At 37.8% G+C, this 144,179-nt stretch overlaps 5 protein-coding genes across 8 annotated transcripts in view; 1 reads left to right on the top strand and 4 right to left on the bottom strand.

The window, feature by feature from the left end:
* The window catches only part of sirt2 (sirtuin 2 (silent mating type information regulation 2, homolog) 2 (S. cerevisiae)), a 12,684-nt gene extending 11,689 nt beyond the window's left edge, over positions 1-995 (bottom strand). Inside the window, exons 1-3 of one of the 2 annotated variants that reach the window (XM_055195616.2) lie at positions 900-995; positions 596-636; positions 66-117 (exon numbers count right to left, since the gene is read on the bottom strand). In XM_055195616.2, coding sequence (XP_055051591.2) covers positions 66-117; positions 596-636; positions 900-921 — 115 coding nt within the window. In that variant the 5' untranslated portion in view covers positions 922-995. Of the gene's footprint in view, positions 1-65; positions 118-595; positions 637-806 lie in introns of both variants that reach the window. The other variant, XM_055195617.2, reaches the window with a different exon arrangement.
* Positions 996-3,696: 2,701 nt separating this feature from the next.
* dmac2 (distal membrane arm assembly component 2) lies at positions 3,697-9,072 on the bottom strand. Its single transcript, XM_055195618.2, has 6 exons — positions 8,994-9,072; positions 8,014-8,204; positions 7,279-7,359; positions 7,040-7,179; positions 5,019-5,181; positions 3,697-4,186 (listed from the first exon to the last, which is right to left on the bottom strand). The coding sequence occupies exons 1-6, from the start codon at positions 9,009-9,011 to the stop codon at positions 3,982-3,984; spliced, it is 798 nt and encodes a 265-aa protein (XP_055051593.2). The 5' UTR covers positions 9,012-9,072; the 3' UTR covers positions 3,697-3,981.
* A 15,052-nt stretch (positions 9,073-24,124) lies between these two features.
* On the bottom strand, positions 24,125-47,284 carry gjd1b (gap junction protein delta 1b). Its single transcript, XM_055195615.2, has 2 exons — positions 46,386-47,284; positions 24,125-30,888 (listed from the first exon to the last, which is right to left on the bottom strand). Exons 1-2 carry the CDS (start codon positions 46,454-46,456, stop codon positions 30,045-30,047), a joined length of 915 nt encoding a protein of 304 aa, XP_055051590.1. The 5' UTR covers positions 46,457-47,284; the 3' UTR covers positions 24,125-30,044.
* A 5,779-nt stretch (positions 47,285-53,063) lies between these two features.
* Positions 53,064-57,973, bottom strand: nop53 (NOP53 ribosome biogenesis factor). Of its 2 annotated transcripts, none has more exons than XM_055195614.2 (12): positions 57,743-57,973; positions 57,263-57,339; positions 57,084-57,171; positions 56,025-56,233; positions 55,832-55,887; positions 55,625-55,720; positions 55,441-55,539; positions 54,979-55,146; positions 54,006-54,181; positions 53,569-53,635; positions 53,404-53,480; positions 53,064-53,245 (listed from the first exon to the last, which is right to left on the bottom strand). In XM_055195614.2, the coding sequence occupies exons 1-12, from the start codon at positions 57,946-57,948 to the stop codon at positions 53,185-53,187; spliced, it is 1,380 nt and encodes a 459-aa protein (XP_055051589.2). In that variant the 5' UTR covers positions 57,949-57,973; the 3' UTR covers positions 53,064-53,184. The 2 variants fall into 2 exon arrangements, with proteins under 2 accessions (XP_055051589.2, XP_055051588.2); XM_055195613.2 differs by having other exon boundaries at positions 57,084-57,174; positions 57,743-57,972.
* A 355-nt stretch (positions 57,974-58,328) lies between these two features.
* atm (ATM serine/threonine kinase) lies at positions 58,329-127,542 on the top strand. 2 transcript variants are annotated; one of them, XM_073863107.1, is made up of 63 exons: positions 58,329-58,583; positions 58,781-58,884; positions 59,767-59,888; positions 59,982-60,127; positions 60,238-60,402; positions 61,498-61,663; positions 61,746-61,984; positions 62,373-62,542; positions 63,506-63,678; positions 69,581-69,955; positions 71,490-71,693; positions 71,836-71,937; positions 72,812-73,046; positions 74,207-74,338; positions 74,436-74,561; positions 74,778-74,870; positions 75,017-75,203; positions 75,323-75,516; positions 75,628-75,710; positions 75,822-75,986; positions 76,576-76,651; positions 78,023-78,153; positions 79,717-79,831; positions 79,977-80,147; positions 80,233-80,408; positions 81,082-81,325; positions 81,804-81,922; positions 82,728-82,857; positions 82,944-83,140; positions 84,160-84,334; positions 84,605-84,769; positions 85,021-85,172; positions 85,894-85,985; positions 86,072-86,243; positions 86,864-87,005; positions 87,351-87,527; positions 87,818-87,995; positions 88,947-89,055; positions 89,171-89,329; positions 90,274-90,382; positions 91,212-91,300; positions 93,930-94,032; positions 94,111-94,259; positions 94,375-94,479; positions 94,556-94,675; positions 96,138-96,372; positions 102,812-102,979; positions 103,100-103,219; positions 103,409-103,626; positions 104,220-104,427; positions 104,554-104,673; positions 104,755-104,895; positions 105,934-106,072; positions 106,251-106,333; positions 106,737-106,877; positions 121,970-122,086; positions 123,652-123,801; positions 123,891-124,056; positions 125,694-125,780; positions 125,864-125,978; positions 126,423-126,486; positions 126,573-126,718; positions 126,860-127,542. In XM_073863107.1, the coding sequence occupies exons 2-63, from the start codon at positions 58,813-58,815 to the stop codon at positions 127,041-127,043; spliced, it is 9,306 nt and encodes a 3,101-aa protein (XP_073719208.1). In that variant the 5' UTR covers positions 58,329-58,583; positions 58,781-58,812; the 3' UTR covers positions 127,044-127,542. The 2 variants fall into 2 exon arrangements, with proteins under 2 accessions (XP_073719208.1, XP_073719209.1); XM_073863108.1 differs by having other exon boundaries at positions 58,713-58,884.
* The last annotated feature ends 16,637 nt before the right edge of the window (positions 127,543-144,179 follow it).

Genomic DNA, 144,179 nt, shown 5'->3' with positions numbered 1-144,179 from the left:
AGCTCATCTGATATTTATATGTGCATTATGAGTATTATAAGAACTAAATCTGTGTTGACACATACTTTCAGTATCTCCTGAAGCTTCGGCTTCGTCGCTGCTTTCGTCAGACTGACCCTGTCAAATTGAGTGATATGTACTCTATGCATAATGTGTATAGGCTATATGTGTTCATATGCAACAACAACATACAACAACAACAACCCTTTACAACTATTTGCAATTAACAGCAATATATTTATATGGTCCAGCAATGGTCTTATATAATAAATAAAGCACGGTAATAATAAAATGCTACTAAATGATTACTATCTTTTTTTTATATTCTGAACAGTTAACATAAAAGGGCAACATAGTTTCTATTGCATATATCAAATATGTCAAATATAATGAGAAACACAAAAATATGATGCTGCCAAAATAAAAGTCCAAACCAAAGGAATTACTGTGCATGCCGACAAGCAAAACAAAGCAAAAAAAAAGAGACATGGAATGGTACGAGTTGAAATAGACTTTTAATAGTACTGTACTGTTAAGCAAATACAACGTAATGTATGAATAAATGTCTTTGAGATTGACAGCTCTCTTTATTTACCTCAATATCTGGTCTGTCGGCCTCCACTTTTTCAGAAACTTCTAAAGAAAACATTACAAAAAACACACAAATATAGATATCACTCTTATATGAAAGTCACGTAATATAATATCAAGCCTGAAAACCCTCAAAACATTAGCCTAATCTTTAGCTAAATGCTAACCGAGTCAGGTAACAACCCACATAAAACAAAAACACAATTAAAAGTTACCTTTAGACATCTATCCGCTTTTAACAGCACTAAAATTCTCAAAATACACACATTTACGAGATGACAGGACTGTGTTATTAAAGGGACGCTTACTTGTATACGTCGCTAATTTCATTGGGTGGCTAAAGTAGTGAAAAAATATTTTGCGATTCAAAGTTTAGCCTCTAGGTGGCGCCTAACGGCTCAGAAAACTCCATCCTCCATTGACCATCATTCAATCTTAGAACGTTAATTTTGAATATTTCCTGAACATAGTTGTTTAAAATTCTTAAGCGAAAAGAATAATACGAGGCCTACTATAAAAACTGTAAATACACTCAAGCAATTCTTAAATAATTTATTAAATACAGTAATAACACTTGACTGTGATTGGTCTTTTTTAGGAGCGCTAAGAAAAGTAATAGCTAGCACGTGACCAGTCAAAGACAAACTTTGGGCCATTTGTGCAGATTCGTTCAACATGTTTTGATCTCAACCTAATATTTCTACTTAGTCTTCCGGGTAGTGGTAGAAAAATAACTTAACATTTATGCTCCTGCAGTTTCTTACCCGCGCGTCTGTTACAAATATTCACTAATATTTGTAATATTAAAATACTACAGTAGTATTGTTTCGTCAAGTGGGAATTGATAGTGAAGTTACTTAATTTTAATAGATAAATCTGCATAAAAAGCAATCACTACCTGCTGATATCTTCATCCACGTTTGCATGTGTCCAAGTCTTTCTAACACTTAAGACCTCCCCACACCTCCATTAAATGGATTACAGGATTACTGCACAAGATTAATTATAGACTTCACACCTGCTTTTCCAAATACAGTACAACAATTACTAAAGTAGCATGATGTACCATGTTAAGAGTTACATTTCTGTACACTTTCTGTACTTATACAGAAACATTCATACTACAGATAATTATTTATATTGGGCTTGTGGCAAAGCACGTATGAGGTATATGGGGTGGACAAAATAATTTGAACACCAGGAAAATAGCTGTTTAAATAAAAAAGGCTTTGGACCACTGTTTGCCTTTAATACAGCTGCAAACCTTAACAATAGATTCATACTTCAACTTTTGAATGTTATCCAGTGAAAGATGTAGAATAGGGTTTTGCAGAATCAGGCATTATGTGCTATTAAGTATTAATAAACAGCCAACATCTCATTAAGATTGATGCTAATAATCAACCAGTTAATAGTGAGAATTGTAAACTTAAACCATGTTAAATCCACTATTGTATTAGTATACATAATTGTTTACAGTCAGTATTTAGTTACATCAGAAGTAACTGTAATTAAAGAAAAATAAGAGTAATCCCTTACTTTCCTTTTCAAGTGAAAAGTAATTAAATTACAGTAACTATTTACTTAGTAACTAGTTACACCCAACACTGATTTATTGTTGAAAATTGATGTAATATAAAAGATGTGATGGAAATAAACACATCTTTTTGTATTGTTATTTACAAAATAATAACAGTAATTCATAATAATAATGGGGTTAAAGCAGCATAGCAAAAATAACCCAACAAACTGGTTATTTCATAACCCAACTGATAGGGTAAAACTTGCAACCCATTGCATTGGCAGAGGTGTAAAAAGTACTCAAAAATGTTACTCAAGTGAAAGTACTGAGCATAAATTTTACTCAATTAAAAGTAAAAGTATCTGGCCAGAATCATACTTGAGTAAAAGTAAAAAAGTACCATTAAAATTTGTACTAAGCTTTTAATCTCTAAAAACATAAAGTCGATGAACCACATAAAAGGTTTGATCCTGCTTTATTCTGTTTGTATTTAATTGTTTTTAATTATCAAATTATAAGACTACTACCTAATTTCAGTATGCAACATGCTACTCAAAGTTGTAAAACCTCAAATTTAACTTAAATTTCAAGCTCTATCAAGCCTCTCACAGGCAGCTGATGCAGAAAGAGGTGTATTAAACCTTGTTCACACTGTCAGTCCAAATCCAATTTTGGTGCATATCGAAAAGGAATCCAATCAAATTTAGAACGTGTGAACGGCCGAAAACCACATGAAATCCTTTTTTTTTCTAATCTGTTTCAGGCTACATTCACAAATCCTTTTCAAATCGCATTTTCAGAAATCCATTTCAGTCTGACCGCCCTGATCGCATTTGTGTAGCTTTTAGGTTACATCATGCTGTCGCGTCATGTAAACACGTCAAACGTCGAGGCAGAGTGATGTCATTGCCATAGAAACTACAAATAATCTCGAAAACGTCAGAAGGCTACAGGACGCACAGATCAGATCTAAACAGTCTGTCAGATTGGATATGGACCAAAATCAGATTTGGACTGACAGTGTGAACAAGGTCTTAGTCTTGATAGAGAGGCTGCAAATAGCAGGGAACGTGTCACACGGGAACACACTTCATGTGTTGGCAGTTTCAAGCGAAAAAATCTTCATCATCAAATTAACTGTTGGCCAATTCCTTAGTGTGGTCCAAAGGCTCCAGTATAACTGGCCACTAGCACAATTCAAATGGTTTGGTAAGAGTAAGGGAAAATAGAATCAAGTGATCTCTAAAAAAGAGATACTTTTTGACTGTAAATAAAATTGTACTTTTTACCCTTAAAAAATGTAATTAAGAAAAAGTAAAAGTATTGATTGTTAATTGTACTCAAGTAAAGTAAAAATCCCCCAAAATAATACTTAAGTACAGTAATCAAGTAAAATTACTCAAGTACTTTACACCTCTCTGCATTGGGTTAAAATAACCCAACAAAGGGTTGATACTATAGTAACCCAACACTGGGTAATCTATTGGGTCATTTATAACCCAGGGTTCCCACTCTTACATCATAACTTAACAAGCGAAATCCATTTTGATAAATGGAAACTAAAATTTAAAGCAACAAAAATACCTGATATTCCATGACTTTAATGTCTGGAAAAGACCTTTAAAATTCCATGATATTCCTGAAATTCCATGATAACCTAACTGTTTTAAGTAAGCAATGTTTGTTGCATCACATTAGCACTATAGCAATGTGTGTTAATATGATTTTCCACCCCTTTGTATGTCATTTACAAGCACAATGATAGAAACAACATAATTTTATGATGACAGCAGGGTTATGGGTACAGTAATCTACTGTACGTTTCAACTATCAGCAGTTCCACCATCGTACAGTATCTGTGTGTAAGTTCATGTATGTTTGAGTCCAGTATTAGTGTGTAAAGATGCTTCATTCTGGTCTTCTGGTGGCTCTTGGCTGTCTGTCTGGATTAGGCCCTGCTCATATTCGGCTCCAATGATCCGGCAGTGCGGCAGCATTTCTTCTAGTAAAATCTGCACCAGGCCTGGACTCTGCAGCTGAGGGAGTGCTGAAATATCCAGATGCTGTAACTTTCTGGTGTTAAAGAAAGGAAAGAGAATCAACTAATACAGCCAAGAGGGTTTCAAAACCATGCAAGGGTATAGTTGCACAAAAAAAAGTACAAATGTCAAATGGTATTGGATGACAAAACATCACAACAAGCGGCATTTATTTTAAATAAAGATAGTACAGTGCACTTTCAAACAAGAAATGTAAAGTAAAGACAAAGCATCTGGACACAGAAAAACAACAAATTAAATCTCTGCTAGGACAGTACGTTGACTTCATACATCCAAACTAGTCTAAAGAATTAAGGGACGAGATTCATTCAGGACTAGGCCATAGTTATTTAGGACATTTTAAGTAGTTTTTACAAACAAAACTTACAAAAACAATACTGGTGTGCATCTTTACAGACATATATGTTTAGATATGTCTGTACAAGGTGTTTTTAAATGAAAGCAGCTTAAACATGCATTTTAGGACTAGGATAAGCCCTATCCAGGAAACCGCCCCTAAAGGTTAAGTAATTGCAAAAAATTGCTCAAGTGAAGTGAAAAAATGTGTTTTAAAGGCGGAGTGCACAATGTTTGAAAGCCAATGTTGATATTTGAAATCACCTAAACATACACGCTACTACCCCAATAGAATCTGGACCCACCCCACACATACGAAACCCCGGTAAGGATGTTGGTTAGTAGATACGGCCCTTAATGCTGATTGGCTACAAGTGTGTTTTGGTAATCGGCCCGACTCCCTTTTCCAAAGCGTTTTTCAAACATTGTGCACGCTGCCTTTAATTTGTAGGTACTCTTTAAATTCATGGCAATTGTGTGCAAGTGGTTAAAGGTAGAAGCTGAGTCACCTGAGATTCTGTAAAGCAGCGAGTCCTCCCACCGTGATACGGGAACAATGAGACAGGTCTAACTCCAATAGACTCTCACCAAACACATGCAGACGGGCGAGGAACCAGTCATCCACTTCAGGACATCCACGAAGGCAAAGAGTTTGAAGTTTATTTTGCCTTACTTAGGACAAAAAGAAATGTGTGTATTAGAGCACAATAAAATAACAATTTAAAGGTTCATTTTTATCAGACTTTCATGTTTAGGTTCAGTGATTTCACTTTAATGGCAATGAAAAAGGTATTAGTTAGCAAATGAAAAGCCTTATTTTTACAAATGTCATTTTAGAAATTTTACTGGTATTTAACCAATTTGACGGTATTTTGCTGCGAAGTGTATGCAAGCTTTTTGCAAAAAAAAACTCCACTTCTTTGGACAAGGCATGGTTGCAAAATCACTATGGAGTTACATTTGTGTCATTATTAGTTAATCAAACATATTGGGGCGGTGTCCCGGACAGGGATTAGCTTAATCCAGGACTAGGCCTTAGTTTAATTAGGAAATATAACTAGTTTTAGCTAACATGCCTTCCTAAAAACATTACCTGTGTGCGTTTTAAGGCAAAACAAAGGGCCCTGATGTATTTTATGAAATGTCAGTGCAAGTTGTTTTCAGTTTGGACAGCTCTTAAAAATGTTTTAGTCTAGGACTAGTCTAATCCCTGTCCGGGAAACCGCCGCACAGTGTTTAAAAATAAAATAAAATATTTAAAGTAAAATAATTATATTGTAATAAAAAAAGATTTGCATATAAAAAATTAACTTAAAATTACAAAATCCAATAATTGTTAACCAAATTCTTTGCAACACGAGTTTTCTTTGAGCAGGTTTATTGCGTGTCTGACTTGAAGCAGTGCATGCCTTTAAGAAATTTTGTCCGACTTGAGCTGTCGCTGAAGACATTTGACTGATGTATGGTATCGAAGTACAGCAAAAGCGTTTTGAGAGTAGCCGGCTGGCTGTCAACGATCACATGCATTTAATATTTAACCCAACCTTCACAAAAATAAACATTATAAATAAATTTTTTTATAACAGGTAAAACTTGGTAATATACCTGAATATGTTATATTGTGTCACATAATAAAATAAAAAGGAAAAGGAAAGACGAAACTCTATTGGTATTTTACAACAAGTAGGATTTACCCCCATCTAGTGGTAAAATTATATTTAGCATTCAAACGAATATTGCTCTCTAGCACCTCGCTTTTCCAAATGCGTGTTGCAACTACGGTAGCTGTTATGTAATCATTGATCTCAGTGTCCGTTTCAGCTGGATCACGTGTTCTGAATTAAAATGCGTTGGTAGGCTAGTGCTTTTTGTCCCTCTCTGCTATTATAGTTCATCAATACGGCGGAAGAACATGGATGCCTCTTGGACTTACCCGTTCAATGTAAGTAAAGAGAAGAAATTCTAAGTTTACAAAGAAAAATCTGATCACTGGCAGAGGTCATTTGACACCAACGAGGACATATTTATGAATAAAGACATTGATTTTGATTAATAAAACACTTAAAACCATACTTCCTGTCCTTTTAAAAATGAAGGCTTATGTATCCCGTTACTTTTGAGTATACAGTATAATCAGCAATTAAAATATTCAATAAAGAATTTGAAACATCTAATTCACTTCATTCGCAATAAAAAAAAACACACGTCCCTACGGCAAGCAGCAGGTGTTCAACTTGACGGCTCTGTCAAACCTTGCCGATCGGCCTGCATAGCACCGCATGAACTTGAACTTAAGCGGCTTTAGCATCAATATATTATTGTATATGAGCCAACGCTTTTTAAAAATAAATAAATGCAAGAAAAAAGTATTGAAATCTTAGACATGTAAAACAGATTCAGAAGACTTTCAGATCCCACAATATTCAGGATACTTCTGTTCCAAATATCCAAGTAAATCCCACAAATAACAACTAGTTGACTGTGTTAGAGAACAAGCAAGCATGGATATAATAAAACACCTGTTGATTACCAAGGTTATCAAGTCCTTCGTGGTTTATCAGGGTGCCACTCAGATCCACTTGCTCGATATGCAAGTCCGGTGTGTTTAAAAACTCATAGCTGAATTTTCCTCTTGAGTCTGGACGAAACCACTCAGACTCACCAGCAAATCTATAGATGTATAACAAAGAGATTATAGTGCATTTTTGCTTGCTGTTTAAGTAACCAGTAGATTGTAAGAAACTGGATGTGTTTGTATAGAAAAATTACCTGAAGCTTCCTCTGAGACTAAGAATGTAATAAGCCGCTGCTATATTATCACCAAACTTCTGCTGTGTGTAACCGAACAACCTTCATGAAAGACCAAAAATAATCAGTTTTTTCAAATACTAATGAAGATGCACACTCACAAGCCAATCCAAAATATTACGTTTGTATATATGACTCAAGTTTGTCTTTTTAATGTAAATCTATGGAATTACTATTGGCTTTATTGTTTTTGAAAAACATGAATGGACAGAAAATTGCTCAAATAAAAGTCTGTGATATTATGATAAATTATGATATTAAATAAAATAAGTTATCAAGCAGCATTCCCTGCTCTCAAACACTGAAACCACACCCACTCGCGGGAAAGTTGCTGTCTCTTTTAACTTTTAAATACCTCTACAACCTAAATGGATGCTCGTGATTGTGTTAGGGGCGGGGCCATGCTCGGTGGCTTCAGTGTGTCATCAAATCACGGTTTTAGAAATGTGGAAAAACATGAAATGTGGAAAAACCTTGTAACTCCACAATTCAGTATAACAGAGTTCACAGTATTTGTAATGCATTTCAACAAAAACATGTCTAACATTTACAATGTGTTAAGAAACAATTCTGGACTTTATCACTAGAAATAACATGTGTCTGTTGCATGAACTGTGCAAGATAATTTATGTAGATTTGGATTAGTTGCTTGCCCTAACAAACTCCATCGACACTCACTCATACACTGACACTTACCTATTCTTACGTCTGACCACTCGTGATCTCATCCAGCTGCTCCAGCCGACAATGTTTTCAACATCATAAAACGTGTGATTGAGTTTTAAGAGGAACCTGGTGAAAACAGAGGATGGAGCAGCACCTGAACTCAAACCCCTCCTGAAAGCAACCGTGCAGGTGTTTGCTGAGCATCTCCTTATGGCCTGAGACTAAAGAAAAAAAAAAAAAACAGGAGAACATACTCACTCTAAAAAAACAAACGGTGCTATATAGAACCAAAACTGTTGCTTTGGATCGTAATCATAGAATAACCGTTTTTAGTGCCATATAGCACCGGTGAAGCACCAGTGAAGCACCAGTGAAGCACCTGTGTAGAACCATATAGGGGCCATATAGAACCACTATAGCACCAAATATGGTTCTACATAGCACTATATGGTTCTACACAGGTGCTTCACTGGTGCTATATGGCACTAAAAACGGTTCTTCTATGATTTCGAGCAAAGAACCACTTTTGGTGCTATATAGCACCGTTTGTTTTTAGAGTGTATGGAAATACTACAGTAGTAATATCATTCTCATCCGACCTACAGTTCACACAAGACACATTAGCCTGCATTAGCCTACTACCACCAACTTTATTGTAAGGTTGTGTCGTTTTATAAAAGTCTCATTTTTTAGGGTATTAAATTATTATTATTTATATACAATGATGCTTGCATACTGTGGTATTACCATTAAGCCACGTGCAAAAACACGATAACATAATGACACACGTCATAACACTACAGTACCAGTGCACCATGTAAAAAACATTTCACCATGGTATTTTTTGAATGATTAATTTTACTTTAGTGCGCTTACAAAACTAGCGTTAATCCCGATCATATAATACATCAGATGTATTAAGCATTACACTGGTTGTTATCATAAAAAATGTCAAGTGTCATAGATTCATTAATAAACAGAAGTCATATTAGTAGTAAGGTTGAACTCACCAATAAGGAGGCAGCCATGCTTGTTTTTCTTCTACGGCGACTGTGGAGGGACAAAAAGCGCTGTACATCCTTCGCGTAACAATAATGGAGAGCAGATGACGTTTCACGACTTTAAACTACTTATTTATTTATTTATTTACCCTTTTCAATGTTTTCTCTATTATTATTTCTGACTGAAAATGAAATAAAGTGATAAGAAGTTTATTCAGTGAAAGCAAGGAGTAATGCAATCCACAGGACAAAATAATTAAACAAGGAGAATTTATTTAAAAACAACATGAATGAAAACAAAATGTGCTTTTGGTTATTTATTTAGAGTGGGAGTAAATTAATTTGATCTTTATGAGATCTAGCAAACATGAGATCATTTGGCAGACGAGACACCTCAACACAATTTATTGAATTACACAGTAGGCTACATTTAAAAATTGAAATTCAAGAGTGTAATGTAGTATAATAGGTATTTTTTGTATTTGTTGTATATTGTTTTTTTTATTTAATTTCTAATAATCCTATTTTTAAACATAAACACCAACAGGGCTGACAGGACAGTGAAATACCCTGTGCAGAAATAAATAAATAAATAAATAAATAAATAAATAAACACAATAAATAAATAAATAAATAAATAAATAAATAAATAAATAAATATCAGTACACACGTAGGCCTATTACACAGATTTCAGTAATGATGACTTTATAGACATAGTATATAAAGATTTTTTTCAATTGATACACAAATATGGTGTAAATAAAGTGGCCTTTATTGTTATTCATCATTTCAAACAGCAGGGGGTGTATGGACATTACAAGAATGAAATGAACTGTTATGGTTTTAAGCAAATGTCATGCAGCCTAACATTAATATCAAGTTACTGATTAGCAGCAGGGACGCCCTTTAGCCTCAGAACCTCAAAATGACAAATGAATGAGAGATATTAAGATAACCTGCCAAGACAGCAAAATGAGCGGAGAAGATCATTTCCCTCGATTGTGCAGTGCTTAGTTGTGCATTTTACCTTACTGTAGAGTTGATTTCCATCAATTATTATTTCAATTTATAATTAAAATCACCTTCACTGACCATTAATGTTTCATCCATGGTGATAAAGATAAATTCTGGTATGCACTGACAGAAAAATGGTCCAAAAATGTTCCTTAGCTATCACTAGGGCAGTACCCTTTGCACCTAAAGAGTTTAAATGAGTACCTCAGAGGTGACCCTGGACCACAAAACCAATCATATGGGTCAATGTTTTGAAATTGAGATTTATACATTATGTACTTTTAATTTATTCAGCTTTCCAATGATGTGTGGTTTGTTAGGACAGGACATAATTTGGCCAAGATACAAATTTGAAAATTTCGAATCTGAGAGCGAAAAAAAATCTAAATACTGAGGAAATCTTTTTTAAAGTTGTCCAAATTAAGTCAATAGCAACTGCATGCAAGTTTTGATATACTGTTTAAAATTTACAAAATATCTTCATGGAACATGATCTTTACGTAATATCCTATAGTTGGCATATAAGAAAAATGGACAATTTTGCCCTATACAATTTATTTGTGTTTTTTGCTACAAATATACCTAGGCTACTTAAGACAGGTTTTGTGGCCCAGGAACACATATTGGTACCAAATATTAGTACTTCAAAGTTACATATACATATCTGTACATAAATAAAATTGTTAAATTTACACAATAAATCATTTTGCAGTTTTTGTGACTAATTGCACATGAAAAACACACTTTTTGATGGCTTATATTATAATACATACATTTGAAATGTAAGCCCTAAAAAGTACAGAATTTATGTAAATTGTTTGTTTATTGTGCATAATGTACTGAATGTTTATATGTTTTTATTGACTAAAAATACTGCTGTTCTTTAATCTTTTGCCTGAAGAGTATTTATTCATAAATGTTTTGCATAATTTAAAAAAGAATGCTTTTGTATTAAGAAAATTCTGCCAAAAAATAAAGCATTTGTAGAATATGCTTATTCAGAGTCATTATTAATGTATGCACTAATTTGAATATGCATGCAGCCGTCCATATCTCTGTGTGATATATGCCAGAGATTATTCTACTTTTTGATTTTTACAGTGCTGCAGATGTTTTGCCTCAAACTATTTTCAACCTAGCACCACACGCACACACTTATAAATGTATATCAGTGCATCCTAATATAGATATATTAGAATGACATCCACTGATACCAATAGATAGTTTTGTTTTTTACTCCTTCAATTTCACTCCTTTTTACTCCTTCAAATTATTCTTAAATCCTAGAAGTGCAGACCATACAATCGTTCACACATGTACATTATATATATATATATATATATATATGCTTTGGTTCTCATACGTACCGAATCTCACTAAGCAAACGTTCAAACAGGCGCTATCTTTACTAATAGACTGTAGATTTAAATATAATACATATATATTCTCGACTGAACTAATCTTAAAACTACACTTTGTGACCAAGAAATGGTAATATTTAAAAACGGCGAATCCGTCCATTGAGTTAATATGAGATTCAAAGCAGCCGAAAGTGTTACCTGTCATTCTGTCCGCCCTCAAATCCGTGGCGGAAGAAGTAGTTCTCAAACAAAGAGGCTTTTAAAATTACTCCGTTGTTGTTTTCTAGTTTTCGTTTTTCAAACGTGTGCCGTTGAACTGTTGTATAAAAGCAATATCGCTCTCGAAGTCGTGTGATATAGCTCTATATCATCACGGCTGTGATGGCCTCGTGCCTCTGGCCTAATCACAGCCGTGATGATATAGAGCTATATCACACTTCTACTCGAGCGATATTGCTTATATATATATATATGTATTACATATGCAGAAAAAAAACACTTAAAGATATTTTCTTTTTTTCTATTTAATATTAGGTATGTGTATAACTATCAATGTTTTTATTTGCATGCATTTGCGGAAAACTGAAATTAGACAAACTAATAAAAAGATGCAATGTTTTTAGATCTTAAATCCTGCAAAGAAAACAAGTATATATTCAAATGCCTAGAAATGCCCATCTATCCCATCTTGCTGCACAAACTGTCAAGGGACGGACAGAGGTGAAGGACGGCTATTTATAGGCACCTTTGCGCCTGATTGGTTGGATCACATGACCATGCTCCTCCCGATCTTATAAATAAACTTCATTTAAAAATATACTAAAAATAAAATAATACCATTATAAAACTTTGACTAGTAACACAGTTCCCCAAATGTTATATCATTATATCTACAGTAAAATATAAACCTCTGATAAACCTGATATGTAAATCTACAAAAACAGTATTACATTTTTTATCTTCATTATACACCATAAAATGTCTTAGCTTTGACAGTCTAGTATTAGGAATCCTCAAAAGAATGCACAGCTAGCTTTTAATAACAGTTAGCGTAACTTTTGTGGTACCTAAAACATTCTTTTAAAATTATTTGAAATGTTCCTTATGCAAATATGTAACTTTATTAGACCCTCAAAAATTACTTTCAAGATGGACAGTGGTCTTTTCAGACTCAAACATGATAATGTGACAAAAAACTAAAACTTACCAGTAAGGACTAAAATGTATCTGAAATAGCATAACATCTATGGATTTGTCCTCATAAACCACAAATGCCTGACTGTGTGTGTGTGTGTGTGCGCGCGTGCACGCACAGACAACATTCGCCCATAAAGTTTCAGGTTTATTGTCATAGAGGATTTTAACTTTTGTTATGATTATCTGATTGCACTGTTGAAAAATTCCAGTGTTATCTATTCAGTGATTTATTAGTAAACCCACCTGGAGACAAGCTTATGGTTTGCCTTTAGAGAAAGTCCATGCAAACTTTCCATGACGACAGCTAGCTTTAATAGTCTTGAGTTTCAGAGTCATTTAATACCATATATTAAACATTTAAAGATTGCAAATCATATTCAGGCTGCAAAAGAGCAAGATAGCAAAAGTGTACCATATTTCTTGTGTCTCTATTAGTAAAATGTTACAGTGTAACATTTCAATTGTTTGAAAATCCCGAAGATTGTAAATATATCTATTTGTCTAGTATTTTTTTCTAAATTAATATTTAAGCAACGAACTTGTAAAAAATGATGGTTTGTGATGTATACAGCCGCAGGAAAAAAATAAAGAGACCATTGCCTTTAATCATCATTTCAACATTGTGACAATTTCAATCCAGTGTTTGTTGAAATGCAACAAAAGCAAACCTCAGGAGTGACAATAAAGTCACCCAACATCAATGTAAAGGACTGAGAGGACATCAAGACATGAAAGATGTGATTCAAAATCAGCGTTATTCAATCAAATATTAATTTTTAATCTATTCCTAAAATACATGTAAAACATTAGTATTGTGTTATGGACTAAGTCACAAGAGTCCAGCCACAGAGTCCAATAATATTCTGGTCTTCATAAGTTCTGGTGTTTTCTGCAGGTTAGTCTGTTTACATTCACAGTTTGTATTGTTTAAACTTTTAGGGGAAGAACTATTAGAGAAATATTATACTACATTAATACATACCATAAAAAATAAATAAATGTTGTGGTACTATGGTTTTATTATTAAAAGTTAATAAAAAAATTCTGTTATCATTTACTTCATGTTGATTTAAACCTGTACCCAGCTAACACAAATACGTAACTGTTACTTAACGTCAACGTAATATGATGACCAACTCACGTCTGCCAGTAACTTACTGTAGATTTTACATTTATGTTATTTACTGCCAACAGTTTGTTCAAAGTTAAATGAACATGAAACATTTTCAGTCTTTATCTTCTACAGTAAGCTACTGGCAACCAGCTGCATAATTACAGCTAATTTTTTACAGTGTGGATTCGTCGCCTCGACGTAACTTCGCAACGTAATCTGCCTGTCGTGGGCACGTAGTGACAAGTTTTGAGTTTGGGTCTCAGTTCAGAGAAACGTCCGGTCCTGTCAGACGCCGTGCTGTGTACGTGCGGTCACGCGCTCTGATTGAGTTCAGCTGAAGGTTGGAGGCGTGTGCTGTTTTTTGTTTCCCATGTAAAAAGCAGCTTGCATGGTGGTAAAATATCTATTCTATTTTGACTAATTTAAGGAAAACTTTGAGACTGAAAAGTTTTAACAAGCTAACCTAAATAGAAAAGGAAATGAATGTTTATATAATTGTAATGGTAATGAAATGACCTCCCTGGGACGTAACAATTACGTTGCCAGTAAGTTATGAAATTACCAAAATAGTAAGAAATTATTACGTAACTGGAACGTACTTGGTTATCTCGCGACGTTAGGAGACCGTACTGGTGACGTAGTGTTTGGTACTGTAATGGTAATAAAATTATCTCCCTAGGACTTAAAAGTTACGTTGCCAGCTGGTAAGTCATGAAATTACCAAAAATGACCAATAAATTATGTAACTAGGACGTTGTGTGTTAGCCGGGTATGAGTTTCTTGATTCTGTTGAACACAAAAGAAGATATTTTGATAAACAATGGTAACAGGTCATAGTACTTATTGGCATCCATAGTAGGTAAAACAAATATTATGGAAGTATTGTGATAAATAATGAAGATATTTTGATAAACGATGAAAGTCAATGGATACCATGAGCTGTACCATCGTTTGTCAAAATATCTTCTTTTGTGTTCATCAGAATAAAGAAATTCAGGTTTAAAACAACAAACAACTTTTGGGTGAACCTTTAAATTGTTTATATTTTTATTGCTATATTTGTGGTCTCCCACATTCAGAAAATGTGCTTTTCAAATTCTTTAGTGTGACCCAGATTTTAATGAAGTTGTGCTTCTTGACCTTTTCAGGTTAGTGAAGATCAGTTCAGGCTTAGCAACATCTGCTAATGAGCTAACAGAGCAAATGTTTACTGACAGTATATGGACAGTAGATCTATAATGTAAATACACTTCATTCAATGCTAATGAAAAACAAAACACTCTGATGCGGATCTTTCTTACACAGACCTGAACTCAGTTCATGTAAGGTCAAGGAAAAACACAGCAAACTCCAGTGAAATATAGCTCTGTGTGGAAGTAGGCCTGTATTTCATGTATTTGTTAAGTAAACAGTCATGTTTCTTTTAAGGATTTATGTACAGGAAATCCTCTGCGGTTTAGTCTAAAATCATTTTGATCCAGGGCAGATGGACTTATGGAATAATTACAACGGGTGGAAATGTAAAGAGGCCAAAAATAGGTTCATGTCACAAACGCAGCTTGAATCTGTCAACAACCGGGAGGTACGATTTTGTCTTACTTTGTATTTATCCATACCACATGTTTACCTGTTGCTTACCAGAACACCTTGTCTTTGCTGTATTCACTTTATCTCAGGTAAACTATTTCTTTGTCGGACAATTTAAGTAAATAGTGTCATGGGAACGCAGAATAACGAACCAAGCCAGGATTGAAGATCCGTTTAAAGAGTGCAGGCTGCATGTTGAGTAATTACATAACCTCATGTGTGTTTGTGTGCAAGACTGCGAGGAATACTCTTGTCAGGAAAGCCTGTGTTTCCTCTCTGCTGTCACTGTAACTCTGTTGTGGGCTCGGGGACTTTGGAGAGATGGTGACGTGGAAGTGACCCGAGTCTTGGCACTCCTGCCGCACGCTGCGGTTCCGCTCTGCACGCGTGGATCGAGTTGTGGTCCAAACGCGGCCATAATGCCTGACTGCGTGGCTGCCAGCGTGGGGGAGTGCGTGTGTCACGCTAGACTGGTGTTTGATTGCCGTACCAGTCTGTGCAACTATTACCACATAGCTCACTTACTCAATATGTTGCAAAACCAAGTGGGTCGTCTCTGTAGGCAGCGTTTTTAGGGATCATTTGCGCGCTCCTGACGCAAATGCTGTTTTCTGTAGTAGGCAGTAGAATTATACTGCCATCTAAGATTTCTAATTTTTGGCCAAATATCATCAGAAAACAGCTGATGTGTCCTCAGTAGTAAATGGATCCCAGAATGCATTGCGATGAACCCAATGAACTGATACGAGAAACATGATGCCATACTTAAAATCCATTTCTTTGTCTTTTTCAGGCTCTGTCCATCTCAATCTCTTCATCTCTTTCATTGTCCCTGTTTTTTTAATGCCTGTGCCACCTATTTAAACTGCTGCTTCATGTAGCAATAGTGATGTTGTTAATTCTCCCATGAATGCAATTTTAACTCAATTTAACCCTCTGAATACGCTTTGGCATGTGATGCATGTGAGAAGATCAACTTTAAAGACACTGGCCTTTTCTCAATTCCAAGAACGCAAAGAGTGGACTTGCGTTCTCGTGAAGACTGGTCTTGTCAGGCGACCTCGGAAGAACGAACTTAGAAGGTCGCGAGAGCACAGAAAGAATATGTTGATGTGTGCGATCTTCCTGTTGGTCAACAAGCAACCGTCTCCCGAGTGCCTCTCGCGTAAATTATTAGATGTTGATGGCTTACATTTCTTTCCCGTCACAGAAAACCATCACAGGTTTATCAATGCCATTAAAGTATTATTTTGTTTTTGTTTGTTTGTCGATCACGAAGTACAAAGTAGATGAAGGAAACTAGGATTCCGTGTGCTCAACGCGCCGCCATTGTTTGTTTACATTGCGTGGAATGGTGCGCTGTAATTTGTGGAGCAGATTTATTGCATTCTGTAGAAAAGGAGGAGTGGCGTTTATTGCGTTTTGGGAAAAAAGGGAGAAAAGATGACAGAATAACATGGCGGATATTGGATTTCGCGTAAAATTAAGAATTTACTTTTTAATACTGACCTGATATAATACTGATTTTGGCAGTAACTCATTTTTTTTTTTTCAAAAATGGCGTTTATTGCGTTTTGGAACCAAACTCTTCATTTATTTAGCCTTTCACCTCAAAATGCATGTAGTCTATAACCAAATTATCATCTAAAAGTGTTCTGCTTTTTCAATGGGATGTCTCAGTTCATTTTTAGCACTAACAATTGCGGGGATATTCAAACAGTTTAGCACTATAGATTTCGTTTTCTAGTTTGTGCTCACCTTTCTTTGAAAATAAGTCTGTCACAAATAGTTTCCCGTCGTTTCCTTCTGTCTTTCCTTTCTTTTTGGTGGCCTGATTTAGCTTTCTTTGAGAAAGACATTTCAAAAGGTACCGCAGCAGTTTGCGCTTCACCAGACGCTCAACTAACATAAACAAAATGCACGTGCAGATTGACTAAACCATTTGGCGCATAGCAAGGGGTGGGACCATGAGGCTTAGATAGTTTTTACTTATACAAAATGTAATCAGTTAAACTGTTATTCAGCCAATACACTAACTTTACATTTCATCTGACATTCATCATGAAATTTAATTAGTAAATGAAAATATCCAGGTAAATTTAAATATATTCCAGACTTTTTAAGGGCCCTCTCTTCCCTTGGGGCCCTGGTTATGGTTTTACCCCCAATCCAACGCCCCTACCTGTAATGGTCACAAGACACTGACAGTCAAATAAATATAACCTTGTAAGTAATTGTTTTTATTTAGATTTTTTTTATTTCACAATTATTTATTTATTGTACATTTTAAATGTAAAATTTTAGTTAATTAATTGTTTATCATCAACTCACGAACCCCCTGCAACACCAGTTTGGGAAATCCTGTTATAAACTAATTCAAATGTGACAAATAGTTCATTATTATTTTCATTTTTAAAAATAATTGTACATTGTTTTAGGATTTGCTTTCGCACCTGTGACATTGGGGTTGTGTTCAGGGACGTCACTAGGATTGGAAGACAGGGGGGGCTCAGCCCACAGAGTATTTGTAACTTGTGTTTGCAAAATGTTTGCACTCACATCTGATTGAGCTACAATTATGTCAACATCCAGTCAAGAAACCAAGATGTTAACAAGTAAAACATGACAGACATATCCTCCTCTTCCATTTCTACTCTGTTAAATAAAAGTTACTGTAATGTTAGCTTTTAGACACATCAAAGCTGCATGGGGGAATTTAGGCCAGACTTTGCTCCTGATTAGTTATTCTATAAGCAATGACTTAAAGGCGGAATCCATGATGTTTGAAAGCCAATGTTGATATTTGAAATCACCTAAACAAACACGCCCCTACCCCAATAGAATCTGGACCTTCTGTTGATAGACCCGCCCCACACATACGCAACCCGGCATTTGATTTGATTTGATTGGCTATAAGTGTGTTTTGGTAGTCGGCCCGTCTTCTTTTCCAAACCGTTTTTCAAACATCTTGGACTCCGCCTTTAAATGCTATCTGTATGCTTTTGTAACTGTATGATAAAGTAATAGCATATATCTAATTTCTATATTAAGTTGTCCACACACAGAATGCTATGGTGGAAAGGTTCAATCAGAGTGCAATTTTGTTTGACTTGCATACAGTTTAACCCAAGAACTAGAGTTTTAAAGTCATAGTGACATTTGACAACACACAGGTTTGAGCATTTCTCAATTAAAGATGATTTATTCTGCCAAATGAATACAATGTATAATATAAATCAACAACAAACAGACAGGCAGTATTTTACCAGGTAAGCTATTGATATGGATCCTTTTTAAAGTGGCTACTGTATAAATACAATAACCTGATGGCGGAAGGAATAAAAGATTTGGAGTAATGATTACTGTATAATATGTACTGTATGACTGCTTTCATTTTTGTTTCACATGTGTATCTTTGGAGAGTGTGGGCATTTACTCATCTTTAGCCTACTTTTAGGTAACATCTACATATTTAATATTTAATTTATCACATTATATGATTAAAATAGTCTCAGGCCTAGTTAGAATATAGCTAGCATATTAAATATAATGAAAAAAAAAATGTAGTGTATGCTATGCATAGTGCCTAGACCTGCCAACAAATGCTTATTGTTATAAGAAATTCAAGAAAAGAAAAGAAAAGAAAAACTATCCTTAGACCTATAGACCATTACTGACCTCAATCACACCGGGTCCGGCTCTCTCAGAATCAACTGGCCTGCCAATCTCCTGCAGCTGCTTCTCTTTCTCTCTCCTAAAATATTTTCTAATATCCATCTCATCTGCTCAATGAATTGAAGGATACAACAGTATTGCATTAACAGGGACCCTGTAATGACATTTAGTTTTCAGTGACAACAACAATCTATGGGGACTGATACTGTTGAATATGTCTCTTTTAGAGATATTTTATTTTAAAGATTATTAGGCCTATATTGTTGGCAAAGAATAAAGAGTTGTGATTAGATTGCTAAGTTAACAATTTCTTGTATTTTTCTTGTGCAAGACTAAAGTTTTTCATGACATAGCAAACCAAAATATTCCCATTCCTTTACCTCAAGAAAACGTAGCTAAAGGTAAGCAGCCAGCAGGTAATTAAAAACAACTTACAATTTCACTCCTCCGTATCACGACACTTACCAATCTTTATTTCACCATTAGCGTGCGTACTAGCGTGTATTAGTGATGGGCAGTCCGGCTCTTTCCATTGATTCGGCTCTTTCGGCTCAAGCGCTGGCTCTACATTTTAGTGATGGCAGTCCGGCTCTTTTCATAGATTCTGCTCTTCTGGCTCGGCTCCCTTAGAAGAGCCGGCTCCCCTGCATGCGTCTGAAGATTCGGCTCTGCTCGTTCGCTACAAAGAATCAGCTCTTAGAGCCGCTCGTTCGCGAACGACCCATCACTAATAGAGTGCCGAAGTCATGACGTCACTTTGTAGGCCAACCCGGAAGTTAGCGGCCCATGGGTTCCCTCGATCGAAAAGCCATTCATTTTTCCCATAGACTTTTGGAAAATCGCAAAAAATAAGATCTGTGTTCAACAAAGAGTTATGAACCTTACACGTTTTGTCTATCAAGATAATCTTTATAAGTTAATCGAAAATGTATACATTTTGAAGCCTAAATAAAGCCGTCAGATATAAAATGCTAACGGTATGCTATAAACGGACTACAGCGCACCGGTCGCGGATCAACGTCATCATCAAGCTTCCTCAAACTTTATTTAAAAAACACGCTCGCTCATTATGATCTGCGCTGTTTATGGACACGTATCCATTTTTTGTTAATGTTTAATTTATTTATTAGTTTATTATTTCGTTAGTTTATATAAACCTTAATATTATTTTCTTTATGATAAAGGTTATTATGCATGATCATTGTGCCCCAAATAAACTTTAAAGATTATCTTTCACTGTATTATGTTTGATTGTATGTTTGCATGCCATTTGCTAATTCGCCAGAAAAAAAAACATCTCAGAAGCCCTAGCTATTGCCGTATCAATTTCCAATCTTATGTACTTTTTCTTACTTAGACGATAGAAAACCATAGATCGAGGAGAGAGAACCACTATAAATCTGGACATAACAGTGCAGCTTAGATGCTGGTTTACTTACCGGTATTGTAAGGGCCAGCATGAGGGACAAGGTTTATCAAGTCTCATTAAGTAAAACTATGGAGAGATACAGGAGTTAAATGAAGTGTTCTATGTATTTATAAGATAACTATACAATCTCTGAACAAACAGAACACAGTTAAATTCCAAACATTTAATATAATAGTTATATATAATTATATATGTTGAATTTAAATAGAATTGTCCAATAGCATCAATGCTTAAATACAATATATTATAATTAAACCATACATGTTCCCTAAATAAACCATATATACTAATTTTGTTCACATTTTCTATATTTTTTACCTGGTAATCCACAAGCCCCAATGTGAGAGCCTGTGTAGTAAATTTTATCTCACATTACTGTGAGCTGACTGGTGTATAGTTACAACAGTTAATAGTTTAACATTTAATTTTTGGTATTTGTTAGACAAGTGACTTACAGTGCATTCAAGCTATAGATATCAGCGTGTTCTCTGGGAATTAAACAAAAGTTAACAAAATGCTCCAATCACTGATCCACAGAAACATTGCAGCAAGTTTTGTAGTAAACATCTTTATTTTCATAAAATAAGTAAACTGAAAACAAACTATATACTATATAATTCACATGACAAGCATCTTTCATCGACGACATGTGGTTGCATCTCCGGACAAAACAAAATATGTCAAACTACAGTCTCTCCACAGTACAACAATATTTGGAAAAACTACAATTTGAATATAACGTTATGTATATTAACTGAAAGGTAAACTTCTAAGAACCTGAGGCTGAAAGGCTAGTGACAGATTTGTCACGATTACGTCTAAATCCCCGCCAAGGATGTAGTCCCTATTAGCAACTTGTTAGCAACCACCGTTTTTAAGGCACAATAAAGTTTAAAAAAATCACAAGCAGATTTTAACTGGTGTATTTTATGTCATAGAACAAAACGTGAAAATATTTAGAGGTTTTGTTAACCACAGACCTTATTTCAGGCGATTTAGCAAAAACCCATTCAAAAAACCCATAGACTTCAGGGCGAGGGAACCCGTAGTGCTAAAATGTTAACTCACTTCCGCGTTTTAGCCTACAAAGTGACGCCATTACTTCGGCACTCTATACAGGCAACCGGAAGCGATCGCCGTTTTCCGGTTTGGTCACTTGACGTTCGACATCTAGCGTATTCTGTCCGACTTGTCAGATGTTTTTTTGTAGCTGGATATATAACATTTGTTGAGTCTAAATATTAATGAGGATACGGTTTTTGATAAATCAAATTTTACTGTTCTTATAATCATTTAGGGGGGCTTAGGAACATTTTGGGGTAGCTTCAGCCCCCCTAAAATAGGCCTAACGACGTCCCTGGTTGTGTTCATTATTGTTTTTTATAATAATCCTACGTTTTTGTACTCCCACAAAATCAGGTTAATCTTAACCCTTTGGAACAATTGATATAGACTTTAACTCTAAATGCACGATTATTTTCAAGACTTAACAGCCTTGTTTAATGTGCTAATCAACAGTATACACCACAAATGCTGTCCATACAGCCAAAACATTTTAGTGCAATTTCCAAGCGATCTATTGCTCTCTCTTACTCATTCGTGTGGTGCAAACCCTTTTCTCTTTATCCGTATCTGAAGACGTTCACAGCATCCTCGACCCCAGCATGAGAGCCATTCTGCAGACAGGGGCTGTTTTTCTCACTCACGGGTTTATCAAATAGAGGCCATTAATATCTGAAGGCAGGGTGCATGTGTGCATCATTATGAATATCTCGGCTCCTCATGCATTCTCTATTGACACCCTTGACTCAATATTAATCTATAGGAGGAGAATGCTGTGAATAGTGTCAATACTCAGATATTCGTCTGAGTAGGCTATGCATATAAGATATCTTTTTCAGTATTTCAGACGTATGATTATGTACATTAGCGACAATGTGCCATAATAATGCTAATGTAAGGTGATTACGGTGACATTTACTGCAACTGTTGGAGTTCAGATGACGTATGTGGCTGCAGGTGGGAATGCAAACGTTTATGACACGAAATGTGGGTGGAGCCTGTTGTGGTCTCTTAGGAAGTGACGCTCTGCCTCTCTCTCCCATCTGTCGGCACTATAATCCCCATAGCGCTTAGTGATATTACCGCCTGGCTTATCGCCGTGGCAACAGGCCCTCAATCCTAACTCGGTACTGCAGTGAAGAGGGTGGTCACGCACACAGTCACAGTACAAATATACTACTGTACAAATAGGACTCATATGATACACAACGATTCAAACAAGAGACCTGATTTTGGAGAAAAGCCCCTTAGGTGAAGCTTATTCAGCTTATATCAATGCCTTTTAGTTTTCATCATTAATTCATGATAGTTCATTAGCTTTTCAACTCATTTCCAGCATAAATGACCCATTTACAAATTCACAATTGTTATTAGGTATGGCACATTTGAATCACATCATATTTTCAATGTGATCTCAAGCATTTAGACACAGTATAAATGCATAAATCTGACCTGATATGAGGGGAGACAGGGAATTAAAAGATTCTGCATCATTTCATTTGTTAGTTTTACTAAATCTATTGTCAAATAAAATATAAGTAAATGGTTAAAAAGAACCAAAAATGAATAGGTGTACATTTTATGCATCAGTTTTTAAAGGAATGGAATTATATTCACTTTCTGTCTTCACATAATTGAGCTTAATTTACGTAATAGGTCAAGTTTCTTACCGTACCCCCATGACATTACATTAAAGATTAACTCTGGTGAAGACCTTCTTTAAAGCACTTCATTGCATGCCTCTTAACTATTTGTGTCTCTCCTCTCTGTAATCTTTTGTTTCCACTGACACCTAAACACAGGGAATCTTTACTAAACATGTCAAAGTGCTTATCAAAGATCCAAACATCTTTTGCATAAACTCACACATTAATTCACAGTATCGCATTACATTTTTCCCATATGTGGTAACAGGCAGCTCAAAAAAGCTGTGTTGTTGTAACCCCTTTGTGGGCACAATATTTTCCAAGTTTATTCAAATCAACAGTTGGGCTTGTCCACCAAGCAATTATAAGAGCGTGTGACAACTAAAACGGATGCATTGTACTTGATATGGCCTTGGTGAACAAGTAAAATAAATGTAAACAAATTGCAGAAATAAACATACTTTTGTATCACGGAAATTCTCTGTAATTTTGCCCATTATTTTACGGATTGAGGACATGACATTATTTTACGGTAACTTACCGTAGATTTAAATTTATGTTATTTACTGGCAACATTCTGTTCAAAGTTAAATGAACATTAAACATTTACAAGTCTTTGTCTTTACAGAGTAAAACTAGAAAAACAGCATCAAGCAAAACATTCTGGGAAACAAAATCTGAAGCAAAAAACAGAAAAAGGTTGATGATAATTTCTGGTTCCCAGAATGCTTTGCATGAGGCTGCTATTGTATAGTTCTATTCTGTAAAGATGAAGACTTGTTAATATTTAATATTTATTTACTTTGAACAAACTCTTGCCAGTAAATAACATACATTTAAATTTACAGTAAGTTACCGGCAACCAGCTGCAAGTAACACTGTAATTTAGACTGAATTTTTTTACTTTTACAGTTCAGCTTCCTGAATTTTACCTTTTTTTTACGGATTCGTTTTTTACAGTGATGTTTGTAAGTTAAGTTTTTATGTTATTTTATGCTAAGTTTCTTTTTACCAAGACACACACACACACAAACTAAAAGACACACACAAGTCATTATAAATTCATTCAAAGTGTTTAATTCAGTCATCATACACAGTCCACAAGTCAGAAACATGAAGAAAGCAAAACCTTTAAATAAGATGAACTGGATACAAAATAGAAATCTGTTTCCCAAACAGGAGATTTTGTTCTGGACATTAGAAACAAGTAAGAATTGTTCATTTTGGGATGAATTCAGCAAATACTATGTAAGAGATCACAACAGGGCTAAGATAAATGGTAGTAGATTTGACCATTTTTATACAAGTGTCAGTAAAGTCTACACCCATGGCCCATTTTAGCAGCACCCTTTGATATTAAATAAGTGTACAATTTTTCACCCTTAGTTTGAACGCATTTGTGCATTGACCTAGTGCATCATTTTCACACAAAAAGAAAAACATATTAAAGAAAATCTCATTAAAAAAGGAAAAAAATATAAATCCTAATCAGCGCACACAATCAAGCACATTTTAATTAGATAAAGTATTCAGACTGTTGATATTATGGTGGATTAAAGGGTTGCAGATTGCATAATCTCTAAAGGACGTGACTGCCGCATTCGACCGCAGGTAATGCTGTTACCCTGAACCACATGTGTGGTAGTGATAGTTTCATTAAAGATACAGTAGCTATAATTGAATGTCTGACATCTATATGTATAAAAGGCATTTTGCCCCTCTTCCATATCTTCCAAATAACTCTGGAAAAGATTAAATCTTGTATTAATAGCCCTAATTTCCAAAAGGTTAACATTTGTGTTCATATTAACAATAATTCTTTTAAATAATTCAGGAAATTGTATTGACAATAGTATTTGATAGAAATATTTGAACTTGCACTAAAAATAGCAGTTGTTACTGATATCAAATGAGGCTTTTATCCTTTAAGCTGATATTATTCTGATTTATAATCTTCACAGTTTTTAATACATATCTGAACTATTTCTTTTAAAAAACAGCATATAAATGCTTGGCAATGTTGGAGCTCACCCAAAGAATAATACCCATTTTACATGGCTTTTGAACTACATTACTCTGATTGGTCAATCGCAACATTGTGCGGTCACAATTATTTCAATCAAGAAATGTAACCCATCAATATTTAATTTAAATAAGCTAACAGATGCTACAATGTGACTCACCACAGTAACTAAAACTACTGACTGTAGTAGAAATGGCATTGGAGAACAGTCATAATATGCCGTAAGCTAAAACATACGAATAGCGTAAAGACGGAATGTAAAATACACTGTAAAAAATTCTGTAGAAATCACAGTGTCACCTGCCGGTTGCCGGTAACTCACCACAGATCCAAATGTATGTTATTTACCTGCAACATTTTGTTCAAAGCCAAATGAACATCAAACATATACAAGTTTTTATTTTCTTTACAGAGTAAAACCAAAACAACAGCATCAAGCAAAACATTCTGGGAAACAAAGTCAAAAAGGTTGACGATGATTTCTGGTTCCCAGAATGCTTTGCATGAGGCTGTTATTTTATAGTTTTATTCTGTAAAGACAAAGACTTGTTAATATTTGAAATTAATTCAACTTTGAACAAACTCTTGCCAGCAAATAACATACATCCAAATCCACGGTAAGTCACCGGCAACCAGCTGCAAGTGACACCGTAATTTCTACAGAATTTTTTACAGTGCACAAAGTCATGTTACCTTATACAGTAGCTAAATAGACTATGATGGTACATCCAGAGAAAAAGTGACTTGCAGATTGTACAGATTACAGATTGATAGTAATATAAATCAATGTTGTATTATTATATAATGTCCATCCTGCTGCTAATTAACTGTGTAATAAAAAATATTGGTGTAACTTTAAACAAACGTACAGTACATGCAAGATAACCTCAAGTCAAATATGTTATGCCTATTTGCGAGTCTTGGTTACCAATGTTAATTTTGGTACAACAAACCACTTCACTAGCCAATTTTTACTGAAAATAATGTCATTCCCGTATTCCTGTATATAATCATGTAGGTATCACACAGTGTAATGAACTGAAAAATGGTCTGGTTAACAGAATGTACTCTGATTTCTGCTCTCTCTCCCTCTCTCTCTCTCTCTGTGTGTATAACGTTGCTTTTTAGGATTGTTGCCTTTGCACAGATCCTGAGTTATAGCTGCATGTGTTGATGTTATTTGTCCTTTGATGGTGCAGGTACGAGGGATGGCTCGCCTGCCCTTTTGCCTTTGCCAAATGCTAATCGAGTGTTTATACGGCCGTCTAAGCAGCTGGGAGTGATTAGAAGCGGCGACTCGTCTTATTCCTGAGAGATTAGTACGGCTTATGCGGCGAGTGTCAAACTCCCTTGGCGGCACACGTGGAGCTGTAATTGGTGATCCCTTTACTCTGATCCCAGACCAGTTTTGGTTTTCCCTGTATGAAGGTGAAGATTAGGATTTGAAAAGCTAAATCTGGCCCTAGATTAGAGGATGGCTTCTTTGCACAGTTTGGGAATATAATTGTGTCTCTGAAGCAAACGACTTAAAAGACAAGGATTGGTCACAGGCCAGGGCTTTGAAGGAAAACGTTGGTGTGTGCTTGGCACACGGACTCCTGCGATTGTGAACGCAGTGATTTTTTTTTTTGGCGGACAGTCAGAGAGCATTCTAGGACATGTGACTAGCATTCAAAAGGGATTAGCATGAGATTACGATGATTTTGTTTTTGAGCTAACAGGACACAAACTTCACCTGGTATTGAGTAGTTATCATGTTTGGTGTCCTTTTGGCAACGCTGAGACAGATTTTTGTTTTGATTTTCTCTTGTGTATATATCCTGAATTCCACGAAACACGAGCATCATTTCACTAACAATTTGTCTATTAGAGTTTAGAAAATGTGGGCAAACCTTGAAATGGCTTTTTCACAGAATAGAAACACTAAAAAGTCAGTTGAAAAGTCATCTTAAAAACAACGTCACCTGAGACCGTTTTTGCTCATGCATTTAGGTGATTAATTGACATTATGACTTTTTACAATATCAGCAGTAAATATCATCATCTCATGTCTGAGACATTGATCAGTGGCAGTAGATGAACATCATATTGTCAATTATACACACAGGTTTGTTTACCTAAAAACCAATTATGATATATTTAAAAAGACACATTTTATAAGAAAGTTATTTTCTAAAAAAAAAAAAAATCATCTGGCAGTGATAGGGATAATTTGCCTGTAACGTGCATAAAGTCATCCGTCGTGTCAAATAGGCTATTTGTGCTACCTGTTGCATTGCAGTTTGCCTACATTTGTATTAATATAGTTTTGGCCATTAAAGGCTAAAGGTTTGCTACATTACCCAGTCTTACAATAAAAAAAAACCATTTACTTACTTGTCCCTGTCCCTGTCTGTTTCATAATAAAATATAAAATCATAATAAAGCAACAAACATGCTTTTCTAAAAATCCATGCATCATTTAACAGCTCATTCACTAAACCCCAGTTATCAAGTTGCATATTACAGTACTTTGGCGATAAAAGCCTCAATTTTTGGCCTCCCAGGCGATTACGATTAAAATACCCTAATTTTACTCTTTAAATACCCATTTACCCTCATATTACAGCACAGTATGAAAGAGTAACACACAAAATACACAAACGGTAATAAATATAAAAGAAGAAAAAAAGCTTTGCATAAAGTTCCATATTGTTCTTTTTTTTCTACTATTCAAACTTTGATATAGATTTGATAAAAAATAGACAGAGGAGAGTGGATTAATGCAAGCACAAGAAGAAGAGCTCACGAGGGAAAGCATCCATCAATCATCTCTGAACTGCACTTGAAAAGCATCTGCATGTAAATGACTTTACACTGTATACAGAGGTTATATGGTTTTACTGGTTAAACTGGCTTTTTTTCCTATGTCAGCATAACAGCACTGGGAATTTCAAAGTGCTATAATTTTGTTGCTGTCTTTGTACATGACTGTGTAAAATCTCTAAACTGTAAAAAGGCTTTTACTGTAGATAAAGGAGACACATTGTGGTTTTGTGGCTGTAATTTTCGTTAAGGTGGAAATAATTTATGACTTTCCAGATGATTTTTCTAAAAATATATATGTATTTAAATGGGGTGCTTTCTTGTGGTTTAACAGTTCATTTACACAGGCATCTCAAACCTGACCTATTTCCATCTTTAATAATGGCCAGCCATTTTAATTTAGTTATGAACGACAGCATCTGTCTTCACACCCACTTCACTTCTGATTTATAAATGCTACTAAACTACAGTTTATGTGAAAGCGAATGCAAACACCCGCTGTCCTGCGAAAGTCTTTGTGTACAAGACGTGCCTAAGCCAGGAAACATTGTGCTGCTGATAAAGGACCTCTGAATTTTCCTTCTCACGTCAGGTCTCTCTGTATCTCCGTATCTTCTGTCTGACAGTGGTTTGTGTTTCTGCAGTATGTCAGCGTGAGCACTGTCTACACTGTTTAATGCACACATGTGCAGAATGCTGTCAGGGCACAGGTACTTGTTGTCTGTACGAACAACTCTTTCTGTGTGCATTTGTAGGAGATGCTACAACTCACACTACCGTTTAAACAAAGGCACACAGCTACACCGACTCATAATGGATCTTATTAAACCACCAATGTTCCTCCAGAGTGAGTCTCTTCTTCTGTCCACTCTCCCCATCTCACAAAGTGCAACACGTACTGTAGGTTTATATTTTTCTACTGTTGTATCACGAAGGCATGCCGATAAACACGTGACGAGAAGAAAAAGCTAAGAAAATCATCGTAAATGATTCGGTTTCGTACAAACATACACTGAACATCACGTTTCATTCATTCAACAGGTAGATCTTTGTAAACATGCCTTAATAGATACCCTTTTCATAATAAAAGTCTTCTGATAGAAACCTCTGGATTAATCTGAATAAAAGATAAATCACTGTAACTCTTTCTCTGCTCAACAGATCTACACTTCCTGATCTACACTTTATAGGATGCTGGCTTGCTCATGAGAACATTATAGTATCTTAACCAAAAGAGTTTTTTTAGTCAACAAAGCTTCACTAAAAGAAGCTTTTGTCATTTGCTAGACCAATATTAAACCAACAACTAGCCAGGATCTGCATGGACCAGCAGGTATTTTCAGCAGAGTTGGCTCTATTTCCCAAAATCTTTGAATTATGTTTTAAATTATATACAATACTCTGAAACAAAACAGTAATGGCACCAACCTTTGCAAAAAAAAAGAGTAATCGTTAAATGAACAACAAGGAAATATAGTCAAACTCACATATAAACCCACATTCATGCACCACATGAGGGAGGGATGCTCAACACTAAACAGTAGAGGACTTTGTGGAAGGGCACGCGTTGTGTGGAGGTAACAGTCTTTTGTGATCGTTCAAGCGTCTATGATAACAATTCGGAAAAAGATGCTAATGTTTGTGTCAATGTGAAGGTGCCATTGCTGTTAAAATGTTTATCCCCCTCTGTTTGTTTTAGGCCGATTGATGGCCAACAGAGCAAACCTAAACAGTAACCTGGCACCCATTCAGCAAGGTTTAGGATAGTAAGAGATCTTTGTGATAGTAATTGATCTCCTGCTAACTACAGTACCCATCTTTAACATCCCCCCAGATTCGGTCACTTCCATAAACGTTTGTGCATTAAGTGGCATCTATCACCTCCCATCTCTGCTCCTCACCCTTCTACTATTCATTGTGTCCAGTTTGACTATTTCCAGATCAGAATCAAAAAAATCCCGTCTCTACGTGATTCTGCACCCATCCAACTTGCAAACTTCCTCGAACACTGTCGTATGGCATAAATTGGGGAGTGGTTTGTTGGAAAGAGGCGTGGCTATGTGAGGGTACTCCCCTTCCAACAAAAACATGGTACTCTAACAGCCTCCACTCCCCTCCTGTAACACTTTATTTAGATAAAGGGAGATCAGACGTAGGCAGACTCGCTGGACTGGGTCCGGCCCAGGTTTGGCGGCTGTGACAGGTGAGCCATGTCCTTTTTGCGGATCTCACAGATGGACTTCCTGCGGGCCTGCACGCCTCGAATGGCGGCCTTGATTTTCCTCCAGCCCAGGTGGTTGAGCTCGGCAAGGTTCAACACAACGCAAATGCCGCTCACAGCGAACATGAACACCAGGAAGACTGTCTTCTCGGTAGGGCGCGACACGTAGCACTCCACCTCCTTCAGGCAAGGGTAGCGGTCGCACTCGAAGATGCCGGGAACGCTGAAGCCGTAGAGAAAGTACTGGCCTGCCAAGAAGCCTATCTCGAGTGCGTTGCGAAACACGACCTGGATTATGTAGAAACGAGAGATGCCCTCTTGACGGCGCACCTTGGAGCTCTTGCCGTGGAGGAGACCTCTTGGTGCGTTCGGGATCTCCTTCACTTCCAAGCAGTCGGGTTCGTCCTTTCCGCCGCCGCTGTCAGGGTGCTGCACCAGGATCCCGTTGATGTTGCGCAGTTTGCGGGCACCTTCGCGACTGTACTCCTTCTCCATTATCGGGTAGAGGAAGGAGTAGCGTCGGTCGCGCTGTTTGGCCGACTGGTGCACTGAATAGGTTATGAAGCACAGACTGGGCGTGCAAACGAGAATGATCTGGAAGACCCAGTATCGGATGTGGGAAATAGGAAAGGCTTTGTCATAGCAGGCCTGGTTGCATCCTGGTTGGAGGGTGTTGCAGATGAACATGGTCTGCTCATCTTCGTACACCGTCTCGCCTACGATGGCCACGATGAGGATACGAAATATAACCACCACCGTCAGTAGAATCCTGAGAAAAAGAGGAGAAATATAAAGCATGAAGCAACATGGCGGGTGCGCAAAAATAACCTTCCTCTTTTTCCATTGACGTAATTTTCCCCTTATTTAGTCAAATGCTAATTAGCAATGCAGATGTTGTTTGCTATTCGAATCAAGAACAGCTTTGCTAATTTAACAGAGAGCCGTGTTTTTACAACTAAGAGCTGTTAATTCTGCTCTCTGGTGCTTTATTTATAGCTCATTCTGTGTCATAAACTCATGGTAACCGTTGATACAGTAACCTGTTTCGAGGCGCCTACTCATTCATTTAATGTGTGATCGCGATTAACCCGTTCTCTTCTTTTTCCCTATAGCAAGCGTTCACATTTTACACCTCACTTACTTAGTGCTGCTAGGGCTATTTCTGTACCAGTGCTCGAATGAGAGAGACAAAGAGAGAGAGAGACTGCATATGTTTGTGAGAGATTGCAGGAATGAAACAGAGGGAATTTGTGCATCAATGGGTTCGCTCTACGTATAACCTTGAGGGCTTTGCAAAACAGTTGTATTGCAAGGGTTAGATTTACATAATGACATCCCTACCCAAACCTAACCCTAACCCCAACGCCAGGTGACAACTGTTTAATTTCGCGTACCTGGTAGTGTTGAAGTCCCCAGTTCGTCAAAAAATGACGCGAAAGGTATACCCTCCGCGTCAACATATTGACGCATGGTCAAGTGTCGTCAAATATTGACGCCATGGGGTGAGACTGTGTTGGTATTTCCTTTGGATAGTTTATGATATTTTATTTAGATTTTCAAAGAGCTGGTGGTCTATCATTTAAAACCCTGAATGAGCAATAGCCATCAATAGTGAATGAGTCACCCACTTCTAGCCAAAATTGAATTTGGTTACATGTCATTTTTGCCAAAATAACTTTGTAAGCAAAGTCAACTGTGATTACGAGGTGTTTGGTTTCATTTATTTATTTTATTTCATTTATTTTTGGGCTATGGTTAGATGACTGACCGTCTACATTTTGCCTTTAAGCATCAATAAAAACAAAATGATATCCCTATCACTCACTGTTAACTATTGTTGGATGAAAAACATGGTTTTGACATTCAGCTAAATTATTTTTATATGTTCCAAATTAAAAATGCAACTTAAATTCACATTGAAGTCGCTGATTTTAAATGATAATTTAAAAGAAAACAAAACAAAATTCTGTTTCTACAGAATCCCTTTTATTAGAAAATCTTCCCCATCCTAATACAGAAATCAACCCTCCGAGGCAGGCAGTGGCTTTTCCAATCTCATTCATTTTTAAAACAAAAACAAAGACAGCACTCGAGCATACTAGACACCCCAGACCTCAGAAGACACACAAACACAATCCACAGCCTAAAATATACAGAAGTTTATGAAGTGTTTTTGTGTAGTATGAAACAGATCCATTAACCATTACCGTTGCTAATCATATATCAGTGATTTATTAGACTTTGAACTTGATTGTAATTGATCAAGTGCATCATACCACCGTCAAATGTTTAAGTGTAGTGAACATTAAATTGGATAAGTGACTGTTGCCCTAGGCAACCGGTTTCTTTCATAGCTGTGCTAGATCCATCACTCACATATTGATCTGCAGTCTCTTTAGCTTACATAGTAAAATAAATTTAAATGAGTACATGAAGAGCTCAGATGCAAAGCCCTCCAGGTGCATCTGGCATCTTTTTTTGTAAATTAGCATTTTTTATCAGGCTCTTATGTGTTTAGCTTCAGTATTTTTACTTTAAGGGCAATAAAAAGGTTTTTAAGTCAGTAATTGAAATCCCTTATTTTTCACAAATGGCACTTCAGTCCTTTCATTGGTTTTTAATGAATTTGACTGTCTGTCGCTGCAAAACCCTTTTATAGTGCATGCAAAAATCTCCACTTTTAAAGAAGTCACCAGTCACTCTTTTAAATAAAGGTAAAAGCAACAAAAATTCTGTCAATATCCTAGAATATTTCATAAACCTCATTTAAAAAAACCTCCTCGCACCTTGACATATGGGCACCATCGTTTATTCAATTCTTCTTCCGTGCACTTAGAGGACTTTGCTGAAAAAGCTGTGTGGCATTTAACGGATTCTGCCAACAAGATGTATTTCTGAATGGCCTGATGCCGGGATTAAGCAGATTTGATGCAAAAGTATTTGATGAACGTATAATGCGTGCCGAGAGCATTCGGTTAATATCATTATTTTGCATACACTGAAAAAAATGATTCATTCAATTTACTCAATTTTTTTTAAGGTAAGTGGTCGCAATCAATTTATTTAAGCTACATTTAATTTAATTATAAGTTAATTATAAGCATCCATGCACTGTTAAGTGATCATTTTATTGTCTTTTATGGATGTCTAGCTTGTTTTCTAGATGTTGTCTGTTTTGTGGTAAGGTGTCACGTCAGCTAACAGTTTGATGCGATTGAAGCTTTCAGTTCTGATGATTAAATCTAAATGGAATTATGTGTTGTGTTCCTGCAGCTGTGAGGTCACCTTTAATCTGTACCCAATCAGCAGCTGTATTCTGTATGTCCAGCTCCATTATGAGCAAACAGCTGGACAGTGGAAAAAAACCTGCACCCTTGAATCAAGACAGAATTACTGAGCATAAAGAAATACTGTTAATAATGTTGGATGGATCAAGAAATAATATTGATACTTTATTGTATCAGACTATTAAAGATTGAATCTTATATATTATCAAACTGATATATTAATAGATAACCTTATACATTTTAAAACATAAAAATATTAAACATGAAAATGGACATATATTGCAAACTTCACAAAAATTAAAAACTAATATTTTTCTTCCTGTGGTGATTCAAGCAGTAATGCTATAAAGCAAGCATCAGTTACAACATTCATTCAAACAGAGATTGTTGTCCTTGCTAGAGATCAGAAGAGAGAAAAATAGAAAAAATAATCATTATCTGGAGTTATTTCACTTCACTAAATAATAACAACATTTATGGAAGTTTAAAAACTTTTTGTGGTGTTTCATAACCTTCAACTTCAAGATATAACACTTTACAATATAGATTTTTGCACAATAAACAATAAATTATTATATTTCAAATTGCATTAACAATGATTAATAAATGCCATAAAATGTATTGTTTATTGTTAATGTAACCTAATGCATTTACCAGTGTTCACGAATGAGACCCTATTGTTACTGATAAATGAAAATCTGGTTATTTACTATTATGTAATGTTAATAATGCCTTTTTAATGTCAGATAATGTCTATAATTACTCTTTTACCCCCAGAAACCAAACGTCTAGAGGGTGTTAACATTAACAGCATTAACATTAACATTAGTCAAGCTGTGAACGGTTTATTTAGTTGTCTTTGCACAATATGGGATGATAAAACTATGAAAGCGTATTAAAAGTATATTAACTTAAAAGATATCTTAAAAAAAGTTTAAAATCAAAAGTAATGAGAGAGAAAAAGCTTTAAATGATGATGTAATTCTTACAGTTATCCATATGTGAGCTTTCTCTGCTGGACATGAAATCCAAGAAAATGGTTTTTATCTCTAAGGTGACTTTGGTGATGTATGTAATGAAGATGGATGTTTAGTGCTTTTGAAAGCACAGTGTAGTTAAAGAGTACATTATCTCAATATGCTTATCAACGTGGGCAGCAAGACTGAAGAAAGCCAATGGGAAAAGAAGAAAAGGAAAAACAGTGCAGGGAATTGCACATTGCATGTACACAACGCTTACAGATAATAGGAGATTTTCTTGAATAAAAACCCATCAGAGGATGAATTATGTAATAGCTTGCACACACACGAAACCCACGACCTTTAATCTGTACTGGAGCCAATAGTTGAATTCTTGCATTAAGAGTTCTTTAACTTTAGATGGTCTATTCCCAAACCTCAACCTACTCCTTCATTCTTCACAGTTTCTTCACATTTCTTTAACATCTGGTTTAACCATATCTGCACAATCCCTCTGTTTAAGATTTTTTTGCATCTTTCTAAAATGGGGCTTGTTAGTATCACAATACTAAGGTGTTGTATGCCTATGTGGTTTTGGTGCCCATCCTCAAGTCTATGCAAAAAATTGAACAAACTAATGGTCACAAGCCGTCACTGGGGAAGAACCCTTTCGAAAAATGTACCTTTGCACCTAAAAATATTTGTACAACAGAGATGCATATTTGCACCAAAAATGTATCCGTATGCCTAAATGGTAGATTTTTAAAAGGTACTGCCCCAGTGACAGAATGTTCTGTGAGAGAGTATCATATACAATGCTCCTTATAATGTCGTGACTATGAAATATAATAGGACGCCCTACCACTATAGTGTAAAGTGGATCTATAACACTTTTCTTGTGATACAATACTGTTAGCACAGCTTGTCACTTCTATAACACTCTGCATATCTCTTGTGCCTTATTGCTTAAATGTTCCCTTGACTCTGAGCTGTGAATATGCCATAGAAAGCACTTTAACAAAGACTTATCTGAAGACATGACATTCGACACATCATATGTATAACTCGAGCTTTATTGACACTCACTGCAAGTGTGTGTTGTAGTAGCATAAAGATTTGATGATGCTCAGCCCTTTTTGAGAAAAGATACAGGCTCCACAAGTCCAACCCCAAACCTCCCCCTACCAATGGTACCCGCAGCATCACCTCTCTCTGCCTGTTACCACGGCAACTAACACAGGGCAGAGAGCTCAAATGAACAAGGCAAAGGAGAGAGAGAGAGAGAGAGAGAGAGAGAGAGAGAGAGAGAGAGAGAGAGAGAGAGAGAGAGAGAGAGAGAGAGAGAGAGAGAGAGAGATTTTGGGTTTTGTATTCAGTTATGAGATAAGACTCTGCTATATTGAGAAGCATTTCTCTATTTAGTGTCTGTTTCAATGCAAGCAGTGTGACATTTGACTGCCTCTGATAGCGGCAATTACACGACTGCGTTGATGAAGAGAACACAAAGCAGCAGGAAATGAAGAATAAACAGTTTTTATAAAGCATTCTCCACACGACATGCAGCTCTGATGGCTTTTTATACTATTTTGGGAACTTTGGAGACAGACATCAGAAATAAAGAAAATAAGGAACTGAAAAAATATCTTTTAGATTTTTTTTGTCATTTTAGTGTCACTGAAACAGTTTTAGCATGACATTTTCCGCTACGCTACCGATTTTTAACATACATTTTACATACAGTACACTATCTTACATAGCTTTCTCAGGGCACGCTCACATTATCCCAACCAAACCGCGTGTCTGACCCCTAAAGCCTGTGTGATTGATTGCTCTACCGTGCTCGGGCGCAGTTTGGTTAATCGCGACCCTGCCTCGCAGAGGTGGGCTCGAGCACGGAAAGCGTACTGTGATCGCAAATCACGCCAGAGTGTAGCTTAAAAGGAGAGACATCAATTGCGCAATCATTTACCTTCATCCGCCTTCGTAAAAACCTTCTGATGTGCGCAGCAGGGTTACGTGAATGTCTAAGCGGCACAAGCAAAAGATCAACTAAGCAATATGCATGTGAGAGGGCTGTGTGTCATCACACCCCAAACGATTAAAATAAAAAACACAAACTTAACATTACGATGAGCTTCGGTGTTAAGAGAATGCTTTACTTCTTGTTTTCTTTAAAACAATCGCATACTGATGGCTCGGATCGCTCAAAGTACCTAATGCATGCTTCTGGGGGACTTGGGAGTGGGACAATTGCTCTCGGGCATGGTTTGGTCGGGTTATAAGTGTGCACTCAATTCCTGCATTCATTAATTACCTCGCCTAATTAATATTCCATCTCTCTACCCCCCCTCTCTCTCCACACACACACACACATGTGGGGCCATTATATTATAATGCATATACAATTATGTGTATGCATAATGTATTATTGTAAATTACTGCCATTAAACTCTTACTGGTGAAATACAGGTAGCACGTTTTTTTTTAAATAAACACATTTTATACACATACTGTACATACAGTATGTGATACATTACCACATGTTAACCAAAATCATTGATGACAGAGCATTGAATAATTGAATATGAAATGAATGAGCTTCTCCTTTACTGTCTCATTAACACCGCGGGTGTAAATTAATTTGAAATCTTTCAAAGGTCAGTCAAATTAATCTTTAATATAATACATGATCTGTTGGTAACAAAAAATACTATATTTATTCATAAGAGACTTTAAACATGATATTCTTTGAAATAACTTGGAATTGAATACCACAAGTGATTTTTCAATATCTATCAAACTTTTGTACCTTATAATGCAATTACTGTTTAATGGTACCGCCAGTGTTTTGTAGGGCTTAATATGTAACCAAAAATGTCCCGTGCAGTCACAGCAGCTTCATTTGTGAGACCAGAGACATCAAAGTTATTACTATCTGATCCTATCAATGGACTACAATACCACATTATTTTTATTGCCAGAGGCTTCGCATTTCTTTCCACAAACCCGGCAGAGACGCACATATCCTTACATAGAGAGAGATAGAGTGGCTGAGCTCCATATCTTACTTCTCTTAGCAGAAGGACAGAGGGGAAGAGGAGAGAGGAAGGTCCCCACGCATGGTTTTGTGCCAAAACGACCATCCGTTTAGGCAAACTGACATCCAGAACTGTGCCTTATGCACACGAGTCAGCAACAGTAAGATGCCGTGGTGTATCTGTTTTATTCTTGTATTTATACTGTAACAAGATTTCAGCTTGTACTTTACTTGTGTTCCCACATAAAGCTTTTAGTGTTATTTTTGATATAGGTGTATCTGGATGTTGTATTAGTGGCATTTTAAGTCTAACCGTGCATCTTTTTTTGCTGTGTTAGGAGTGCATTGCATAACCTGGATTCCCCATGAAATCATAATTGAATTTTTTTGCTTTTAGTATAAATATCTTAGAGGCAAATTACAAAGGACCTGAAGACATTTTACAAACTGATGATGTCACTTCCTGCCTTGAGTGTTGTTGTGTTTTGCTCGGAAATCATGTTTTTTTTAAACAAATATAAACCAAGATAAAAGTGATTACAATTAGTTGTTATTCAGTTCAGTCTTACATATGGAAAGGCACAACTTAATCAGTTTCATGTTTAATTCAAGCCTAAAGCACCAATCAGTGATTTTAGATGTTGAGGTTATTTTACCATAAAAATAATTGCAAAAATCATAATCTTTTTGTGCATGTACTAAAGATTCAGGAAAAGGATCCTGACATATGCTCCTTTGAACTCACTAGATACTAGAAACCGTTAAGCATTATCACTGAAATGATTAAAATGGCCACAACATTGATTTACTGTTAAACTTAATTGAAAAGCAGTGCTTATAGGAGAACTCAATTCTAAATGAAAGGAGAAGAGTTATTAGCAGTTTTTTATGGTAGAATTTATCATAATTATTGTAATTGCACCTACAGTGGTGTGAATTTTTTTTGGCCCCTTCCTGATTTTTTTGCATGTTTGTCACACTTCACGTTTCAGATCATCAAACAAATGTAAACATTAATCAAAGACAACACAAGCGAACACAACATGCAGAATAAAGTTTCTATTATAAAGGGAAAAAAACAAAATCCAAACCCACATGGCCACTCTTAGCAGCAACAACTGCAATCAAGCGTTTGCGATAACTTGCAATGAATCTGTTACAGCGCTGTGGAGGAATTTTGGCCCACTCATCTTTACAGAATTGTTGTAATTCAGCCACATTGGAGAATTTTCGAGCATAAACTACTTTTTTAGGGTCATGCCTTAGGATTGAGGTCAGAACTTTGACTGGGTCACTCCAAAGTCTTCATTTTGTTTTTCTTCAGCCGTTCAGAGGTGGACTTGCTGGTGCGTTTTGGATCAAACCCAGATTTGCTTCAGCTTGAGGCTACGTACACATGGCTGGACATTAACCTTTAGGATTTTTTGGTAGACAGCAGAATTCTTGGTTCAATTATCACAGCAAGTTTTCCAGGTCCTGAAGCAGCAAAACAGCCCCAGATCACACTATATTGGTATAATGTTCTTTTTCTGAAATGCTGTGTTACTTTTACACCAGATGTAATGGGACACACACCCTCCAAACTGTTTTTTGTCTCGTCAGTCCAGAGAATATTTTCCCAAAAGTCTTGGGGATCATCAAGATGTTTTGACAAGATGAGATAAGCCTTTATGTTCTTTTTGCTCAGCAGTGGCTTTCGTCTTGGAACTCTGCAATGCAGGCCATTTTTGTCCAGTCTCTTTCTTATCATGAGTCATGAACACTGACCTTGAGGCAAGTGCGGCCTACAGTACTTTGGATGTTGTTGTGGGTTTTTTGTGACCTCTTGGATGAGTCGTCGCTACGTTCTTGGGGTAATTTTGATCAGGCCTGGGCGTGGCTAGAGAAACTGAACTCATCTTTGATCAACCACAGTTAATTTGCGGGTTTTTTGGGGGGGTAGTGTACTCAAATATTAAAGCACGAGTGCTCTTTTTCTGTTAACTGTCATATTAGCAGAAACTTTACAAAGAGGGGGCTTGCTTTGACCTTGATCGAGGGTAAGAAGTGCACAAACACACAGGAGACAGTTAACTTCTGTCACCACAACGTAAGGCCCGCCTGTCCCCTCATTCCATTGGACAATGGAAAGACGCTAATGACGTTGGCTGCTTTTCCGCTCTCACCACTCCTTCAAAAACGCATGCTGCGGCAGTCGTCAAAAAACACAAGGCGTTCAGAGTGCATTATCAGTGCACATTACGCTCACTGCCCATAGAAAATCATTCAAAAAACTGCCATAAACGTGTTTGGTGTGATTGGCCTCTTACGTATTATTTTTGTCTTGTTTTCAGTAGAAATATCTAAAAATTCTTAAATCAAGAGTTATTTTCTTCATGAGCAAAATGATCTAAGAAAATAAGTCTTGTTTTAAGACAAACATTCAGTGAATATGTTAAAACAAGCAAAATAATCTGCCAATGGGGTAAGAAACAAATCCTGATATAGGTGTACTTTTTCTTAAACACTTAATTCATGAAAAAAATCAAGAAAAATTAGTTTTAAGCACAAATTCATTTCAATTTTATATTTTTTGTCTAAAATTTAGGCTTATTTTCTTAGGTCATTTTGCTTATCAATAAAAAAAATTTGTTATTTGTACTGAAAACAAGACAAAAATACTACGTAAGTGGCCAATCACACCAAACGTGTTTTTTGAATGATTTTCTTTTTTTATGAAAACCTAATACTAAATACTAAATACTTATATTATTACTTTTTTATTAAGAAAATAATTTTCTGCAGTGCATGATGTGCTCACTTGTGTTATCTTTGATTAATATTTAAATGTGTTTGATGATCTGAAATATTAAAGTGTGACAAACATGCAAAAAATACCAAAACTTTTTCATACCACAAGCAAATCAAACCTGCTTATACATTGTAAATACCTTTGAACCTACCCAGTTATTGTCAAAAGAAGAAATAACATCTAAGCAATAACATTTTCCTCTCATTGTGAATAGTGGGTGAATCTGTTAAAAGCAGCGGGACAAAATTTGGATGCCATAATCCAGATTTAATCTGAAGATCTGGTCAATCCTGTTCCACAACCCAGCCAAAATGACAGGCACCAGCACATGCCAACAAACAGAGATCAGTCAGGTGGCCAGAAATGTCTTAAATCTCAATCAATATCCTATTAAACAAAGAATAATGATGGTGCGTCATAACCATACACAGGATCAGTTTTATATGAATATATCAGAATGTTTTATATAAAGGAATAAATGAAAACAAGATGTTTTGTGAATTATTCCTTAATGATTCCTGTGTGCAATGTATTATAATTTTTAAGACTTAAGACATGTTTCATTCTTTATTTTCTTTTTTGTTCTTCTTTCCTTTTTGATAAAGATGAATATGTTATATTTATTAATAGTACTGTTCTGTATGGCCAGTCATGCCACAGTGAAAAAACATTTATAAAACAGTAACAGTGGATGACAGTTTTAAAAATGACTGTAAATAAAAAATGGAAATTGAAAAATATTGGAAACAATTCACTTAAAAATACATTAAAATATCTTAAAAAACTTAAAAATAGTCTATTCTACATTTTTATACTGCATACTAACATACTGTGTGTAAAATATATTTGATTTTCAATCATTTATTTTTGAGAGATGTGTTATTCAATTCAATGTACAAGTATATTAAAGACATACTTTAGATTATTACTATAAAATGTTCCAGCTTTATTACATTTTTGCTATATGTGTGTGTGTGTGTGTGTGTGTGTGTGTGTGTGTGTGTTTGTGTGTGTGTGTGTGTGTGTGTGTGTGTGTGTGTGTGTGTGTGTGTGTGTGTGTATGTATGTATGTATGTATATATATATATATATATATATATATATATATATATATATATATATATATATATATATATATATATATATATATATATATATATATATATATATAGTAACACATAGCACAACAGAAGGCTGACTATCCACAAAAACATTGCTGGCATGCATCTCTGTATATCAGTGTGTTTGTGTATGTATCTGTGTATGATTTCTCTTATGTTTTAAATTGAATGGCTCCCCATGACCTATAGATGTGAGCACTGGTTGCACACTTTAGTATCTCAGCAGATAAAGTATGCTGTCAGTATGCAGTATGCCTAATGTCTTGATTTCTCAGTGGTTATGAGTCTTCTTCTGAATATATTTAGACTCAGGGCATGTTTCGTTTTCTATTTGTCATGCACAATGACTTCTAGAGAGTTATGTCTTTATTGTTTACCTCATATGTCTTTTTTGGTTTGTATTTTATATACAGTATATACTTTTCTGAATGTCCTTTCTATAAGCTGACATCATTTACACATATGAGACCCTGCATGGAGCACAAAACCATAAGTCATAAGTAGCACGTGTAGCAATAGCCAACAATACAGTATGGGTCAATAATAGATTTTTGAAATGCCAAAAATAATTAAGATATTAAGTAAAGATGATGTTCCATGAAGATATTTAGTTAATTTCCTTCCGTAAATAAATGAAAACAAAATGTAACAAACATGTATTTATCATTATGTGTTACTAAGGCAATGACAAAAGGCTTATGGCATAAGAACTATATATGTCATTTATTTAACATTTATTTAAGCCATTGGTAGACCTTTTTATCAAAAATTCCTTGGGATTCGAACCCAAAATCTGAACATTGCTTGTGCTGCAAGCTCTACCAGCTATAAAAACATTTTTGCTTTTGAGATTATTGTATTTATACTGACTGTGGACTGCCATATAAATTCTTCAACTTTTGTGTTCTGCAAAAAAATACAAGCATACTATATGGGTAACTTATGATGGTAACTCAAGAAGTTAAATCCACAATTTTGGATACTGTGATAAATGCATCTCTCTCTTCATCCCAGTCATTCCTTGAATTATAGCATGTCCCGTTGATTTCTTTATTTTGCCATTTTTCTGTACGAGTGGCGTATAATCTTGCTGTAAACAAAAATGAGGACTATTTGTGTCTATGACACATTTGCTGCCTTTAATCTTGATGAAATCTGTATTGATGTTGAGTGACAAATGGATTGATGATTTTGAAATGCATGTCGAAACACATCAGCTCTGAGGTTTCAGGCACCAAATCTAATGCATAGCCAATATCATTCAAGCTAAGACCGCCACATGGGCAAGTACAGTAGGAAAGAGAAAAATGGATGAAGAGCAGAGAGAGAGAGAGAGAGAGAGAGAGAGAGAGAGAGAGAGAGAGAGAGAGAGAGAGAGAGAGAGAGAGAGAGAGAGAGAGAGAAAACTGGAAAAAGAGAACAGACAACGGCCAAGAGTATGCGGTTCAGGAAGTCATGGTGTGAGTCACGCACAAGTGTGTGTGTGTGTGTGTGTGTGTGTGTGTGTGTGTGTGTGTGTGTGTGTGTGTGAACAGAGCTGTACTGAATCTGTAAATGGATTTTTACATGTGGAGAAATAACATAATGTGAATAAATTATCAAATGGTCAAATAAAACAAGCATACAGGTGACAGCTGAAATGCATTATACAGAAATTATGGAAGACAATATATTTCTTGAGTGTGAAGGTTGCTAAGAAGATCTGAATGGTTGCTAGGTGGTCAGTATAATGTCATAGTTTTAATAAACTTAAAAAACTATATTCTCTTGGAGGCCGCTATTTTGTTTACAGCACAATACATGAGGTCAAAAGGTTGCAATCAAAACCGGTTCTATTAACGCTATAGCGAGGTGAACATGGTAAACAAGTTTTCAATCGGTAGATTTTGTAAAATGATGTGAAAGGATGCGAGTTATAATGCACACAGACCGTATAGGTGGAAATTCTGTCAACATTTCCTCTCAGACAAAAAAATAATGGTACTGTAAGCACACAGTTGACAGTATGATCTCCATAGTGTGATAAACAAATACTATGGAAGTCATTGGGTAATGTCAACTGTGTGCTTACCATTACTTATTAAAAAAATCTTATTTTGTTTTCAACAGAATAATGAAACTCATGCAGGTTTAGAAAAACATGAAGATGAGTAAAAGATGACAGAATTTGTCATTTATGGGTGAAGTATCCAATTAATGGCGTGCAATGTCACGCACTTAAATTCTTAAAGTCCAATACGGAAAATCAGAAGTTTAAGAAAAGAAATGGTAAAATACTGTAAATACTACGTGGAGTTGGATTTTTTCCCATAGCAAACACTAGTAATCATGGAAGGGTTTATTAGATGAGGTATCATTTACATTTATGTGAAACGGCTCACATGAAAATAAACAAACAAACTACCCACACCACCTCGGTAATGCCAAACATAATGAATGAGACAGTCTCTTGAGACCCCGTCAAGCGTATAGTAATTCAACATGGGCTGCCAAACAGCCTGCGTTCGGTGAAGTGTGAACGTGGAGGCAGCGGCTGAATGAGATCCGATCGAGGCAATCATTCATATTCAGCCCAGCGGCACCTTCATTAAAGTCTTGCTTTGTTGCTGGCCAGCCAGATCAGTACTGGGTTTCACAAAACAGAATTACACCGTAAACACCAGACTGCTATGATTGGTAAATGTAAAGGAGAAAGACAAATTCAAGCATCTGTTGCCATGGAATCGATGCATATTTTGTGTGCTGGCACGGCAATGAACCGCAGGTACTGCAGAAGAAGTCATTTCAGTCTATTAATAGATTTCAAACACTGCTGGATGAAGATAGGATACAGCCATCATTTACAGTACATCTTTGCTTGTGAGCTATACTGTTGGTAAGTTACCATAAACCTGGAGAGCTTTTTGAATGCCTGGTACCATTGTAAACTCATCATATACTGGCTGACTGCCAATGTGCCCTGCTTGACAGTGATTGGCTCCGATATACATTCAGATGACAGGCAGAGATGAATCTTAGCGTGTTTCTGAGAAAACTGGCATTGCTGCGTGTTCAAAGAGCGAGCCTGATTCTTCGATGTATAGCAAAAACAAAACTAAAAACCACACAGAACTCGAAGCTTTACAACAAATATGTGTTTTATAAAGATGCTGAGCAAAATCAGAAAGGACATTGTGTCCAAATTAGAAGGGGAAAAGAGAATTGATGGGGTAAACTGGTTGAGAAAATAGCATCACGCGAGCATTTCATTTGAGGTCTGGTTCAAACACTGGATCTGCTGAAGCTTGAGATTGACCAATAGGAGCTCACGCTGCTTGCGGGATTAATTCAAAGCTCGGCCGTAAGGTCACTCTGTCTCTCCACCATAAGCCACCGTTATGAGCAGATAACACCGTGCAATAATACTGAGGTATGAATATTTATCATTCTCGTGTAGATTTTGGGAATCCAGTTTTAGTTTTTACATTTGAAACATGATCTGGTTTCTGTTTCTGGAAGATGCAGTGACCAAAGGAAGTTTGACATTTTACTAATGCTAATAACGAGAACTAAAATCGATGAAGGTTTAATCTACCGGAGACACATTTAAGTATCAATAAAAGCACTGTTAATCTGTATAACCTTAAAGACCAATTTCTGCTTTCATCAAAAATATTTAACATCGAAAACAACAGAATTAACAAAAAATAAGTTAATGAGAGCATTGTTTAATTTACATTGCCATGATCACGTTGCTAATGTGTTTACTTTCCATGTATTTGCTAAAGAGTTTTTTTGTTGAAAAGCTTGGTGGTTGATACAAGTATGTTGTTTAGGTGGTTGCTTTGTTATTGCTTTGCATTTACGAAGGTATTCTGGTTCAAGGGAAAAGAGCAGACCCATCTCTAATATAAATCTTTATAATATTACTATACATTTCTTTTTTCTGCACTGCTAACACAATGCTCTTCCACTGAGCTATACAGGAGACCTGAGCTGTACAGTTAAGTTTAATACTTGGGGTTTGGGCATTGTTGTGGTTGAGTCCGAGTCAAGACCAAGACCATAGATTGAGTGTCAAGACCAGGTTCACATCCAGCTTTATCTGGATTTGGTCTTGACTTGGACTCAACACATAATCTCTGGTCTTGGTCTTGACTCGGACTCAACTACAACGCTGGGTTTGGGTATTAGAACAGGTGTTTTCAACTCAAACTCATACTTTTGTCAGAAGTCAGAAGATGACATGTTGGGTTGCTCATACTATTTTTGAAAAGTGCCACAGAGCCAAGGTGTTAATAACTCTTTGTAAGTCAACGTATTTTTTCTCTGCACATTGCAAGTCAACCAAATTTTCTTTGTACTGGATTAAACAGGTATATGAAACACACACACTGATAAAATAACGTGTAATGTATCTTAAAGTGTTTGAGCACGCACTTTAAAATGCTGGGTTGTTTTAACCCATGGTTGGGTAAAATATGGGCAAACCCAACCACAGGTTTAAATTAACCTACACTCTATAAATGCTGAATTATTTCAACTCAAATGCTGGGTTGTTCCAACAACAACAACAACAACCCAGCATAGCGTTATTTAGGGTGACCATACGTGCCATTCTTCCCGGACGAATGGCCAGGATTTCGGTTTCATCTTCTGGAAGTCATATTTGTCGATCGCATACATCATAGAGGATCATTATTATTATTACAGAAAAGCAACCGTTACATTTTAAGGTAAGAATGAAACTACAATTGTATGCCTTATGTTTTTAACTGAATGGCGTATGCGATCAGCAAATACGACTTCCGGAAGACGCACCGAAATCCTGGCCAGGACGCGTCCGGGAAGAATGGCACGTATGGTCACCCTAAGTTATTTATAACACAGCATTTGAGTTTGTCCATATTTACCCAACTCTGGGTTAAACAACCCAGCATTTTTAGAGTGTTGCTTAACTTAAAATGTAAACACTTCACCTTAAAAACACAGTTAAAACCAATTATACAAATTACAACCTAAGCAAAGGTTCACGGTTAGTGATCATTACTTTGAGAGAACCAAAACACTGCATTGATTTTGCATTACCTACCTTCCTATCATCGTGGAGTGCTGCTGCACAGCGGCCTCCAGGAGGCGCTCTAGTATGGTCCACTCTCCCATGATTGAATGCTGAATGCATTCACGGGTCACTGGACACCGTCTTGGTTGCTCACCAATCCTTCACGTAAACCTTAGCAGAAACTATACAGTTTCCGTGGCTTTGGAAGAAATCAGAAGAAACAAAGATGCTCTGGTCCTACAAATATCTCCGCTGATGGCTCAAGAGTTCACGTGAACCCATGGTTCCTCCTCACCTCTTTTACTGTCTGTATAGGTTGTGTTCTTTACCTCCTTTGGTCTGAAATTCAGAGGGCAGATTCTAGGCAGGAGTGCTTGTCCCCAAATGCCCTGGTATCCTCAGATGCTTCAACTACCTGGACTATCTCTCCCCGTTTATGGCACAGTTGTCTGGCTGCACGGTTTTCTAAAAAACATACCCTGACAAATAGCACCTAGCCCTTTTGCTTACCATTAAACACACACACACTGACATACATACACAAACACCACGGTCGTCCTCTTGATCTCTCGTAATCCACCAGGCACGTTTTCTAGGCAATACTGGTTGCACAGCCTCACTCACTCACACAAACGCTCTCCATAAACTGATTTAACCGAGCACCGCCAGTTGCACATCACGCACACACACATCTGGACAGATCTGCACACTTTCTACCTGATTTCCACACTGTTGCTTTCTTACGTTTCTTTCTAGCCTAGGTAAGCAGACAGCAGCCCCTGCAGCCCTGACTCTCCTCCATCATCTCAGCCTGCATTATCTCCCCCTCTCTGCTTTCTCTTTCCCAGCTCTCGCTCTGCCTTCTCCTGACCCGGCTGTCACTATGAGCTTACGTCTTGTCACACTCTCGTTTTTGCATTTCTCTCTCTCTCTCTCTCTCCCTCCACTCCCCTCCCGCTTTCTCTGTGAAGTCACTCTCTTTCTCTCTCTCCCTCTCTCAGTGTGCTTCAATCACTGCACACATCTCTGCTTTAATTTCTGAATTAACCCATTTCATTCACCTCTCTTTTTCTCTCTGCCTCTCTCTCGGGCACCTGGTCTGTGCGTGTGTCCAGAGGATTAGTGGGAGAAATCATCGCACTACCCCTCCTCCATAAAAATACCACGCATGTAAGAAAAGACCTCATTTCATTTACAATCCCAATTCAAATTCTTACGGATGTGGAAACAGAGGTGTTGAACAAAGCAGCTCTATTCAACAGAGCACATTTACACCACCTGTAAACAACAGCAGCACCTTTACAAAGCAGAGATAATCAACATAGCAGTTTTTCATCAGCTTTACACAACAGCAGCTTAACACCATCCATACACAACAAGGTAGCCTTAAACAAAAGAGCAGCTTTACACAACAGCAGTTTTACAAAACAGAGAAGCCTTAAACAAGAGAGCAGCTTTAAACAACATAGCATCATTACACAACAGAGCAACTTTACACAACAGAGCGGCTTTAATCAAGAGAACAGCTTTCCATCAGCTTTACACAAAAGAGCAGCTTACACCATCCTTACACAACAAGGTAGCCTTAAACAAGAGAGCTGATTTACACAACAGAGCCACTTTACACAACAGAGCAGCTTTACACAAGAGAGCAGCTTTTCATCAGCTTTACACAAAAGAGCAGCTTACAGCATCCTTACACAACAAGGTAGCCTTAAACAAGAGAGCTGCTTAACACAACAGAGCTGCTTAACACAACAGAGCTGCTTTACACAACAGAGCAGCTTTTAACAACAGAACAGTTTTCCATCAGTTTTACACAACAGAGCAGCTTCACACAAAAGAAAGCAGCTTTACACCATCCTTACACAACAAGGTAGCCTTAAACAAGAGAGCAGCTTTACACAACAGAGCATCTTTACACAACAGATCAGCTTTAAACAAGAGAGCAGTTTTCCAACAGTTTTACACACCACAGCTTCACACAATAGAGGAGCTTTTTCTTATACAACAAGGTAGCCTTAAACAATGGAGCATCTTTACACAAAAGAGTAGCTTTCTATCAGCTTTACACAAAAGAGAAGCTTACATCATCCTTACACAACAATGTAGCCTTAAACAAGAGAGCAGCTTTTCATCAGCTTCATACAACAGCAACTTTACACCATTTTTACACAACAAGGTAGCCTTAAACAAGAGAGCAGCTTTACACAACAGAGCAGCTTTACAAAACAGAGAAGCCTTAAACAAGAGAGCAGCTTTCCATCAGTTTTACACAACAAAGCAGCTTTACACAAAAGAGCAGCTTTGCTTATACAACAAGGTAGCCTTAAACAATGGAGAATCTTTACACAACAAAGCAGATTTACATCACCCTACACAACAGGGCAACCATAAAAATAGAGCAGCTTTTACACAACAAAACTTTTAAATAACAGAGGAACAGAGAAATGGAGCCTATTTACACTATATTTACGCAACATAACATGAGCACCACAGATGAATGCCACAGAGCAGATGAATTTTATTTTTATAACAGAGCATGCTTTAAGCAACAGGACACCATCTTTACAGAATAGAATTTACACTACATTTAAATTTAAGCATAAATACATCTTTAGAATAACATACACCACCACCTTTACAAAACAGGGGAGCCTAAAAAAAGTAAATGTATACTTTTAAATGTATACCTTTACACAAAATCAGCTTACAACATGATTTGAACAAAACTTTGCAACTTTACAACATGATTTAAAGAAAAATTACACCACACAAAGGAGCAGCTGTAAACAACAGAGTATTTTTCGTTTTACACCACTTTTACATAAGAGAGCAGCTTTACACAATATATATAGGGAAGTGAAAGTCAAAGCATTTCCATAATCGAAATGTGACCTTTGCCTTTAACCCATCCTAGTGAGTAGTGAACCCACACAACCCGAGCAGTGAGCAGCTATCACTGCAGCACCCGGGGAGCAATGAGGGACAGGTGCCTTGCTCAAGGGCACCACAGTAACAACCTGCCGACCGTGAGACAGGAACCAGCACAATTACTCTTCCATATACTGATTTTTGGATGTATATATTTGATAGTGGGTTCTTCGTGTTATTTATTTGCTTCAACACATTCAGAACAGATGATATGGGGGCAGTGATTGTCCAGATGTGTAACAGTTGCACAGATGTTAGGATTTAAAGTTCTCTCAGCCACAACCTTCATTTGTTACCTTTTCATTCAATTATTGCAACATTTATTTTTTGGTTCTTTGTACACTCTGTAGACGTATCATTTTGGTTGCAAAATGCATTCAAGCGTAACAGCGACCACTCACTGTTTCGGTGGCCTCGGGTCCGGAAACATTTTTCCCATTCATTTTCTCCATAGGCATTTCACAATGAATTCTTAGCCCTGAACAAAACCTAACTGGCTCACAACATTACAACCGTTCATTCAAAGCAAAGCAGAGTTGATATCACTCATTCTACAAAAGCATACAGAGCTCGAAAACATTTATTTGTTAGTGCTTTGATAGTTTATCTCTCTATAGAGAATAAGGGATTTTTTACATTCAGAACATTTTTACATTTACTTCAAAACCTTGCATGAAAAAACGGCATGCTTGCTAATATACCTTTACCTGTTCACACAGTCACATTTTTTATTCAATGTAAATAAAATTGCCCTTGTTAATACCTATTAAAATGCATGTAACTGCTAATAACACATTTATAAATGTATTATTACAGCCTCACAACACAAGATTCATTTACAGCATGTGGTCCATTATTTACAGAGGTTTAAAGGTTAGTATAAACTCATTGAACTGAGGTGAGTTCATAATAAGAACAGGATTACTGGAGGGACGTTACAGCAGGCGGGCGAGATCAGAGATGATAACCAGGGTGGGCGTCTCTTTAGGTAAGATTACATTACCACCCGTGATTGCAGGATAATCTGCTTTGCCTGCACACTGTTACCAGTGCAAAAGTAAGGAGAAAACAGTCCTTATCCACGGCCGGGGGTTACATCAAAACAGCAGTTTTATTTCAGTGAGTTTTCAAATTAGTACTGTATTGCATTTTAATTCAGTTACATTTCTGCACATTTTATAGTGCATTCATAAATAATAAACAATAAATTGCAACTAATATTACTTGCAATACATTTATCACATTTGAAAAGGAAAGTCAACCCACTTACATTTGAATTGTGGGATACAGTACTTCAAAATGATGTAGCAAACTACAGTTTAAAATGTTTATCACCATTTACTCTTTCACATTATTTTATAGTATAAGTAATAAACTGCACTGTAATGTGCAGTTAACAGTAAAAAATTGAATTGCCAGACATCATAGCCAGAGCTTTTATGTGGAAATAAATATTTACCTTGAAATGACATGGCATGTAATTAGCCGGCTTCTGCGAATGTATCGTAATCATTGATGAATAATTAAATATTGATCAGTGGGTAATCACAAGGTCTTTTTCTTTTACTAGGAGACTGCTGACAATTGGCTTAGCTTAGCGTTTTCTAAATTCTGTTAATATAGCATACGAGCAATTCCATTGTTATGGATTTGACATTTGCAGTCAAAACTTGAAATATAATTTTCAGTGAATGTATTACTAATAGACTAAACCATATATTTGATATTTTCCTACACCCATGATGACACAGTTTAGACATCAGAAAAATATCAGTCTATACTCATGCTTTCTATTTCAGATGAAGGAAACGTGTGTTATGGATGTAAACAAAAAAGGACACATGTTTTTTGGGAGACAATATACTTTGTTAGGAATTCTGTGAATTAAAATGCACAACCCAGAAGCAATAATACCCAACAAATGGAGAAGAGATGGCTCTTCAAAGAATATTTAATATTTATTTATTTCATTTTTGTATCCGCACTTATGAAGAAGAATCAGTGTTATGGACACGACATTTCTCTTTTATAGACATGACAATTCTGAAAAAATCCTTCAAAACTTTAAAAACTGAGATTTTGCATAGGTACTGATCTAAGATATTAGTTTGGTTAAAACATATACTATATGAACAAAACTATAAATGCATCACTTTTGTTTTTGCCCCATTTTTGTGTTTGTGAGCTCTTCTCCTTTGCCGAGATAATCCATCCACCTCACAGGTGTGGAATGTTGGTCCACTCCTTTTCAACGCCTGTGCAAAGTTGCTGGATATTGCCGATCCAGAGCATCCAAACATGCTCAATGGGTGACGTCTGGTAAGTATACTGGCCGTGCAAGAACATTCCACAGACCACAATCAACAACCGGATCAACTCTGTGCGAAAGGAGATGTGTTGCACTGCATGAGGCAATGGTTTCAGACCCTCCAATACAGAGTGGCCTTTTACTGTAGCCAGCCTAAGGACCACCTGTGCAATATTCATGCTGCATAATCAGCATCTTGATATGCCACACGTGTGAGGTGGATGGATTATCTCGCCAAAGGAGAAGTGCTTACTAACACAGATTTAAAGGGTTTTGTGAACAATATTTGAGATAAATTGTTCTCTTGTTTACATAGAAAGTCTAAGATCTTTAGAGACAGTTCATGAAAAATGGGGGCAAATGCAAAAGTGTTCAGTGTATATATTTAATAATTTTCCAGTTTTTCCTGAGGTTTTTTTTTCTCTGTCTTTCTTGTAAAGCTGCTTTGAAGAAATGGAAAAAAGTTATACAAATAAATGTGAGCCATTTGACACAAATCCTGCCAAAACAATAGTCATCATGGGATTAATGAAACATCATAGATAGGTACATTATACATGCCGTGTCATTTGAAGGAAGTAAATATTTATTTCCACATAAAAGCTCTGGCTTTTATGTCTGGCAATGGATTTTTTACTGTTTACTGAACAAGTACAGTGCGGTGTATTACCTTTACTATAAAACAATTTGACAGTAAATTGTGATAAACATTTCAAACCATAGTTTGCTACATCCTTTTTATATTATGACCTCATTACACATTGTTTAATTCCATACCCACATTTACTGTACTGTGGAAATAAACTTATTCGACACATTTCTGTGTTAAAAAACTTAAAATGTCATACATTTTCTAAAAAGTGATAACCACAACTTGATTTTGATTTGTTTTATTGACAATGTAACGACAAGATGAGCATGTAGCATTGTAGGACACACCTGAATACCCCTGCTGTACGTTGTCACTTCTGGTGTGAAAGCAGACATTTATAGCAGTGCTCTATATAAAATCTACTCCATAAATAACCAAATAAGGACTACAAAAGAGTTTATATAAATAAACAGCACAGAGACATTGACTTCCATATCACAATTTTATTATCTTAAATCAACTCACAGAAGTATTTCAATAGTTGATGTCTTTACATTTAAATATTCTGCATTAATCGACTGTTTTTGGATGGGCTAGGACTCGGCGATGCCTGAAGCACAGACCAAAACCAACTCTGCCGCTTTTGAGTAAAAGCATTAAATCAGAATACACAAGACATCGAGATGATGTCTAATGCTATTGTGTGTTTTGGTTCTCATGGTTTAAAATTTCTGTTGTCCAACCACTCCTATATCAATAGTGATATACTGCATAATGTATCGGCAAAACAAACAAAAGTCCCATGAGAAAGTCAATAAGAAGTATTTGCATCTGGATTTATATAAACACACAATAAAGGCAAGAGCTTATCAAGTAGTTTTGGAATCTGATTTTTTTATTATTTTGATGTGATCAAAATATCATTTCGTCCCATCGTTTAACCCATAGTCAGCTACATCGTAGGATGCTTGCACGAGTATTGCAACCATGTCCGGTCACTCGATCGCCTTGAAGGCTCTTTTTTCTGTGTACTTCACCTTGAGCCTCCTATTAAACCTGAAATGAAAATATTAGATAAATATAAAAGACTGACAGAACTAAAGAATAAACAAAGCATTAAACGGTTTACAACAAAACATCAGTCATGCCGAAAGCATTACATAACGGAAGGCACAAAGAAATCGTGGATCAAGAGAATCAAATATTTTACGTACTTGACCCTCTCTCTGGGCTCAATCAGGTTTCTCTTCTGAAGGCTCTTAAATCTGTCTTTGAGGATGCTGCCCTCTGGCTGCAACAAAAAGACACACACGTATATTTATAAAGAAAAACTACAACTCAACAGCAGCATAACACAAACATAACTTAAACATACAAACCTTTAGACTGCGAAGAGAGCTGGCAAGCTCATCGCTCAACTGCACATCCAGATCAGGAACCTGGAACCTACAAAAATAAACCCAATTTCAATTATGCCACACAGCATAAGGTTACAGGTTTAGTATTTGGTGTAGTATTTTTGGAACTAGTACTATATTATGTATTTTAAAAATTAAAAAATGTATCAAATATTCCAATCATTTGTTAACAAAAGTGATTGTAATGGGAAAAAAAGACAAGATTGTAACTATTTGAAATCTTGTGTTAGGCAGGTTCAACATAGAAAGCCACTTTGTTAGTAACTTGTTATGCAGTAAGCTACACAATTATGGGTAGTTTTAGCATAAATATTTTGAATGAAGTGCTTGGCAAAGTTTAACAATAACTTTGCTAACATTGAGATTTTTGAGTAAGTAAAAGATTGACAGAAACTGACTTGAGTCTGCCGAGTCGGCGTGGCAAGCTTTTCTGCGCCTCCTGCCGGGCCTTGCGTTGAACTTGTCTCATCTTTGTCTTCTGTTCCTGTTTTTTCAGGTTGGCGTGGATAGATCGGAGCTGGAACAGCTGTTGTTGTCTGTCAATCGCCTGTCGCTCTGCCTTTTTCTGTAACTCCTGTTAAAAATTAATTAAAGGACTGAATGTGAATCAAGACTCTATATACTGGTGGTTTATTCGATTTTTTACAATTCTGATTTTGCTTATCGATTCAGATTTTTATGACCAGCTGTTCTTCAGCCAAAGGCTTCAGAAATCTGATAAACTTCCTCAGCCCAAATACACAACACAGATTAGGTATTTTTCCAGACGTCACGTTTCCCCAGAGTTGTTTAATCTCACATCTCATCACACACGTCACGCAGCCAGTTACAAGCCGATCCCGAAGCGGCAATCAGTATCACAACTACTATATGAATATCTGACACAATGACTGACTGAATCTGAGAGCACTTTATCTTAATATCTGTTCAAAATAGGGTGACCCTCAGTGACCAAAAACAGCATTTTGAAACTGTACTGCACGCTGAATATTAGGGAAATGTCCCGCATTTTTAGCAGTGCTGGTTTTAAATTTTCATGTTAAGAAAACAAACGCATGGGTTCTTTAAAATGTCTTGAAAATGTGGCGTAGTTCTCCAATATTTCACAGCGCTACGTCAAAAGCAGCAACCATGACAGGTGCGTTCGGCTGCACATGGCACCCAAAGAACCGACAGGCGGATGATATCAAAGTACCGTGAGAGCGATTCAAAAGCAGATTCCTTTGTATGATTATTCACATCTCTAAATGGGTGATGTGAATCAATATTAGTTTTCAGCCATCCCTCTGGCAGATGTGCCGCCACAAATAAACAAAGTCAGTAATAAACAAGATTCGATAACTTTGTGAATTAAGTTTTTGAGATTCAGACCTTGATCCTTTCTGCTTTCTGTCTTTTTCTTTGTCTTTCAGTTTTCTTTTCTTGAGTTGCAGATGGCCCAAGCGCTGCATCTTCAGTAACCTCCTCCGACTGCTCCTGTCCCGTCTCATCCTCTTCCTCTTCAATCAATCCCTCCACCTGCTCCTTAAAGGTGCTCTCCTACACAAACCAAACAATCAGTTATAACAGAACAGGCTGGCCCACAAGTTTTTACTCGGGTAATACATATTTCCTTTAAGTTAAAATCAACACCAAGGTTTAATTTCTTAACGTTAGGAAACTACACTTAAAAATCAAAAGTTGCACATGATAACATTAATGCACAATGAAATATTATAAACAGACAATGAACACTTGCATTTGTATTGTCTAGAATTAATAAATGCTTTAATCAAGGTTAACAAACAATGTATCATTGCATCTATAGGACTAGTATTAGTGTTGGGCTTGTACCTCAGTTGCAGGTTCTTCATTCACAGCCAACTGTCGCTGCAATCTTTCCTCCGCCTTTACCTTCTTGACCTCCACCTCATGGGCCTCACGGAGCAGCTCCTACACACGCATACATCCCCATTTAGTAATAGCGCTTACTTTTAACATGATGTTTATAGAACTGTTTACATGTAATGCATTTTACCTGATGAGAAAAGAAATCTGGGTTGTATGAACCTCCGGGAGCAATAACCTCAATCGCCGGAAGAATCGAAGGCTTCTCATTCAGTTTATTTGGTCTCTGAAGGAGAAATAAAAGAATAAATAAATGAAATTAATGACTATATCCATTTTCTAAATGATTTGGTGAAGAAAACAAAAACCATCAAAGTCGACGACATTCTAAAATTACCTTGACAAGCTTCTTTTTAGTCTGTTCGAGGTAGAAGGGATCAGCGGTCTCTGGTGCTGTTGGACATAAACACACACACACATACAAAACCATCATTCGCATGAGAAACACAGCTTTGGGTTGACCAAATATGATGTGTAGATTTACATATTTAAATAAATATCACCATCACATTAAAATCAGCTCTACTCACGGCCAGCACTCCATAGGTCATAAAAATCTCTTTCTGGATTGTTATTGGCCACAGGTTTTTCTTTAACAGGCCCTCCAGCGGCCGCCGCAGCCCTACGAAGTTGAAGAAGTTTTTCCCTTCGTGACACGATGCCAATGGCTGCCAACTTAGCTGCTTTCTCTGCTGTGCGTCGCTGCTTTTTAGCATTGGGCTGCTGGTAGGCTAATATGCTGATAACAAAAAATACAAGGAAAGTGGGTTGACAATTCCACTTGTGTGCAGTTAAACCAATAACGCAAAAAGTTGGCCTATTCAGACAAATTTTGATTACAAAATATGACAGGAATAACATTTAAACGCCTTTTTCTATTTGTTAAACCACTAATAACATAAAAGCTTTCAAATTATATATCAAGGTCCAGTTATTTATAAAAATATAGGGCAGATGTTGATATGGTTGATTATTGAATAAAAAAGGACATATAAAGGCCATAACAACAATAAACAAGCAAAGCAAATGAGCGACATGATATAAAAATAGTAATATGTTAAAATATACTGTATATTTACACTTACTAGTACAAATAATAGCTACACTTACTAACAATGTACCTCTACTACTATTGTCGTTATACTGTTGTGTGTGTGTATATATGTATAACCTTAAAAATCACACACCACTGGAGCCGTAAAATAATAAAGTGAATTAAATTTCTATTATCAGGTCAGGTGGGTTGTATCTGGAATGAAAGCACTGTAAATCAGTGATTTTTTTGATCCTGGTATCCTCATTTTGTATGCTTTTTCATGTGCAACAAGATCTTACACTCAGATATTGACATAAATAGATAAAGGAGGGCGAGTAATAACACCGCCAAACGAGATTATATGCATAAAACGAATGCCCTCAGATCCTGGAGTGCCGTTCACACAACAGCCCTCCAAGTCCCATTAAGATATCTTCACATTCCCAAAGAAATACTGGGAGCGCAAGGATGAGATCATCAGTGGGCAGTGGGAAATAACAGTATGCATACTAGGAGATTCAGGATATAGACAGGACAGGTATGCTGTACTTACTTTTTTGGTGCAGGTATGCGAGTGTCAGGCTGAAGAATCAGATCTATCCGCAGTGGCTTTGATTTTTTAGACGTTGTAACTGTTGTCTCTACTGACAAAGACGTTGATAGTTAAAGATAATAATAAAAAAGACAACAAGAGACTGTTTAGAGAAAATTAATCATGTTTTTTCAACTCACCTGGTTGAGCGCTTTTGTCATTTTCACCAGTGTCTACAAAGAAGAGGCTTTCGTCCGTTTTTTCCGATATCAATCCCCTATGGATAAATGTTAAGACGTTAAACACCCAGTGTTTGCTACGAAACAAACTTTCATATAACTGATTGAGATGACAGTAGTCTTGTTTCAGGACTTGTGGTGGGAAACTTAAGGTTGTTTAGGTAAGTAAAAAATTAGTTAACCATTACCATTGTAAAGACACTTCAGCACTGTAGTAACGTCATATTTAGCAAGCACAAAGTTAACTTAGTTACAGTAACATGGACTATTTACCACCCACCACCACGTGATCATCAACGACTCTTTAACCCTATACAGTGAATATACACCAAACTCTACTTTAATAGACAACACGAATTGACCGACTGTTTCGTATTATTCCTAAATTAAATTAAATTAAATTAAATAATATATTGTTAGAGTGCACATCTGTGAACTCACCCTGTGGCTCTCTCCTGAAGCCGAACATCATCCAGAAACTCCTCCACATCGTGAATATCACTGAATTTGTTCCAGCTCTTTTTCTTGTTTTTATTCACGCGTTTTCTCCGTTTGGTATCCGCGTTGTTTCCATCTTGATCCGATTTAAAGGACAAAAACCCTGGCTGAGAAGCTGCCACGCGCTTATTTCTCCTGGCGGCCGCCATGATGAAATTAAAGAGGCGGAGCCTAAGTGAGGACGCGCCGTGTTTGTAAATTATGAGTCATGAATATTAATTAGGCCGTGTTACTTTTCTCTTTAAAAGTAGTTGTAAAACCATTGCCACAAATTTAGATACATAAATTTGTATAAATATAAATTGATTCACACAAAAGTTTGTCCATAAAAGTGGAAATTTGGCGGAGCACTGTTTATAAAAGGTTATGGCTAGAAGGGATACAGCTAACGACAAATCTCGCGAGATGTTGGGGTTAGGGTTAGTTGGGGGGTAGAGGCGAGATTTTTACGTTTGCTGTATCCTATCTAGCCACAACCCTATATTAAATTAGGTACAAAAATGTATCACAAATTGCGATTAGTCTGACCTGTCCTTTGCTACAAAAATAATTCACGTTAACTAGTCTCGGTGTTATTTACTGTGTTATTTACTGAAATAGAAAGTAAAGTCTTGAAATATGAGAATTATTCTTTAGTTCGCCGTCCGTTAGATGGCAGTAATGGATTTTGTCCTGAGCCGCGCGAGTGATGAAGAGCAGAAGGCGGGTCTGTGAGGTGAGGTCTGTGTGAAACGCGTGAACACAGAGGGGATTGAAAGTGGAAGAGGATGAAAAATAAACCCTTGTAAGCAAACAAACAACCAACACAGTGCTGCAGCTTCATAAACAAATTTTTTTAAATGACATCGGCATAAATTACATTCTGTGTGACGATTATGAGTTGTACGTTTTATGTTGTTTCTTTGGTAATCAGAACTTCAAGATGGGCAATAACATGTCAAACAGATAACTGTAAGTTACATACATGTTTCCAATATACAGTTTATGGATTAGATTGATTCCCTCTGAAAACAATGAGTCTGGTGCTGCATGAACTGTTAGTGTGCTGTCGTGGACTAGAAAATGAGAAAGCCACAGAGAGAAAGGTGTGTGAGACATCTTATCCTTCATCATACTGTATATTATTTTTTATACATTTCTCATATGTCATTAACATAAACAAATATTATGTTAAACCTATAAATGATTAATAATAGTTTAAAGAATGTGGGTGACAGATGGGTCATTGACTATGGTCAGATTTCCAACATTAATTTTGCACAGTGCAGAACTGAAGTGAAATTACTTTAAAATTTCATTTAAATATTTGGATTTGATTTAAGGTAGCAAACAGGATGCAAATTTGTATTTCCATATACATTTAATGCCTAGAATTAAAAGTAATATTAAACCCACAAAGAAATCTGATTTGAAATACATTCAGATTTCTGTATGAGTAACATCCCATTTTAATAACACAACAGTTTGGTGTCATAGACACAACATAAAGGTTTTTGAGAAACAAAATACAATCAATGGTGATTTAAATGCTGTTTAGTGTTTATAAAAAATTCTATTTAACTTATATCCTGTGAGGTCAGAAAGTCCAAAACCTTGTATACGCAAATTTGTGACATAGATTGTTATACTGATCATAAAATATAAATAAATTATGCACACATTTTACTGTCTTTTTAATGCAAACAGACCAGCTGCATATATTTCAGAAAGAAAAATTCAGTTTAGTAAAAGTTAGGAGTTTTAAATTTGACGCATAAACTTTTTCATGAGTTTTTTAGCCCTACAAAAATATAAAAATGTGTTTCAGTTCAGAAATTGAAATCATGTTATTCGTCTATTAATTGTATGTATGAAAATCTGTTTTATTGTTTATATAAATTATATTTATATATAGTTATATTAATGAATTGATCTGGACACAAAACAACCAGTTTCTTGTTATACTTTTATGTATCATGAACTTTCAGAGAGAAGCGGATCGTTTTAGGAGACTCATTCGCGCGCGGGACACACATGAGGAACTTGATCGTACGTCAGGATGCAAAGTGTCCAAGGGTTCCAAGCAACTCACCTGGGATGCTGTTTTCCGGTCTGTTATCTTCCTTTCTATTCAAGTCCACTGTAGACTTATTTCACTGTAAATGTCTCAGAATAAATCATTTATTCTCTCTGTACTGTACAGGTTTCTGCAGCGGTATCTTCAGAAAGAGACAGAGCTCCTACAGTCAGCAAAATCCAATGTTTCTGCCATCACGCAGGCAAACCGACAGAAAAAAATGCAGGAGATCAGCAGCCTGATGAAATATTTCATCAAATGTGCCAATCAACGTAATGTCAGAGCTATGACTATTAAGATGATATTTAAAAAAAAAAGTGCTATATATCTCTTGTTTATTTCCCAAACATGGTGGGTTAGGTAAATCCTTTGTGTTTTTTAGGTGGTCCAAAGTTAAAGTGTGGCGAGCTGATATCTCATGTGGTGGAGGTCCTTCAGAGTCCTTTCAGCTGTGCTGCGTACGGCGAGGACTACAGCACTATTCTCCTTAAAAACATCTTGTCTGTTAGGAAATACTGGTGTGAGATGAGCCTGCAACAGTGGCACAGTGAGTAACGCAACGGTGCCACCACCAAGGTCATGGCTTCCTTATTCAGGCACATGCTGGCAAAATATAAAGTAGAAGAAAGCCAAGAAAGACCAATTCTTTAGTATATAATGCTATTAGGGATGCATATCAATTAATCGCGATTAATCTATAGCAGAATAAAAGTTTTTGTTTGCATCATGTGTGTGTGAACTGTGTATAATAATTATGTATATATGAATATGCACACATGCATGTATAATTTTAAGAAAAAAAAATATTTATATATTAAGTATTTATATTTATATATAATATAAATTATACATAAATATACAAATGTATATACACATGTAAACATTGCTTAAATATATACATGCATGTGTGTGCATTTGACTGTGCAGGGTTATTGTGCACAGTGCACACACATATATGATGTGGACAAGGGCTTTTGTTCTGCTGTGGATTAATCGCGATTAATTGATATGCATCCCTAAATGCTATGCTATTAATACATTTACTATTTTATATACTCTTATAGGATAGCATAAAGAACGGTTATAATTTACATTAGCATTTAAAGGGATACTTCACCGATTTAGCATTCAGCTTTGTATCTGTAGAAACCCGTCAGTATTACTGAATGACCATGTTTCCCTCCCTCATTTCCCCCTGAGAGGAGAGATATCTGCATTTTGGTTCTGCAAAAAAGTCCTCCGATGATGCAAAAATCGTCATATTACATCATCGGAGGACTTTTTTGCAGAACCAAAATGCAGATATCTCTCCTCTCAGGGGGAAATGAGGGAGGGAAACATGGTCATTCAGTAATACTGCCGGGTTTCTACAGATACAAAGCTGAATGCTAAATCGGTGAAGTATCCCTTTAACATCTATAGGATTATAACAGTCCGATTACTTTCTTATAGGAATACGTTTTTGCACTGAATAATGATAATGCACATCCTGTGAAAAATGTGCCATTATACAATGTCCTCTATAATTTTCCTGTTTTTATATTTTCATTTTTTTCTGGTTTACAACAGTAAAAGTCAGTTTGTCATGTTATAAATACTAATTGGTCTTTTTCTGGATTTTTTTTTCATATTTGTGGTGCAGGTCTGTTAGATTTGTACTGCGGGCTCTTCAATAAGGGCTCCAAGTTTATCAACAGGGTCCAAGTGAGTCGGATAATCTACACTGTGGTTCGTGGTTGTTGTTTTCAAACGGATGGACTGTCCCACACTCTCTTCAACTTCTTTCTGAAGGCTCTGAGCAATGCCAGGTCTGTCACATGACTCTTTACCTGCTGTTCTTTATGTTATTCACAAACAAGCCTATATCTGACTTCTGACATCCTTTCTCAGGACAGAAAAGCAGCTGATGGTGCTGGCGAATCTGGTATCTGCTGCCAACGTGTTTCTGCGTTCAGTGCTTCTGTCCTGCAGGAAAAGAGTTTGTGGTCTGGGTGAAGAAGTTCTGTCATCTATGCTGTATGTTTACACTCAGATGAGACCCAGTTCAGGGCTGAAAGAAGAGTTGGTCAAGTTTTTCTACCTCCAGCTTTGTGTTCATCACCCCAAAGGAGTCAAGACTCCTGAAACAGGTACAATACACCAGGATTTTATTCATGTGAAGAATAAATGTCCTATATCTATATGTATGGGTGGTTGCAGTAAAAATCTGTTCAGTAAATATTTGCCATTTAATAGATGATTTTGGCTATTGAACAATTCAAATTTTATACAAATGAAACTTCTAGTGCTACATAAATACTACATTGGCAGTTTCTGTCTCTTAGCATAAAGACAAGCGTACAGGACAGGTATTCAAAACATTAGACAGTAACAATGAATGTAAAATGTGTCCCCACATATAGTCCTATTTGAGGGTACCAATTTAAGGGTATTGGGCTTGGAAAGTCCATGAATTTAAAGTTAACTAAGGTGTGGGAACCCTGTATAAGGTTTGACCAAGATGCACTGCCTGCACAGGTGCCCATGCGGAGAACTGGGTCAAATGGCAGGGTCAGCTGTGCGCCCTGTATGAAGCCCTTATTGGCGAGATCAGTCAGATCGGCAGCAGAGGAAAATACGCCACAGGATCTCGTCATATAGCTGTCAAAGAAAACCTCATTGAGATGACTGCTGATGTCTGCCACCAGGTGATTCATGTTGCTGTTCGGTAATGCGTAATACAAAGAAAAGCTGTTCATGGCATGACTGTGATTATAATAATATCTGACATAATATGCCATATGTACAGTACTGTGCAAAATGTTCTGAACAAAATGGCTTCTTCAGAAAAAAGTCAGTATTTAGTGTGACCTTTAAACACATCTTGAACTCTTTTGAGGAGACTGAAGTCATTAGATTATAAATTATGTTTTCATTTTATTTGGCTTTAAGAGAGCCTACAGGTTCCTGCTATTGCTCAAATGTCAAATAGTTGACACTTTAGCTTATACATTTACTCTTTTTTTTTTATATATTGTGATCAAATTTCATGTATTTCTGGTTGTAATTTAAAGGTGCAGTGTGTAGATTTTAGCGGCATCTAGTGGTGAGGTTGGGAATTACAACTAAGGGTTCAGTTCACCTTTCACCCCTCCCTTTCAAAATCATAGAGAAACTACAGTAGCCGTCACAGGACAACCATGTCGTTGTCTGAGACAACAGTGACACGCTTTGTAAAACAGTTTGTCCGTTTAGGGCTACTGTAAAAACATGGATGCACAAAATGGCGACTTCCATGTAAGGGGACCCCCTGTGGTGTATGTAATAAAAACAGCTCATTAAAAGGTAATAAAAACGTAACAGTTTATTATGCAAGATCTTTATACACCACTGAAAACATAGTTGTGTATATTATATTGCATTTCTGTCAGACTCTATTAAAATTTACACATTGCACTTTTAATTAAGAGACTGAGAAATATTTGCATATGCTCACTATACACTAAACAATTGTAGCATGATGGCCTAGGATGTGATGTACAGTACTGTACACCACAATGCCTGTCAGGTTAACACTGTTACTACGTTCGCATTTAGAAAATATTATTTTTTTACTTGAATCAGCTCATTCCTAAATACCTATAATATTTATGAATGTGTGTTTCCTGTAGTTGTTTAGTCATGGCACCCATGTCCAGGAAGTAACATCGTCTCTGTATCGAGATACTCAGCGAGACAGTCCTCAAAGCTCCAAGCGCAGACGAATCGAGCAGCCGTTGGCAAATTGGGAGGTGATACGCTCCAAACTGCAGTCCCACCACAGCGACTTCGATATGATACCCTGGTACGGTTTTATTTCAGCATAAAAAATATAAAATGTTTTAAATATTTCAGAAAGGCAATATTTTTAAAATTTGTTTGTTTTTCTATTTAGTGTGTTTAAATTTCTTTATGAAGTGTATTTTATTGATTTTTTAAATGATATGCATGTTATATATTTGTGCAGAACTTGGCTAGTGAGAGCTGAACTCTAAGGCTGCGTTCACACGGTACCATAATACGGTTGTCAAACCCGTATTTGAGTCCTTAAGACGGTCCCGTTCACACGCAGTACGGTTATTTACGGGTTTGACAGCCGCATTCTATAACCGACTTCACACCCGTAACTTTACGGGTTTCACAACCGTATTTACAGAGAAACTGTGCCGTGTGAACGGAATCGCACTGGACAACCAGTTGTCTGTCACGTCATTCGTTGCTCTTGTGTTAAGATAACGTTACAGTGCATGAAAATGACTGCAAACTACGCACCAGAATTGCTCCATAAGATTAATGTGATATTATATTACCTTCATAGACGCCACAGAACATCTTACATTACGCATAAAATTGCGTGCAGCCAAGTAAGTGAGATATATAAAGTTTAAACTTTAAAAGTGGACGATTCATATAATGTTAACTGTATAATAAAAGGGATATAAAAATTAGCTGTTTATTTACTCACCTTTTATCTTCAGTAGAGCAATAAAGAAGATATTTTGCAAAAAAAAATCTGTGATTCAAATAATGCAAGCAAAAGATGCGTCACTTTGAGAGGTCAAAAAGCAGATATATCCAATACAAAAGTAATCTCCATGACTCCTGGTGACATTTTTTGCTGCTTGTGAAGCAAATCGGTCGGTTTTTGCAGGATATTGAACGTTATTTACAACATTATTAGCGTCCATACAGAACTGTTGCAACATATAAAGTGCGCTTTTTGCGCTCCCGCTCTTTAGGTGGCGCTAAGAGGCTGGTTTTGCCTGCGGTTGGTAGGCCATACTCTCTGCGCCACCTACAGAGCGGGAGCGTAAGCGCACTTCCTTCCTATTTGGCTGCGTTAATGGTTTAAATGGAGTTCGATTTCTTGCAAAAACGGATCGATTTGCTTCATTATGATTTGCTTCATAAGTCATTATGATTGCTTTTATATTGTATATATCTGCTTTGGTAAAACGTGCAGTTGCTGAAACTGATTTTATGTTCATTCATTTTGGAAATTAAAACTTTAATAAGGAACCACCCTTGTTTATTTTTCTCTGCACAATGGTAAGCGTTACACCAGCCAGCTGTTTTTGTTAATTACATAAATAAAGTTTGCCCATTGCATAAATAATACTTTTTTTAATATATTCGTCCGTCACTATGGTTACAGGCGCCGCGTGTAACTAGAATACGGGTTTGAGGTCGGTTGCTCGTTCATACAGGCAGTGTTCTTTTTGTGTCTTTAATTTGCTGTCTGAACAGGACACTTCCAGACTCACACCTGTAAGTAAATACGGTTGTCACTCCCGAAATTTTGTCGTGTGAACGCACCCTAAATGTGCCCTATAAATTAAAGTTAATTACTTACTTAATATTTGAAGAGTTCAGATACAAAAGCCGCTAAACATCACCTTCATCAAAAATGAGATAATGATATTAAGCGGATGCACTATACATACTGTTCATCAAATTCTTTCATGTCAAATCTGCTTAATCCCGCCCTCAGGCCATTCAGAAATCCCATTATTTGGCAGAATCAGTTAATTTCACCTCACTGGTCTTAGTTTACAGTTAAAATCATGATGAATTTTTCTATTATTTTTCAATAATATTTTTATGAATTTGATAAAACCTATAAAAAAATGCTCTCAATTTTTTATAAAAAAAGTTAAGTGCTGTAACCCTGTTACTAAAGTTGTTAAAAATCTAAATATGGGAAATATTTGTATTTATGTAAAATGTCCAACGAAACCAGAGTTTGGTTTCTAAGCCACCTAACTAACAAATTTTATACATTTTATTTAAAGTCCTCTTTTAGTCGATAATCTTTGAGCATCAAATAGCATAATTCAACTTTTTACCTGTGTAATTTCTTCTTGCCTGAAAAACTAGCTGTAATGTAACTCTTCAGCCTTTTCTCATTTAGTGTAAGCATGAATATTTGAATTACTCAATAGGACCGGCATGGACCATAGATATATGCAGTTGCAAAAAAAAGTATGTGAACCCCTAGGAATGAACTGGTCTTCTACAGTGATTTGCCATAAAATGTTATCTGATCCTCATCTAGGTCACAACAATAAACAAACACAATGTGCATTAGCTCACAAGACATAAATAATTCCAGTTTCTTGTGTCTGTGCTGGAGGAAAATGTAAGTGAGCCCATGGACTAATTACTTTATTAACAGCATTTTTTGTCAGAGAAGCTGGCAAACTGGAGTCCAATTAATAAAATGAGTTTAAATGTGTGGTTTAGTGCAACTTTGATTGATATTAAGACACTCACACATTTTAAGATTGCTGTCCTTAAGAAGCATTAGCTCTTCTGAACCATGCTCTTATAAAGATATCTGATCAAGAGATGTTGCCCTCCATAAGGCTGAAAAGGGATACAAAACAATCTCAAAATGTTTAGACCTCCATCAGTCTACACTTAGACAAATTGTCTATAAATGGAGACAGTTAAATACTGTAGCTACCCTTCCTAGAAGTGGGCGCACAGTCAAGATGACACTAGTGCTGCCTCACGATTAGTCCCGACTAATCGTTTGCAGAATAAAAGTTTTTGTTTATATAATATATGTGGGTGTACTGTGTATAATAATTATGTATAAATACACATACACACATGCATGTATATAATTAAGAAACATTTGCATGTGTATATGAAGAGTTTGGTTCCAAAACGCAATAAACGCCATTTTTGAAAAAAATGAGTTACTGCCAAAATCAGCATTATATCAGGTCAGTATTATAAAGTAAATTCTTAATTTTACGCAAAATCCAATATCCGCCGTGTTATTCTGTCATCTTTTCTCCCTTTTTTCCCAAAATGCAATAAACGCCACTCCCCCTTTTTTACAGAACGCAATATATCCCACAGCGCACCATTCACGCAATGTAAACAAACATGGCGGCGCGCTGAGTACACGGAGTCCTAGTTTTCCTCATCTACTTTGTACTTTGTGATCAACAAACAAAACAAAATAATACTTTAATTGCATTGATAAACCTGTGATGGTTTTCTGTGATGGGAAAGAAACGTAAGCCATCAACATCTAATAATTTCCCCGAGAGGCACTCGGGAGACGGGTGCTTGTTCTCCCGACAGCATCAAGCTTCTCATGCTAACACATTGACCCCAGAGGATCTTAAACTTTCCATAATTTTACTCAAAGTCAACGAAAATCGAGCAGGACCAAAAACATTTTACAGATGATCGCTGTGAAAAACGTTAAGCGACGACGTCAAGTAACCGCAATGACAGTGATCTTAATATGACAAAGTAAGTGTTTGGTTAATAACATTAATGTTTATATTTTTAATTAGTGTGTACAACTAGTCAACTAAATGAATATAACATGGCAAAGATGAATGCACATTTATATAGGCTATTGATTCAATAGATTTATAGCATTTTGAATAAAAACTTGTCATGGATTTATTGCATTTTGTGGAAGAAATAATCCGTTTTTATAATAAATCTTTGAAAATCAACTTATGGATTTGAATTTTTTATGTTTTTATAACCTAAAGATGCTATGTGAAAGTTTGTAACAGAAAATAGTTGTTTTCATCTTGTCACTTTCTTGGTATAGAAAACACGTTTTTACCAAAATTTGTCAAAATGGATTTATTGCGTTTTGGAACCAAACTCTTCATATACATGTTTATATTTATATATAATCTATTTTATATATAAATATAAATATTAATTATATAAATATATTTTTTTCTTAAAATTATACATTTATGTGTGTGTATTTATATAAACATAATTATTATACACAGTACACACACATTTATTATGTAAACAAAAACTTTTATTCTGCAAACGATTAGTCGCGACTAATCGTGAGGCAGCACTAGATGACACCATACAGAATACTCAATGAAGTAAAGAAGAACCCACGAGTAACAGCTAAAGGCTTGAAGACATCATTAGAACGGGCACACATGAGTCTACCATACACAAGTCTTTGGACAGGCACGGTGTCTATGACAGTACACCACGGAGGAAGCCGCTGCTCTCCCGAAAAACATTGCTGTGAGCCTGAAGTTTGCAAAAGATCACCATGGCAAACTCCAGTGCTATTGGGAAAATATTTTATGGATTGATGTAACAAAAGTTGAATTTTTTGGGAAAAATGTTATGGCGCAAAATGGGCACAGCTTACCAACATCAAAACATCATCCCAACAGTGAAGTATGGTGGAGGGAACATCATGATTTGGGCTTGCTTTGCTGCCTCAGGGCCTGAACCACTTGCCATCATCGAGGGGAAAACGAATTATTAAGTTTAAAAAAAAAATCCTACAGGATAATGTCAGGGTGGCTGTCCACCAGTTGAAGCTCAGTAGAAGTTAGTTGATGCAACAGGACAATGACCTTAAAGGTGACATAGAATGGTTGAACGGGGTATTTATCCTTGTTCTGTGATGTGACATGTAGACAAAAATGGTTTTGTTCGGGTCTGTAATGCCTTAGAAGCTTCCTAAAAACCTCTCTCAGATAGCTCTATTAGGGTGGGGGATTTTAAACAAGTGGTTTTGCACCTATTTGGCTCCCCCTACTGGCTTAACTTGCAATCTTATTACTGATTGGCTGACTTTGCTGCCACTCAAAAAATGTAGCCAATTATTTTAAAGAGGATGGGCAGTTAGATGCCTGTGATGTCATAAGCATCAGTTTTTCAGATTGGGCGCTTTTCTGGCTGACATTTCTGAAAGAGGAATTTCTATGAGACTGAGATGTTTAGCATGTTTAGCACTTTTTGTATGTTCGTGCATGCGGGTAGACTACCAATATTCAACAAAGACAAGGTAAAATTGTTTTTTCATTCTCTGTCCCCTTTAAGCATTGTAGTAAATCCACTACAGACTGGCTTAAGAAAAACAAAATGTGCCATTTGGAGTGGCCTAGTCAAAGCCCCGACCTTAACCTGTGGAATGACCTCAAGAGAGCGGTTCACACCAGACATCCTACAAATGTGTCTGAGTTAAAGCGGTTTTGTAAAGGGGAATGAGCAAAATTTGATCTGAACGATCCGCAGGTCTGATTCAGAACTACTGAAAGCGCTTGCTTGAAGTAATTGCCTCCAAATGAGGCTCAACAAGCTGTTAAATCCAAGGGTTCACTTTTCATTTTCTTCCAGCACTATGAATGTTTAATGGGGGTTCTCAAAAAAGACACAAGAAAGAATTATTTGTGTGTTGTCACCTTATGTGCATTGTGTTTGTCTATTGTTGTGACCTAGATGACGATCAGATCACATTTTATGGCAAATCACAGTAAAAAAACAGTTTATTCCTAGGGGTTCACATACTTTTTCTTGCCACTGTATGTTCATAAATGCTACATTTGGCAGTTTGAGGTTTAGTTTCATAATGCATACATGAGCTGTATGTTTGCAGCACATAATTTTTAGCGCTGATGTTAAAAGGTTAGTGCATTAAAACTGCACATGCTTGCGTCACAGAAGTAGATAACTAGGTATGGGAAACAATGTAAACAATACTTTGATTTCTGCAATGTTGTGTGTTTTTATATCACTAGCAAAATCTAATAACTGTAAAAATATTCAATTAAATCGAGCAACCTGTTTTTTTTTTTAGTTTTGAGCCCTATTTTGTAGTCTATTTTGTTAAGTGACTAGTAATGAAACACTGTATCTTAAAATCTTATGATTGCAGTATTGAAACTGATTGTGTCAACCAACAGGTTACAGGTCACAGCCACCCTGATATCCAGATACCCCTCTATCTTGCCAGTCGATGAGCTGGTGCCTCTGCTGGGGTTACTCTGCCAGCTACAGGGTGAACAGCAGCGACGAGGCGATAGGGGACCGTACGTCCTGCGCTGTCTGAGAGAGGTGGCGCTCTGCCATGCCAAAAACTCAGGAAACTCCTCATCTCACTCCGCTGAACTGGGCCGTCTGTGGGGGAGAGTTTGGGCTCTGGCTTTGCGAGGAGTCAGCTCGGCACAGACCGGGACTCTCTGTCTGGAACTGTTGCGTACCATGGTGCAAGAATCCCTGGTCCCTGTTGATAGAGAGTTCTGGAAAATCTTTTCTGGTGCTGTCTGCAAACCTTCTCTGTGAGTTTCTTTCATTACACCAGCATATTTAAATTTAGACTAGAGTATTTAAACTAGAGATGCAAATTTCATATACTCAGAATTGAAATACTATAATCTTAAACTTTTATTTACATTTAAGCATTTGCCAGACTCTTTATCATAAAGTGCAATAAATTAAATTTTTTATCAATATGTCAGTATGCGCGTTCCCTAGGAATTAAATCCACAATGGGTTTCTCATTCACTAATAATTGCATAAATTTTTCGTATGTATACGCACATTTAAACGTTTTGCCTAATTTGTGACACTTGCGTACGCACATTAATTTCTTAAACTCATTAGTAAGAGTTCAGAATGAGCGACCGTGTGCACAAGGTTAGTAATTTGCATAATAAACACCAAAACCAGCTCCATAAAAGGGCTTTTTTTTAGAACCGAAGCAAAAGAGCTTCAAAAATTTAATTCATTTCCGTTTACATTTAGGCGTTAAGCAGATGCTTTTATAGAGATCGTGAGGAAGCAAAGCATGAAGGATTGTCATGCATTTTATTTATTAATGTAGAAATAACATAATATATAATATAGAAAAGATATGCAAATAAATATTATAAATAAAATAATCTATTATTATATACATAATTCTAGAATGTTATAAAAGCAAACGTGATGAAATTGTAGGTCAAAAGGTTTTGTTGAATAATGTTTTTTTTTTTTTTGTGAAAACATCTGTATGCACAAATTTGTGTGTATGCATAGTAAATAAGACTGAAAGTATATGTTCATAATTCCTACTTTTTACTTTGTGCTTTTCTCGTCTCTCTCTATCTACAAGAAAATATTTTAAATATTTCAAGCATTTTTGTTTAGATTTTTTTATTGTGCAGCCCTTTCAAAAAATCTATTTATATGCATTGCATGTGTGGATATCTATCTATAATAGGCAGATTATATAAACAATATTCCCCTTTAATATAGACGGTTTCAGCAGTAACAACATAAACACTTGGCTTTCGTGGTCATCACGTAACTTCCGGTAAACTCTGCTAAGAATAAATAACAACAAAATCCTTTTAAAGTAGTTTATTTATATAACAATCAAAATAAACAACACGTAGATTACATAGGAACCCAAAACATTTGTTATTTTCGACAAGGTATTTGTTTAAGAGTTCAGTTTCAGAACTAGTCAGACCCTTAAACAAACAAAAACCTAAAGTAAAGTTCGGACCAGACACTTATCGCGTCACCGCACGTGCGCCTGATGAAACGGTCTAACCTGTATAGACAGAATTTTATGGGATTGTGTTTAAACTACATTTTCTAGCAGGTGTAAAAACAAAACCTCTGTTTGTTACAATTAACCCCACTTACCTGTATGCGGTAATATGTTTGCATTCCTGTCACTTTTGTAAAATTGTAATCTAACTTAAATATTTTTTTGAGTAATAGTGCCATAGCCAAAAAGCATTACTTTGTGCCCCACTCTACCTTATATTTCTTTCATGGTTAGAAATTGCTAATGCAGTTCATTTCTTTGCTGTTTTTCCTCAGTGTTGGTGCCATCTGCCTTGCTCAGGCTTTGCTGAATTGCTGTGTTCCTAAGAGCATTCACAGCAGTGATATGAGCAGTGGAGTGTTGATGGAGACGGGTGGAGAGATGCCCACTCTGAGAGACTCCATCATCAGCTGGCTGCTCATGAATGAACAGAGCGAGGAGATGGAGGAGAACTGCAGACCTCACCTTATTGTCACCAGGTCTAACATCTCTATATCAAACATACTTGAAGAAGTGTCTGCAGTTTTTTTTTGAGGCTGTGGTCCTTTCAAATCATCTGTGCTTTGAATATGTCAGCCTTGATTCCTGAGAATGTAAATATATGTATTTTGGTCTTTGTAGGGATTTTCCACTGAACCTCATTCCTAGAATTCTGGTGTCTTTAACACTTAAAGACAGCAGAGCGGGCTTGATGTTTCTGATGGGTGGTCTGGTCTCAGAGAGGTGAGTATGATACAATGACTCAATGTTTGATCAAATTGACAAATTTACATACACTTACTAAGGTCATTTGACAACAATGTAGCCCACATTGTGGGTCGCACAGTGAGGTAAGGTGGGGCGCACAAAATCACTTGGCTGTGTTACAGTAAATGACCCAAAAAAAATATATTTAGACCAGTAATGACTATCTATGACAAATGGAGTTAAACTTATATTTCATTCATACAATGAAAAGACAAAATTAGGACTACTATCTTTTAAAAGAGAACAAATGTGTGGTTTTCCATATATCCATTTAAAAATATTGTAGGGGATCATGAGACTCATTTAACTGTGTTGGAAAATGAAAAGTTTGGCTACACCTCTAGCATATGCCTGAACCATTTATCATGGGATCTGATCTACTGATTCACACACAATTTTAAATAACACTACAAACAATGCAACACGTAAAGTGTAATATGCAGTATTATTACAGCATGCTAGCATTTTATTCAGAACAAAGCCAGTGTCAGATCTTGTACATTAATATTACATTGCAAGTATTTCGAAGCTATTCGAATTGTGCTGTAGGTAGACACTACCATAATACTAGTTCAATGCTTGCTTCGGATTGGTTGGCAATTTTCTATAACAGTGTGACTACCTGTGCTGTTTGAACCACAGGAGCACTGACGTAATTAAGGTAGTCAACATAATCATAGGCTACATAAGCATTTAGGGAACCAAAAAGAGGTATTTCTTGAGGTGTTATTGACTCCAGACAGTAAAAGGTTTAAAATATTCCTCTTGGACATTACTTCAATAGTTCAATGGTCTGTCTTGGTCTGCCAATTGATCTTGTGTAACATTAAGGTGTTTCTTTCCCAAACAGCTTCTCACCTCAGAGTTCTTCCTCCACCGAGGAGAAAGAGAGTTTAGGGGAAGTGGAGAGTCTGTATCTACAGTTCAGTTTTGACGACACGGCTTCCTGCTCTCCAGTGAAAGCTCAGAGAGAACGTGTATGTTTAGACAAACCACAGTTCACTGTTATTCAAACTCTCAGGACCAAACTGGATACGAGTCTACTGTCTGTGGCCGAGCAGCTCTTTAACTGTTATTCTCCTGATGTAAGTAGTTTAAAGCTGTCACTTTGAACATTGAACATGGCATGTTCCTTTATATGCTTATCTTTATGTGAGTTGAAGTCACTTGAAATTGAGGTCTTAACGAGTCCACTTAGATCAGAAAACTCGAGGTCCGACCCGAGCGGGTTCAGAGTCCTTTTACAGCCCCCTCTTTGTTTGCCAAGAGCACTTGTGACATTATGTGGCTGGCGGTAGGTTAATATTTTTTGAGACCGTCCTGTCAGTCAATTTTGAATGTACATTTCAGCGGTTACCTTGATTTTGTCAACAAGGGAAACTGAATGGAGCGTCTCTTTTATCATAAACCGTTTCTACGCGTCTGCAGCAGGAACATGTTTTGACATGATGCACATAGGTTCACGTGATGTGGCATATTTTGACATGACAAGCCACTGATCCATATTAAATAGTATTCGAAATGAGAATTTGTATTGTAGTTATTTTAAAATTAGTATTCTTAAGTACCTGGATGGTCTACTGCTTCTGGTGAAAATTACCCACAACTCATTGCAAGAGGGAAGAGTTTACTGATGCAGTACTTGCACACTTGCACTATAATGTATATACTTTACCATAACAAAAGCATCTGGTGTAACATATCAAAAGGGAGGAAGAGCAAACAATACAGTCATTACTGGTAAATTGCCATTAAGAGATTATGTTAAAATGGGACCTTTCAAAAAATGTAATGTAAAAGTTTGCCCCAAAACCATCTACGAAAGTCCAGGTTGCATACATTCAATAAGAAGTAATACCACGTGTAGCCGTTTAGAGGTCACTTCCAGTTAATGACATCACAATAAGTATTTTGGTATCTGACCAGTAAAAACATGGAGGCCCTTTGGTTGTGTGAACAGTATATTGTAATTTTCTGTAATTAAACAAATTACTGTTAAATGTGTGGTTGTAGAGCAATAGTAAACACATTTTATTACACAACTGAATAACACAAGTGAACTCTGTTCTTACTGATATTATTAATTTGTTACTGCATAATAAACATAAAATATTCTAATGTAGTCTGATTGATATGACTTTTACAACGTGTGAAATGTTTGCAGGAGGATGTGATCTGTTGTTCATGTAAATGAACTGCTTTCTGAAAGTGTTAATCTTATAGTAAGGTTTCTTTAACTTTACAGGGTTCAAACCCTCCTCATGAGTGTGTGGTACGCTGTGCCTTGCTGCTGACTGGGGTTCTGGCTGCTTACATGTCTATCGGGCTTCTTACAGAAGAACAAGCCTGTCATTCTTCTCTCTTCCTCAAAGCCAAGGTCACATTTTTTTTTATAATTTTAGTTTGATAGTGCTTTTAAATGTGTGTAAACACATGGAGTAATGATTTACCTGCTGTATTTATTTTCTTTTTAGGCATTGGTTCATGAATTCAGTCATTATATATCGACAGCAAAAAACAAACTTGGAGAGAGTGATACAATCGCAACAATACAGTCTGTTATGCAGCTGTATTTGAATAGTATAAGCAGAGGAGAAAAGGTGAGACACATCACTTTTAAATGACTTGAAACATAGACTTGAAAGAGGGGATTTTCTATTTATTTTCAAAAACGTCATCTTGGTAAACCAAAATAATTAAATCAGGACCAAATGATACATTATAAATTACAAGTATAATTTCCTTTGTTGTTAAATGTAAATGGTTAAAGATCCTAAAGGTCATATTTTTTGTGATTGTGTATGTTTTCTTTCTAGGAGGACAACATATACACAATCTCTCGCAATTTATTTATGAAGACTTTGCCTGCGAGGTTGTTGAATGACTTGGGTGATATATCTAAACAGCTGGTAAGACCTATTGCACTGAGAAACTGAATTACCATGATTTTGCCATAGTTTATTGAACGTGGTTGTAAATAAATACCAGTTTATCCAGCCTTTTGATTATGTCATGTTAATGAATGCCAACCAATGCAAATATTTTACATCTTTAGCTGAGTAACTCTGGTAAAAAAGAAAGCACGGTTATGGAGAACGAGACAATGGATGAAGACATGGATGTGAGCAGAATTCAGACCGACAATCATGAAGAGATTGATCTGTTTGAAGATGGAGATGGTCCATATCACAGCATCACCAGACCCAGCCAACCTAGTGAAGAAACTGGTGATATCCGCACAGGTACTCTGCTCTGCTCAGATTGTTGACTGTACTCTACTCTCATGAAGTATCCTACTTAACTCTTTTTTCCAAATTTCTTTAAGATTTAAATAATACATTTGTCTTCTTGGTGTTGACAGGTGCTTTGAGTGCCTTATCTGAGCAGCATTTGACTAACCAGGATGTAGCTTTCCTGTCTGTGCTTGGATTCCTGTCGCTGTGTGCATCCTCAGATCTTAATGGCGGCTTCTCTTTCAAACCTCTGGATATGCAACGCAAGCTGCTCAAACTGCTCGATCTCACAGACTTCTCTCAACCACTGCACCTCAACATGGTGATTATATTAACATATGTTATCTGCTTTGTTAATGTATTTTTACATGTATTTGTTCGCATTACATGCATTTAAATCTGTTGTTACAAATCTTTGTTCCTCTGTTTGTAGTATCTTTCCTTATTGAAGAAACTCCCAGCAGAGGTCACATCTCTGGCCACTGAAGAATGGGATGCTCTTCTCAGACCTCTGCCGTAAGGAAACTTGTCCCTATATTTACTGAATTACTAAATAACTGTTGGTTTTATACACGATACAACTCAATACAACTTTTAAAGTTTGAATTGTTTTTCATTTCTTTCCAGAGATGTCTGTTCCCTGTATCGGCAAGACCAGGAAGTGTGTGCTGCCATACTGTATGCTTTAATACCAGCCATCAGCTGTCTGGGCCGCACGGCGTCTGAGAGCGAGTCGGAGAATGAGATGGCACATGTCCGTGGAGCTCTGCTCAAGGTCATGTCAGGTTTCTGGTGAGGACCAGCACACCTTTTTCATGATGACCTCTCGATGTAAATGTTATTTGTTTTTAATTTTAAAAGGGATCATATTATGCTTTTTCAGTATGTATTTTGTGTGTAATGTTGCTGTTTGAGAATAAAAAAAAATCAATATCTACTCCAAAGGGAAATATTCTCTTTAACAAAAAAACACTTTTCCAGAATTACAATGAAAGGCTTGTTGGATCAACCTATTTGAGTAAAACAAAATCAAGACTTTGATAAAGGGCATAATAGACCCCTTGTAGTTCCAGAGGGATCAATACATTTAAATATGAATACATTTCTTACTCCTGTAAATTTGCTTCAGAAGACATTTTGGATAGAGCTGGGATCGTGTTTTTGCCAAAAATTACCAAATTATTCCTCTAACAAAAGAGTAACAGTACCACGTTGTTTTAGTATATTATGACAATAATGACACTTAACATATGGTAGTCAGTGTACAATGAAAGTGTAATAATTATATATATATATATTTAAGGAAAAACATTTATTTCTTTATTTCTATTAAAGATTTCAAGATAACTTTTATGGATAATTTGGCACTTTCTCTTTGCAGTATCTTGGGTAAATCTGGCAAATGCTCTTCATCTGTGAGGGCTGCATTGGGGAAGTGTTTACTGGCTTTGCTAGAGGTAAGAACAAAATACTACAAAACTCACATATACTTGCATATAATTGCTATAAATTTTGTTAAAATTGCATTTTGCCGTTACATCAGATGCTTGTAGTAGCATGAAAACATTGAAAAAAAATTACTGGACGTTTGATTAAGCATAGTCTCAGCCTCAGACGTCACGCCCACAAACTGTTGGCTGAACGTCTGATGTTTTTCGTACACTTTTCTGGAAACCCTGTGAGAATGTCTAAAGTCGTCTTTTGATTGGTTGAAAATAAACTGGATTTCCAGGAGACGCGAGTGTCGCGATTAGTTTCGGTCCCTGGAAAACAAAGCTCTGACGTTCCATTGAGGAAGAGAATCAGTCGTGTTCACGTGGATAATAATGACCAGTTATCATGATCAGCTAAACATTGAATTCTCAAAAATATGCAAAGTTCGCAGCATAGACTCTCTAAAAGACGTCCAAGAGTTTTGCTTGAGGCAGTTAGTGGCTACGCGAGACTAGATTAAGCAAAACTAGGAATAAAACTTTTTTAGAGGTTGGTCAAACTACACTTTTTGTTCTATTGATTTCCATTTATACCAAGTGGAAACTATAGAATATAAAAACATATGGACGTAATGTCTGTGACGTCACCCATAGTTTTGTGAAGAGCTTTTTTAAAAGCCTATAATAGGCGGTGCCTGCCGTCGCCATTTTGGTTTCATGTCACTGCGCATCACTCGCGGATAACCGAAAATGGGTAAAGCTCGATTCTAGTTCACATGCCACTCAAGTGGCCACGCCCCTAATTTTGCAGAACTTTAAGGCTTAATATAATTTAAACAGATGAGTTACAAAAAACTCTCAAAGTTTTTTGTTGATAGACAAAATTAGCTATTCAGTCCAAAAACACTTTGTACCAGGCTGTAAATATATTAATACTGCTGTAAAGGCGGGCATTTTAACATGGGGGTGTATGGGTATTGACTCCCTTTTGGGGCCAGCATCTAGCAGCCAGTCGGTGAATTGCAGTTAAAGTCCTTTAGTATTGGCTTCATCAGAGAAATCGGAAAGTTGCCCCACAGTGGAAACGCAAGCTCAGGTGAAGATATTTCTTATTTCACTGCAAACCGAAGTTAAGATCTGGTGAACTGGTATCACATGAAGACATGTGACTAGTAGAAAATCGGTATGTCAAGCGTGACCTTACGCTACTGAAAAGCAAAGACGGACCAATGTACTCCCCACTCATATCCGCAGCAAAGTCTAATAAATGTTTGCATATTCATAGTGTAACCGCATCCTTATTTCCAAACATGTTACGTAGTCATAGTTTTATCATTGTTAGTCTGTGTGTTTATTTTCGTGATGCTATACATACGCTTTTTATTTCTTCATAAGGCGGACCCTTGCTGTAGGTGGGCGGTCCTAACCCTCAGGGAGGAGGAGCTACCTGTGTCTGTGGTTCTCTCATCTCATCTTGCAGATCCTCATCATCATGTGTGCATGCTGGCAGCACTGTCTGTGGAGAGGTGGGCTGAGCAGACACATTGGTGTTACAGTGTTAATTTTGAAAGCAATTTTTATTTAGTTTTAACTATATTTTAGTCATCTACATTGTTCAAGCATAATCAAGCATAATTAAACATTCAATACACACACAGGTTTGTTCAACAAATAAGTGTATGACAAAAGTAATATCAAAGTACCACAAGAGTGATTTGAAAGCATACGGAGCAGCGTGCCATGCCCCGATTGGCCTGTGCTTTGACTAAAATGATTATTACTGATCACTCCCCTCCAAATCATTTTTTTTTTTAAGTTATCATCTCGTTTTTATCAATGATGTCCTTGACGAAAACTATGATGAAATTATTTGTCAGTTAAAGGTGCCAAAGAATGCATTGAAAAAATGTGTTAAATTGTTCATTGATATTTACATAGAAGGTATGTAGCTTTATCAAAGTAGTATTCTGCGCGCAGTAACATCATCACTCTAACTAAGATCACCACCCAGTGGATAGCGGAAATATGAATTTGAGGTAGAAACTCCTCAGGGAACATTTTCTCTTTATTGACGAAATGACTCAACAATATTTATTGACATTTCTCTGAATATCGCCATTAATTGTGCAAATGTAGAAAATAAAAATATGATTAACGACTCTGGCGTTTATTTTCATAAATCAGTACGCAGCAACATTGTCGCAGCAATACTTCTGTAATGCGGTCTGAACCTTGGGGTTACCGGGGTATTTTATCACGACTTAGAACGCGTTTTAACCAATCAGAATGAAGAACCAGAACGGGCCGTTTTATAATTTTAATTTTGTGGCAGACTGAGAAATACAACAACGCTCTCACTTGTATGATACAGCAGTAGGCAGCGCAAATCTAACGACACGCCTATAATCCCTCCCACTCTGAAGTGTTACTAAACTCGATGAAAATGCTAACCAAACCAAAGTGAGATGAGCTGACCCGACCTAAACTGTGGGGTACTATGCAATGAAAAAGCGCCATTAGTAAACAGACCTTATATGTTTGAGCCTGTATTTACGAAAATACAGATTTTGAGGAATAATTAATTGTTTGGAGATTGTTAATGGACTTTTCTGAGTGGTAAGTTTGTGTTTTTTTCAGTATAGACCTAAAAAATCTAACTGTAAAGTCAATAGTAGAACTTCAGCCTAAATGTTAGCATAAAGCATTTACTAGCATATAGCATTAACTAACATATAGCGCTAACTCAGCAGTCACAACTTAATTTAATGAGTAATTTAATGTTGGGGGCGTTCGTCTCAACTGGGATGTCACAGTCTGTGTTATGTTGAGATTGGTCTGTTTTCCAGCGGTCTTTTGCATGCAAGAGGTTTAGAAAAAATGAGGAAACAAACGCGTTTGAGGCTCACAATATGTCATTGCCATGTACAGAACTCTTATTATTCATATATGTCTACATAAATACAGTTTCACATTCTATGGCATCTTTAAATTAACAGTGTGCTCCACTGAAGAGTCTTTATCTTCAAAAATGATTATATATATCCAAGTTCAATGAATTGAACTTGATTATCTGTCACTTGAAATTCTAGATTGTTCCTCATAAAAAGAGAGGATGGTGAAGGGAAGATAATGCTTCCTCTGAAGCATCAGCAGACGGCCTTTGAGAACATTTACCTTAAGGCTCAGGAGAGAATGAGAGGACAGGTAAACACTTAATTCACCTTCACTTAAATATACCTGCTAGTTAAATTTAAGGCACTGAAGATAAGCAACACTCGCAGCAGTTTTGCATGGACAAACACAATTCTTTAAAAACTGTCGGTTTTGTTTTACCATCATCACACCACAGAAAAACTGTTCTCCTGAAGACGAGTCTGATGAGATCTTTAATCGTCGAGCAACCTTGTTAAAAAGCATTTCATTGGTGATGTCCTGCAGCCCTGTGTGTGAAAAGCAAGCCCTATTTGCTCTTTTTCAATCCCACAAAGAGAACGGAATTGAGGAACAGCTCATCAAAAAGGTAAACAGTGGACAGAAATATAAAGCCCAAACATTGTTCGGATGTTGTTGTTTAGATTCAGGTGAAATGTTTTTCTGGTTTGCAGGTACTGAGATGTGTGTCTCGGGCACTCGGGTACAGGGACTCTGAAAGTTTAATTAATTCACACCAGTATTACCTGGTGGCTGAGTGGCTAAACCAGAAACAAGCCGACTCGCTGTATACGCTACAGACCTTTCCCTACGCACTAATGGGCTACAGAGATCTTGGAGAGTTTTACAGGTACAGTATTTGTAGAGCTTGGGAGGAAACCTCAAAACTAGTTTCTGAAACAGTCTGTTAGACAACGAAACTCCCCCTCGCCTCATTTTGGAGTCATAAACATGTTTTTTACGTGTTTGTATTGCAAGGGTAAATATAGAACTGATTGTATATAAGCAAATAAATATAAATAAATATGTTTTACCCAATAAACACTAACAGTTAATGTTAAATGTATTTGAGAAGCAAAGAGATGTTTATTTAGTCTAGAGTTTGTCATCAACATTTGGATGTTTTGGGTATTTGGGTTAACTTTAAATCATTTCACACCATTTGTTATAAAGAATTAACTTTGGCATTTATTTGTCAATTACCATATAAATGGCTAACCTTAAAAAATGAAAATTCATAAGCAGATGACAAATTTCCAAAAAGCACATACTGTACATCCATCATTGAAGAATCCAAATAACTTCAATGGGTTAACAAATGTAGAGCGATTGGAAAGCAATATTAAGGTGTAGAAAACTCTAAGCTACAGGGCACAAACCGTTTTTGTCAGATAATGTAAAAGTCTCTAAAAGATCTACTGATTACTATCACTGTTCTGTAGGAGAAACTATTGCTGTGAAAATCCTTGTTTTGACATGAATGGAAAAATCTCATCTGTCAGTGGTTTGCGTCTTGATTTCAGGTCATCCTACCATGTGCTGATCCCACATCTGGTCTTCTTGAATGACTTTGAGGAGGTGAGATCCATTGGTGTTCATCTTGGTCAGGACTGGAAGCAACTGCTGGCTAACTGCTTCCCCAGGATCATGGTGAACATACTGCCCCACTTTGCCCTCGCTGGTCAAGAAGCTCAGGTGGCCCAGCAGAGAGAGAAGGCGCACAGGGTGTACGATTTACTCAAAGACAGCAACTGCCTTGGAAAACAGGTGAGGGTTCAATTTAAAGTGGTTCATTTTTTTTTGAGATACAGTATGTTTAATATCTTTAAACAAAAGAGTTTTGGGACAGGCATATATAACCTTTAACCTTCTAAGACCCTAGCTTTGGTTTGGCCTGCATTTGAGATTTCTTCCAGCTATTTGGAGTTATGAAGAAGAACCAATAAATAAATATAATAACCAAATCATTTTCTTTGAACATGAAGCAGTGTAATTGTTCACATTTTGGACAGCAGGTTCCAGTTACACAGAATGAAGTATTATGGACACACCAGGTCTTAGGAGGTTAAGCAATGCAAGACAAGGGACAGAAAAGTAGGAGTTGTGGGAGTATTTGGAAAACCTTTTGGATAACCATCATTTCTAATGCAGTTGTGTTTTTTGCCACTAATGGCACAAAGATGAGAAAAAGTAGGACTTTATATGTTTACTGAATTCTTTGACGTTTACTTCTTTTTTTTTTTAGCAAATTGACAGTCTGATTTGTAATAACCTGGCTGACATCGTGGTGGAGCTGTTAATGACGCTTCATGAGACAGCAGGAGAGTCAACGGGAAATAATGGAGATTTGCACAAATTTACTGGGTATTCAATCTCATTGTACCTAAAAGATGAATAAAACATTATCACAGAAGACATAGTTGAAAATAGAGATGGTGAAAGTTCCTGGATTTTGTTTTGCCAAAATAAATCTGCAGTTTATGGAAAGATTAAAATGTATTATAAAGTTTATTATTAAGTTTATTAAGCACCACGCTCAAGTGATATTAACTAGGGCTGTCACGATTATGAAATTTGGCTGACGGTTAATTGCCTGTTTATTGCTTTGACATTTCATTCTCAAACATTTTTTTGTTTATGAAATAATTTTCACAGATTGTTGTGATTATTTAAATTACATTTTTTGCAAGGTTTATCTGGCAGTAAATATTTATGCACATTAAAGTAATCTGATACGGTCTCGTTTATACAGGCACTGCAGCTCCCCCTTGTGTTTTTTAGAGAGATGTGCAATTTCAGATCACCGCGATAAGGTCAAACAATTGCGATGAGACGATTATTTAATCATTGTGACAGCCCTAATATTAACTATTTCAAACTGACAGGGTGATTAAAAAATGTGATCATCATATTAAAATATATGCATTTGATATGAGACTTGAGACAAATGTAATGCTGCCTGTGAAATCCAAGCTGAAGTCTCATAACATTACATTATAGGAGCATCAAATTTGATTTAAATCTTTGACATTACCTTACTCTGTCAATATTTAAGATATCAAGGTTACATTTTCACTTAATGTAGGAAGATTTTAATTAGAAAACAGTAAATCACAAAAAAATGACTTTCACGGACTGAGTCACGAATGTACTTTTTTTTTCAAATCAGAGAGCTGGATCCTGCGCCAAACCCCCCGTTCTTCAGCTCATATGTGATCAGAGCCACACTGGATTACCTGAGCAAGTGTCACAGTGCTAGCCACAAATCTCTGGTCACCATCCTGTCCAAAACACCAATGAGTCTTTACATCAAATGCTCATGTTCATATTTTACTTGACATACTGTAAACTTTGGCCTGTGTTTCTTTTATAAATGTGTTAGATGTCCATTCAGAAGATTCTTATAGCGATATGCCAGAAAGCAGCAGATACAACCAACGCTTACGAGAGACATCGAATCCTTATGATGTACCATCTGTTTGTTAGCCTGATGCTGAGGGAGGTGAAGGACGGGCTGGGTGGAGCCTGGGCGTTTGTGCTTCGTGATATCATCTATACACTGATTCACAATATTAACAGCAGGTTTGCTTACATTAACAGATGTTTACAATGTTTAAGACTGTATAATATTTAAATTGTTACTCCTGCTATTGAAAGTTACCAAGGAGACGACTACTGGCGCTGCGTAATATCATTGCGCATCCTGCAGCCATGTTATAGCAGCAAAGTCCTTGATTAGAACGGCAGAATAAGAGTATAGTAGTTCATAGCCATATCTGCCTAAAAATCACAACTTTTAATTTTCTGTCAGTGTAAGTACACGATGTATCTACAGAAGAGTCAAGTTTTAAATAGGAAAAATATCAAAACTCTTTGATTTATTTTTAGCGCGATGCTAATGGTCTAATCAGATTCAATGGATTGTGCTAAGCTATGCTAAAAGTGCTAGCGCCAGACATAGATATGTATAAAGGCTAGATGTCTCACCTGTGCTGGCCAATTGAGTGGAACGTCCACATTTGGCAGCCATCTTACCACAGGGTGCTCGCTCACTCGTAGCATTGAATTTTTAAATTACCATAACTTGCTTAATTTTCTACCGATTTTCAAACGGTTTGGTTTGTTATAAATGTCAAAGATGTACCTATGACACTGCATACTTCTACAAAAAAAAAAAACATGTTAAAGCATCCAGAATTAAAGCCACGTTAATAACGTTTGTAAGATGCCAAACCGTTTGAAAACTGATAGAAAATTGAGCAAGTTGTGGTCACTTAAAAGTACCTGCACCATTAAACACAATGCTACGAGTGAGTGAGCGCCCTGACGTAAGATGGCCGCCAGGTGATGACTTTAGAGACTCCGCTGTAACACATCTAGGCTTTATACATATCTATGGCACCAGACCCAGAGATCGGCTGAATGGATTCTAAACGGTGTTTTCGGTATTATAACGATATTATAAGAAAATTATTTTCCAAAAAAGTGGAGTGTCCCTTTAATATCCATCACCCTGGACATTAAAAATGTATGGTGGCAAACACACAGATTAAAATGACTAAGGCTGATTCATGACAGATGTGTCTTTTATTCCTTCGTAGATCATTTCAACAGGAAGAGGTGTCCACCCGTAGTCTGTCCCTGTGCTGTGACCTGCTTTCATTGGTCTGTCAGACAGCTGTCGAATACTGTGATGATGCACTGGAGAGCCATCTGCAGGTCATTGTGGGTACTCTCACAGCACAGGTCACTGAGCAATCTGCCATATCTCAACAGGTATGAGTTTATATTATTCTTACTGCCTGTACACCATTGTCCATTTATATTCTCGAGGTAAGATACTTTGATAGGATGATATTTAAAAACCTGACTGTTTTTACTTCCTATGAAAAATAAGTCCACATTAAAAGCTCATTAAAATGAGTGAAATTGTTGTGTCACTAAGAAAATAATATTGATGTATTATAAGCATACCGTACAACACACAAATGTAGTTTGTGTTGGTATGAAACATCAGTACTGTTGTTCTGTACACGTGGCGTTTAGGTCCTTCGCCTGCTGAGGTTCCTGGTGATGGAGAACCCAGAGAACAGGATGCTGAGGAAGTCCATACCCCTGCTGGAGCCTTTCCCCGACCGGCCCGCCTTCAAAGAGCTCAGAGCCGCCCAACATGCCCTCAAATACAACTCAGGATCATTCACCCTCAGACAGGTCAATATCTGCAGGGAATTAAACCTCGAGGGCTGAAAACCTAGTGTATGAAAAGTGTTGTTTCTCAAGGGAACAGTTTATACTGTAATCTATTAAATGCTAGTATTGGTACTGAGGCAAAATGATAATTCACCTCAGCAATCTCATAAATAAAATGATTTGGAAAATCCTTTAAAAAAATCTTTATCCAGTAATTAGAAGAATTAACTAGAAAAGTCAACAGCATTTTCCTGAATTTTTTGTCATTTCAGGAAATTGAGCATTTTCTGTCAGTTACTTCGTGTGATTCGTTGCCATTGACACGTCTGGAGGGATTGAAGGATTTGAAGAGACTTCTTCACAGCCATAAACAACAGATTGGCCAGCTACTGAGAGAGTGCCACAGTCAAAATCACATTACTGAGCAACTTTTTATACAACATTTATACTTATAAGTGTGTCTCTTAGCTGATTATATTGTGTTGTAAAGTTCATTCACAACACCACACATAAATATGTTGTCAAAACTGTGATGAGCTATTATTATACTGGTGTATTTGTACACATGCATGTCAAAAATGCATCTAAATTTCTTTTGGAAAAAAGTTTTTGTTTCAAGTTTCTGTTATTTGGGCTGGGTATTGGCAAGGGCCTCATGATACGATACATATCACGATACATGGCCCGGATACAATACGTTGCATGTTGTGATACATTGCACTGCTTTTTCTTTTTTATCAAAAATGTAAAAAAAATAGAGCTGATTTTTTAAAAACTTTCTTTAAGCCAAAGTGCATCCACACGAAAGCTGCAGGTGTTTTTAAATTTTCTGCCATCTTTTCACTCCCGCTTCCTTCTGAGACATTGGCCGAATATGACAGACAACTGGACAGTGACAACTACAGTAGCGGTGGAGGAGGTCGTTTGACGTGCACAGAGGGTTTATTCATTATTTAAAATATCGATAGTGGAAATTGAAATTTCAATACACTATCGGCCCTATTAACTACCCAAAAGCCTCTGAAAACCTTGCTAACTTTATTTATTTTGTTCTCATGAACATTACCGTACTAGCAGTGTTTTATGAACCCGGTGAAGTTCATATAAAATATGTTGACATTTAATGTGTGTGTTTGTGTAGCTGATCCTACAAGCTCTGTTCTGCTTAAGCTGGTTCTGAACCTTCTTCAGCTCTGCAAAATTGCCACCAACCACCCCGGAGGAAAAGACATTTTGGGTAATTTACACTACTGGTCAATTTTCAACCAAAAGAAACGTTTTTTATTTTTTATTAAGACACTATTCATGTTTTATGTTCATCAGAGGCTGTTGGGAGGTGCTTAGGAGAACTTGGACCTGCAGACTTGTCAACCATTGCATTGCATTATGGGAAGGATCAGCTGTATGCTAAAGCAGCCGATTTGTTTCCTGAAGTTCCTCTCCAGTGGATCTTTATTATTTTGAACTGCATGGACAACGCACTCACACATCACAGGTACAACAAAAACCTTTGCATTTAATTCAGCATTGTTGTCACTGAATTTTCTGGATTAGTAAATATTTTCGATTACATTAGTAAAAGGGGTTGCGGACCTCATTTTTCGTTGACTTTGAAACTTCTCAACAGCAAGGATCTTCTTGCATATAAGCACAACTTGTATGAACCACTTAGCAGTTGAATATTCTGTATGTAAGTGATAATGTACAGCCAGCCGGTTCTTATTGTAGAATAAATCCCAGAGATTTCTGGCTTATTACTTAACTACTTGCCATGTGAGTAAATACATGGACACAAAATGTTGATTTGATATTATTTATTAGATCATTTATAACAAATGAAAACATTGCACAAGGAAAAAAGACTTGAGATGCAAAGTTCAAAAATGCAATTTGGTTTAATCATTTGTAAATAAAATCTCATTTACATGTATTAATTATGCAAATGTATATTTAATTTATTTGTAAGTGTTAAACTGCACCTGTCAATATGACTTGCAGTACCTGGATGAGGCTGTGTTATCAGTTTCAGGCACTGACCAATCAGAATCAAGCATACCAGAGCACTGTTTAATAATATGTATAACATCTCTCTCGATTGACTCTTGTTTATTTCAGTATCGCCGTACGTCAGGCTGCTGGTGTGTGTCTAAAGAACGTCCTGGCCACTGAATATGGTATTGAATTCGGGGAATTGTATAAAAGTAAAAGGGATCCAATGCTGGCATACCTTAACCCTTTCCGCTCTGCCAAGAGACGGGCAAGTCTTTACACTTCTTTCAAAAGTTTACTTACTCATTCTTAATTTATTTTTTATTTACTTTTTTCCACGTAATTGTGTAAGTATAGAATAACTGTAAACTCATCAACACTATGTGGCATAACTAGATAAATTATGTTGTGAATAAAAGCATCTAAATGAAATCAAAGTGTTATATTTCATCATCTGCAGCGTAGTCCTCCTTTAACTATAACTTGCAAAATCATACTAGTGGTATTTTTATCAAGGAGGTTTTTTAAGACTTTACCCTGAGATGAATTTAAAAGTATATTTAAGGAGTTCACATCTATTTTAATCAAACGAGTCCTCTGTTCTTTGATACAGGAGCCCACTGTGACTGTGGAGGTGACCTCAGAGTCCAGAGACGGACTAAACAATCCTGACCTGTGGTCTGTACAGCCTGGTGGACACAGGAACTGGTTAAAGAGTCTTTGCATGGCTCTGTTAGACAGTGGAGGGGTCCAAAATGAAGCTCTGCTTCTCACCAGACCTTTATGTGAGGTACATCTATCAAACTTTAGCCCTGCATTCACACACAGTTGTGTTGTTTAATGTTTCATTTTTAATCAAAGTCTGACTTATTGAATGTTGGTGATAGACAGTAGTAGCCTATTGGTTTTGTGCCCTTCAGCTGGCGCTGTAGGGATAGCTGCATACTGCTCTGTGTTTGGTGTGTGTGTTCACGTCTTGCAGTACGTCTGTTCACTACTCACTGGGATGGGTTAAATGAAGAGGTCACATTTCAAATATGCCTTCCACACTTTACAAACATGTCAGTTTTATTTCAACAGGTAAAAACAGATTTTTGCCAGAGGATGTTGCCACTGTTTGTTCATGATATTCTCATGAGAGATGTGGATGGTTCCTGGAGGCAACTCTTATCCACAAATATCCAGAGTTTCTTTAGTCAGTTCTGCAAACCCTCTACACCCACCAGCCGCCCCACCACTCCCATGCTCTCAGATTCAGGTAATCGAATTAAATATTATCTGATCCCATTGATATTAACAGTGAAAACAAGATTCTGCAAATGGTGTTTAGTTGCTGTTTTACAGTTTATTTTGTGTTAAAAACGGTTACTGAGCCATGTTGCTGACCTGAAAGACCTTCATCAAAGATTCATGTTCTATAAGTCCCTTTATTTTATGCATGCATTTCCCAAAAAATCAGTTTTCTGTTTGTAATGGTATTAGCAACAGTATTATAAATATTAGTAGTTATCTGAATACAGAGTGTATGATTGGAGTGGAGCAGCAGAAACTTCTGCTCCGCGATCAAATTATTTTATAATCACTCTGCTCCAGCTCCACACCGTTTCCCTATCTTTGCACCTTCCCTGCTACCTCCTCACAAAATTTGTGCCTAACTAACACTCTGAAAAATGCATTCAGTGTTATATAAATATGCTAATCTAGGAGATAAACATTAACGTGCTTTATTGGAACAGTAGCCCAAGCCAATATTTTTCATGAGTCCACTACTTTAGCGATTGTGACGTTATCTAAATAACAGTCATTGGCCCGGTTTCGCAGACACAAGTTAAGCCTAGTACCACACTTTTTTTCTCCAGACTAGTCCCAGCAGGGCTCATCTGCTTAAATACATATTCCCTGGGCTAAACAACACATTATTGGAGTAGCTTCAACCCGCGGACATAAGAAACGGCCCAGCAACAATGTTAAAGTTACCCAATTCTGCGGACTTGGCAACCCAGGGTATCTGCAAGTACTAAAAATAGAGTATCGGGATTGGACTCCAATTGTAGTGGGACCACTCGAATTTTTTAGGTATTTGTTTCAGTTTACAGTGTAACTAAACTAATTTTTTGGTCACAAGCACAGGTGCTTCATGTCGGTATTTTCCCCTTCTGTTATGAGATTTTTTGTTTTTTACCAGATATTATGTGTGATGTTTTAACAGGAAACACGGATATTGGAAACCAGGTTGCAGTAGATAAGCCCTCCCTTCGTAGCATGCTGGCAGTCATAGACTACCTGAGACAGCAGGGTCGACCTGTCACTCAAAAAAGGTTGGATATTTTTTCACCATTATAGTCTCTGTGGATATAGCTTAACAGTTTTATAATTATTTCAATGCTCTAGATGCAGTAATTGGAATATTGATTGTTGACTGTGTTTTGACAGTAATGAATATGGGACAGTGTGTGATTCAAACTTCTGGCTGGATCTGAATTATTTGGAGGTGGCCGGAGTCGCCCAGTTGTGTTCTGCTCATTTTACTGCTCTCCTTTACTCTGAAATCTACGTAGACAAGATCAGATCTGACATGGAGCAGAGCCGAAGGTATCGCCAAAAAGGTTTTGCTTGTACAGTACGCACTCATTATCTCTCAAATTGCATGAATTGAAAATGGGTCCAGTGGCCCAATTTCACAAAAACTTCCACATATAACAAAAAAGTTTTTACGCAATTAAAAAAGCTTATATTTTGCAAAGCTGCAATGGAAAAGTTTAGTTTTTTTTTCGCATTCACGGGTCTCTTAGTGTAAGTAAAAGTCACATGATCATTCTTTGAAGATGGCATGATATGTTTGGACAGAGGACGAAACATTGTACAACTTAAAAAGGCTCATTTGTTTATATAGAAATGCTGAATACACAGTTCCTTTGTGAAATGATGTACTATAATCTTGCAGAACACCTCATATGTGACCCTGGACCGTCGTATATTTGTAGAAAAAGCCAAACATAAATTGCACGTTCCATGAAGATATTTTGTAAATGTCAAAAAATATCTGGTAAAATTGGCCAAAAACTCGCCTACAAACCTGCACTTGCTGCTACCCACTCTTTGGGGATTTACCATTCAAGTTTGTTTTTTATGTATCACCATTCAGTACAATAGGTCATTGACTCCAGTCCTTTCAATTATTTAAAAAGAATGCACAACAGCTTTGCTTCATGCTGCATTTACCTCCTTGGGTGTGCATTTCAAATATTTCAACGTCCAATTCAATGACATCAATTATTCCTTACATACAAGTGGCTGTGATATGTATTACCCTACCAACATCCATTGACATGAATGACATTGTTAGTGGAAAAATCTACTTAAATAAAAAACGGCGTATCTTTATTTAAGTGACTTCAGAAAAAAGCAGTGCACTTTTTATATTGCTAGGAAACATATTTAAGCACGAGTCATATTAGCAGAAAATTTTAAGCGAGGGTGCTTGCTCTGATCTATGTGTATCCAGTGTAAACTCTGCTCATGTATGATTGTGTCAGGTCTCAGTCTCGAGCATCGAGGAGAATCACATTTGAAGAGGGCAGTCAGACTTTGTCCATTGGTGCTGTGAATATAAAGAGTTTAGAAGACTCTGGCATCAGTCTACAGGTGAGTGATGAAGTATAATAATGTATAGATATTGACTAATGTTTCAGTATTGGAGGAGCTGTCACTCATCCATAATGTAATTCTGGACAATAAGTCTACTTTATTCATTACATGAATTACTCTAATTACAAATCTTATGAGATTAGTTGTAATAATAATAATTGTGATTATGATTGATTAGTCTATAATTCCTGTAAGCACTGTGGGATCCTCATTGAGACATCACGCATAGCTATACATTATTTTTGATGCACAGCAATATTTTTTGTTAATGTTTACATGTCTAAATTTGAGTATAATCTAATTGTATTATTATTTGTGTTGTTAAAATGTGCTGTTTTATAATTGTACCTTTTCTTTTTAACTCTTTTACTGCCATTGACGAGTTATCTGCTTTAGGCAATCAATATTGCCGTTATTAAGCAGTAGGTGGCGCTCTTACCCACCTTATAAAACACTACAGCATATACAGATCCAAAAGCATGACGTTTTGATCAGCGTTCTGAATTGGATCTCTAACAAAAGTCCTTTACAAATAAGCAATTACCTTAGCTTTCTGTTTAAAGTTTGTTTATTTTTTTTTTAAAGAAACCTACCCATATTTGAGAGTTGATAAAAAAGAATAAATGAAGATAAGATGAAAGTTTTTTTTTAATAGATGGTCTGTTCTTTCATTTGATATATTGTATGTTTATATATGAAGAAGAACATTTTTTGAAAGCATTAAACATTTGTGAAAATCATAAAAAATGCTGGCGGGTAAAAAGTTAAATGAATGAATAAAATAACATTTATTGAATTGATGTCATCTCCTTTGATTTGTCTACAGGATCTTCTGATTGAAGTGTACAGGTGTATTGGAGAACCAGACAGTCTGTATGGTTGTGGAGAGGGCAAGTTAATCAGTCCTCTTACTAGGTAACACTTTTCATTAGAAGTCACTGTAATATGAATTAAATTGATACTAAATATACATAATATACTGGTGGTGGCAGGAAAAGTAACCTTACAATGAATAAAAGTAGTTGACCAGTAGAGATTCTGCTATATTGTTTATACCTGTAAAGGAGATATGTGACCTGGGACCAAAAAAACAGTCATAAGGGTCTTTTTTTAATTGATGTATGAGCCAAATATACAAACTGAATAAATAAGCTTTCCGTTGATGTATGGTTTGTTAGGGTAGGACAGTTTGTTTGAGATACAACTATTTAAAAATCTGAAATCTGAGGGTGCAAAAAGTCTAAATATTGAGACAAGCGCCTTTTAAAATTTTAGGCAAAGCAGAATGATTTTAAATATGGGAGGTGTAATTGAAGCTGTAAATATTATAAATTCAATCTAAACTTTTTTTTATTTAAAGGTGCAGTGTGTAAGTTTTAACCAATGGCTCAGTCCACTGCTCTCCCCTCGCTTTTGAAACACATAGAGAAGCTATGGTAGCCGGCACTGGACAAACATGTCATCGTCGGAGACAACTTAGTAAAAAAGTGTCCTTTAAGGGCTTCTGTAGAAAAATGGCGGCACAAAATGGCGACTTCCATGAAAGGGGACTCTCTGTGTATGTAGATAAAAAGGTCTCGTTCTAAGGTAATAAACACATAGCGGTTCATTATGAAAGGTCTTTATACCAGGGCTTAAAAACGAAAAAAATTTGCAATCGTTTCACTCCGAGCAGAATCGATATTTTAACGTTTCCGTTTTTGCGTTCCTCATTGAACATTTACGTTCCGAAAACGGTTTACTTAAAAAAAATACCGGTTAATAACGTTATTTTAATTCAGGCTATACTTTAACAAATGCATGCATACAGACTAATTTTCACACAAAAATAATAACATAACACATGATATAACTAAACTTCAACATTTCATTAATTGTTAAAAACACAAAAGAAATACCTGCAATAATTTTAAGTATAAACAGCTGAAAGAAAATGACCCGTTTTATGCCGGTCTTTTACTGGTTGAAACCGCAGCATACTCTGCTGGATGTTTACGTTAAATGTGCCTCTGTAAGTTACTTCAGTGAATCCCGGCTACTGTACTTCTCCCCCACATCCTTTAATATTGCAGACAGACTTTTTAAGATAGCTTGTCGTAAGAAAAATAATAACGAAAAGGAATTTCTTGGTGGCGACCCATCTAAAAAGTATTTGACAGTGGTATAAGTCCCCTGGCTTTTTTGAGTTACAGTTTGCATCTTCATATTTCCAAGCAAGTTTTAACTTAAACATACCTCTGAACATTTGATGGGTAGCTTTGTGGTTATTTAAGACAAATGCTATCGAGCCGGAGACTCGATGACTGCGGCGCGGGCATTTCACTCACGCTATGTGTCAAAGTCACTCACGCTTGATGCGTCAAAGTCACATGTTGTACTGTTCAATTCATGATTGGTCACTGATAAAGTACAATATTAAAGAAAACGATAAAATAACGTTATTAACCGGTTAATGGTCATTTTAAATAAACGTTTCTGTTCAGAACGATTAAAATTGATTTCGTTTTAGTTTCCGTTTCTGTTCCTGTTAAAATTTCGTTCGTTTCCGGTTTTCGTTTTCGTTCCTTGAACCGGTTCAGAGCCCTGCTTTATACACCCCTGATAATATAGTTTTGTATATTATTTTGCATTTCTGCCAAGACATCCTTCTAAAAATTACACACTGCACCTTTAAGGCTTTTTATTATTCTCTGAATACACCAAACCATATGAGTACTCTGTAATAAACTGAACCAACCGATAATGTGCATGTCAAGACCACAAAATTATATTTTGCACATAAATGTACACATTTTATTGTTTATAGCTTTATATATATTAAAGCAAAATGTGAAATGATTATGTGTGGATCTGTATTATAATATTTGATTTATTGTTATTACACATTATGCAGAGATGCCACACATATCATTTATTTGTTATGAATGATCAAATCTTTCAATTTCCCTTTAAGAAAAAGAAAATCAAACACTGTCCTGTTTTTAGTTCACGCATCAAAAATAGGCATCACCTGGAATTTTTAATTACCTAATTTTTATCCTAATTTAAATATTTATATTAAACCATGTGATTATAAAAAAAAATCTCTTCATGATGTACTGTAGGTTTTTGTTATACCAGCCCCCCCCCCCAAAAAAAGTGATTTAACCAAGAAGATCTAAATGAATATTCTTTGTTTCTAATTGATTTTAACCATTACCTCTACCCGTAAAAAAGGGGGGAAACAATTGAGGAGCTCAGATGCAAAAGCCGCTAAACACCACCTCCTTCAAAAACTAGATGATGATATAAACCGAATACTCTCGGCACATATTATCTTTTCATCAAATGCTTTCGCTTCAAATTTGCTTAATCCCGGCCACAGGTCATTCAGAAATGATACAAGACAGATGCATTTAGAGGGTTTTGCATCTGAGCTGTTTTATTGTTTGACAGCAATGCCGTAGACCCCTACCATAAACCTTAAATATGTCGGGTTGATAGGAATGTTATCCAGGATTTAATCTTAATAAACCACTAAAGAAACTATATGTTGTGTCTCTAGGATTCGAACTTATGAGCATGAGGCCATGTGGGAAAAGGCTTTGGCTTCATACGACCTTCACTCCAACCTTCCAGAGGTCACACGACAGATCGGCATAGTGGAGGTACGTACAGTATAATCTATGATATCCTGAGTGTTTACTGATGAATCTGTCATCATTAATGAGGCAATGTTTTCTCAGGGTCTGCAGAACTTTGGTTTGTGTAGTATTTTGAGCACATATCTCCACGGGCTGGAGAAGGAAGGTGTGGAGTGGAGTCCTGAACTTCGAGAGCTGCGCTTTCAGGCAGCCTGGAGAAATACACAGTGGGACTGCGATCTACCCGAAAGGTGGGTGTGTTTTTCTCCATCTATACAATGAGCTTCAGTTATAATCAGATTTTGACATATTGGTCCAGGAAAAGAGGTAATGTGTTTGTTTATTTATGTGTTTTAATGTTTTCAGAAATGAGAAACTAAAGCCTGGTATCAATGAGTCCCTGTTCAGTGCACTCCAGGCTCTGAGAGACAAAGAATTATCATTGTTTGAGCAAACCCTTAACTATGCCAGGTAACCAGAATCCACTTTCCTCTTTAACTCAACACTATAGACCCTGCACATCTGAATTGTATGTGTGTTTTATCAGAGGTCATGAGGTGGAGGAGTTGTGTCGTGGCAGTTTGGAGGCTGTGTCTTCACTTTATCCTGCTCTCTGTAACCTGCAGAGAATTTCTGAACTCCAAAGCGTCCAGGATCTTTTCACAAGGTTTTATTACACTACATCATGTCACAGTTTTTGCTTTTATGATTATGCATCACAGTTCCTGAATTTTACATGAAGCTTTTCTCAAAGAAATCAAACACCAAGTTTTCATATTTTCTGAATACTATTGAACTGTTTTTGTGTCTGTACAGTGAAGAGTTTTAAAGACATTTAATGATGACTCTATGTCCCACAAACAATAGACAGTTAGGGTGTTAGTTTCATATTTTGTTCATTTGCCTGGTCTCTGTTCACATCATATCATACTAGATGGAGTTGCCAGGGTTTCCACGGGTCCTTGAAATCCTTGAAAGTTTGTGAATCTGTGGGGGGGGGGGATTCAAGGCCCTGGGAAGTTTTTGAAAATATACATACATAGATACAGGTCATTGAAAGTGCTTGAATCTATTTAATGCAAGATGTTTTCTGGGAAAAAAATCCATATTATTCCCTGTGTAGTGTAGGATAATATCATAAAAATTCTAGACTTTTAAACACACGTGCTAAACTGTTCCCTTTAAATGCTTATATCTTCTGTATGTGAATGTTGATTCATAGCAAAATGCTTTTTGCATAGTTGTGTTTGACACATTAAAACGTTTCGGGTTACGTATGTAACGCTGCGTCTCTCTTGCCATACTTCCTGCGTTCCTGTAATGCCGTCTTTGGCAATATTTCAGATAGCGATATACTTCCTGACTCCCGCGTCACCCTGTTTTTGTCATTAAGCCTCACCATTGGTTGAATTGAATATATATACATTCAGACACACTTACCCTTGGAGGCGTCCCCAAAGTGTCACCGAAGCGCGAGTTCCCTCGAAAGGGAACTATAACAATGTATCTTTAAATGTAACACGATGTAACCTTGCTCTCAGTTGAAATGTGTCCCTACATTTAGTTCTTGAATTTGAGGGTATTGGACCTGGAAAGTCCTTGAAAGGTCCTTGAATTTGAAGTTAACTAAGGTGTGGGAACTCCGAGTTGCTCATTGGTCCCATAGTGTGGCCAATTAAATTACACTTCCGAATGGAGCAAGTTAAAACAATGTAATTTCTTTTTATTTGGAGCAAGCATTCATGCTGCGTCCCCTTTCCGAAGTGCACTTCAAGGTTGCAGAAAAGCCATTTAAAATTCACCTTATGAGACTTTAGCCTGGATTTCACAGACAGGGTCACAAACGTTCTCTTGGCATTTTAGTCTAGCAGCTTCTTGAGCTTTCACCCTTTCATGCTTTTTAAACAATATCGAAGAGTTTCCATCTGTGCTGGATTCTTACTGCTTCTTTTCTTTATTGTCTGGTCTATTTTATAAACATTTTTTTATTTAATGATAGTTTCATAAAAACAAATTTATTATGTTGGCACAATTATATTTTTCTACTTAACATTCAGTTTTATTAGTGACCCTAAACGACAAAAGTGTACATTACTTGAATAAAAATATTGAATTTGTGCTCTTGACAGGCCAATAACTGACTCCAGTCTGAATGAGGTCTACAGGAAATGGCACCAACACTCAGATCTTTTGACCGACAGTGATTTTATTTTAGTGGAGCCTGTTTTAGCCCTGCGCTCCTCCATACAGGAAACCCTGATTTCCTCAGCGACAGACCCTGACCAGAAGAACTACCTGATATCAGCCTATTCCTCACACCTGATGGAGCTGTGCAAGCTGGCTCGCTCTGCAGGCAACACACAGGTGCGTATGTCTGTACTGTATGTGCTGTACGGTTATGTGCTCTTAAAGTGCGAATGAACATTTTGTCATTAATTACTCAGCTGCATGTTGTTCCACACTCGAAAACCTTTGTTCATCTTCAGAACACAAATAAAGACATTTTTGATGAAATCCGAGACAGTTCTGATTAAGCAGCGCAACTCACAACTTTCAAGGCCCAGAAAGGCAGTCAAGACATAAAATAGTCCAAAATATTTCATATTTATTTCAAGAAGTGAAAAGAATGCTTTTTGTGCTCATAAAGTCAGTCTCCAATGCGTTAATAACAAAAGCAGCACATGCATGTTTTTTAAACATTTATTGAATTTATATTTGATTATGGGTTGTTGAATTTTTCGAAAATAATGCACACCTGAGGTGGTAATGCATGTGCATTATAAAGATGTCCCATTAATAGCTGTTTTGCGGACGCATACTGTATGCATACATGTACACTACCGGTCAAAAGTTTTAAAACACTTGACTAAAATGTTAACTATGATCTTAAAAATCTTTTTATTTGGAGGTTTATGGTTAAATGCATGAAATCACTTTTGTACACAAAAATATACCTGTGCCAAGCAGATTAATTTCTGTTATTAGAGAACAAAATTTTTATTTTAAAATATAATTTTTTGAATTAGATGACTGAATATTGAAGGAAAAGCAGGCAATAAGAGCCTAGATTAAATGTAAACAACTTCTATGGTTTCAGCAGTAACAACATAAACAAGCGGCTGTCGCGGTCCGCACGTAACTTCCGGTAAACTCTGCAAAGAATAAATAACAACAAAGTTCTTTTAACGTAGTTTATTTATATGACAAGCAAAAAAACAACACATAGATTACCATTTGTTATTTTCGACGAGGCATTTGTTCAAAAGATCAGTTTAGCAACTAGTCAGACCATTAAAAAAACGAAACCGGAAGTAAGTTCGGATCCAGACGTGTATCGCGTCAGCGCACGTGCGTCCGATGAAACCGCCTATACTCTTTAAAAGTCGTCCTAAGGAAAAATGTAAAAAAGCTTCTCGGTTAAATGAATTTTGATTTATTTTGGATGCTTTTAGTCATCAACATTTTTATCAAGGTTATATTTGTGTTATGCCATAGTTTGGACGAGTTTATTATCATTCTGTAATATGGAAAAAATATATAAATAAAGAATAGTATAGTCACAAACAGCTGTGGAACATAGGGCTGGGCGATTTGTCCCCATAAAAAAATCTTAGATTTTTTTATAAAAAACTCGATTTATGATTCGAATCGATTTTTTTCCCCGCCCCCATTTAAAACAAAATAATTGCAAACTGTATATATTTTTAAAATACATATTTATTATATTTAATTAAAATGCATCAACAAAAAATTGGGAAGGAAGGAAGATTTGGAGGATGCAAAATGTATGTCAGTGTTTCCCATAGATCTGAAATGTACTTGTGGTGGTAGCTGGTGAAAAGGGCAATCATTATAATCCCCCGACAAAAAATGGTCTACTATACATGTGACACAGAACTAATAATGTGTGACACAACACAATACTTTGAATTATTGAACATTAATATTAATTTCATATTATAGTTCATTAATCTAACCACGCCAAACTTTCTTTGCCATAAACAAAGCTGATACTGTTTGTCAAAGCACCACAAAAACACTTATTGTTTTTGCACTGATATATGAAGCAATTAGACCCCTTTTATCAAACTCAATATAATACTATACTATGTAGAGTATATTAATAGACAGTGCAGGTTTATAGATTATAAATGTGACTGATGTTCTAATGGTAATAATTTCTATTAGATAGGCACTTTTACTGCTTCTGCTTTCTATTTCTCTTTTGCCGATTAAAATAGCTTGATGCACATAGGTTCACGTGACGCCCTAAACACATATTATATGAAACTGCACTCGAGCTTTAGCGCGGTAGCGCTCACAGCCGTTCTCCGATCGACTCTGGTTTTACACACATTAAGGGGCTGGACACACCAAAACTTTTAAACGCGGCTGAAAACGCCTTGAGGACGCCGAATGCCAGCTGTTTTTCAGCTGAGTACCAGCTTTCTTCAGCTGAGCGCTTTGGTAGCTGTGATACGTCAGCTGCGAGCCGGTTGGTTGCTGTGGTAATGTCCCGCCCCTCCTCCACTGTGATTGGGCAGCCGTGTGAAAACTGACATTGACGAGCGGAGCTTTTCTTCCAAAGTTGAACATTTCTCAACTCTCTGCGCCGGTTTTCAGCGCGGAAAAAAACGCTAGCGGCTGGCTTATTTGAAATACGCCGAGTTTCCATTGAAATGAATTGAAAACATGCGCCGGCCGCGGGCGTAAAAGCGTTGGTGTGCACGCCCCCTTAGGGGGTTCAATCTTCAGCTGGCTGGCAGGGGCAGCCACTGGCGGGTCACGTGACCCGCCAGTTGCTGATTGGAAGCTGCCTATAGCGGGGATGGCTGGTCACGTGACGGGTCAGATCACGTCACCCGCCATCCCCGCCACTGGCAGGTCACGTCACCCGCCATCTCTGCCAGTGGTAGCGATTTCTTAAAAGTGATCGTTTAACGTATTTGGCAGTGATATGCTTTGTTTTTTATTCATTCAGTATGTTTAATGTCTATGCAGTTAGTTATTTGAATATGTACTTGAATTAAAATGTATTTTCATGCATTCACAACCAGTAGGACGAGCAGTACAGCCAGCAGCAGAGTGACAAAGCTCCTAATGTAGCGCCTTTCTTTTCTGTTCAAAACCGGATTTATTTGCTTTGTCTAATGAATCTGTTTTATGTGTCAGTCAAATGGCTATTAAGGCTTGAATTGGAAGCTCAGTGCATATAGATGCTACCCGCCTGCTCCCGCTTACATTATAATATCAAATGAAATATTTCCAACAGGCAGCTGACCAGCCACTATTGTGGGCGGACTTTTGACGGGCACACTCCTGCCTTCCGCAAAAGGAATTATATAATTATATAAAATTATATGTATGCATTCACAACCAGTGAACTTTGACGCGCACCCTCCTGCTCTCAACAAAAGGATTTATATTATTTTTTACTCTTCATTTGTGCTTATGGATGTCTTCCGATAAAACATCATCATTTTGTAAACATTTATCATGTTTAAGGTGCCTAAAATCAAATGTTCTGTAATGGATGCATTCACAGCCAGCCAGTGAGAGAAATGATCTGTACTGGATGCATTCAGCCGCCACCATTTTGCGCAAACTTTTGACTGCTCTTCACACAAGGAATTATATTACTTTTATTCTGATTTTGTGCTTATGGATGTCTTTCGATAAAACATCATCATTTTGTAAACATTTATCATGTTTAAGGTTCTTAAAATCAAATGCTCTGTAATGGATGCATTCACAGCCAGCCAGTGAGAGAAACCATCTGTACTGGATGCATTCACCGCCACCACCGTTTTGTGCAAACCTTTGACTGCTCTTCACAAACGCAATTATATTATTTTTATTCTTCATTTTTGCTTATGGATGTCTTCCAATAAAACATCATCATTTTGTAAACATTAATCACGATTAAGATGCTGTCTGTACGATTCTCGATGTGCCAGTGGGGATTGTGATAGCTTAAGATTGGACGACTCTTCAACCCCTTAACTCTGTGCATTCCCTTAATTAGAATAGAAATTGAGATTGTGATTACATATGTACAATTTGGATATATGTTTCGATATTGCTGCAAGTATTGTATTTTTACTCTTATTATTTATATTGGAGTAGCACTTAAATGTGTTACTGCGAAAAAAAATATATTTCTGTTATCTTTCAGTAATTATTTTTATTATTAAGAGTTTACAGTGCAGATGGATTACACCCATTCAAAGCATATGTTGAACATTTTAGAAACTTAATATCTTTAAGAAAATGTCTTTATTCTATGTGGGTTTGTAAACATTTACAAAATACAATCGTTGCTAATTAGGAAAACCAATACATTATGTGGTCTGTGATTTTATTAATGCACTATATAATTTTGAATCTATACTGTCATCTAAAATATGTTCAGAATTGTTACAGCAGAGTTAAAGATATATATCGGAGCAAGAAAGTGGCTGGTTGAGCTGTGCATCCAGTTGAGATCATTTGCTTTTAAGCATCTTAATCGTGATAAATGTTTACAAAACGATGATTGATTAATGAAAGACATCCATAAGGACAAATGCAGAGTAAAAAACAATATAATTCCTTTTGTGAAGAGCAGGAGGTCGTGTGTTAAAGTTCGCGCAAAATAGTTGCTGACTGAGGTGGCTGTAAATCCAACCAGTTCAGATCATTTCTATTTTAAGCACCATAAACACGATAAATGTTTACAAAACCATGATTGATTAATGAAAGACATCCATAAGGACAAATGCAGAGTAAAAAAATAATATTATTCCTTTTGTGAAGAGCAGGAGGTTGTGCTTTAAAGTTCGCGCAAATAGTGGCTGACTGAGGTGGCTGTAAATCCAACCAGTTCAGATCATTTCGTTTTTAAGCACCATAAACACGATAAATGTTTACAAAACGATGATTGATTATTGGAAGACATCCATAAGGACAAATGCAGAATAAAAAAATCATATAATTCCTTTTGTGAAGAGCAGGAGGTCGTGCGTTAAAGTTCGCGCAAAATAGTAGCTGACTGAGGTGTGGTCCATCCAGTTTAGATCATTTGTTTTTAAGCGCATTTAACGTGATAAATGTTTACAAAACCATGATTGATTTTCAGAAGACATCAAGAAGCACAAATGAAGATTAAAAAAATATAATATATTCCTTTTGTGGATAGCAAAACAGTGACTGAGCTGGCTGTAATGCATACAGTTCAGATCATTTGTATTTAAGCACCTCAAATGCGGAAAATCTTTACAAAATGATGATTGATTATTGGAAGACATCCATAAGCACAGATGCAGAGTAAAAATAATATAATTCCTTTTGTTTGGGTGTGCATTAAAGTTTGCACAAAACAGTGGTGAGCTGCATGTTGAAAATATTTTGTTTGATATTATAATGTAAGCGGGAGCTTCAACTCCAAGCCTTAATAGCCATTTGACAGATACATACAAAAAAATCCATATTACAAAGCAAATAAATCCGGTTTTGAACAGAAAAGAAAAGCAATAAATTAGGTGCTTCATCACTCTGCTGCTGGTTGTAGGTTACTGCTCCTCCTACCGGTTGTGAAAGCATGAAAAATAGTTAGACATTAAACACACTGAATGAAAGCATATCACTTCCAAATACGTTAAACTACTAAGCAATTGCTCCCAGTGGCAGGGATAGCGGCTGCCAGTGACAGGGATGGCGGCTGCCAGTGGCAGCCACCAGTGGTTGAGTGGCAGGTCACGTGACCTACCAGTGGTTGAGTGGCAGGTCACGTGACCCGCCAGTGGCTGCCCCTGCCAGCCAGCTGAAGATTGAACCCCTACAGCACATTAATCATACTTGGGACCCAAAGTAATAAACTAGGACCGACCCGGACCAGACTGACATTTCAAATATAAACCCGGAACTGTACGGGTCCTCTCAGTGAAGAAAGACCTCTAACGTTAATGGTAAAACTCTGCTCAAGTTCAGAAACATGAAAGGATACAATGTGACAAGCTTGCTTCGCATCGCACCCAATTCATTGAGAAACAAAGAGCACGTGAACGCACACTCAACGGGAGAGACGTGCTTGCACGCAAAATGAAGCCAACTTGGATGCTATAAACACATATGCACATAAGCATATGCGACCATTTTGGTCGGAGTGTAGTTCCCTGGCTGCTCAGTTACCTCAGTATGTGCTGCAGTTGATCCAGTTTGCCGCGCTGGATGATGAGTTTATGACGCGTGCATCTTCACGGGCTCTCTCAACAAAACACGGGTCATCCAGTTGAGTTCAAAAAATACGGAAATTCTTAAAGTGATTTTTTTCCTAGGCGGGTCGCAATTTACCTGGGCGGAATGCCCAGTAGAGCCTATGTTTGGGAAACACTGTAAGTACTGCGCTATACTGCAGAGGGGGAGAAAAAAATCTAAAAAAATCGATTTTTTGAAAATATGAATCGATTTGACCTACCAACTCGATTTTAAAATCAAATCGATTTTTTTCCCAGCCCTAGTGGAACAACACGATGGTAATTAATGACAAAAATTTCATACTGCAATAAACAAACACTTGTAAGTCTTGTTTATGTCATTTCCTATATTTGGCAAATGTTTTAAATCTAATCTTGTAGGTTAACCACTTCATCGACACATAAAGAGGCTGTGTGACTGACTTAGCATTGAAGGACTCTCTTTTTAAAAGCAACATCCATGTGCCAGAACACTTCTGGTTACGTCTTATCACACCAAACCCGAAGATTTAAAACATGTTATATTCCATTCAGTCTTGATCTCACTGCCCAAGTGTTTGTTCTTTCAGCTGGCAGAGCGAGCAGTTTTTCAGATGAAGCAGCGAAGCGTGGCCATGGCTGGTGCCGTGTGTTCGTGGGCCTGGCAGCTGGAGGAGGCACAGGTGTTCTGGGTGAAGAGGGAACAGGGATTGGCTCTCGGGCTACTCAAACAGATGATCCACAAACTAGAGGATCTGGTGAGCGGGGTTAAGATGGAATCTTTACAGTACAGTCCATTTCAATTTGGTTAATTTTAGTGTGTAGTAAATGGGAAAAGTACTCAAGTGCGTGCTGAATAAATGTGTTTATGTGAGCAGGTGTGTGTGAATCCTGCTTTGGTCCCGGTGTATTCCGAATGTTTGAGACTGTGTGGAAGTTGGCTGTCTGAATCCTGTCTGGAAAGCCCTGCGGTTATACTGGACAAATATCTGGAAATGGTAAAGTTCTGCAAGGGATTGATGAGAAATGAAGGGATTACGCGAATTAATACATTTTTTTTAACATTATTTATTTTTCAACATAATGACCATTATCATCCTGTATCTTATGACATCACTGTAACATGATACCACCACACCTTTTGTTTTGTACATTTTGGATGTCTGTAAATTGTCAATGCTGGACAGGCTGTTGAGATGATCAAGGACCATCGTGGCGGTTCAGACGCTGAACTCCAGAGCCAGAAAACCCAGGCTTTCTTCTCGCTGGCCCGTTTTTCTGATGCACAGTACCAGAGCATTGAGAACTACATGAAGTCATCGGAGTTTGAGAATAAGCAGGCGCTTCTGGAAAAGGCTAAAGAGGAAGTGGACCTCATGCGAGAGAGGAGGGTCAGCAATAACAGGTTAGCATTAGAGAACGACAATTACACTGATGCATTTGTCAGATGCTTTAAACCTAAGAGACATACTGTACCGCTCAGTATGCTTGTTCCCTGGGGATCGAGCCCATGTCCTTTTTCCTCACATTTTTATAATTGAATTGTAATTGATTATTTTTTTTCATCAACTCATTCCCCCACAAACCACCAGGGATTAGGTTTACAAGCACAAGCAGAGGGAGAGTGAGAGACGACACGATGGCAAAGAAAAAAAATAGCTGAACTAGCATGTCTGTCTAACAAAATGCTTTTTTAATAAAAGTGTGTTTGTCATTGTAGGACATTACTCATTCTAGGAAGTTTTTATTACATACTGCCATCGCTCTTCATCGTTCCTCTCCTCATCTGTAAACTCTCGCTCTCCGTGCATGAGCATACAGCATTTATGAAGCGTGCGCGCCTCTCTCTCGGCACTGGTCATTAAAGTCTGTCAAATGTATCCAGTGTTTTTACTTGCTCGGGCTGAACTGAAAATTATTTCACCCGAATAATTTCGGTTGCCGAACATTCGGTGCTTCTTCCCTACAATTTTAAATGTTAGTTTTATTTGTGTGCAGATACACTGTGAAAGTTCAGAGGGAACTTGAGCTGGATGTCAAGGCAATGGCCAACCTGCAGGCTGACCGCAACCGTTTCCTCCTCAAAGCTGTGGAGAACTACATTCAGTGTCTGGAGCTTGGAGAGGAGCACGACACCTGGGTCTTCAGACTGGCTTCCCTCTGGCTGGAGAACGCTGATGTCAAAGCAGTCAATGACTTGATGAAGGTAACGTCTAGAAATCCAAAAAGTGATTGGTTGCTTTTGTGATGCCATGATAAGATTTCTTTGTGCAATTTGTGGGTTATTATTTATTTGATGTTGTAACTGGTGGTTTGTGTGTGTTGGTGTTAGAGTGGTGTAAAGAAAATTTCATCATACAAGTTCCTGCCTTTGATGTACCAGTTAGCTGCTCGTATGGGCACAAAGGTGTCCAGTTCACAGGACGTGGGCTTTCATCAGGTTCTAAATGAGGTAACCTTTAGCTCATGTTTTTTTTTTTTTATTTAAACTTGATGAGTTTGGACTCGCAGCTAAAATACATACCGTCTTCAGCTGATCTGTCAGTCATCCCTTGACCATCCCCACCACACTCTCTTCATCATCTTGGCCCTGGTCAATGGCAACAAAGATGAGAGTTTTTCTCGCAGCCGTTCATCCAAGAGCAGTGCGCGCCAACCTTCACCTCTGGATTTGGTATGTAATGTATATACAACCCTATACATTGATAAGTTAAAAACAGTTCACACAAAAATAATTTTTTGTAATTCACTTCTGCTATTTTTCTGTGTGTGAGCTCATTGCACCCAATGTATGTGCATTGCGCCATCTACTATGTCATTTTTACAGTTTAAGAGGCAAAAAAGGCTCTACTTGTGAGATTTCAACAGATTTGAATACAGGCTTTCTAATCTGCAGCTAAGCTACTGTTGTTGACATGCACACTTGTGAACATGCACACACAAAAAATATTCACCATGCGCTGCCATTGTAAGAATAAAAACGTATCCACTTATCAGTTATCAGTTTTTGTTTTGCAAAACAATGAAACCCATGAGGGAATGAAAGACAATACAGTAAATAATAAATATATTTTCATTTTTGGGTACCGAGGCTACATTTACACGACAATGATGTAGTAAACAACTTACATTTTTTTCCTTTGCATTTTTGAAAAATGTCACACACACACACACACGACAACACTGTCAAAAAGATCTGCGTTTACACAAATCCGTGAAGACTATTAACGCTGTATTATGCATTACAATCCAGTAGATGGGGATGTTACTTTGTAAAGAAACACTTTACGTCTGCACACTTACGCATTCTTCTATAGAGCGATAAATACAAACAATCAAGATGGCTAAAGCATGAAGCAGTTTTGTTTAGATGGACAATGAGTGACCCTGGACTATAAAGTAGGAAGTTCACTTTGTTGGAGAAGCGTTAATAAAATCCCTTGAGCACAAACAAGATCATGTAGGCCGCCATTGTAGTTTTGCTTACACTTGCGCGTGTCTTTATACGGTGTTAACACATAGTTTACATGGAGAGAATAATGCATCATTTTCAAATTCTCGTTATCAAAAGTTAGCGTTTTCAAGACACTTAAATGCCGTTGGGGTTTTAACAACCAGCCAAACCTTTCATAACTTTTAAAGAAATTTAACCGAGTTGAGGGAGTATTTGAAACCTTGAGCCTTAAGGTTTGTTAAATGTGTTGTAATGCAGGAGCGTGCTGATGTAGCTCGAAAGATCATTGACGTGGTTCGTAAAAAGAGGGCCAAGATGATCAAAGGCATTGAGACGCTCTGCGATGCCTACATCACTTTGGCTTACATGGACGCCAGTCGCCATAAAACTGAAAAGAGTGAGTTAATATCTCCAGTCAAGCATTTTTGTGTTATGTTCTTTCGGTTTCCATTATAGTTTGATCTTTATACTCGTATTCTTTTAAATGTGTCATTATAGTAGATGTAATAAAGTTATACATGTTTTAAATGTTACATACATGTTTGGGTAATTCGAGTGTTGTGTGTTTTGTACAGAAGCCATCCCCATCCCACCTGAACAACCTATTATGCAAATTAAAGACCTTGATGATGTCATCATTCCCACCATGGAGATCAGGGTAAAACGTTTATTTCCTTTATGGTCAGAGATGACTCGTAAGCCATTTTTATTTGCAGAATAATGACCAAAATGTAATTCCTGATCTGTGATTTTTTTTTCCTTATCCCGTCCACAGTTATCCCCTGTCGTTAGCAATCTGCCGTTTACATAGTAAATACCCATCTTATTAACTTAATTACTTAAAGCACAAAATGTCTGCTCATTTACTAATTTGCTCATGTAGCTGTTTATTTAGTTTACAGCTACCGGAACTAGTGTTTGCGTTTACATACTTTGTCAAGTGCAGCACCTTTTGTTTTGTGTTCTGAAGAAAGAAAAGGAAGTCATATTGGACTGAAACAGCAATTGGAGAAGTGATGGCATAAGTTTTATTTCTTCATTTCAAATCTTGTATTATTTAGGTGGATCCATCAGGCAAATATGAAGATCTTGTCACTGTCCGTTCATTCAAACCTCACTTTTACCTGGCTGGAGGTGTCAACCTACCAAAGATAATCGACTGTGTGGGCTCAGATGGCAAGAGCAGGAGACAGCTAGTCAAGGTCAGGTCAACAGGTTAAGATGAAAACTGTTTGGTTTTTATCGTTTTGGGGTTTTATTCTTTATGTTACTTGCCTGCCATATTTTTTTATTTGGTAATTATTCATTATAAAAGGGTTCAGTGCCCACATACATTTGAAAATCATTTCAAATTCTAAGGCGATGTATTAATGTCTGTGATATGTCATGATTTTATTCTCTGTGAACATTTATTATGTAGATCTTTTTTATTTTACAGTTTTAGAATTCAACAGTGGGTCTTCTGGAAATGTGGCAAAATCTGATGGGTCAAAATGTAAATAAAGCAATGCTAATATCTGGTCAAATGTCTCTTGGCCATATTCATCCTACTAAGTTGCTTTTGATATTGCTTTCTAATTTTTGTAAGTCGCTTCAGATAAAAGCCTAAATGTAAATGTCTGTAGCGAATTTGCGGGAGGAGGGAAATAACGTTATTTGAAACACTATGAACCTCCGACCGAAACACTACGGGGATTCCCAAGGGAATCTTAGATTTTAGCTTAAAAGGGAATATTATGTATAATTAACTGTAATTAATTATACAAGTTTATCAGGTTTTACCTGGCGTAGCAGAATTAATAATAACAATTAATTAATGTGTTCGTCCACCGAAGACATATATCCATAATCGTATATTAACGTCTAAGAAATGTTAATTTCATGGCCTTTAAAATTAACCTTCTCACTGATATACAGTGCTACTCGCAGCGTGTAGCTGGATCAAAAGGCAGAAATAGTGACTTTAATTTCGTGAGCATTGAACACAGAAACAATTCAATTGTGAAAATGCAAACCGGTTTATTAACTATAAAATGAAGTACACATAACGACTAACTAAACATACACACATACAATAACATAAAACATAGATGAGAAAGAAAAGATTGAAAAAGCTAGAGAGAGAGAGTAAAAGATTGGCAAAGCACTATTGCTTAACATCTGCACAAACCATCGGAAAATCTCTAAGTAGCGCCTTAATTTTATAAGGGGTAAAGCTTAAACATCAGCGAGTAGACAAGTTTATACTTGCATTTGGCTCTTTGTGTTTTCTTTGCGAAGTTTCTGCTGCACGCGGTGCGAGCAAGGAGAGAGAGAGAGAGTCCAGATGTGTTCGTAAGATGTAGTCCGTTAAGTTGTTTCGTAGGGCGGATTGGTCCGCGTGGTTTTCCGAACTCTAGCGCAAAGTGCAAGCCAGGAAGACTGTCCCGAAGAAAGACGGGGCTCAGAGAAAAGATGATGAATCCGAGGGACTCTGGTTGAGTCTCAGCGAGTTTCCAAACTGCGCTGGCGGGTTACCTAAGTAACCGGGCGATTGAGCGCTCATGAGTGAACTAAGCCACTGACTGAGATACTGAGCGAATCGTTCGAATTGAGCTATTGAGCGAACTGAGCCATTGAGCTAAATGAGCTATGATCTATGATGGCTTGGGCGATAGGCCGTTTTGACCTTTCACACGCCCAGCCCATTTTGGGTGTATGGCCAATGTGTGCGCGGGGAAACAAGCCTTTGTTCTTTCAGACATCACATTTGCATTATGATAAAAGTTTGTTTCCATAACTCTTCAAATCGATACTAAATGACATTGATGCGGCTTATGGTAATATGATACATAGAAATGATTGGGAAATAAAGAGTAGATTAATTTGATACTAGACAAGACATGGGTTTAAGATCACGTTGAATAATAATTTCATACCTAAGATATGAACCATGCTACAGTGAACAAAATCTAACTAAAGTGTTAACACACAGTTACATCACACATACATGATCATGCAGTAAAGGGATATAACATATATATACATTAAAACAGCTCATTGTGATTTTTAAATGTGGTTTCATCACAGACATATAGTCTGTGCCCCCAGCTGTGTCTCTGGCAATCGTCGAACGAACGGCTCTCAGGTTTCTCTGGTGGGATCCCTTTGAACCTCCTTTGAAAACTGCATTTGTTTTAATTGTCGCCCACTTTACAGCCTTGATAGGTGGTAGATATCTGGGTGATTGTGTTATCAGGACACAGGGTTATCTAAAGTCACAATTTTAGGGCTGTTTACGATCCAGATGCCAAATGGCCTCAATCTGACTCCGAGCCATTTGCTACATATCCCCCCTTCATGGCCACCAGGGTCTTGAGAGACTTTGGTGGGCGATGGTTCAATAGGCGATGGTTATACAGGTCATTTGGTCTGGATGGCAGGTGTATCTTAATTTTCTGCAGCGCTTCGGCGTGCCTGCAGAGGGGTGATTTCGATGAGGTTGGGCTCTTGCTCGGCTTGTGTGTCTTGCTTCCCACGGTTCCGCTTGAAGGCTCGAGGGACGGCAGCTGTGCACTTGTTCACTGTTTCCTGCATCCCGCTGACTCTTCGGTACAGGATGAAAGTGAGGCCAAGAGTATGGGTGTATCCTACTCCTGTGGAGAGGCACAGTACTGTGTCAGTGGCGGTCCAGGCTCGGAAAACAGGGAGGCTGTGCATAGCTGGCATGCGAGCAAGTGCCTGGAGGGCAGTGTCGATGGGCGTGACATCAATTAGTTGGGTCCCCCCTTCTGCAATCCTCATCTCCAATTCAGGGTCTAAAGTGAAGTTGTGGTCCCTGAAGAAAGTTGAAAATTCCAGTTCGGTGTGGTACTCCTCACTAGGAAGGTGATAGAGTGCGAGTTCATCGATGTGAAGAATCGCACCTTTTGGAACTTGGATCCACATCGTCTGGTTTGGTACACTGATGCGGGTGGCTGTGTCGTGTTGGTCGTAGGTCAAAGTGGCCGTGCTGGCTGGGGTGTTGACCAGCCATCGGTCACCTACGATTTCAGCTTGGGTGTTAGTGACCTCGGCTCGTGGTTTAGCTGAGGCAGGACAACGAGAGTCAATCTTCATTGGCCGCAGCCCACAGATGCCGTCAGTGTTGTCCTGAAGGAAAGGTTTGCTGGGGCAGAGATAATTAATGTCTTCAGTGAGGGTGCACATGTGCAGGTTTGGTGCAAGGTACAGCTGTTCATTGCTGTCATGGTAAGCCACCACCGTGGGGGTGCGTATTCTGATGTGGGTGTTTCCCTGCCAGAAGCCAACATTGACAATGTCTTTGAGTCTGTAGATGTTGTGTGACTCGATGATTGGCAGGTTTATCAGAAAAGCAAGTTCGCCTTGTTCAGGGGCTATGCTTAGTGAGATTGCGCTACCTAGGGAGTAGGCCAGATGTGCCTGCAGGGTGTCTGTTGGGCCTGCAGTGACAGAGGATAAAATGGTCTGTACCAGGCTGAGGGGTACCAGGCAGGGTGAAATGGCTGCTGCGGCAGCTCCGAGTAGGGCTCCCCGGAACCGCTTGGGACGCTTGGTTTGTCCGCCAAGACCTGCCTGTGGGACAGTCATCTTCTGAAGTTGGTACAGCATGTGTTTGATGTCAGCCTCTGCGTGAATCATAGCGTTCTGCGCCCATCGTTCTCCTGCCCAACTGGTTTCTGGTGCTGATGCTGTGTAGTGTGCTCTGTAGACATCACGGGGGTTGAGTCGGATGTAGACCTTTTGGCTATGTGTTCTGCAGTTTGTGATTAGGAGTCCAGGTTGCTCTTTTAGGGCGATGCCTGAGGCTGGACCCGGTGACACGATTTCAGGTTGCGACCATCCCCCATGTAGGCTGATGTACAGCACAGTGATCCACAGCAACATCCTGGTGACAGAGAGGGAGAGAGAGAAAGAACAATAGGCGAGCGCTACAGGTCCTTGTTTGGTCAGGACAGTTCTCTTTCTTTTCATTGGCGGCTGTTCCCTAGGTGGCAGAGTTCTAGTGATGAGGCAATGTGGAGAAGTTTGGTTCGTCCCCCCTTTTACTATCATGCCATAATGTTGAGTGTCTCTTGACTTGGTTCTGATGGACCCATCTGGAAATTGGTTCCTTCTGACTCCTGCCCATCTTGATCTGGTATGCAATGGGGGAGAGTTTGTCCACAATCTCATGAGGTCCTGTCCAGTGTGGCAGAAATTTCTTTGACAGCAGTCGGTGAGCTGTCTGAATTGGCGGGGCGAAACTGTAGGACCAGATCTTGGTTGTTCGAAAAGCGAAGGTCGTTCCCGGATGAAGTTCATCCAGATACTGGTGAGTGGTGTCATTGGGTGCTGGAAAGCATTCTGCCAACTTTGTGAATTGGCAGATGACCGTGAGAAAGTGTTTGTTGCCCCTCGTTGGCCTGGGTAATGGTCCAACCCAGTCTATCTGGAGGTCTGACACTGGAAAGTTGACACCTCTTTTTTGAAGTGGTGCTCCATGGTTTGGCTTAGCCGGTTGGAACTGGCAGCAAACCAGACATTTCTTGATGTGTTCTGCTACATCGTGCTGCATTCCAGGCCCGTATGCCACCTGTTTCGGTGTTTCATAAGTGGCTTTTGTGCGGTGGTGTGCGGCACATGCTGTGTCATGCGCATACATTAGTATGACCCCCCTATGGGCCTGAGGAACCACAAGCGCAGGTGTAGTGCGGTCATCAGGGACATACCCGAGGATGTTGTGTTGTATGCGCAGCAGGTGCCTGACATCGTTGAGATGTTTGCGGGTTGGAGCAGCAGACAGGTCAGAGTTTGTGATAGGGTAGGTGGAGGGGTCTGAGAGGTGGTTTAACATAGCTTGGGTAGCGATGTTAAAGGCTTGTAGTTTCTGATGATCTGCATCATCCTGCATGGCATCTGCATCTTTTAAATTTTGTTGAACTTGTGTGTCAAGTCCTGGGTATGGCTCTGAGTCTTTGGCTGGATGCAGATTGCAGAGCAGTGAACTTTTGAAGTTTAGGTCTGAGACGAAGTTCCCGCGGCTGGCTGGGGGGTCGTCCATGACCTGTGTGACCTGGCAGTTTACCTTAGATGATCTGGCTGATTGAAAGGGTAAAGGTTCTCGCACTTGAGCCCAAATTTTTAACTGTTTAAAGTCCATTAAGGGTTCAAAGCGGTCTAGCAGGTCTTTGCCAATGAGGAGAGGGTATGAGTCCATTGGTGAGATGTACACAGGGTGTATGATGCTCATAGGACCGATCGTCAGGTGGATGGGAATCACCTGTTGCAGTTGAACTTCAGTCTGGCTGTAAGACTGCACATTCAGCATACACCTTTGGGGTTTAAGGGTCAAATTTTTGGCCTTAGCTCTGTTCTGGAGTCTGGTGAAAAGCTGGGATGACATCAGCGTTAGGTCAGCTCCGGTGTCGACGAGGGCTTCTAGTTCAACCTCATTTTCCAAGGTGATGGATAGATATAGCTTTTTAGCTTCTCCTCTTTCGATCAGGTTTCCCAGGAGGCTTGGTACTGGGGCTGTGGTATTAATGGGAAGGCAGTGAAGGCTGGTTTTCTGTGACTCTGTAGGGAAAGAGACACTTAACACAGCACTCTCTGGTACTTGCAGGCTTTGGTTGGTTGGTGTTTGAGATATTGTTTGTATGCCAAAGTCTTTGAATAAGGAGTCGGGTTTGTCTTCGTGGTCCTCCTTGTGGGGCCTCTTTTGGATTAACTCCTTCAATATCCTCAGAATCTCTGCTGTCTCAAACGTGTCTGTGTCACTCTGTTTCGAGGGTAGCTCAGACTTAGATTTGCTCTGTGTGTATCGAGACTGATCTCTCTGTTGACTGTTACCAGTATTTGATCTGCCAGGTGCAGGACGGTTACCTCTAGGTCGTCGGCCAGGTTCCCACGAGCCGCCACCCTTCTGGTTGTCTGATGAGTTTGGCCGGCTCCATGACCTCTCGGCACGTCCCATTTGGTGCTTGGGACGAGCCCCTACATGGCCGTACCATTCCTGGCTGGCTGTAAAGTCTCTTGACCCTCTTGGCCCTCTGTTGAAAGGTCTTTCACTGTGGCGTTGTCGTGCGCCCTCCAGTGGTAGTTCAGGGTACAGTTCAGAGACAGGGAGAATGACAGGGTTTTTAACAGTCTTTTCAGAGGCCGCCCTTTGTTTACTATAAGCTTTATGGGCCAAGTCCTCAGATGCCTGGTTGTCATCGTGCGAGGGCAGGCCATAACCCCTAAGTGTTGGCTTACTGTGAAGTGAAGATTTCGCAGGAAGAGGGTCCTGAAGTTAAAGTCCTCCTTTATTCTTGGCTCATTCCGTGAGCCGAAGTAAGCTCGCCTGAGTCTGTTGTAATAGGCCTGTGGAGTTTCGTTTTGGCTCTGTTTGAGGTCCATCGCTGTAACAAGTCCTTGTTCTGACTCTGGATCCAAAAACTCTTCTATTAAAGCCTTTTGCAGCTGCTCGTAATCCATCTTGACGTTTTCTGGCTGCCGGTCAAGGAAACTCCTCACCTCACGACTGGAAGTAACCCGTAGCAGATACAGTTTGTCTCTTGTGGTTACATTTGGCAGTGTTTGCAAATAAAAGTCAATGTCCTGCAGGTAAGAGTGGATATCATGGCCACCTGCAGGCTCTGGGGTAAATGTTGGGATATTTCTAGCCAGCTTGTCGAGGTCTTTGGGTGCCACGCCGGGCATGTCTGCAGGTGACCTCGGGAAATTTGTCTGTCCCCACCCCCATGTGGTAGTGAGAGGTTCGGGGATGCTGGCTGATGTCTTTAACAGTGGGCTCCCGCCCCCCTTTTCAACAGAAAAGCTTTGGTGGGGGGGTGCAGGCTCACTGGTTGAATGAAAGGGAAAGGTTGCTTTTTCCCTTACTTGTTCAGCTTGCAGTTTATATGCATAAATGAGTTCTCTTTGGGCGGAGTCAAGGTCGTCCCTAGCCTGTTCTCGTTGCTGAGCCAGAGCTCGACCTTCATCTCGAGACGCTCGCAGGTGATTCTCACAGGCCTTCAGCTTGGCATCACGTTCCTTCAGTTCTGCCTTTGCTCTCACCAGAAGATGTTCAGCCTGCTGGAGCTTTCCAGACAGCTCTTCTCTGGCTGTCTTTTCCTGTTGCTCCTTGTGCTCTGTGTCTGTGCGGAGTTTTGACAAGGCCTCTTGGAGTTGTCCAATCTCGTCCTTTAGCCTCCAGTGCTTCATCTCCGTCGATGGGTGTTGATCCTCTAATCCTTGTGTCAGCTGATCTAGACGATTCTGCGCGTCCTCCTGATTCCTCCGTGCCTCTGCTGCTTGGAGCTGTAGAGCTGCTGCATCCTCTTCCAGTTGGGCGATGTTCCTTTCGCCCAGTTTAAGCTGGATGATGAGGTTGTGAGCGATGGCACCTGTGATCTTGGCTGTGTCCTTGTGACTGTAGCTCCTCGTTGGGTCGTGGGCTATGAACTTGTCCAGGGTGCCGTCGAGTTGCTCTCTTTCCAAGTGTTGCAGTTCATTGGCGAGGTTGGGCAGGAGTTCAGATGTCACAGCGCTGAGCCAGGCCTCTAGCTGGTCCCAGTGGTTGACAGGGCTTGGTAATCTGGACATGTTGACACACTGGTAGAAGAGAAAACACAAAGAGCCAATGCGAGTCCGCACAGTTCAGCGAGCTACGGCAATAAAATATATATACGTGGGCTATGAGCTTATTATCAGGGCCTTTCTCCGGCGGCACAGATAATCAGTGTGGGGAAATAAGGGAAAAATTTTAGTAATTTGTCGCTTTGTTAAAACCTATAGGTCGCCTTGGACATTTGGTTATTCGAGCGTATTACTAATGAATTCTCCTAATGGTTTGTGCAGTTTTGCTCTTTCAGCCCAAAATAAAATGAATCAAAATAATTAAAATTAATTAATTATAATGATAAAAATAATAAAATAAAACACACAAAATAAAGAATGAGGAGGATAGGTTGCTGGAAATGTAATGAAACAGGAAAGGAAAAGAGAGGAAAAACAAATAAATGATAATAAAATAATAAAATAAAATAAATAAAAATAATAAAATAAACTGAAAATGTGAATTGAGACAGCCAACAGACGAAAGTCCTAAGGCTGGGGGAATGAAGAGGATAGGAGGTGGAAAAGGGGGTTTCCTGTTTCAGCTTAGCAGGTTCTCTACCCTAAATTTGATGACAGGGCCTTACAGGGAGAGGGCACTATGGAGTCATGCGAGTTAGGGGAGTGGCTTAGCTAGATTGGCTGGGCTTGACCCAACCTGATAGGGATCTGGTGCCTCTAGTGGCTACAGAGGGGAGAAAAGTGCATCTCTTTTACACCAACACTTGTTGACTATTTAAAACAACCCAGGGTGGAACACAGAGACAAGGCGCTTCCCTGAGCACGCAGCCAAGAGTGCCGGGCCTTCTGCCCTCCCCACCTCGACCGCTCAACAGTCACACCCTTCACACCGCCGGGCCGCACTCAAAGGTGTCACCCACCAACTGGCACTGCCGCTAGGGCTTTTGTGTGTCAGCTGGCACGGTTAGCGATTGGAGTGCCCGGTGGCAGAGGTTGCACTGTGTCTTGCTGCCTAAGGTGCTAAGGAGGGAGCTACCGCAGCACCCCGACTGTACACACTCGAGTCAGTTCAGCGGGACCGGTCTCTTGTAGAACTCACCGCTGGCGAAGCCTCTGATTCATCTATCAAGTGTTAGCTTTCAAGAGATGCACAGGGGCTTATCCTATTGCACCAGTTAAAACATACATGAATTCACTGAGAATGGGACTTATGGGGCTGAATTCTATTCACAGTAAAGAATTGATTCAATTAAAATTTAAAATAAATCAAACTGCATTGAATTTAAATTTAAACTTAATTAAAATACAATCTCTACAATAGAAAAGAGAACAGGAGAGTAAGGAGTGAGAGAGACCAGCAAAAAAAAAATGAAATAAAATAAAAATAAAATAAATCAAAATAAAATAAAAAATAAATAAATAAATAATAAATTAATAAGCCACAGCAATATTAATTATTATTTATAATTTAAGACCATAACATTCAATATGTAGGAAATAAAACTACAAAGTAGTAGAATAACCTAGTTATTGAAGTAAGGTCAAAAATCCAAGTTTGATTCCTGTCATACACTCCCAAAAGAGTTTATGAGAGGACCAAACGAGCTTTTCCCACTAGATGGCGATATTTCGCCCAACAAACAAAGAAAGCGGAAGTCAGACGTAGAGTAATGGAGAAGAAGAAGTGTTAGACACTCAAGACTGACATCTAGTGTTAGAACTAGGTAGTACGCTTTAAACTGACAAAGATTCGCTTCTATACAGTAATTACATCGGCGGTCGCTGCGTTGCTAAGACGACGGATGTAATTTGCTCGTGTTCAGCCGGTGCCTCTTTTGGCTTACGTTACCGGGACACGAAATAAACAAGAATCCAACGTGCTTTATCATACGTTGTGACTATAAATACTTGATCAAGTTTTTATCTCCTTTAAAATTGAAAAGTCTTACCCTCGGTGCTTACAATTTTAAAAATCCACGTACGTGAATAAAATGGAAAAATACAATAGACAGCTTCTCTAATTGTAAATCATTTCCTGGAGATTTAACAAAAAGGCCTTATCAGATGGGAGTGCTCACTCGACCACCGCTTCGCTCTAAATAAAGGAATTCTACTCTTTATTAGGCGGAATCAGACGGTAATGCAGCGTATTTTTTTTAATACGGTTACCTTAAAGACTGCAGTTAACTATACATAACAGGGGCGCGAGTCTGTTACGTCCTGAAAATGATACAGGAAAATACATTTTCATTCATACAAAGAAAGAACGAAATCAGTTATAGCTGATAGTTCTTTTTCATTCACACAATGCAAAAACACATTTGATTTGTAACTGGTTTGCTCAGAAAATAATGTTTAAATCTGCCCGCGCGTTCTCCACCATTATATGTAGCGAATTTGCGGGAGGAGGGAAATAACGTTATTTGAAACACTATGAACCTCCGACCGAAACACTACGGGGATTCCCAAGGGAATCTTAGATTTTAGCTTAAAAGGGAATATTATGTATAATTAACTGTAATTAATTATACAAGTTTATCAGGTTTTACCTGGCGTAGCAGAATTAATAATAACAATTAATTAATGTGTTCGTCCACCGAAGACATATATCCATAATCGTATATTAACGTCTAAGAAATGTTAATTTCATGGCCTTTAAAATTAACCTTCTCACTGATATACAGTGCTACTCGCAGCGTGTAGCTGGATCAAAAGGCAGAAATAGTGACTTTAATTTCGTGAGCATTGAACACAGAAACAATTCAATTGTGAAAATGCAAACCGGTTTATTAACTATAAAATGAAGTACACAAGTTATGGCGGCGCGACCGATGCTTGCGGCGGCCTCTGCTGACACTAGTGAAAGTTTTTCAGTGCTAAAAATAGTCTCGTCCCTGCCTTGTAAAGCAAATGGGCGAAAATATGTATACGACCGCGACTTTCTATTAGATATTAGACAGCGATGCGGGAAAAGGCAACCGAAAGACCTAGATCGGATTAACAAGATCAGACTGCTACGCCGAGACTGCATAGCGGGGAAGCATCATCGCCGGCGCTGTGACAGAACACGCAAGCGGGGGAAGCGAGGAGGGCTCAGCGCTAGGCTAAGGGCTAACCCCTGTAAGCCGGCTGTTCCCTCGGTCCTGTTGGCAAATGTTCGCTCATTGGACACTAAAATGGATTATATCAGTCTTTGGAGATCGTCACAGCGTGGAGTACGGGACGGTTGCATCTTTGTGTTTACAGAAACGTGGCTGACGGACAAAATCCCAGACTCTGGAATTGAGCTAATGGGGCTAACACTCCATAGAGCGGACAGAGTGATGTCAACATCGGGTAAGCTCCGAGGAGGAGGCCTGGCAATTTACACAAACAATTCATGGTGCACTGATACTAGGACGATTTTTAAATTCTGCTCTCCTGATGTGGAGTTTATGACTGTGAAATGCAGACCTTTTTATTTACCACGTGAACTTGCCGCAATTTTTATTATTGCAGTGTATGTTCCTCCAAATGCAGATGTAAAGCAGGCTATGGGAGAACTTTACAAAACCCTGAGTCAGCTACAAACAACCAATCCGAATGCATTTTATATTGTTGCTGGGGATTTTAACAAGGCTAATTTGAAGTCTGTTTTACCTCATTTTTACCAGCATGTTACATGTGCAACAAGAGGGAAAAATACACTTGATCATCTGTACACAAACATCAAAAGTGCATATGCTTCAGTACCATTACCTCATATTGGCAGCTCGGATCATTTGACTATTCTGTTGAAACCTAAATACAGACCTAGAGTGAGACAGGAACCACCAGTAGTCAAGGAAATTAGAGTGTGGCCACAGGAGGCTTTCTCATCCTTACAGGGCTGCTTTGAGTGTACAGAATGGAACGTTTTTAAGGAAGCATCAACATCTGAGGATTCTATAAATCTGGAGGAATATGCAGAGACTGTGTTGGGATTTATTAGTAAATGTACTGATGATGTGACTGTTAAAAAAACTGTCAAGCTGCGTTCAACTGATAAGTCTTGGTTTACATCAAAGGTTCGATCACTGCTAAGGGTTCGGGATGCTGCATTTAGATCTGGTGACACTGAAGCGTACAACTTAGCAAGAAAGGATCTAAAGAGAGCAATTCGAGAGGCTAAAAGGGAGTATGGGAAAAAGCTGTCAAGTGATTTTAACAACACAAGGGATACAAGGCGGTTATGGCAGGGATTTCAGACAGCTATAGGCTATAAGCCTACTGTCCGGATAACAGAAAATGATACATCTCTACCAGATAATCTTAACACCTTTTTTTCACGGTTTGAGATCACAGATGACAAATTGGCACAACGGCAAGTGCTGCCTCCCATCAACCAGGCACTCCAGCTGACGCCAGACAGCGTAAAGAGGGTCTTCTTAAAAATCAACCCTAGAAAGGCGGCCGGTCCAGATCACATCCCAGGTTGTGTGCTGAAGAAATGTGCAGAACAGCTGAAGGATGTCTTCACAGACATATTTAACATCTCCCTCAGCCAAGCCAGAGTGCCCATCTGTTTTAAAAGCTCAACTATAATACCTTTGCCTAAAACGCCAAAGCCATCCACCATGAATGATTACCGTCCTGTAGCCCTGACCCCAATTGCTATGAAATGCTTTGAACAGCTTGTTATGAACCACATCAAATCATGTCTTCCAACCAGTCTGGACCCATTGCAGTTCGCATATAGAGCAAATCGATCAACGGAGGATGCTCTATCTACACTGCTTCACCTCAGTTTGACACATCTGGAAAACAGGAACACTTACGCAAGAATTTTATTCATTGATTTTAGCTCCGCTTTTAATACAATTTTGCCACAACAACTTATTGAAAAGTTGTTATCACTTGGAGTGGATCTTGGCATGTGCAGATGGATTTTGGACTTTTTGACGGAGAGACGGCAGACAGTCAGAATAGGTAATAAAATATCCAAGACAACCACAGTGAGCACAGGATCACCACAAGGGTGTGTACTTAGCCCTTTACTGTTTACGTTGTTGACACATGACTGTTCTGCTAGTTTTACCACCAATCACATTTTAAAATTCGCTGACGACACCACAGTTGTTGGCCTCATTACTGACAATGATGAGTCGGCTTATAGAGAGGAGGTGGAGCAGTTGACAGTATGGTGTAAAACACATAACCTCGTCCTGAATACTGAAAAAACGAAGGAGATGGTTGTTGACTTTAGGAAGACTAGTAATCGGCACCATCTCCCATTGAACATCAGTGGTTCTGAGGTGGACATAGTACACAGTGTCAAGTTCCTGGGCTTCCATCTGACTGATGAGTTAACCTCCAGTGAAAATACAACAGCTATAGTCAAGAGGGCACAACAACGTCTTCATTCTCTCCGTAGACTGAAGAAGGTGGAGCTTCCTATTCCAGCCTTGACCATGTTTTATAGAGGCACCATAGAGAGCATTCTCACATATTGCATCTCTTGCTGGTTCGGAAACAGTACGGGAGAAGAAAGACGTAAACTGAACAGGATTGTGAGAACTGCTGAAAAAATCATTGGTGCTCCATTGCCACGTATAGAAGATATATACACAGAACGCTGTAAAATGAGAGCAAACAGCATTATTAAAGACTTCACTCACTTTTCACATGACATGTTCATACTCCTTCAGTCTGGTAAAAGATACAGAAGTATCAGAGCAAGAACCAGCAGGCTACTAAACAGTTTTTTTCCCACAGCCATTAGACTGCTTAACCAGAGAATGTGATTTGTACTGAAAATAGATTATTTATTTATTTAGCCTTCTTTTAGTGTATTTTAGGATATTTATATTTAAAGTGTGCTCTTTTATTAGTTATTAATGCACTGAATGATTATTGAACGGTGGATGTGTGAAACACAATTTCGTTTTTATGTACAACATGAGAATGACAAATAAAGAATCAATCAATAACGACTAACTAAACATACACACATACAATAACATAAAACATAGATGAGAAAGAAAAGATTGAAAAAGCTAGAGAGAGAGAGTAAAAGATTGGCAAAGCACTATTGCTTAACATCTGCACAAACCATCGGAAAATCTCTAAGTAGCGCCTTAATTTTATAAGGGGTAAAGCTTAAACATCAGCGAGTAAGACAAGTTTATACTTGCATTTGGCTCTTTGTGTTTTCTTTGCGAAGTTTCTGCTGCACGCGGTGCGAGCAAGGAGAGAGAGAGAGAGTCCAGATGTGTTCGTAAGATGTAGTCCGTTAAGTTGTTTCGTAGGGCGGATTGGTCCGCGTGGTTTTCCGAACTCTAGCGCAAAGTGCAAGCCAGGAAGACTGTCCCGAAGAAAGACGGGGCTCAGAGAAAAGATGATGAATCCGAGGGACTCTGGTTGAGTCTCAGCGAGTTTCCAAACTGCGCTGGCGGGTTACCTAAGTAACCGGGCGATTGAGCGCTCATGAGTGAACTAAGCCACTGACTGAGATACTGAGCGAATCGTTCGAATTGAGCTATTGAGCGAACTGAGCCATTGAGCTAAATGAGCTATGATCTATGATGGCTTGGGCGATAGGCCGTTTTGACCTTTCACACGCCCAGCCCATTTTGGGTGTATGGCCAATGTGTGCGCGGGGAAACAAGCCTTTGTTCTTTCAGACATCACATTTGCATTATGATAAAAGTTTGTTTCCATAACTCTTCAAATCGATACTAAATGACATTGATGCGGCTTATGGTAATATGATACATAGAAATGATTGGGAAATAAAGAGTAGATTAATTTGATACTAGACAAGACATGGGTTTAAGATCACGTTGAATAATAATTTCATACCTAAGATATGAACCATGCTACAGTGAACAAAATCTAACTAAAGTGTTAACACACAGTTACATCACACATACATGATCATGCAGTAAAGGGATATAACATATATATACATTAAAACAGCTCATTGTGATTTTTAAATGTGGTTTCATCACAGACATATAGTCTGTGCCCCCAGCTGTGTCTCTGGCAATCGTCGAACGAACGGCTCTCAGGTTTCTCTGGTGGGATCCCTTTGAACCTCCTTTGAAAACTGCATTTGTTTTAATTGTCGCCCACTTTACAGCCTTGATAGGTGGTAGATATCTGGGTGATTGTGTTATCAGGACACAGGGTTATCTAAAGTCACAATTTTAGGGCTGTTTACGATCCAGATGCCAAATGGCCTCAATCTGACTCCGAGCCATTTGCTACAGTCTTTGGTGGTTTTTGTTGAGCATCCTGATCAAATTTATCTCAGCAACAGGTGATAGTTTACCTTTTCTTCTCAAGTGAAACATTGCCATTGCTGTGCCATGGACCTTTTACACACAGACAGTTGTTTGCACAGCTGATCCTGCAACTTGTAACTGCTTTGAAATGGCTTCAAGTGACTTTTCTGACTTGTTAATGAAGTAACCACCCTTTTAGATCCATGCAGAGCTGCTTCATCTTTCCCATAATTGTATGTAACCAGCCCAGAAAAGACACCATCATTGTCTCTCACAGACCTTTGTCTCTGCTGTTGATCCAGCAGATTTGATTATATTTCCAGAAGATCCATTATAAACTTAAACAAGAACAAAACATAAATGCATAAATGTTTTTTGTGACAAATATGCATGTCTTCCAGTCATACCATCACAGAAAAAATAAATAAAATCTCCTGACTGTTGTGATTTACAAGTACACAGCTGTAAATTGAAACGCTTGTAAATGTTGTAAATTTTTTTTGACACAGGGTCAGGATGATCTGAGGCAGGATGCTGTGATGCAGCAGGTGTTTCATATGTGCTCCACACTTCTGCAACGTAATGCAGAAACGCGCAAAAGAAAACTCAACATCCGCCGCTACAAAGTACAAACACTCCACATGCACAACACAACTATGAACTCTGTACTTTCTTGACTCTTTCCCCGCAAGCGTTTTTAAAAAAAAAGTTGCCAGCCAGCGCCAGCATTTTTCATGATTTTCACAAAAGTTGAATGCCTTCCAGAAAATGTTCTTCTTTAAATATATAAACAAACAATATATCAGATGAAAGAACAGACCCTCTGCTTTCAAACAAAAAAAACGTTTCATCCTACCTTCGTTAGTTCTCTTGTAATCACCTCTCAAACAAGGGTAGGTTTCTTCAAAAACACCCAATTTTGAGCAAAAGGCTGAGATAATTCCATTTTTGCGAAGGACTTTTGATAGAGATTAGGTGCAGAGCGATCTTTAAAACATACACGGAGTTCTTTCTCTTTTACGTGAGGCGCTACTTCCGGGTTGTATAAGTTGCGGAAGTGGATAATAGTGGTATTGCGGAAAGACGGAAAATCTCGTCATTGGCGGGGAAGCGTTTTCTCTTAATTGATGAGATATCTCGTCAATGGCGGCGAAAGAGTTAATATTAGTAATGATGTTATGTTATGTGGTAAAATCACTACAGTCCAAACAGATATCATTTCAGTAATGTCTTTAACTCTTTCGCCGCCATTGACGAGACATCTTGTCAATCAGGAGAAAACGCTTCCCTGCCAATGACGAGTATTTTCGGCTTTCCGCAATACCGCTATTATCCAACTTTTTAAACCCGGAAGTATTGCCCTATGGCAAGCGGCTGCATGTTCGTGTCTGTTTTAAAGATCGCTCTGAATGGGATCTCTATGAGAAGTCCGTCACAAAAATGGATTTATCTCTGCTTTTTGCTCAAAATGTGGTGTTTTTGCAAAAACCTACCCATATTCAAAAGCTGATTACAAAAGAACTACTTTTTTGTTTGAAAGCAGAGAGTCTGTTCTTTCATTCGGTATAGTGTATGTTTATATATTTAAAGAAAAACATTTTCTGGAAGACATTCAACTTTTGTGAAAATCATGAAAAACACTGGCGCTGGCTGGCAACTTTTTAAAAAACCGCTGGCGGTGAAAGAGTTAAGAGAGTTTAAGTAAAGTTAAGGTGAAGAAGAGTTTTAGAAACCTTCTTCTAAATACCTCGGGTATATTTACAATTTATAAATTGACTTTGATAAGTGTGAGTTTTTTCAAACATAGCTTTGTTTGAGTGGTGGAAATGACAACTTCTGACTACTTTGATCGATGGGGTACAGACCGTAATGGTGGCGTTACTTTCTTTCTGGGGTGGGGTCGGTGGGTGTGCGGGTTTTTTAGTAACGGAATAAATGCGGTCAGCGGAGGGTGACGGTCGTCTTAAAATGGTCGCACACTGTAGTACTAAGACAACTGACACCACGCACTGGATGCGTCAGCTCAATTTCGTATGGAAATTCGTAAAAGTGAAATTTGAATGTTATCTTCCTGGGCGGGCTTATGTATGGGAAACACTGGTTTGTTGAATGATTTGAGATGTATAAAGTTAAATTTGAATACCTATCTTTACTTGGACCTAGATGACACTGAGTCTTGTGTTTGGACCAGGTGGTGCCATTTTCCCAGCGCAGTGGTGTTTTGGAGTGGTGTTCTGGTACTGTACCCATTGGAGAGTTCCTGGTAGACCCACAGAAGGGGGCACACAAGCGCTTTCGACCACAGGACTGGACCAACATGGCGTGTCGCAAGAAAATGATGGTACTACTTCCTATAGACATAATTGCCATTACATGGTTGGTGTATTAAAAATAAATGGTGGCATTTATTGTTTGAACTATTATGTGTAGGATGCTCAAAGACTGGAATTTGATGCCAAACTTGAGGCTTTCACAGAGGTGTGCCAGCATTTCCGGCCAGTGTTTCGATACTTTTGCATGGAGCGTTTCCTGGACCCTGCCGTGTGGCTGGAGAGACGACTAGCATATACTCGCAGTGTGGCCACCTCTTCTATTGGTACAAAAACTCACAATCATACAATCACACAATTTCTGCCTGATTTTTAACAGGTGTACAACTTGTGGCAAAACAATGACACTGATAAGTTTTAGATATGTCAGGGTTAGTTGTTTTCTGTTAAGACCGCTCAAACATGGATTTTAGTCAGGGACTAGGCTTAAGCCTTGTCTACGAAAACCAGGCCATAAATTATTAAAAGCAATCTAAATTTAAGAGAGGTGCAGAGTCCACACCACATACTACAGATACAGGGAAACTAAATTATTAAACAACCAATAAAATTTATTTGAATTTAATGGCCTTTAAAATGTAAAAATGTAAATAAGCATAACGTTATTGTCCATTGGTGCCGATGTTAATATAGTAATTGCGTCTATGGCAGCTCAAAGACGCGTGTGTAGGAAACGTTTTGAAATTTGGCACACTTTTGAAATTTGGAGTGTATCTCAAACCCGCTAGAGCCACCAACAGTCAAAATTTTTACGTATGTTTTTGCTTATACCTTCTGATTCGTAAGTTCTAGAAACAAAATGCCGAACTTTTTAAACTCGTCTTACAGCCTTTGTTTGATTGCCGCGAAATTCGGTATGTAGCATCTAGAGACACTCAAGGCAAAAAGTTATCAAAAGAATTTTGATAGTGCACGAAAAACAGATTTGTATGCATATTGATATGACACTTGGAACTTGATTAAAAGATGATTAATGCGCATTCCCACCTAGTGGTCAGACAAATGTTTTACATGCCTATAACTTTGGCTGCAATTGACAAATTTTCATGGGACTTGTTTCCTTGGAGTCCTGAATCGTTACCGAGTTCAACGATACCAAACATGGCAGGTCTTGCTTTACGCTTGTAAGCTTTATTCTGACTGGAATACATATAGCTTTTGGACTATATGCTAATCACAAAATGGATAAATGGCTGAAATTTGTGGAAACTGAGAAGTTACATTCTTTTTTGTATTTCAAGACATACATGTTATAATTCCTCAACAAAAATTGATTTTTTTCACCAGGTTGGATATGCTGATGTATGGTCACTAGTTTGCCTTATAATTGAACCAAACCTTAAACGGCAATCAAGCCATACAGCTGTATTTTCACAAAATTATAGTGTATGGTCATGAAACTTGCTAAATGTAATCACAGTTATGACCTGAGTTTGCATGCCTGGTTTGGTCAAGGGCCACCTAGTGGTCTCGAGATATGAAAATAATAATTTTTTCTTAAAACTTCTGCAAACTTGGATCTAAAATCATGAGTCATCAAGGATGATTACTTTTGTGGCTTGGAGTATAATCATTGGTGGATGACAATTCACTCCCTAGCAACCAAACTAAATTCCCTAGCAACCATTTAGCATCTACTATATCTCTGCATCAGAACATCATAGACATGGGGTTGTTTCATTCATGGCTTGGAGTATAATCATTGGTGGGTGCCATTTCACTCCCTATCAACCAAACAGAGTAGCCTAGCAACCATTTAGCAACACCTATATCTCTACATCACATTTTACTCACGGCTTGCAGTGTAATCATTGTCAGATGCCAATTCGCTCCCTTGCAACCAAACAGAGTAGCCTAGCACATCAAAAATCATGTGATCTATACTGTTTCTTTTTTCTTACAGTTGGTTACATCGTTGGCTTGGGTGATCGACACATTCAGAACATTCTCATTGATGAACAGACCGCAGAATTGGTCCACATAGACCTTGGTATGTGCACAGAAATGTTTTGATCTCTTAATCGATCTCTTAATCTATGTGTATACCTTAACTTGCATCATCTTTCCACACAGGTGTTGCATTTGAGCAGGGTAAAATCTTACCCACCCCTGAGACGGTTCCGTTCAGACTTTCTCGAGACATCGTGGATGGGATGGGCATCAGTGGGGTGGAGGGCGTCTTCAGGAGGTAAACCTTTAGTAAATTAATCAGGGTGTTTCACACTTGACTTGCCTCATCTTTAAACCAAACTCAGACCCATTTAAATAGACCAAAATTGAGTCATTTTATGGCGTATTCTTAAAAATATGTATTTTCTAAGGGTGAAAGTTTACGCCATTCAAATTCAAAACGTTTTGTTATAATTCAAGCTCCATAGGCTAGTGGCCAAACTGACATCTAAAACAAATATCTAGTTGAAATTAAGATTAAATTAGCATTTTTGAGTGAACTATGCCTTTAACATTTTCAGCCAATTGTATTAAATATGCATTTAAAAATGAAATTGCTGTAATGTAAACGTAGCCCAAGTGTGAAACTGCCCTAAAATGAGACTTTGGATGCATCTGTGGCATTTAAAATGAAAGGTGTATCCACATGGAAGGAACTGAAGGCTTTATCTTTCCTATTCAGATGTTGCGAGAAGACGATGGAAGTCATGAGGAGCTCTCAGGAAGCCCTGTTAACCATTGTGGAGGTATCTAGAGATAAACACACACACACACCTCTTACCTGTCATTCATCAGTAAATGAGTGGGCTTTTAAACTTGTCTCTGTGCGCAGGTGTTGCTGTATGACCCTCTGTTCGACTGGACCATGAACCCTCTAAAGGCTTTTTACCTGCAGCAACACGATGAGCAGGCGGAGCTTAATGCCACACTTAACACCACGCCAGGCGGAGATGAGCTTGATGGACACCGCAAGGCCAGGTCTGGCACAAGCTTTATTTCAAAGCAACTTAGAGTTAAACATTCATTTCTCAGTATGTGCATGATCATGATCTGATTTGATTCTCACTGATGAAATCTGTGCATGTGGCTAATACAGTATTATTGTGTTTAATGTTTCAGCAGTGACAGTCAGAGCTTTAATAAAGTGGCTGAGCGAGTGTTACTCAGACTGCAGGAGAAGCTGAAGGGTGTTGAGGAGGGAACGGTTCTCAGTGTCGGGGGGCAGGTTAACCTCCTCATCCAACAGGCCATGGACCCTAAAAACCTCAGTCGCCTTTTCTCCGGTTGGCAGGCCTGGGTCTGATACACCTGCTTACATGCGACAGATTGAGTGTTCTCATACGAATAAAATGACATCTAAAATAACCAAGTGAATGTGAGAAGTTACCAATAGCAGGTGGACATGTCTTGTTCTGTTCAACATGAAATATTTGTTTACTCTGACTGTCCACCTTGAAAATACTTGCACTATTAGCCTATATTAAAATAAAATAATTATAGATGTACTGTAGCACTTAGTAATGAGCACGGTAATGGCTTGTTGAACAAATGTTTAAAAATATTTTACATAATCCTCTTTTGATCTTGCAACAAAATGAAAATGTTACAATGTTTATTCAAATAAATGTACATGTACCACACACCTTTGAATACTGTGCATTTAGAATAGAAATGACTAAATTAGAGTTGAATAAAATGATTATATCCTTGTTTGAATAAATAGTAAATCTATTTTGTTGGGATACTGACTGCAATAATAAATCACAGTTAAATTCAAATTCATGTTTCAGTTTAAATACAGTCCACCAATGAGGTCAAACTCTTTATGTAACTGTTATGTAACTGGTTGGTTTCATCAGATACATACTGTCACTTTTTAGTTACAGGAAATAAACTGGCAGTTGTAGTTGCTAGAACTAAGCATTTTTGGCACACTTTGGACCCTTTAATACCTGCCTGAGTATTGTTGCTGATCATCGCTTTATGATCACGCTGAGCCCATTTTCTAGAAGGGTTCTTCCATAACGATCACAAAGCTCAGATCACTACATAACATTGAGTTCAGACAAAGTCCATTTAGCGAAGTGCCTAGATGCTAGGCGGCCATGTTTGCAACGCCTTTATTTCAATCATGCAAGTCTAAAGTCCTACCTACTTGAATGGCGGAAGATAGACATTTCCAAAATTGTGTGCTAAAATCACAATTAAATGACAAATTAAGAGTTCAGATGCAAAAGCCACTAAACGCCACCTCCATCAGAAATCAGAATGATAATAACGAATGCTCTCAACACTTACTGTAAGTTCATTAAATAGTTTTCCATCAAATCCACTTAATCCCAACCTCAAGTCTCTCAGAAATACCAGTTTTAAAGCAGAATCCAATTCACCTTATTCCGCCCGCCCCTTTTTAATTCTTCGCTATTCCGCATTTTGTCAACTGACTTCCGCTAGCACGACACGACGCATCCGATCAGGGGCGTGTAGTCATAGTCAGTAAAAGAAAAGGACACAGCAACCCCATTGGATTCAACGGAGACAAGTGAAGTCAATTAGAAGCCTGCACTTCCTGGGGGTCGGCGTACTGCGCAGATTAATATTGAGCTTGATGACATAGATATCACGTGAGCAACCTGTCAATTGTAAGTCTTCTAATAGCTGTGCCAAGAGAAATCTGAATCACCCATAGACAGTAAAAGGAACGTGGTTGAACAATTTTGTCCCGTTGCTTTAATGGATTCTCTCTGGGATTCTCCCTTGACTTTATGCCTCCGCATCCACCCGATTGCCTCATGCGAGCTTCTCTTCCTGTCCATACGGTAAATTATCTACTGTGCGACACAAAGTCGCAGGTTATGACGCAAACGTTAGCCTGTTTTTACAAAAACTGCTTCTACTGGGCCATAACGTAAGATACAGGGTAATGGAGAATTTTATACATTTTCATGTTTCTTTAGAAATAATTAATGGACAAATGGAGTCTTTAAATGCCGCAGATGTAAAGCTATTTGCTGTCAAAGTGACGCCAAAATGAATGGGAGTCAATGGAATGATAACAGCAGGTGGGGGTCCGATAATCAACGGCGGAGCCCGGGGAAGCTTCAATAAAATATGAAACCCTGCCCCCCTGGTTGTAATGAGGCAGGGGGAACCCTTAGAAGTCAGTTTTATATACATACATATACATGCACTAACATTTGTATAGCATTTATGTACAAATAAAAACTTTCCTGTGCAAAACTAAACTTGTAGTTAGGCCCTGGTTTGGTATAAAAAAAGTAATTTTTGGGCCCCACAACCCCTTCGAATCGAATCTTTGTATGGTATGACTAGGGTTGCCAACTCTCTCACTCTGAAATACGGGACAAAATGTGGCCTGTCGCAGCAGTGCGTATATGGTTTTGTATACAGTGTATTTGTCAAAATATATCTTTATATCTCCTAATTAAATATTAATTTATAACTCTTATGCCCTGGGAACATACATGATAGGTTTATTAATAGTTTGTTAATTTACAGCAGGTAGCCTACTTTTAACACATAGGCTACTTTTGAACCATTAAGTTAACTTTACCTGCCTAAAACAAAACACTTGTGACTCCCGCACTAAAGGTAAATAAAACGTTATCCCCTTCATATAAATCTTGTGACAAACTAAACTAACATAGATTCTATAAAATGTGGTCTTACAGGGTCAACATCAAAAACATAAATTAAAACACACTTACAGTATGTGAATGTTAAATGGATTGCATTTATATAGCACTTTTAACAGACCTATGGCCATCCAAAGCACCTTACATTCACCCATTCACACACCGACGGCGGTGTCAGCCATGCAAGGTGCCATCCAGCTCATCGGGAGCAGCTGGGGTTAGGTGTCTTGCTCAAGGACACCTCGACACTTGGTCTGGTGGGGCCAGGGATTGAACCACCAACCTTCCGGTTTGTAGACAACCTACATGAACCACTAGGCCACTGCCGCCCCGGTGAAGTGATTCAATCCTTCAGATTGATGCGTTTTAGGCAGGTCTGGATCAGCGATCTCTTCAGAATTGAGACCAAACTTTGTAACTATGCCGATCTTATACAAACAGCTAAGTAACCGATTGTATAAAAAGCAAACATAAAATCTTATTATTTGACAATCTTAAACATGTACTGAATGTGCTGGGGATCTGTGATTGGATAAAAGGTGTCGTGATCAGCACTGCTGCTGCTTGTGGCACCGCAAGGACTGACAGTGGATGACATCAAAGTACCGCGAGAGCATTTCGATAGCGGCTTCTGTAGGATTTCTCGAATCCCTCTGGCGGGATTTTAATATCTGCCTGTCGTTGTGGCGCCACATGAAGTCGAAGCCTGTTGTATCAGTCACTGGTTAGATCAAGCATAGCAGTAAAAAAATGGGATGCGGCATGTCCCGTACGGGACAAATAAATTAGGCTTAAAATACGGGACATCTCGGCTAATCCGGGACAGTTGGCAACCCTAGGTACGACCCACAGGTCAGGTCCTTCTGCTGCAGACCTGCGGTGAATCAGTTGATGAGACAGGACCTGGAGTGAGCTGTGATAAAAACTAGGATGACAGGAAAGGACTTAAGAAAGGAAAATCTGGGGCTCAAAAACTAAAAGAAAAGAAGATTAAAAAGAGAAAGGCAAATGAGGGCAAGCAGTGGCTCACTCAGTTTTTTTAAAAGAAAGGTGAGCTCCAAATGCATCATCGAGCATCAACATTGTTTTAACATCTACTCCAGGTAGAATAGCATACATTTATGTTCGTACTCTATTTGAATAATATACCAATACTTTATAGTATCACACCCTACATTGTGAGCAAACAATGTTTCTGGGTAAATACCGGAGTGAGAAGCAGGTGGAGCTGGCAGCTCAACACACTGCGCTTCCAGGCAGCTGCGCAGCTTGTCTCCTCTTCTGGTGCAGTTCTCCCCAGAGTCAGAAGTTTACATGAAAACACTGTTTATTTCCCCCCATTGTCAAAATCTAACACCCATGAAAACATAGATCGTTAGCGCCTATTTTACCACATTCCCAGCTAACAAAAAAGTTCTAAGAACGTTCCCGGAAAGCTCCCATGGTTCCCAAAAACGTTCTGCCAACGTAAAAAGTGTCCACTTTTCTTGACGTTCTAAGAATGTTTTGTGTTGTCGCAACGTTAGAGGAATGTTACATTTTATGATGTTTTATTAACAAGGTTCGGGAGGAGCACGATCAGATAATTAACTCATCAAGCACAGGTGCATCTAATTTGGTAATCAGCCAAACACTACATATACAGACTTCCTACCTACCTCAGTCTATCGTGATTGTTTTCGGATATCCCTCCACCACCCCAACTCGCCACTCTAATCTGTTCTATCCCAGTTTGGGATGGGGGAGTTCTCCGGGTTTGGGCCATACCCCGGATTCGGAGTTCGAGCTTCACTCCGGATCCTGAGCCCTCCCCCAGGACAGCACGCCAAAATATGCTTACTTTTGCAATCAGATTAGATGTAAGGGCGAACTCGTGAAACCATTTTAAACGTTATGACAATGTCATGTTTTAAAGGTCACATTCTTCCTGATACCATTTTTTAAACCCTAGTTAGTGTGTAATGTTGCTATAATAGCATAAATCAGGGGTGTCCACTCCTGCTCCTGGAGGGCCGGTGTCTCTGCAGAGTTTGACCTTCAATTTCCACCAACTGCGGAGCGGCTGCAGATCTGCTGCGGAACGGCGGCAGAGTCAATCGGATTCCATTCAAGTCAATGTGTGAATTTCCACTGACTGCGTTCCGAATCCGTCACAGCTCCGGCCATCCGCAGCCCTTCGGCACAAATACGCAGAGCTTCTATTTTTGACGGATGCCGGACAGCTCCGCAGGGCGGAGCCATGAATTTATCACGTGATCATACCAGAATTCGCGAGATCTCGTGTTGGGATCTGGGCTGGTTTGTGTCATAATTCAACGTCATAATGGGCGAAGACAGAACTAGATATCGCGCGATCTTCATGTGAATTTGCGAGAACTCACGGGTCTTCGTCACTTCAGCACGCAGCCGCTCTGCAACAAATACGGATCTGGTGGGTATTGGCGGACGGCGGAGTGCGGAGCCGTAACGCAGCGCAGCGGAGCCGATCTGCAGCCGCTCCGCAGTCGGTGGAAATTGAGGGTTATTCCAACCCTAATCAAACACACCTGATCCAGCTAATCAAGGTATTACTAGGCAGACTAGATACTTTGAGGCAGGTGTGTTGAGGGAAGTTTTAGCTAAACTCTGCAGGATACAGGCCCTCCAGGACCGACTTTGGACACCCCTGGCATAATAATACCTGTAAAATGATAAAGCTCAAAGTTCACTGCCAGGCGATATATTTTCTTCAATAGAATTCCTCTTTAAAAGCCTACAACGAACGTCCGGTTTGGACTACAGCCCTCTTTTTCCTGCTTTAATGACGTCAGTAAAACAGTTCGTTGACTAAACTCCCCCCACAGGAATACGTCAGTCACCAGCTTTGGCTCAAACGGCTCTGCTAAGCTAAGCTGCTATCGAATCACAGCACACTAAACAAACTACACAATCAGAACTCAATACGTATTTCTGAAGGAGGGACTTCACATAACAAGGAAGACATCAGCCTGTTTTGAGGACAGTGAAAACAACGCTATACAGATAAGTAAATTGTGTGAAAAATACCACGTTTTTTACACGTGAAACATGAACACATGTTATATTGCCCAATATAAACACAATCAAAGCTTCAAAATCACAGACAGAACGGGAGCTTTAATGTTCACACAATGTTTAAAACAACAACTGTTTATAATATTTACTTGTTTGATTGTTATGTAAATGATAGAGAAACATTGCATTTTATTATTTAAAAACTGAAATAAAACATTATTTCTGAATCTTCAGTAAAAATATTGCTGTAGAAACACAATTCAGTTATTAGGTTTAGATGTTCATGGTTTGTTTCATTTTAAGTCACCCTTATTGTGATTCGTGTTTGTTTTAGTTGGACTGTTGACTTTTTGTTTGGTGTTTTTTTTTTGTGGTTGTTAACTTTGTGTTAATACACCACATTTGTTATGAATGTGTAAAGTTAATAGTGTAGTTCTGTGATGGTTGGTACATATTGGTAAAGAACATCATCGGGTTATTACTAATCAAAAGTTTATTTTCTGTCAATAAAGTAAATGAGATTCAGCACTTTCACAGCAGTTTGTCATTAAGGAGTTTTAGAAACTTTGGACAAAAATATCCGTTGAATAATTGGGATGCACAAACATCAAGAATCAGACTATGAATCTCAACCATGGGGTCAACTAAAATGTGAAAAAAATTTATCCATGCTGCAGTGCATGCTGGGATTCCTGAATGGCAGCATGAAGTTTTTCATTTAATTGTTACCATGGTTGAGATTCATACTCTGATTCTTGATGTTTGTGCATCCCAATCATAAAGCGGATATTTTTGTCCAAAGTTTCTAAAACTCCTTAATGACAAACTTCTGTGAACGTGCTGGATCTCAAACTTTATTGACAGAAAACAAACTTTTGATAAGTAATTTACTAAGGTGATGATCTTTACCATTATGTACCATGAACCACATAATTACACTATTAACTTTACATGTTCATAACGAATGTGGTGTATTAACACAAAGTTAACACAACCAGGGGAAAAACTAGCAAGTAATATGTCAAGAGTCCAGCTAAAACAAACACTAATCACAATAATGGTGACTTAAAATGAAACAAATCATCAACATTTATACCTTATAGGTGAATTGTGTTTCTTACAGCAATATATTCACTGAACATTCAGAAATAATGTTTTAGAGAAACATTGAATTTTATTATTTTATATCATTTACATAACAATCAAATAATAAACAATTGTGTGAACATTAAAACATGACATTGTCATAACGTTTAAAAATGGTAAAATGTAACGTTCCTCTAACGTTGCGACAACACAAAAACGTTCTTAGAACTGGACACTTTTTCACGTTGGTAGAACGTTTTTGGGAACCTTGGGAACTTTCAGGGAACGTTCTTAGAACTTATTTCTGATAGCTGGGTTGTTATGTAAATTAGCTCGATCGCGCACGCTCTTACATTACGTACAGGATTGTTCTCAGTTGCACATCTTAGGCCCTGTTTACATTAGAGCATTTGCGTTTTAAAACGGCATTTTAAAATGAAAACGATCCTCGTTTATACTGGCATTTTAAAAAGAATCTTCATCCACACTAAAGACAGTTTCATTGGAAGCACGTAATACACGTCTGGATCCGAACCTTACTTCCGGTTTCGTTTTTTTAATGCTCTGACTAGTTGCTAAACTGATCTCGAACAAATGCCTCGTCGAAAATAACAAATGTTTTGGTTTCCTAGGTAATCTATGTGTTGTTTTTTTGCTTGTTATATAAATAAACTACGTTTAAAGAACTTTGTTGTTATTCATTCTTAGCAGAGTTTACCGGAAGCTACGTGCAGCCGCTTGTTTATGTTGTTACTGCTGAAACGGTCTATACACGACCATAAATGCATGAAACATGACCAATCACGTAACTGGGCATGCACATAAAAGTGTAAAATAACGTATTACTCTAATAGCTTACCTGTGCACATTTATGCAGCCTAGGGGTGTGCGATATTGACAAAAATTCACACCTGGATCCTTTGCCGGCAACTATAACAGACACTATTTTTGAACCTATAAAAATGTGTTAGGGGAAAGTCTTCAGCTCCCCCCTACAACATATTAATGTGATTAATAGGTTAATGTTGATGTTATAAACCAAACAGAAAGGTCTTTATGATTTGAAAAGGAAGCATTCAAGTGAACTGTACCAACAGTAGCGAACTTAAAGCAAAAATAAATTTCAGCAAATGCAAACTTTAATCAAACCTATAAAGAGGTAAACACCAAATTACTTCTCTTCCCTTACCTGTCGCTGTTCAGTGTGCAATAATTAATACAAATTAATATGGCATTAATTTTTAAAAGTGTGGGAGGTTCGTGCACGTCCTCCGCTAGCAACAGCAAAAAGCGCAATCGGCTAAACGAGCATTAAATATTAATATGACGTTGATCTTATTGTTTTTATTCATTTATATTCACAAAACTTATCAACAAAACATCGATTAAAATTAAGAGACAAATTATATGAAACGAAATTCATTTTAAAGTAGCAAACAAAACTAAAATTAAACTCGAAATAATTTCTGACCCATTACAATTCTCTCTTCATATTGGCCTTTACAATGCCCTATATAGCGTTTAAAATTACAGTCTATCTTTCGTAATAAGCTAACTAAGTTTAAACAAAACAATAAACAACATTACAACAATATTCAAACCCAACAATAAATAAAACAGACATTATCTATAAGGATACATGTTAAAACAATCTGATATAGCGTTTATAGCTGGTTGGTAGATGTTTACTATTTTTGGCAAAACCTCCGTTGCAAACCTCCTTTTACCGCAATAAAAATAATTTTTACTTTAAAAATGATGCGCTGTCACGTTAACATCAGCTGTTCGTTTACATAAGACTCCGTCTACGTGCATTTACACTGCAGCGCAACGTCTGAGTTCTCAAACTAAAACAGTTCTCAAACGGTGGTGTAGTGTAAACGTAGCAAAAATAACACGTTTTAAAGGATAAACACATTAATGTAAACATAGCCTTAAATGACTTATTTTAAAACGTAATTCAAAGACTGAATGTCTAGTTTTGCGGTTAGTGTACCCTGTGATTCTATAGTCTGCGTTTATTTTAAACAGACAAATAATCATCAATTAACTTGTACTAAGGCTGGGTACCGTGCTGAAAAAAACAGCATGGAACAGCAAGGGAATTATGCTGGTCTATGCTGGTTTAGCTGGTGGTCACGCTGGTGTGACCCGCTTGAGATGCTGGTGCTAGTGCTGGTTTAGCTGATGCTGGTTTTGTGCTGGTTTAGCTGGTGTTCACTAGCAAACACAGGAACTCCCACAAAATCTCGCGAGACTTCAGAATAAGCATGGCAGACGATATGCAGGAAGACATTTCAATGATAGTGCATGGAATAATTTTTATAAGACACATTGTATAAACATTTGTGCTGTTGCCACAAATCAACAAGCTGATCCTCCATCTCTGCTGTCCACATCAACTTTACTTTGTGCATGCGCCATGACTGCTTCCATCTTTTATCCACTTGCTTTCTGATTGGATATGTTTTCGTTTCACGTGTTTGTCCTGGGGATTCCCCACACACATCAGGATTTCTGATCAACATGTTGAATAGTTACGATTTCGCGATCGGCGCGGCTCTGACGTTCTTCCGAGCAGGTTTGGACACTCTTAACACACCTTACACCAAGGGGAAATCTGATAAGATAATCTGTAAAACCATTGCGATACTCGGGACATAACTAGGATTGTCAGAAGGGGGGAAATCGGCCCAAAATCAGCCCGATTACCCTGCAAGTAAGCCTACAATGGCCCTTTATGGGCCCACTTAGGGCTAGTCTAAGGGCCCCGCGCAGGTTTGCTCATTGGCAAAACGTTGGCCCTTTAGCGCTGGCCCTGCGCAGGCAGCCCTCACTTAGCCCCCAGGAAGCCCTCATACAGAAAAATCCCCAGAGTTAAATAAACACTGCTGGATGTATATACTGTCCCATCTTACAGAGTGTTAAAAAGTAACAATGAAGCAGAATTAAAAGCTTTGTTATCCTCTTTCTCAACATCTCTGTCTGATATCTAAAATTGCATTTCACATCTTGTAGAGTCCTTTTCCTAACTTATGTTAAGATGTTGGCTGTTTCATTTAAAGTCACCATAATTGTGATCAGTGGTTGTTTTAATTGGACTTTGACTCTTGAACGTTGGCTTGTTAGTGTTTTCTAACTGTTATATCTAAGTGTGTTTAAAACACGTGTTATAGCAAAGAAAAGGCAATTGTAATTGAATATTGATGGTTGATACATAAACATTGTCAAACATAATCATTTAATGAACAGATTTATTAATATAGTTTCCCCCCGTCATCAGAAGCATCATTTTCCGCTAATAATGAAATACTACAGTGTAAGGTCCAGAACTCTCATGGCAGTTTGTCATTCTGAAGGATTTTGATAGTGTGCACATAAACATTGGCCGCTGAACAATGTGGATGCACAGACGTCGGGAGTCGGAGTATGGATCTCAACATTGGTGACAAAGAAAATGGTAAAAAAGGTCATTAGTTATTCATGCCGCAGTGCATTCTGGGAGTTCTGGATGAGATTTGTAATTTGTTGATACCCAGCATGCATTGCAGCATGAAGCTTTTCGTTTTATTGTCACCATCATTGTGATTCGTGCTCTGATTCTTGGTGTTTGTGTGTCTGCATTGTAGAGCGGTTAATTTTGGGTGTCAGTGTTTCAGGATTCTTCGGAAGGACAAGCTGCTGGGAGAGAGCTCGATCTCATACTATAGTATCACATTGTCAGAGAAAGATCCTTCTGTTAAGTGTGCAAACAATAAATGAATACATAAGTTTTTATATGATGATGTTCAGACTTTATTTACTGAACTGACCACCACCAAAGGATCGCATGCTGCTATAACAAACATGTTTTAAACACACAAAGTCATAGCAATCAAAAGACTGAACAATGCAAGAGTCAAGAGTCAAGTCCAACCAAATCAAACACTGACCACAACAGTGGTGACCCCAAATGAAACAAAATCTCAACCCAAAGTAAGAAAATTACTCTACAAGTAAGATGTAAAATGCAATTTTAGATTTCAGACAGAGATGGTGAGAGAGAGGATAACAGCGGTTTTAATTCTGCTTCATTGTTACTTTTTAACACTCTGTAAGATGGGACAATATATACATCCAGCAGTGTTCACCCAACTCTGGGGACTTCTCCACGTGAGGGCTTCCTGGGGGCTAAGTGAGGGCTGCCCATGCAGGGCCAGCGCTAAGGGGCCAACATTTCGCCAGTGAGCAAACCTGTGCGGGGCCCTTAGGCTATGCCCATACAGGCCCATCGTAAGCTTACTTGCAGGGTATCTTTTGGTGTGTACCCAGCCTTAGCCTACACTTTAAAAAAGGTATTGTGACAGTAATGGATATTTTACAAAGTCAGTTGGCCAAAAAAATGGACTTTAAAGACATTTGGTATGGTCATTGTTCAGAACTGCTTTATAGTATATTTGATTTAGTCCAGGTTTGGACCTGCTAGACCAGGGGTCTTCAACTAAAATTGCTGGAGGTCCAGTAAATTAACCCTCCGCACCAGCCAAGGTCCGGACAATTATGTACTGCACGTAAAAACATAAATTGACAGCTTTTGCCAGACTAAAGAAATTAGTGTAAATATTTGTTTTATTGAACAAAATATAGTGTTATCATGTGTATATTGAATAAAGTTTCTTCATATGTATAAGCATAAATAATCCTTTACAAAATGGATCTAATTTTAATGCTGTTCTGTTACTGTATGTCCTTTCAGTTGTTTGGTACATAATATCTACATTTATCCAGTAACAATGTCTGACAAAAATATGAAGGGAACAGTGCAAAATGCATTCATCTCTAAATCTTCAAAACACACATTCATTTCCACATAACAACTTAAAAGGAAAACTAAAGTGCTCTTTTCTGCTAAACTGAGATTTACAATCACAAACAATGAACACTAACCTCTCTGGCTTAATCAAATCATATCACATGTTACCTTCATTCTCTTTTATTGTCTGTACTAACTAAATGTAAATGTTGAACACCCTCTTCTGTGCTTCAAGTTGCACTGGTAAAAGATCATCATCAATATCATTCATAAACACAAACAGGTAAAAGTAAACTGACAGTGTTGGAAAAATGAAAAAGTGCAGGAAAACATTTCTCTCTTAATTTGTACTGTTCCTTCAAGTCTATACAAATGTAAATAAGCTCAAAAGACGAAAGCATAAAAAGTCCTAGTAAAAAAACAATGTTTATTGATCATTCTTGACATTTACTTTTGATAATGTTAAGTGTTGAGAATGCTGTCTCGCCACTATATGTTGAACCAAAAATGCAGCATTCACGCACTCCTTTACTTTTTTTCCCATCTGTAAAGGGCTTGTTATGCTTTCCTAAAATCCACTGTATTTTCAGTGAACACTCATAGATGGCTCGACGACGCATAGCTCGTTGTTGGGCAATGAGTGAGTGACAGAGGACCCGTGTGGGTCGCTCATACTGGGCTTTTAGTTCATTTATTTTTTGCAGCCTTACCTTGGACCTGAGGGTTAGTTTCTTCAAAGTGTCTTTGTTTAGTTTCGTAATGGTGTTTATTGTCCCCACTTTTGACAACCGCAACAGACTCACGAGCAGATGAGGCTCTCTGCTTTCTTCCCTGCACACCTCTCTGTGACTGTTCACGCTGGCACCGCACTCAAAACCTGTGTCGATGTAGGACCCATATAGCGCTACTAGGCTGACCTTATATGTGCCTGATATAAATTGGATTTTATAATAACGTTAAATAGCGTTTGCTATTTGCTAATACCCCACCCATTGGTATCACTATGGTATTTGGTACGGGGCCCAGCAAGATGGTTTGTACCCAGGGCCCAAAATTGGGTGCTACGCCCCTGCATCCGATAGCTAGCTTAGTAGTTAGAAGATTGTTTGTAGTTCACTATAACTTCAGAAAAATGACAAATAATGCTAATAGACCCCTTCACGGTTCACGTCACAGGCTGTTCCCACTGCGCATGTCGGGGTCAGAAAATTCATTACAGCAGATTGAGTTGCGTATTATTCTGTATCGTCAAAAATGCCTACTTACGTTGTGGGCTGTGAAAATCGCACCAGTCTCAAAAACAAAAAAATACAACATCTGCGTCTGCAAGCAATTAACGTGCAGACTGGGACAATGCAAAGATCAAAGAGGCTTGTGTTTGTAGTGCTCACTTCATTTGAGGTAAGTCTTAATTTTTCAGCCCTGTTAGATTAAATAATAAAGCCTAAATGGTATGAACAGTTCGACCCTGTGCTGCGCGCGCACCCGATAGTCATTCAATGTTTACAAACCTTGAAGGGGTCTATACTGTAAATGTTTGTAAGTTGGGAGCACAGAGGAAACTAGTGATTGGCAGATTGAGGCTTCCTGAAGCAATGAAACAGTTGAACCAAATGGGCCATATTGTTTCGAGGCTTCGAATCAACCCAACACCCGTCTCAATGGTGACACCTAGTGGTCACTTGCAGGTGTTGATCTGAAACAACCTTGACGAGCCATTAAAAAAATGTGTACTCCAGGGGCCTCATTTATCAAACGTGCGTACGCACAGAAGTGTGCGTAAAGTGTGCGTAGGAACAGTTTTACGCAAAGTATGGAATTTATCAAATTGCACTTATACGTAGAAATGTGTGTAAATATACGCACACCTCTGAGTATGCGTACGCAGAGCATCTAGTGGTAGAATAGCGATACTACATAGGACCCTGTTCCAGTGAGTAAAGAAGTGTCTATTTTTTATCCACAAGCAGGTGTTAAAAATGATTAATGTCAGTATGGTAACAGCAAATAAGTATAATGATTTATTTGTGATATGTATCTGTATCTGTGAAAGCTCTACATGTGATTTGTATAAATGAAGTCTCCGACAAATGCTTGACACAGTGCAATGGCTTATCCTTGCGTTATTGGAAGACTTGGCAAATAATCCATTCCGCCGGTAGCGCGTTTTCAAAGATCGCGCCAATGATGCTGGTTATATATGCTGTTGTCCAAGGTGGAAAGTTGTCTGTCCTCCTCCAGTTGCACTCGTTTCACGTCGGTGTGCTGTGACGCGTTTTTTTTTTTTTTTTTGCTGATAATTTAATGTCAAACCACTTTTTTATTTTTGGAAGTGTTCTCTCCTCATATTCAACGGAATTAAACTCACTGGTAACTGGTTTTCTTTTGTTAGTCATTCCTCCCGCACTAGGTAAACCAAACAGGATGTGTTATTAGGATTTAACCTCATCCACGAGTAACTCAATTTCTGTGTCTGTAAAATTCCTCTTTTACGCTCTCTTTGTCATTATTGCGATGAGGGAAAAAGCACAACCACGTGACATATAACGGGAGGTGTTGTCACCATACATGGTTCATTGGAGGCGTTTCGGAATGCAAATGACTATGAACGTGCACGAGCATGGTGCTTAAGAACAAGTGAGATTTATCATCAAGGATTACTTACTGATGTGCGTACGAACCACGTGCGCACGTTTGATAAATCCCGATTTTTTTGTACTTAGGCACATTCTAAATTTCATTCGTAGGTACAAATATAGAACATTTTCTACGCAATGTTGATAAATGAGGCCCCAGATTTCTCTCCGTTAACTGCAGAATTAATTAATATATCCGTCCCTAAAAAATTACTCTCCAAAATATACAAAATAATATTAAAATCAGACAATACATTAAACTTACCTAATATTAGATGGGAATCAGATTTATCCATTACTCCTGATCCTGATTTCTGGACTCAAATATGCAAAAATATTTACTGGATGACAAAAAAATGCCAACCTGCAACTCATACATTATAAAGTACTCCATAGATCACACCTAACTGGATGGAAATTGTTCAAAATGGGTTTCACCTCAGAAATCTGCACATATTGCACACAAAATACCCCAGACACATATGTTCACGCACTTTGGTATTGTCCGTCATTTTGGGATGTCACATCACAATCCCTTTGTCTACTCTGAGACTTATCAGCAACAAACTTTAACAATACAAATAGTCAGTTACTTTTGGTGGTGCTAACCATCGCAAAGAAAACAATCCTCATGAACTGGAAAACAAGAAACAAAATTCATATTGCATTGTGGAAAAACCTGCTAATTAAGCAATATCGCTCGAGTAGGAGTGTGATATAGCTCTATATATAGAGCTATATCACACGACTCCGGATTTGAGGGCGGCCAGAATGACAGGTAAAAATTTCGGCTGCTTTGAATCTCATAATAACTCAATGGGCGGAATAGGCGACGGAATAAATGGTCAAAAATTAGATCAAATCAGCAGTATTTGGTGTCATGATGAAACTATTACTTGTTTTCTTATTCATATTTATTGTCTTTTGTGTTGTTATTGTTTTGGCGCGAGGTAAAAGTGAATAAAACTATACTTCTATAATGTTACTATTGGTTTACCATTTCATCCTAACGCGATACGAGCACTCGGTTATTATTAGACTTCGTTCTTGTCAGTACTATATAAAACTGTTTTTTATAAGTGTCAGAGAGATGTTTTTGCATGCTGCTTATACCAGTGGCGATATCTCATAACATGTTTTAATAGTCACGTCGCGATTAAATATATGATCAATGTCCACATTTAAAAGCTGCGGTGCTTACCTGCAGTTCCACGGTGTTTTTGCGTTCTGAGAAGAGATATCGCTCCAGAAAAAATGAGTGTTTACATTCCTCTTTCCAAGTGTTAATCGTCCACACGATGTGACAAGACATTACTCCCATTAACTTTAACGTAACATCCAAGAGCGCTGATCTTTGACGGAATAATAACTTCCGATTGGGGATTCACAGACTGATTTGTGAACTAGTGAACTAATGAGACACACGGAGAGTGATTCAAAACAGCGCGTCTGTGTGTGTCCGTGTGTGCCTGCAGTTTTTCCATTCAGAGATGAGCCTGTTTAGAGGACCTCCATTCACTAGGTGGCAGAATGATACGAAAGGTGAAACGGTAACTGTGCCGTTATCAGTAGAATATTGCACGCCTCTTAGCCAATCAGATTCGAGAACCAGAAAGAACTGTTGTATAATAGACTACATCTCAATGCATTACCTGTTCAACTCTATTAATAATAACACACTAGAACCACATCCCTCTTGGACATCTCTTATTACCTTACAACAGTCACAATTCAGCTTATCTTCTATGTCTGAGACCAGCCAAAATAATACTCCCCCACCCACATTTACAGGATGAGAGATTGACATTCTTTTTTTTATTATGAATTGTTACTTTGAATAAACACAAAAATATATTTTATAGAATTTTTTCCTATTCCTCTGTTCCTGGCCCCCTTCAGACTGTTTTTTTCGCCTAACAGGGGTGAATTTGTGTGGCATTGTCCCCCATAATCTTTCCTCCAGGGTTTCCAGCCTCAGTCTGGTCCCGCTTTTCATGCCTTACCCCATTATTATTATTATTATTATTATTATTACTATTATTTCAGGCACTACACTTTAAATAATTAGACATAGGCACATTCAAACAAAGTATAAAACAGGGCAAGTGTGGCGTGTGTGTTGACAATCACACTTTTTTATGCATCAAACACTAGCAGATTCATGACATATTCATACATTATCAACTGTAACATATAAAAATATAACACAGGGTAAGTGTGTCGTGTGTGTTGACCTGACCATTACCCAGGTCTGGTTCTCTACTGCACATCCACTTTTTTAATGCAATACACATTAGATGTTTTTGTTTAACACATCCATTCTAAAAGCAACAAAGTTGGGTTGGCGTGAGAGCGGTGGACTGGGGCAGGAATTATCCTGTGGGGTCATGGGGTGCCCCATCTGTTCCCAACAACTCCCTTACAACATGAGTACAATGTACATACACAATGAATACAATATAAAACTGTTTTCCTACTACAATTCAACTACTCACGGTCATCTCTCTCATCCTCCACCCTTTCTTTTTTTTCTTTTTTTACCTAATGAATTTGCTTTAATCCTATTACTGAATTGAATTATCCATTGTTAAACCTGTATGCAACTTTCATGCAAACATACACTCACCAATACACAGCAGCTATTAGTTTGAATTTGTATGGGCAGCAAATATGTTTGTTTGTTTGTTTTATTTGTTTTGTTTTTCCCTTTGTTATTCAGCACATGTAAATAGAGTCACTTTCTGTGTTTGCATTATATAATAAAAAAGTGTTGTTTTTATTATTGTACACTGAAAAAACGAACTTTTTGGTGTAGTAATATTTATTAGATTAACTCTCATAATTTCTATATAATAATAATAACATTTATTGAGAACTAGATTTTCCTAAGTAAAATGATGATAAATACACAATTAATTCATGTAAAAAATGAACTGTGTGGGAATAGTAATTCTTATTAGATATTATAAATAAAATTTACTTACATTTATTTGCACATGTTGTAAGGAATACCCACAAATCTTTGGGCCTGAATATTTTTATTTTTTAAGCTTTATCACAGAGTAAGAACTGATAAGAACTTTAACTACTTATATATTTGTTAGCAAAATGTCAAAAAGGTTTAAGCTCTTATATTATTGATGTTGTTTTGTTGTAAATAATAATTTTGTGAAGTCACCGTTTATGTGATCAGTGTTTCTTTACATGAAGCCTGTTCAGAACATTGTATTGTAATT

This window comes from Misgurnus anguillicaudatus, chromosome 24 (genome assembly GCF_027580225.2).
Source record: "Misgurnus anguillicaudatus chromosome 24, ASM2758022v2, whole genome shotgun sequence".
Taxonomy (NCBI): domain Eukaryota; kingdom Metazoa; phylum Chordata; class Actinopteri; order Cypriniformes; family Cobitidae; genus Misgurnus; species Misgurnus anguillicaudatus.
Note: the sequence above shows the minus strand (reverse complement) of the source record. Positions and strands in the feature narration are given on the sequence as shown.

Bases quoted from the DNA above. Each gene is read 5' to 3' on its own strand.
- dmac2 (XM_055195618.2), bottom strand. The intron at 7,360-8,013 runs GTAAGTGTCAGT...TCTTTCATGAAG, and splicing joins GTGGTCAGACGTAAGAATAG to GTTGTTCGGTTACACACAGC. The intron at 5,182-7,039 runs GTAATCAACAGG...TTTTGTCCTAAG, and splicing joins CGAAGGACTTGATAACCTTG to TAAGGCAAAATAAACTTCAA.
- gjd1b (XM_055195615.2), bottom strand. From the start codon at position 46,456: ATGGGAGAGTGGACCATACTAGAGCGCCTCCTGGAGGCCGCTGTGCAG. The intron at 30,889-46,385 runs GTAGGTAATGCA...TCTTTTTCTCAG, and splicing joins CACTCCACGATGATAGGAAG to GATTCTACTGACGGTGGTGG.
- nop53 (XM_055195613.2), bottom strand. From the start codon at position 57,948: ATGGCGGCCGCCAGGAGAAATAAGCGCGTGGCAGCTTCTCAGCCAGGG. The intron at 56,234-57,083 runs GTAAGTACAGCA...TTTTGTTATCAG, and splicing joins CGCATACCTGCACCAAAAAA to CATATTAGCCTACCAGCAGC. The intron at 55,721-55,831 runs GTAATTTTAGAA...TTTCTCCTTCAG, and splicing joins CTAAAAAGAAGCTTGTCAAG to AGACCAAATAAACTGAATGA.
- atm (XM_073863107.1), top strand. From the start codon at position 58,813: ATGAGTCTGGTGCTGCATGAACTGTTAGTGTGCTGTCGTGGACTAGAA. The intron at 94,676-96,137 runs GTTTTATTACAC...TGCTCTTGACAG, and splicing joins GTCCAGGATCTTTTCACAAG to GCCAATAACTGACTCCAGTC. The intron at 96,373-102,811 runs GTGCGTATGTCT...TTGTTCTTTCAG, and splicing joins GCTCTGCAGGCAACACACAG to CTGGCAGAGCGAGCAGTTTT.